This window comes from Aethalodelphis obliquidens, unplaced genomic scaffold (assembly GCF_003676395.1).
Source record: "Aethalodelphis obliquidens isolate GAN/ISIS:26980383/991018 unplaced genomic scaffold, ASM367639v1 scaffold48, whole genome shotgun sequence".
Lineage (NCBI taxonomy): Eukaryota > Metazoa > Chordata > Mammalia > Artiodactyla > Delphinidae > Aethalodelphis > Aethalodelphis obliquidens.
The window spans coordinates 2,011,769-2,154,414 of NW_020837992.1; the positions used below are offsets into that span (position 1 = coordinate 2,011,769).

General features: G+C 47.0%; 4 protein-coding genes across 14 annotated transcripts in view; 2 read left to right on the forward strand and 2 right to left on the reverse strand.

The window, feature by feature from the left end:
- Positions 1-18,306, forward strand: part of NFASC (neurofascin) — a 191,578-nt gene extending 173,272 nt beyond the window's left edge. For all 6 annotated transcript variants that reach the window (XM_027082734.1, XM_027082729.1, XM_027082731.1 and 3 more), the window contains 3 exons: positions 4,897-5,028; positions 7,297-7,366; positions 10,748-18,306. In XM_027082734.1, the coding sequence (XP_026938535.1) occupies positions 4,897-5,028; positions 7,297-7,366; positions 10,748-10,979 (434 nt within the window). In that variant the 3' untranslated portion in view covers positions 10,980-18,306. The remainder of the gene's footprint in view (positions 1-4,896; positions 5,029-7,296; positions 7,367-10,747) is intronic.
- Positions 18,307-34,039: 15,733 nt separating this feature from the next.
- CNTN2 (contactin 2) lies at positions 34,040-66,039 on the forward strand. Of its 3 annotated transcripts, XR_003427947.1 has the most exons (24): positions 34,040-34,159; positions 42,919-43,074; positions 47,349-47,493; positions 47,576-47,751; positions 47,913-48,008; positions 48,389-48,598; positions 48,871-48,970; positions 50,116-50,291; positions 50,692-50,828; positions 51,270-51,399; positions 52,774-52,924; positions 53,046-53,173; positions 53,727-53,902; positions 54,426-54,546; positions 55,050-55,208; positions 55,690-55,839; positions 57,970-58,040; positions 58,357-58,591; positions 58,935-59,047; positions 60,152-60,338; positions 60,680-60,792; positions 61,275-61,443; positions 61,850-62,117; positions 64,392-66,039. XR_003427947.1 is itself a non-coding variant. In XM_027082735.1 (23 exons), the coding sequence occupies exons 2-23, from the start codon at positions 42,996-42,998 to the stop codon at positions 61,957-61,959; spliced, it is 3,132 nt and encodes a 1,043-aa protein (XP_026938536.1). In that variant the 5' UTR covers positions 34,040-34,159; positions 42,919-42,995; the 3' UTR covers positions 61,960-66,039. The 3 variants fall into 3 exon arrangements, 2 of the variants coding, with proteins under 2 accessions (XP_026938536.1, XP_026938537.1); XM_027082735.1 differs by having other exon boundaries at positions 61,850-66,039; XM_027082736.1 differs by lacking the exon at positions 61,850-62,117.
- A 767-nt stretch (positions 66,040-66,806) lies between these two features.
- On the reverse strand, positions 66,807-71,116 carry TMEM81 (transmembrane protein 81). The gene has a single exon (XM_027082742.1). The coding sequence runs from the start codon at positions 69,719-69,721 to the stop codon at positions 68,936-68,938; it is 786 nt and encodes a 261-aa protein (XP_026938543.1). The 5' UTR covers positions 69,722-71,116; the 3' UTR covers positions 66,807-68,935.
- A 574-nt stretch (positions 71,117-71,690) lies between these two features.
- Positions 71,691-107,316, reverse strand: RBBP5 (RB binding protein 5, histone lysine methyltransferase complex subunit). Of its 4 annotated transcripts, none has more exons than XM_027082739.1 (14): positions 107,165-107,314; positions 95,543-95,568; positions 94,531-94,703; positions 86,723-86,863; positions 85,758-85,920; positions 84,451-84,560; positions 83,266-83,385; positions 83,024-83,177; positions 82,855-82,926; positions 82,100-82,217; positions 80,706-80,775; positions 79,732-79,961; positions 78,932-79,009; positions 71,691-73,317 (listed from the first exon to the last, which is right to left on the reverse strand). In XM_027082739.1, the coding sequence occupies exons 1-14, from the start codon at positions 107,181-107,183 to the stop codon at positions 73,289-73,291; spliced, it is 1,503 nt and encodes a 500-aa protein (XP_026938540.1). In that variant the 5' UTR covers positions 107,184-107,314; the 3' UTR covers positions 71,691-73,288. The 4 variants fall into 4 exon arrangements, with proteins under 4 accessions (XP_026938540.1, XP_026938542.1, XP_026938539.1 ...); XM_027082738.1 differs by having other exon boundaries at positions 72,116-73,317; positions 78,818-79,009; XM_027082741.1 differs by lacking the exon at positions 94,531-94,703 and having other exon boundaries at positions 78,818-79,009; positions 107,165-107,287.
- Positions 107,317-142,646: the final 35,330 nt, after the last annotated feature.

Consider the following 142,646-nt stretch of genomic DNA (forward strand, 5'->3'; position numbering starts at 1 on the left):
CTCTCCAATGGCCAAACCAATTTCCTCCTGATTAGAGTTCGGAGTTATGGGAACTGTCTGCCTTGCAGGTGAATTGCCCATTTCTGAGCAGGATTGTAGGGTGCGGTGTGGAAGGCACACAAAATATGGCCTCTAGGCCAGAGTAAGAGTTATTAGGACCTGTGTGTCCCCAGTGGACGGCTGCTGATCTGGCTTCCGTTAGCTACAGCAAAGGTGGTGAGTGTAAATATACCCTGGTCTTGGGATGTTGCTATTACTGTGTCCGTTAGGAATCTGGAAACATGTTGAACGGATCGATTAAGAGTGGTGTTAGCAGACAAATGTAACTGCCTTGCAAAAACGCCTTATTCCTCTCAGAGTCTGTGTGTGGGGTCACATTGTGAGTGAGATCACGTCCTAAATTTCTTTTGGTTCTTGAGAAACTGAGTCATTTTGATGGGGTTTGGTTGAGCCCACCTTACCCCAGATCCCACTGGGTTTTTGGTCTCTTTGTTTGTTTTTGTGTATCATTGACACTGATTAGTTTTAGGCGTACAACATAATGATTTGATCTATGTATATACTGCAAAATGATTATCACTATAGGTTTAGTTGACATCTATCACCAAGCATAGTTACAAAATCTACTTGGTTTTGAACAGCCTTCTGTGTCCAAACTTCACAGAAATTTCTTTGATCTTTTCAGTGAGGACTGAAGGTAACATTTGAACTTTACGTGGTGCTGTCAGGAATGGAAAGCTACATTTAATTTCTAAATTGCCCATATGGCCACTTTCCCTGGTATTGTGACTTTCTCTCCCAAGAGAAAGGAGTCTCGTGGGAGACGGCTATCAGCAAGATGGTGGAGCAAACAGGTCACTGCAGACATTCAGACCAACTTCTCTGCAAAAGGTGGTGACCACCATCCAAACACAAGTTGAAGTGGCTCCTTCATCCCAGTGCCCAGGTGGCACGTGGTCAAGCCAATATCCATGTGACCCTCCAGCTGTTATCAGGAAAAAATGCAAGAGACACCCCAGGTTAACCATAGCATATTAGGATTAAATTGGTCATTAATCAATAAGTAGTCAATGACTGCTTGTTAGGTGACCAACATCATGCTAAGTACGAGGGGGCCCAAGGAATCCCCTTTTCTCAAGCCTTAATAGTATCATTGGACATCAGAACGCAGGAAACAGAGCAATTAAATGTTACATTGTGCAGAGTAAATAGGGGTGAAGTGGGGGTTCAGAGATTGGTGTGAGCTGGAGGAATGGGAGATTCAGGAAGGAGGGGGTACAATGTGGAAAGGTGGAGGGCAAGAAGGGTGGCAGTCCAGGCTCTCTGGGGCAGGATGGAAAGGATGCAGGGAGGGGAAGACCAGAGCACCTGGCATGATGGAAGTGTTCTGGGAACATGATAACATGATGTGTCATTGTATCCTTGGGATCTGATGGACACTGGGGTGAGGGGACTCCTTTAGAATGGTGCAGTGACGTGAATATAAGAGACATTTTGGAAGGAGTAAAATGATAGCCCTTAGAGATGAGTCGTGAAGCCACTGGCAGAAGCATGGGGGCAGGAAGGGGGCAGAGGGACCGTCCAAGGAGATGTCAGGAGCAAGCCCTGGGCTTACGGTGTAGGACAGGCTGGAAGGACAATGAGAGATGAAAAAAGGATCACCAGTTGGAAGGGCAGGACTGGAGGGCAGGTGAGAGTAAGAGTCAAGGGTGTCGAGGTAAGTCTGGGAAAGATGCCCTCAGTGATGGTGGATGAGCGCTGAGTACAGAGGGGCTCGAGGTTAGCGTCTTGGGGGCAGAGAAAGGAGTTGGCAGGAACTGGAGATGATGGAAGATCAAAGAGTTTACCTAGGGCTTCCCTGGTGGCACAGTGGTTGAGAGTCCGCCTGCCGATGCAGGGGACGCAGGTTCGTGCCCCGGTCCGGGAAGATCCCACATGCCACGGAGCGGCTGGGCCCGTGAGCCATGGCCGCTGAGCCTGCGCGTCTGGAGCCTGTGCTCCGAAACGGGAGAGGCCAAAACAGTGAGAGGCCCGCGTACCGCAAAAAAAAAAAAAAAAAGAGTTTACCTATAAGAGGACAGTGCATGCACTAGAGCCAAAAAGTCTGCCAGGTTCCTCAAGGGTTTTTTGTTTTAAGATACAAGGAGCTTCAACGTGCTTAACAGCAGAAGGGAGGAGATAGCACAGAGGAAGAAATTGAAAATGCTAGAGTTTTCAGAGATCCTTACAGGATTGAGCCACCAAGGAGGTGAGGCATTGGACACAGAAGGAAGGGACAGTCGTGGAGGCTGTGAGGTTTCAGTGGTCTCCAGAGTGGGGCAGGTGAGCTCGACACCGAGACACTGACTCAGAGAGAGGGTCACATGGGGGCAGTGAGAGGGGGAGGGGGAGCAGTTGGGAGGGGCAGTGAGAAAGGAGTGGAAGGGTGGCCAGGCTGCAGAGAAGGTCCAGTTGAAGTATGACTTAGTGAATCTGTGAGGGGCCTGGGTCTTCATCTTCCTCCAGCAAAGCTCAAAGCAAGCACAAAAAGATGCCATAACTGCCAAGGGGAGCCACAGCGGGCGACTGAGTCGCGTGCTGGAATGGGTGATGCGGAAGGGAGGGCAGCGTGGAGTTTGAGGGAAGAAGAGACCCCATCAGGCCAAGAGGATGAGTGGACTGAGCGAAGGGAAGGAAGTTAGGAAGCAGATCAAGTGCCTCTATGTTCCAGGCTGTGTCCTAGCACTGGGGGGATGACAGTAACCCTGACAGTCCCTCCTTCAAGGAGCTTACTTCTGGGTGGAGAGATGAGAGCGGAGTAGTGAAGAGCACAGACTCGAGCTGTGACGGCCAGGGGTCACAGCTCAGCTCTACCACTTACCAGCTCTGGGCCCCTAAGCAAATCACTAACCTCAGTGCCTCAGTTTCCCCACCTGTGAAATAGGGGTAATAGTAAAAATCCACCTTATGGGGTTGTTGTGAGGATTAAATTAGATAATCATGGGAAAGCACTTGGAGTCGTGCCAGCCCATAGGAAGTGCTTATGGGTGTAAACTGTTAGTAAGATAGCAAATGGTTATAAGTGCTATGAAGAGGACAAATTCGAGCCCTCGGACAGAGAGTGGCTGGGTGGGGGAGAGGGCTTTTGCCTTAGCTGGGAAGTTCCAGGAAGGCCTTTCCGAAGAGATGACATTTGCTGAGGCAGCCATCTGAAAAAAAGAGCAGCAGATGCAAAGGCCCTGGGGCAGGAGTGGGAGTGGCCAGTGTGGCTGGAGTGTCCAGGGTGGTGGGAGATGGGACTGATGGAGCCCAGCAGATCAGGATAAGGAATGGACGGTTTTTCCTAACAGTAATGAGAAGCATTGGAGGTTGAAGCGAGGAAGTGATCTGATCCTGCATGGGGTTTAGGAAGACCTCTCTGACCCTGTGCAGGAAATGGCCTTCGGGAGCGGGAGCGGAAGCAGGGATGGGATTTGCCCCACAGCGTACCTGGATCAGGGTAGTCACAGCCATGTTCCCATGGGACTCAGCTGCTTTCCATCCCGGGCTGCCTGGGCAGCCAGAGCACAGAGAGCGTGGAAGGTCTTGTTCATCAGTCTTCATTGTTTATTGAGACCCATCTTGGTGCAGTACCCTTGGCTAGATGCTGAGAACGCTGTAAAGACAGTTTCTCTGCCCAAGAAGAGCAAAGGGTAGACTGCACCCAGATACGTGCCCCACAAAATGGTGTGTGATGCAGACCCTAGAGTACGGCACGGGCCCAGGTCCATCCTCTGTGCCTGTGCTTCTCCCCCGAGGAGGCCCTGAGCTTCGGTTCTGGCTGCGTGGCTCTCAGCACTCCCGATGTTGTCTGGCTCTCCCAGAGGCCACTCCGCTCGCTCTGCTGGCCCCAGGGTTACCCAGGGTCTGTTCTGCCCCTGTGATCTTCCTGTCCTCCACGTCGTGGTTTCCGTGGAAGGCTGCTTCTTTTGTTCTCCAGTCCATAGAAAGGAAGAGGGCAAGTGACTCCTACCCACCCCACCCCTTCTGATCTCTAACCTTAGCCATTGGTCCTCCAGGACACCGTCAGATCTGCTTCTGGTCTCCAGGCCCGCCCATCCGCCCCTCGCGTCATGAAGGTGTCTGCCCACTTTGAGACAGGTCTCCACATGTCCAGGCAGGGACAGCGAGGGACCCGCTGTCACAGGGGTCTCCACGTACGGAAGTGGTCTGGGAGAGGCAGCATGGGGTGTGCTGAATGCACAGCCCTGGCCCTAACCTCGCCACCGGCCCGTCTGGGCTACCCACACAGGGGCTGTCTTTGCTGTCAGGGAGCCCACAGTGCAGCTGGGGAGACACAAGGAAGCACGGGGCATCCTGGAACTGTACCCCACCTGCGACCCACTGCCGGGAAGCCCGACTGGCTTCAGGGCCGTACTGGTGGGACAGGCCGCCGCTCTGTGCCTGTGCAGGCCTGCGAAGGCGTTCGTTCTTCCAGGGGTTTTGCCATGTGACCTTGTTCCCTGACGGGTAGCGTGCCGGCTCACCCCTGTGGCTCATTCGTGGGAAATCATAGTCAACCCCTGGCCTTCCCTCATTCCCCGCCAGGCTGTGCCCAGCCATTGGCTTTGCAAGAATGCCACGCCTCATGCTTAGGAAACTTCCCATCCTAAAGGGCCTTCAGCCTCCTGCTGCTTATTCTGCTTCCTGTACCCCTGTCCTGTGCCTCTTTTCTGACCTTTTGACCTTGACTTTTACATTATTTTCTCTTTGTCCCTGTAGCAGGGTAGGGTAGTTTGGGCCAGAGAGCTGCTGGGTGGTACCGTTAGGCTGCAGGAGCAACCTGGACATGAAATAACTGAAGTTCTTCCCTCCCCTTCTCACTTTCTCCCACGTCAATCATTCACCACGTGTTTGCTTCTGGCCCTCCCCCGCCAGCCTACACCAACAACCAGGCGGACATCGCCACCCAGGGCTGGTTCATTGGGCTCATGTGTGCCGTCGCCCTCCTGGTGCTGACCCTGCTCATCGTCTGTTTCATCAAGAGGAGTCGAGGCGGCAAGTACCCAGGTAAGATGTGTCAGAGGAGTGAGCTTGGGGGACAGGGCCAGCGGGCTTTCCTGTGAGTCACCAGGTCCCCTGCCAGCTCCAGGAGGCTCTGCCCTCTCAGGGAGCACAGTCCTTGCCAAGCTTGGACGTACAGTCCTCTTGCCTGTTCTGTGCATCTCAGAGTTGCCAGAAAGCACTTGAGTTAATTAAGTTCGCCTGAGGTGGGGGGATGGAACAGTCCAGGCAGCCAGAGAGGAGATGGAAAGAACCCTGGCTCCCATTAAGAATGACCTTCCCTCCCCTTGACTCACCACCCATCTGCTCAGTAATTGGCTTTTTTCAGCCTGAATCTCGTTAGGATCCTATGTCCCAGTGAAGTGGGAAGGAGAGATGCATTTTCTGGAACTGTGAGAGAGAGGCCGGAGTGAAGAGAGGTCTGGATGGAAGAAGCACATGCATAAGAGAGGCCACAGAGCTGGGCTCTCAGCATGGCTGGGTTGAAATCAGATATACCAATAGAGGGTCAGATGCTCCTACATGAGGAGCTGGCAGAGGCTGAGGGGTGGGTTGCACTGAGAGGGACCCCCCAGTCCTTAAAGGGCTTTGAGCTTTTCTTGAGTCCCAGAGCAGTATTTTCTCTTCTGTGGCCTGAAGATCCTCCAGCCCAGACAAACCAAGGTCAAGGACAAGGACCTCTGGCTTTTTTGTTTCTGGAAATATTGACTGTTTTTCAAACAGGGATGAGAAAGCCATCTGTCTGTGATGGAGTGGGTAGGGTGACAGGAGACAGGATAATGGATGACCCTGAGAGTGAAAATCCAGCTGGACTGCACAATGAAATTGCTCCCTGCCCCCAAAGCCATCGCCAGACACACCCCATGCTCCCCAAGTGCCGGCTTCTGCGCATCTCTGTGAACACATCCTCCTCCACGATCCCCTAAAACTCCACTCAGAGAGGAGATTCTGTTTTATTTTCTTCCCCTGGCCCGTGTGCCCTCAGACCCTAGGATTCTAAAGAGTTATGCCTCTCCTTCAAGTCAGGGAGGGCAGGAAATTATCCTTCTTTATTGGTGAATGATGATGTTTTCTTTCACTTTGTTGTGCTGTGTTGGGGCTGGTTTTCTTCTGTAAGACAGAAAGGCAGCGTTAGGAGAAGGGCAGCCTTTCTGAGCTTACCCTCTGTTCCAGGTGGAACTGATGCACCTGAGAACTGATCAGATAAACTCAGCCTTCCTCTGCCCGTTCCAGAAAGTTCTTCTTACAGCTAATCTCCTTTCCTCCAGCTCCAAGGGAAGCCCCCCATCCATTAGGAAGATGAGTGAACCAGGAGCCTTGAGGCCAGGGCTCCAGTCTCCACCTTAAACTTTAGTTGCTAATTAGTTACGTGACATCTTCAAGGCCTCAGCTTCCCTCCCCTAAAATAGGGGTGATTATCCTGCCTCGTACCTCAGGAAGAAACGAATTCACTCACCTCAGTGTCTGCTGTGTGCCAGGCTCTGTGCTGGGTGCTAAGGATACTAGAAGGAGAGGTGACCCCTCCCTCAAGGACAGTGCCGCTGGCATAGTAGGAGGATCACAGCACAAGACAGGGCCTGGGAGGGACGCTGACACATCACAGAGGAGGTGTGGGAAGAGGGAGTCGCACAAACAAGTGAGGTCACAGTTAAGAGAGCACCTTCCATTCCAGAGGTGTGTGTGGCGTGTCCTGTCTGCCCAGGGCACTCTCTTAGGAGCTTTGAAGAAACACACAGTCCCCACCCTCGAGAAAAGAACTGGCATTCTGTTACAGGCAAAATAAATGTGCACACATAATTATAACAGGGAACCAGATTAAGAAAGGTACCAAGGAATTCCCTGGTGGTCCAGTGGTTAGGACTCGGCGCTTCCACTGCATGGGGCATGGGTTCGATCCCTGGTCAGGGAAATAAGATCTAGTATGCCGAGTGCCGCAGCCAAAAGAAAAAAGAAAAACAGAAAGGTGCCAAGGATCGCATCCATTTGGTGTTTGGAGAAGACCTCATGGAGCGGTGGTGGGGAGCCGGGTCGGGGGAGATTTCAGTTGTCAGTGGAGATGTAAGAAAAGCCCCAGTGACGGGGAGGAGGAAGCAGAATTCACTTGGCACCCGAGCAACCGTGGGAGGCAAGAACAAGGGGGGCATGGATGGGGCCTTGTTAAGAGGGAGAGTCACGGAACCCAGAGGCGGCTTCTTTGGCTGTACTTTGGGGCCCCGCAGAGCTCGAGCATGCTCAGTCGTGACGTCTGTGTCTTTGCTTCCCTTACTGACCAAGTGCGAGAAAAGAAGGATGTTCCCCTTGGCCCTGAGGACCCCAAAGAAGAGGATGGCTCCTTTGATTACAGGTGCGCGATCTCCTTGACTCCTGTTCACACAGAGCACCCCTTGTCAGGTGGGTCCTCCTCACCCGCCCTGAGGCAGCCCCCTTCCCTCAGAGCTGCTCAGCTGGGCTGAGATGCTACTGCACGGATGTCCTCTCCCATCAGGCTGTCACGTCCGCCTCTGTGACAGCAGGGATGGCGTGCACTGCCCAACACACTTACATTCGATGAACAGCATTTCATTCATTCAGCTGCACGACTCAGGTTTATTGCATCTTTGTATGTGTGTTTCCACCTTCTTGCTCTGAAAGCGCACCCAGGCCCCCCTTGCTGTGAAATGAGCTCTGCTCTCAGCTTGCTCTCTGCCTACACCCCACCTTAACTCCAAAGATGATGACCTGGGGAAGTTGTAATGTCTTTCAAACTCAACTAGGTGAGGGATGAAGGGGGCGTGGGGAGGTGTTCTAGGCCTTTTCCTCAGGAACTAGAATGACTTCTCTGGGCTGCAGCTTGGAATAGGCCTTGGAGAGGCATTTGGTCCAGTGCCTGTGTCCCAGATGAGAAGACCAAGGCCCAGGCTGGGAAGTGACCTGGAAGATTCCTGTGCTCTCCACTCAGTGAGCTAGTGCAGAACTGGAGAGCCCAGGGGCCCAACGTCCAGCTACCGGCGTCCAGCTACTGCCACTGTCCTATACCCATGCTCCCTCTCAGATCTGGGCGGGCCTTTGTATCTGGCTTAACAAAAGTTGTGATCTGTCCATTTTATTGGCAAGTATGCTTTGAGTAAAGGAATGGTGCAGGGTGACTCATGGAGGTCTCGTTCCCAGGCCAAGTGCAAAGGGAGGAAATGTTCTGACTGGAGCCCTCCTTCCCCACCCCCACCAAGTCACTCTCTGGGGCCAGGTCACCCCATCCTCCTCTGACCTCTCCTTATCCTATCTTGGGCCTCCGCCACTCTGCCCATCCGCAGCCTCTCAAACAGGATCAGATCAATGGGCAGCAGAGCCTCTGCCCACACAGGAGCCCGTCTGGCGGCTTATAGACCCTGTCTATCCATCCAATTCATGCATCCCCAGGAGCCTCTCAAAGAACAAGCACGAGAGACCCCTCCCCAGGCTGTCCTCAGCACCCTAGGTGGGGCCCAGCTTCCCCATGGGCCAGGAGCTGTCCTCTGGCCATCAGTTCCAAAGGCCCTGGGCCTTCTCTCCCCAGGCCCTCAATGCAGCGTGAGGAAGGGTGAGGACCTCCTCAAATACAGGGCCAGGTAACCTGCGCTATGAGAAGCCACTTCCTCAGGTACCTCTCCTCCATCAGACACCAAAGCTGTTGGGCGAAAACACCTGCCTCACCACCCCAACCCCCTGACCCACCGACACTGAGGCTGGAGACACATATACTGGTGCACGCACACACGGGCTTCCATGTGCACACACATGTACACACACGCGCACGCACATACGCACCCCTTGGCTTCGGCTCTGGGGAGGCCTGCGGCATCCATCCTAGAGCCCCCACTTGGATGAGTCCAAGAGTCCGAAACTGGGATAGGGGAGAAATTAATACATTAGAGGAAAAACCAAGTTTCTGGGCGGGACAGGCTGGGGGTCTGGCTCACCCTGCTCGTCTGGGACCTCGCTGCCCGAGCACCTCTCTGGTGTGTCTCTCTCTGCTTCTCTCTCCCTTGTCTGTCCACCTGGTCCTCGAAGGTCTCCTGGAAGGTAGGCTAACAGGTGGCTGGACCAGGGGGCCACAGTCATTGGGTTTCTTTCAGGCTTCCCTTAGGAGAGGTCTGTTCTTTCCAGACCTAGATCCTCTTTCCCCACAAGAACCTGACACACTAAGGACCCCTGCCACCCCCACTGGGCCACCCTGTTCGGTGATTGCATTTAGCTTGGGGGCCTGGAATTCCCGAGAACCACATAGACACAATTGTCACTCCCTTGCAGGGGGAATGGAGGGCGCTGGGGAGAGGGTGCCTGTGAAAAACACTGGCAAGTAGGGTAAGGAGCCTGGTCATTAGAATCTGCTGGTTCTCAAAACGTGAATTCCACCCCCTGAACAAAGACAGCATAACCCCAGACACCCACTTCCCTCACTCAGCTGCCTCTCCCACAGCACTGCCGTCAGAGAACACAGTTAAGCAGGGTAACGGGCCGCATTCACTCAGCTCATGGGGGCAGTGGGCTAATAGCCTTCCATCTCCTGACACCTAGGTCCTCTGGCTCCCGGCCCTCCCCCCACAGCTGTCTTTGACCAGCACTGCCAGGCCCAGGAAGGGCTAAGTGTGGCCTGGGGCAGGGGAGTGGGGGTGGGGGGTGTCTGCTCAGACTGCCTGGCACCGCTGTGGTCCTGCCTGCCGGGACCCAGATGCCCACTGCTGGTCCGGCTGCCCCCTGCCGGGACCTCGTCTCCTCTGAAGTGCAGCCAGCAGCACCTGGTCCCCGCCTCTGAGCCTAGAAGAGCCAGGGGAAGGGATGTGGTGCCTGAGCAGATGCCGGCCCACTCGGGGTATCTCACTTCCTGGGGGCACAGCAGGCACCCCAGTGGGTAGACGCCACTTTAACTACCAGCTCTCCTTGCATGAGAGGAGCTTAAGGGCAGGACCTGGGGCCTCAGAGGGGGGCTAAGCTGGATCCTCTGAGCCTTGCTGGTTTTGTCTCAAGTTGCTGGCCCCTCCTATCTCATTTGCATGTCCCTCCCTCCTCCCTCCATCACTTGCTAGCCCTGAAACAACAGCATCTGTTTGTGGATAAACCAGAACTGAGAGGAACACCACCAAGACAAAGAAGGGGAAAGGCAGGGAGAGGTTTGTCCCTTTAAGGCCCAGACCCTTGCTTTTTGTCACGAGCAGAGTCTTTCCAGAGCCAGTCACAGATCACAGAGAGTCAAAGCTAGTTGAACCCTCTTGATGGAGGAACTAAGGTCCAGTAAGAAGGAAGGGCTTTCCCAAGGCTGCAGAACCACACAGTGACACACATGGGACCAGAACTCCCAAGTCCTTGACTCCCCTTCTTTGACCCTTCCTGTCCCCCTGGTCTACAAGCGGCTGGCTCTGCCTCACCATGGGGTGGCGTCCTCTGCCTGCTTCCATCCCGGAGAGCGACCCAGCTTCCCGGAGAGGACCCCAGACCCAGCGTCCAGGAGTGTGGGTCCATCCCAGCTCCGCACCAGCTTGCCCCTCGCCTGGGAGACGATGCTGTCCTCTCTAGGCCTCAGCTTCCCTTCTGCAGAACTGGCCGGACGGGGAGGGGAGTGAGGGCTGGTCTGGGTCATCCTGAGGTCCCGTCCTCTCTGAGCTGTGTGGTACGCGTGCCTGGCAAGAGGCTGGAGGCCTTCCTCCGCCCGGCCTGGGTTTGGGCTGCGCTGGGTGGGCCAGCCCTGACTCTCTGTCCTCTCTCCATCCAGTGACGAGGACAACAAGCCCTTGCAGGGCAGCCAGACGTCCCTGGATGGTACCATCAAGCAGCAGGAGAGTGATGACAGCCTGGTGGACTACGGCGAGGGCGGCGAGGGACAGTTCAATGAGGACGGCTCCTTCATCGGCCAGTACACAGTCAAAAAGGACAAGGAAGAGACAGAGGGCAACGAAAGCTCAGAGGCCACATCTCCTGTCAACGCCATCTATTCTCTGGCCTAACAGAGCCCCCCAGGCACAGCCACTACCTTGCAAGTAGAAGGAGGGGAGAGGGGGAGACGAGCCACTGCAGACCTACCACGAAGCCACCACCACCTTCAGGGACAAGGGTACCACATGGGAGTCTGCCAAGCTGTGAGGACCAGTGACCACCCAGCCAACCGCAAGCCCCCTCCCGATGACCCCCCCCCGGGGTGCCACCGGTGGGCGAGCTGGAGCCATGGCTAAGCTCAGCTGGAGGGAGCCCAGGTCCCTTGCTCAGCCTCACAGCCACCCCCAGCCTCTACCCACACTGCCTGCCCTTGACCTCAACACACACACTCACCAGTTTCTGTTGGTTATGGTACTTACTCATTGTCTTTATTTTTGCTTTGTGGGTCTTCTCCTCCAGACCCAACATCTCCATTTTCTTTTCCTTTTGAAGAAATGTCCCTGGAAAAAAAGAAAGAATAGGTGGATTCTCCCCCAGGAAACTTCAGAGATAGGCAAAAAAAGGATTGATCCGTAAACAAACATACAGAAAAGCTATAGTATTCAAACCGCAGCTGGGCCAACGTATTTCCGAAGGATGCCTTTCTCGCCAGATGCCTCCCCTGGCCCCCAACCCATCCACCTCAGCCTTGTCAGTTGCTGAGCTGGGCTTGGCTCCTTTCTGGAAAATGACAGTATTTTTGGCAGGGAGAGGGTAAGCAGGCCTTCTTGCCTTGCTCTGGTGCAGTTGGGAGGTGGGCTTACCTCTTGCTCCTGGCTCTTACCCTGCCCCTGCCTCTGGAGTGTCTTAGACGAAAGCTGCAATGACTGAAGGAGTTTAAGGAACAGGAGCGGGAAGGACTTCAGCTCCAGTGACTGTGTACCTCAAGCAGAGGAAAACCAGGCGTCCGTCCCTAGGGAGCTGTGCCCACCTCGAGAGAGAAGGAAAGGGCTAGGTTTGGACTTCCTGCCTCCCCATCAGTGAAACTCAGGATGTGGGAGAGAGGACCACACCCACTGCATCCAGAGTAGAGGGTGTCTCCCACCTGGTCAGGGTCTGTGCTGCTGCCCTCCAGGAGATGGACCCCTGCGATGTGAAGACTGTGCTGGTGTGCTTGGGGGTGGAAAGCACTGCTCCCCCTTTCGTCTCTAGCAGATAGCAGCTCCTGTATGATGTTGAAACTGGTGTTTTATGGTGTGTGGATGGGGCCCTGCTGCCCCCAAGACTGAGCCGGTGTGTCCTTTCCTTAGGGTATTTACCTATCAGGAGACCCCCCCCCCCCACCAACAGTGCTGTAAAGCCTGGCCTGGGAGTGCTCTTCGTATGCCTTATGCAGCTCTGACCTGTCCCTGCGGTTCCCAGGTTCCCAGCCCCTCCCTGCAAGCCTTGAAGCCTCCAGTGACGTCAGTCTCAAGGAGAATGGGGCGGCCTATGCAAGCATCACAGCAGAACCAGAGCAGCCACTCAAAGTGTGCCCCGCAGCCCGTTGCCCCAGATGGAGACACTCGCAGACCTGCAGTTCTCTGAGACCCAAGGCACTGCCTTCACGCTCCCTACCTATTCCATTTTGAAACCAAAGGTACCTAGCCTCAGAGAGAGAAAGAGAGAGATCTAGAGCCTAAGAGTAACCCTTCAGCTGTTGCTGCAGCTAAAGTCGGTTTCAGGAGGGTGAAGCTGACCCCCAGGAGTGGACCACCTGCCACAGACACAGCCTCTGATTGGCGCCTCCAGCTTCTTGCCAGGCGACCTGGGCAGGAGCAAGGCTGTGTCCTTCAGAGACATTATTAAAGCATCGTTTGCCACATGTTTAAGCCGCAAAGGTATTAGCAATGCTTGCATCACTTAATAATCAGTCAGTTGAAGGTCAAGCCCATAGGCACACCTACTCTGTCTGCAGGTGAGAAAATGTAGCCCAGAGCTGAGCCAGTTATGTTGTCTGAACCTGAGCGAGTGACTGTCCTTTGGTCCAAGCCGTAGCCAGGTGTGCTGCCCGGAAGCCTGGGGGGAAGCTCTCTCGTGATGATGGGGGACAGGGCGAATAGTAGGGGACTAGGGAGCCAGCTCAGGGGTTCCCTCCCCTGCCTTTCCTCCTCCACCTGCCTGGGTACTGCTGGGCATTCCTGTAGCCTAGGGAATGTCAGGGAAGTGTGCCTGTGAGCTGAATTAAAGGACCGGCCTTTCCAGAAAACATTCTGGATCTGAGCAGAGCAGTCAGTCTGTCAGGCCCTCATTCCATATTGCACAGGACGCACTAGGAAACTCATTGCACCGGAAGTAAGCTCTTTGGGCAGGATGGACTGTAAGATGTCACACCCGTCCCTCTGCCTCAGGAAAGTCCTCCACACAACTGATGATGGGGGAAGGGCTGACAGTCGTGGAACTGAGTCTTGGGACAGAGTGGCATTGGTTGGCGTTGGTTGGCACTGAGTGCTTAAGCCGCCAGTGGCTCCAGGCTCAAAGGGAAGAGCTTTGGAGCGGGAACTTGGTCCTGAAGACTGGTCAAGACAGGGGCAGTCCTGCTGCCTGAGCCTCTCTTCTCCGCCCCTTGGGCCAAGTTGCTGAACTTGTCTGTATTTTGGTGCCTCTGTCTCCCCTAGTCAGTCCCTCCTTTGAAAACCTGTCCCCACGTGGGGGCATGGGCCCAGCTAAAGGAGCGGGGAGGCCAGTGTCTAGGGAGAGCACCACTGCAGGGCCGGGGGACAGCTGCCTCTCACCTTGCCTGGGTCGTTGTGAATGGGACCCTTCTTTCCTTACCTTGCTTTTGGGGAGATGGTTGAGTTTCAGCTGAAAAGTAGCCACTTCCCTCGTCCGTTGCCTTCGCCCTGAGGGGTCAGAGGCATTTGGTCTACCCCCTTCCTGGCAGGTCCCAAGGTCTCAGTCCCAAGGTCCGAGAGGCTGCTGGTGCCAGTACTAATCACCCCACAAGGGGACCGCTGCCTGGGCCCAGACAGTGCTTTCATGGTTTCCGTGCACGCAGTTAGCCCTGGAAAAGGGGTGGGAACAGACCCACAGACATCTGTGGCTTTTCCAGCTGCTGGACTGCCTCCCTGCACACAGCCGGCAGCCACACCGGCACCCTCACAGCAGACCTAGTGGCAGGCGCCTTTGCAGGGCGGCACTTTCGGGGGAGCAATCCAGATTACGACCTTGTCTAGAAGAGGATGAGTCCATAGCCAGGCCCGCTGGAGATGAAATGTGAAGGGCTGTGTGGGGTGCCGTGCACAACTCAGGGCAGGGGAAGGAGGCTGCCCACGCTGGGCCCCACTTGGGCAATTCTTGGAGGCAAAACCAAGAGAGACAGAGTCTGATCCGAAGGAGAGTGAATTTTCCCCAGGAACAGCACAGGCAGCAGCTTTTTAAGGCTCCTGGGGCTCTCTGCAGTATCAGAGCCGAGTCACAGAGCATCCCAAACAGCCCGTGTGACGAGAGCCGTGGGGATTTCACACACTCTTGCCTCAGTCTTTGCAAGGCTGCTCCACTAACACGCTGAAAAGGCGAGGCTTCCTGGGCTCTCAGCTGGTGGGGCAGGTGTCAGGAATCACTTCTCAGCGGGAGGGCACAGAGCACACTCCCCGCCCGTGATACCTCGGTCACCACTGCACCAGCCCCTGCCACACACACACAAGCCCGTGTTGTAGTTCGTTCCACCCAGCTAGGTCCACTGGAAAGAAATCACGCTGTGGATCCTAGTTGATCTTTACATGGTGGCTTAAGAGTAGCATATAGGGAGATCCCTGATTAAAATAGAAAACCAGAGGAGTCAAAACGAACGAAACAAAGAGCTTGAAATGTCAGGAGGACACTCAGTGCCCCGGGCAGAGCCCAAATCCTGGGCAGCCCCTCCTTGAAACCAGGCAGGGGCCACCCCATGGGAGTTCAAGCCAACCTTGTGGCTGTCCCCAGCCTGCCCAGCCCAAGCCAGGGCAGTGCCCTTTCCTTCCCTCCCCTACTAAGAATGGGTTCTGAGAAGGAACAGAGGGAAAGGAGGACAGCTGTCCAGGGAAGGCACCAGACCCCACCACCCAGTATCTCAAGCCACACCCAAAACCAGTGCCCCTCTAGCAGTACATTAGTATTAAATGGATGTTTTGTAATGATAAGGATGGAAGTGAAATAGGTACAAAGCTGTCTAGCTTAAGACAGGATCAGATCTCGGCATGCAAAAGGATCACAGAGCTGATCTGATTGAAAGTACTCATCGTAAGCTAAAATCCAGGGAGGTAAAGGGACTTGCCCAAGGTCACACAGCTAGTCAATCAAGGTGAGGTAGGGCTTGAGCTCAGGCCTTCTGACTCCTTGTTCAGTGTTTCATCTCACTGCAGCTGCCGCCTTGGGAGCAGTGGTGTTACTTAAGATCTGGCCTGCTGGTTCACTGTCTCCCATGTCTCTTTCCACGTCTCCCACATCCCCATACACCTCCACAGATGAAATCAGCGGATTTTTCTGAGTCCCAGATCAGCCAGTCTGTGCCAGCCTGTGGTGAACCAGCCGTGCTGTTAAGGGGAGACCCAAGCCAGGAGAAGAGAGTGACGAGCTGATTGGTGTTTGTCACCATGAAGCCTAGAGTATCCCCTAGGGTGGTGTCTCTCGCTTCGTAATGCATCGCGCCCCCAGCATACTGTGTCCCTCGGAAGAGCGACGGCCACAGGGTGCCGAGGGGCAGCAGGGCCCATGGAAGCTCCCTCCCCCCCGGGATTCGCTGGGCTGGAGGTCAGCACGTGTAAAGACTTCAGTGAAGCAATAAATACAAAAATCTGGGAGAAGAAATCCAGAATTTTGTGCACTTCTCTGTTTCTTTTTCAAAAAGGATGCAGATCAGGTGACCCTGCCCTGCTCTCCTTTCTGATTCCCAAATTCGACGCCCTCAGTCAGTGTTGTCCCTCTGCCCAGCTCCCAGCTCTTTGCCAACCTCACATCCTCCTGCACTGAGCATCAGTTGTCTGTGGCGTGGCCACCTTCTGTCCTGGTCCCACCCTCACCCATGCTGGGCCCTGGAAGACCTCTTGCCCTTCACCTCCCTTCAACACACACATTTTCCAGTTTGTTCCTTTCAGTGGGGAAATCTTTTCCGAATGTCTCCATCCCTTCCCACCTACCCACACACCCACCTACCCACACACCCACAAATTGGTCTGATCTTTTCTTCCATTGGCTAAATATTTAACTCACCATGGCACACCTTGTTTTAACCCCTCTCACATCGTGTTCTTTCCTTTTTGCGAGTTGTTTTGCATTAACCAACGTTGTCAGTGACAGATGCATATCTGAGGGTGTCACGCTCGACCTTCAGCAGGGAAGGCTTCTGGGTCGTGAGGACCATCTAATATGTGGACTTATAAACGACTGCATGAGCAATGAAAAGGCCAAATTATTCAGAATTTTTTTTGAATCACTGTAAAAAAAAAAAACTGATTTCTTTTGTATAGAGAACACTAAACGTATAATAAAAGTTGTTCAAAATGGACTCTGGCCATGTAATTTGTTCATTTTCCTCAGTGAGTAGAAGAGGGATGTCTGGGGATTAATGACAGAAATGAATCATGGGGTTTTTCATGGGCACCAGACAGCATACCCAGAAATTCCGCGATACCAGCCCCCATCTTGAAGTTGGTCTTATCTTGGAAAACTCATTGTCACAGTTAGTGTTTTCAAGGTAGAACGAGTGGTATAGGAATGTGCTCAGCCATGGAGACACCCCTGATTCAATGCAAGTGACATGTGCTTGTGCACAACCACCTGTTAAAAGTGCCATGTTGGGATGTTGGGAGAAGGAAAGGAATGTGCAGTGAAGCTCTGCCTCCTAGCCGCTCCTCCTTTGCAGCCCTGCCCGCCCTGAGATGTGAGAACACTGGCATATGCCCCGCCTTGTGCCTGACACAGAACAGACATTTCATATCGTTGAAAGGATGAATAAAACTGCTTACAACAAACCAAACCCCCCTCTTAATAGACTCAAAGGAATCTCAATCAACAAACGAGCAGAGAAGGGAAGGAAACAGAGAGGGCTATGTTGGTGAGGGACACCGCTCAAGTTTCACCACGCCGCCTTTCTTGATACTTTGGCCTGTAGTTGTGCACATTCCCCCTGAGGAGTGGCTGAAGACCGTCACCCAGGCAGCGTGAGGATGCACCCAGACACTGCAAGCCCCCTCCCTTTCCTCAGGTTAGTGTGGGGAGTAGAGTGGTTCTGCTTGTGTAGAAAGATAACTAGTGGTTTGTAGGCAGTAATGGGAAATGAGGGCAAAAAGATCCCCCTGCAAATGTAGACCCAAATCTCTCGGACAAAGAACCGCAAAGTAACTATCCCAGCCACCTGTGTTTATTCTTCCTTCAGAAAAGATCGTTGACTTGAGGGGTTATTGTTTCATTAGATTAAAATAAGACCTTATTTCCAGGTCTGGCTCCTTCTGAATAACTCGTTGGGTTTATCACACACCACCTCTGAACCTCCCTATTCACTTATTGGAATATGAGAAAGACCTTATCATTCTCAAGTTCACAGATTGTCTCAGAAATTTGCTCCTTGTGTCCACTTGCACCGTCCCTCCATTAGTCCAAGGCCTCATCCTGAATTGACAGTGTCTTGCCTCCTGTGTTGCCTACTCCCCCTTGAAACTGTAGCCAAAAGGGTCTTCTAAAATACAAATCTGATCATGTCACTCCTTTACTGGAAAACTTCAAGTTTGCTACAATAACCATGTTTGCTATAATAGGATAAAATCTAAACTCCGTGGTTTGACATGTTAGACCTTACCTGCAGCCTCATTTTTTTTTTTTTTTTTTTTTACTACTCCTCACATATACCCTAAATTCTAGCCATTTCAAGCTATCTCCAGCTCCCCTGACATGCAATGATTTCTCAGACTCCTCAACTTCGGAAATTCAACTGAGTTCAAAAAGCACCTATTAATAACCTACTCTGAGCCAATTAATGACATAAAGTAAGTAGGATAGAGTTCCAGTCCTCAGGAAATTCAGACTGTCATGGGCGACAGTCAGGTAACAAAAGCAATGTGATAGTGTCCAGGACAGCGGGCTCAACACTGTGGGTTCAACAAATGAATTATGGCCCAAAGGTGAGTCCGCTTGGAATATTCTCCTCTCAACCTTCCAGACCCCCCTCCCTCTGGATAATTCATAATCCCTGGAGTTGATGCTCACCACCAAGCCTTGTAAGTCCTGATTCCAGGCTCTCATACCTCTCGAATCACCTTTCTCTTTACAGATCATCTCTCTGGGCTCCTGGAAGGCAGGCTGTGGCCTCCGTGCTGGGTCACACATCTTTAACAGGAAGTGCAGGTGACACTGTCTCAGGAAGTTCTCCCTGATCCTGATATGACTGCACAAGTACACACGTACACACACACCAGCATGGTCTGGTTGAGATCCCCTCGCTATGCCCCCAGAACACCTATTTCATATCTCTCACTGAGGCTTGTCATATGACATTTATTGTCTGTTTCTTTCACTAAATTGTGACCATCCTAAGTGTAAGAGACCATTTTTTCACCTCCGTATCCACAGGCCAGTCTGGTACAGAGCAAGGACAAAATGAAAGAATATGAGTGAATAAGTGGATGAATGAATGACAGAGACAGCTTGTGGCTTTGAAGGAAAGAAGTGGCCAGGTGAATCCGAGACTTTTGTGTCAGCCTCTTTGGATATTTGGATTTTGGACTTGGATATGACATTTGGGGGTCCACTGGCCCATTTTTAGAGCAGGAGCCCCCTCTCAAGGGGACAGAAGTGGAGAGATGAAGCGACCACCTTATTCGAAGAACATCGACCTCAATTTAACTGAGGCCAAACAAAGAGAGGCCCGCCTCCCTTCAGAGCCCCGGGAAACCCCAGAATATCTGTCATCCCTCATCCCTGTCTTCTGAAGGCTGCGCCTCCCAGCCCATTAGAAATGCTAATCTCCAGCGTGCAGTTGGATTAACTGACCCAGTGGGAGGGGACAAGTCATCTTCCAGTCTTTATTAAGAGTGAAGGCTATACCCGCTCTTGCCCAGCTGCCCCCAAAGGGATGGAAGCTGAGGATTCGTCATGGCTCCTCTCATCAAGTCAGCCTCTACCGCTCAACACCGTATTAGCTGGATGCGGGTGGGGGAGGGCCCATTTCAGCCACCCTCTCCCCACTTAATGCATCAGAGCCCATTTGTTTGATGCTGGTTCCTGCTGGAGCACGGACCAGGCCGTGGGCCTCAGAGCAATTTGGAGCCACAGCTGCGGCTCCGCGGCCCAGCTCCCCACCCCCACTCCCACCCCCCTCCCCAGAACTTGCTGCTGATTAGCCCCAGACCCCACGATAGAGAAGCACAGCTTTGTGTAGACAGGGAACAGTCTGGCAGGGTCCACAAACAGACTCTCAGTCCTGGCTCAGGCTCCGCAGGAACTCATTTTACCTACCCCAAACAGGAACTCTGACCCCTCAGGCTCAAATAAGAGACCACAGCAGAGGGCGAGCTGTGTCTGGAGGGCAGGGGAGTAGTTCACTCTGAAACAGACAAACAAAATTACTTAGTATATATTTAAAATCACAGTTGCCCTCTAACAGGGCTGAATCCTATTAAATGGAGGGTCCAGGATGAGTCTGGGTAGGGAGTTTGCAGATAGCAGCAAGAGAATCCTGCATGACAGAGGGGAGAGATTTGAGAACTCTGCAGCAATCCAGGGCAAAAGGCAGCGGAGGCGCAGAGACAGGCAGAAGGAAGGTTAGAGTGGTGGTTTCCAAGTATGGTCCCTAGACCAGCAGCATCAGAATCACCAGAGAATTTATTAAACTGCAGATTCTCGGGCCCCGCCCTGATCTACCGTCTCAGAAACTCTGAAATCTGTGTTTTGACAAACCCTCTAGGTGATGCTGAGGCAGACTGAAGTTTGAGGACCCCTAGACTAGAGGGCCACAAGGAGAAGGCGGGGCACTCTGGGATGTGGCCCTACCTGGCGCCCCCACATTGTCAGTCAAATCTACCCAATTGATGAATTAGCTTCATGTGAGTAGACGTTTTATAAAAACTAGCAAAGTTGGCGAATTCTACATCCAAATTGACGCAGGATGAAGCAGAGACCACAGGAGAATGTAGAGGTCAGAGCACAAGACCTCAGGAATTAGCAAAAATTACGGGAGAGGCTTTGACTTCCACAGACCATGGAATTGGCAGGCAACTAAGCCATTTATATGTAGATGTCAAAGAGGCAAGAGGGCAGCAGCTGGTATTTGGGTCACCGTGCATTTACATTAAGTGACTTAGGAGAAGAGTAACTAATAATGTTGACGCCGGCCAGCTGTGCAAAGCAGAGGGCTGCGCACTTTATGCAAATGTTCTCTTAACCTCACACCAGCCGTCTGAGGCAGGTAGCTTTCTATCCTGTCACTCATGAGGAAACTGTGGCTCCACAGGGCTGAATAACTTGCCCCAGGTAGGTGACAAAGCCAGAACCAGCTGTCAGGTCCGTCTGACTCTGAAACCTCAGCTTTCACTGCCACACTTGGGCATGAATGGGCATCATTGTGGAGAATTAGCCCTGGCGACGTGCTTCAAAGGTTTCATGCCAGAGCAGCCCCTGCCAGCTCTTCACAGGACCCGGCAACAGTTTATCCCTTCCTGCTCTGCGCTGCTGTAGCAGGACATGTGGGCTCCTGACTCCACCCCAAGAGAACCCAGGAGAGCTCAGGAGAGGGTTGGGGTGCCATGCAGCCGCTGGTCATGTGATGAGGGGCAGGGAAGCCATAGGCGCTCATCCTTCTGCAAGTCGGCCTTGAGTACCGAGAAGGAGCCAGGGCTCGGCAGACAGGGCAGTAAGGTCCTAGTTGTGTGACCTTGGGCAAGTCACCTAACCTTGCTTTCCTCAGTTTCTTCATCTATAAAACAGGGGTTATAATTGTAGCTACCTTTTAGGTTGTTGTAAGGGTCAAATTAGTTAAAATATGAAAAATGCCTGAAGCATAGTAAGCACTATATAATAATTTGTTAAATTTAGATAAATGAATGAATCCCCTTCTTCTGCCTTCTAGAATGTTCACCCTGACCTTGACTCCTTCCTTCAAAAGTCCTTCCCATCCTTCCAGCCAGGCTCAAACCCCTCCTTTCATAAGTACCTTGGCCCACAGATCTGTCTCTCTCCAAGGAGCTTCTCTTGAACTTCCTGCCTCCCCTTCCCCTTGGCCTTCAGCATAAGTGCCCAACTTGTCCCCCCTATGCCTGGCCAGTCTACAGGCCTCTGGAGGGCACGACAGCAACTCATGACCTTTGTGGTACCTCATGCACAGTGGGTGATCCACTGATCTTTAGGACCTAATGGTCCCCGCAGGGTAAGCAGGCCCTCCTTGTATTCAAGCTGTCTGCATTACTGTATTCACTGCCCAGCTAGTGGTTTAGATTGTGGGGCATCACCTGGGCTGGGGGTGAGGGGGTGGGGAGGGTGGGGTGAAAGGGGATGGGAGCAGGCAGTTTTTGTCTTCCTAAAAGCAAGTTCACCACGTTCCAAGTGGTTGCATGTAAGGGCCAGTGATGAGTATTGAGAGCTAGAGGTTCATTCTACAGCCCCATTAATTAATTTTCCCAGAGTCCCCTAAGTGCTCTTGTCTCCCTTGAATGCCTAGGAACCCACTCTCATTTATCGGAAAGGACTGTCCATCTTTCACCTCCCTCCCTCCTGCCCCTTCTAGCTCCAGCCTGGATGTTAGGACACAGCACAACCCTCTACCCACCAGATAACCCACGTGGCAGAAGAGGATGAGGCTAGATGTCTGGAAGGCCTGGGTTTGTCCCAAGGGAGAATGACCACAGGACAGAACTCAGCCAATGTCCCCTCCATGAGCTCTCACAGCCCTGGTCCAGATGCAGTTGGATATAGTTACCTCCCTGGGGTCATTTCCCCTGAGATTTAGGAGCCCAATGCCCAAGCTCAGCACAGGAGAAACCACCTCTTCTAGGCCACAGGTATAAGACTCAGGGTTCCTTCCTGCTCAACACTGACACACCTCTCCCCAAGGAAGGGGAGTTTGGCAAAGACCATAATTGATGCAATCAGCTCTTAGGTCCAGAGGAGCTAAAATCTGCCATCCTTCTCCCTCCCAAGGCCCAGCAACAACCTCCATGGGAAACAAAAAACAAAAGGTCCTTCTTCCTGAACCACATGGGCGTCCTTCCCAAGTTTTCCTCAGGGCTGTGCCCTGGTGTGGCTGAGGTAGTCAAGGCCACGGGCTAACTGCTGGGGAGAGAATATGGACCGGACTGGGTGTGCACAGGGGCCATTGGGGCAGTCTTTAGTTGGCAGGGTCCTTGGAGTCACCCCAGCCCCCCTCAGTTATGTGCATGCGGCTTGGACCCACAGGATGTGAGGGCTGGTGTGAGTCCTGGTCCATCCCCTCATCCCACGGATTCCCCACATCAAACGCTAAATGCAAACTGGCTCTGCCATCCCCCCCCCCCCCGCCCCCCCGTGAATGCCCCGCCCTTGCCACACACCCCGTGAATGCCCCGCCCTTGCCTTCCACATTAGCTGAGGCCTCCTTGGGGAAAGCAGGCTCACATTTCAAATTATGGCCAACCAGACTGCATTTGAAAAGGCTGAAGGTTTTTCGAGGGGAAAAAAAGAAAAAATATATATATACATATACATATATATATATATACACACACAAACATAGACTCATTCTAAAGACAGGTAGAAATAGTTTGGGATTTTTAGCTGCCCTAGACTTCCCCTGGCCCTCTATCTCCCACCAAAGCAGACAGCTGGAAGCTGTTTTGAGTTTGGGAAAGTTGGGGGCAGAAGAGACAATATGATAATTCTCAGGAAACTCGTCTTATCCTAAACTGAAGAATATGTAGGTATAACTTTCATTCCCAGGAGCAGGTAGGCCCCAGACCAGGGCAGAGCCTCTTCAGCCCTTTGCTCCCACCCCCAGTCCCCCCACAACATCCACCCCTTTCCATTTCTGATTGTCCAGCCCCTCTTCAGAGCTGTCAGGCACACTCTCGCGGGTCCATCAGTGGCTTTTAAGGGAGCCTCTGGCTTTCATCCTATTAGTGAGGCCGGGAGTAATTACGACTTCATTAGCCAAATAGGTTCTTGGTTCAGAGACTCCACCACCACAGAACAAAATACACACCCGCTTCCCTGCATCTGAAGTCCGTCCCCTGGGGTGCCAGCTAACAATGTAGCAGGCTCCAGGGAAACAGGGAAGAGGGAAGAAGCCAGGGACGGCTGGCCAACGGGGAGGAGGCCGGCAGCCCCCCCTCTTCCGGGGCGCATCTGTCAGCTGGCTGGCCCCCCGGAGAGATTTTTGACAAGGAAAGGGATGGCACTCCAGCAAATGAGGAGCATGACCCCTTGCATCTGTCTGCTGCCCCTTGCCCTCTGGCCCTGCTCTCCTCCCAGTCATGACTGGCCATCGGTTGATGGCCAGTTCACTTCTCCGATGGACAGACGGGCAACTGCCTCCTCTCGGGGGCTCCCTGGCCGATGCCCAGGGCCTCCAGAGACTCGGAGTCCCCAGACCCCCCACTCCCAGTCTCCCGTCTATACTTCAGCCGCTGCAGCTCCAGGAACAAGGAAGCAGAGGGTCTCCCAGGCAAGGACAAAGCTGTGCCCCAGGACCATCTGTCCGGGGACCTTTATCCAGGTCTGGCCACCAGAGCAGGCAGGCAGGTCCCTGACACCTGAGATGGATTCCACCGCTCCCCTGTCACTTGTCTGACATCACAGTGTTAGAAAGTTTTTTGGGGATGGATGGACCTAGAGAATATCATACTAAGTGAAGTCACAAAGTCAGAGAAAGACAAATATGACGTGATATCACTTATATGTGGAAGCTAAAAAATAATACAAATGAAGCTATTTACAAAACAGAAACAGACTCATAGACATAGAAAACAAACTTACGGTTACCAAAGGGGAAGGGTGGGGAGGGATAAAATCAGGAGTATGGGATTAACAGATACACCCTGCTATATATAAAATAGATAAAAACAAGGATTTACTGTATAGCACAGGGAACTATATTCAATATCTTATAATAACCTATAATGGAAAATACTCTGGAATATATATATATATATATATATATATATATATATATATATATATATATACCTGAAACTAACACAATATTGTACACCTGAAACTGACACAATATTGTAAATCAGCTATACTTCAATGTTTTAAAAAAGAACAAAAAAAAAAAAAAAAGGAGTTTTCTCTGGGTCTAAATTAGCTCCACATTGCAATTCAAACCATCCCCACTTAGGAAATTGCTTATCGTCCTTCTCTTTTCCTGTTCTTTTAATAGGTTTAGAAGCATAGAGTCTAATCCTCCTGCCTCTAAGCTGGACCCAGTGAACCTGCTCTAGTCTGACCCTTCCTCAGTTACTCCCAGCCACATGGTTTTAGTCACAGTCCCCTCCCTGTCCCAGGTAAGCATCCAGGATGAGGCCACACCAGCTCCGGCCACTCCTGCTGCCCCCACTCTCTACCAGGAGAAAGTGCAGGCTCCCTGCAGACCCTCAGGCACATGCCTCTTTGTCCGTGAAGCTTCCAGAGAGCGCTGACTGCTGCTTCTGGGGGCTTTGCAAGTAACAGCTGGTGAATTCTCATTCCTGCTGAGGGCCCCTCTGTTTGGATCCTCAGCCGGCAAGACACCGTCTGCTGAGGCTGGACCCAGAGACAGGAGGATAGATGGGATGACCTCCAAACAGCCCTGCCACTTACCAGACTCCAAGCTCTATGTACCCTGGCCCTGAATCTGACCTGACCCTGTTCTGCCCCCAGGCCTGACGCTCGGGCTCAGCCCTCCCTCTCCCTAATCCCAATCCACAATCAGCCCAGAAGCCAGGCAGGAGGACCCCTGCTCTGTGCCCTTCCAAGGAAAGGGAGTCCCCAGAGGCCAGCCCAGCTGTACACACTGCGCTGCTGCTTGTGTTCCCTGAAAGCAACTGTCCTTTTGTTAATTTTGCAATTTCCCAAAGTGCCAGGAGCATCTCATCTGACAGTCACAGCATCTGTTCTTCTCACTCTCCAGAAGGTTGGGTGGGAGCAGTGCCAGCCCCTTCCCTGGGGCTCCCCCTGCCTCACGTTCCTTCTGCCAGTTTGGACACCCTGATCACCTGGTCCCCTGGGAGCACCTCCAGTTCCTCTACATCCCTGGCCCTGGCACCCCTCCCTATGACCTCAGCTGGCAGCCTCGATAACCATCTCCCCTTCTGAAACCAAGTTCACTTGCCCAAGCAGGTAGGCACCTGTCCTGTTCCTTAGGGGGCTATAGGGGAAGAGGCGATTCTTTCATTGGAGGCCCACCCAGGCCCCTAACAGGTACAGGAGACTCAGGGGGCCAAGAAGAAAGCTGGCCTGCCCACTGCCCCCTTCCCTATACACACAGTCCTTGGACTGCTCAGTTCCAGGGCAGTGGAAGTTCTGGCTGGGCCCTCAATCCAGAAGACCTACCAGGACTCTGGCCTGCCCTGTCCTGAGCTTCTGCACAGGGTTCCCAACCCCGGCACTGCTGACGTTTGGGGCTAAGTAGTTCTTAGTTGTGTGGCTGCCCAGTGCTTAATAGGCCACTGAGCAGCATCCCTGACCTCTACCCCCTAGATGCCTAAAACACACACCCCGCACACACACACACCCGTCGTGATCATGAAAACTATCTACAGACATCGCCAAATGTCCCCTGGTTGAGAACCACTGAGCTAAGGCAAGAAAGAAAACTGACACCTGAACATCAGTGACTGACACCCCCCCACGTTTCTGATTCCCAGGCTCCAGCTGACAAAGGGATGGCTCAAACTAGGCACTGGCAAACATTTTCTGTTAAGGGCCAGATAGTAAATAATTTCAGCTTTGCAGACCATATAGCCTCTGTGGCAACTATTCCACTGCCAGTGCAGCATGAAAGTGGCCAGAAATACACAGATGAACAAGTGTGACTGTGTTCCAATAAATCTTTATTTATGAACGTTGAAATTTGAATTTCATATCCTTTTGTCAAATGTCACAAAACTTTTTTCTTTTTTTTTCCAACTATTTGAAACTTTGAAACACACACTTAGCACTTGGACCCAAGCATCTCAGAGGGATCACAACACCAGGACATCCAGGTTGGGGAGGGAGGTAGCCAAATGTGGCCCAGCATGGTCTCCTCTGCCCCATCCTGAACCCCAGAGTAGAATGGATGACCCACTAATCAAGCCATTTAACAAATATATATTGAGCACCAGATACTATGATGAGGATGCAAAGGTATAAGACACAGGGTGAGACACCCCATCCCCATACAGATTAGTGAGAGGGTTGCCTATGAGATGACAAGGACACTGAAGAGGGCCACCTAGTGCCCGAGAGAGTGGGGGCAGATTAGGCTTCCTGGAGGTGGGACCTCAGGGCCAATCCTTGAGAGCAAGGAGGACTTAGACAGGTATACCGAAGGGAGAAAGATAACCATTTCAAACAAGGAACAACACTAAAAGAGTGAAATGAGAGAGTCCAGCCACTTCCAAAAAGGGCAGGCAGGTCAATATGCCTTGAGTGAGCTGGGGATATGCAAGACAAGGGCTGAGCTAAAGAGGGGCCAGATGACAATAGCCCGTGTGTCACAGGAAGGAGCCTGCCATCAACCTGGAGACAAGAGAAGCTGAAGAATTTTTAGTAGGAAAGTGGCATGATCTGATTTGCATTTTAGGAAGCTCTCTCTGACTGCAGTCTGGAGGGTGAATGGGAGGGGGCAAGACTGGAAACAGAAACCCTGGGAGGACAGATGGTAAGAATTCAGGTGAAAACGGGTGAGGGTCAGAGCTAAGACTGTGGGAGGGAGGCTGGGGCGGGTGGCGGGACATGTATAGGAGCGGCCCTTGGGAGGCAAAGTGGGAGGACTGAGTGGTTGGCAAGACACAGGAGTGAGGGTGAGGGAGGGAGAAGTCACAGAGGATGTGAAGGTCTGGGGGGTGTCATTCATGGGACAGGGAACCCAGGAGGAGAAGCAGGTGGACAGGGCAAAGAGGGATGTATCAACCAGGGTTCTCCCAAGAAACAAAACAAGTAAGATGTGTGTGCACAGGTGCATGTGTATGTACATATATACACACATACACGCACACACACACACACACACACACACGTATGATTTATTTCAAGGGACTGACTTACATAATTGCGGGGGCTGGCAAGTCTGTTTTCTGTAGGCAAGCTGGCAGGCTGGAAACTCTGGTAAGAGCTGATGCTGCAGTTTGAGGGCAGAATCTCTTCTTCCTCAGGAAAACCTCAGTTGTGCTTTTCAGGCCCTTCAACTGACTGGATGAAGCCCTCGCACATTATGGAGGGTAACCTCTTTACTTAAAGTCAACTGATGGTGGATGTTAACCACATCTACAAAATACCTTCTCAGCAACACCTAGATCAGTGTTTGATTAGATAACTGGGTACTGTAGCCTAGCCAAGTTGACACACAAAACTGAACATCACGGGGGTGGGGACAGGGGGTTCATCCCATCTAGAGATGTGAGAGGCCCATGGGCACCCAAGTGAAGACTTCTGGCTGGCCGATGCAGGTCTGAGCCCAAGGATCCTTCCAGGTCCCTGTCACTTCTCCTCTGACAGTGCCTGACTAGCCCAGATCCCCACCTCCAGGTCTGTGTCTGCTCTAGGCCTTCCACCCTCCCTGCCACCCCAAAGTGAACTTCCCAAAGCATACGTCTCAGCCTGTCTCTTGCCGGCTCAGACCCCTCTGACCGCCCCCACTGTTCTCAGATAAAGCCCCTACAGGGCTCATAAGGCTCTTCGAGGACTGACCGCAGCTACTCCTCCGGCCTCACTTGTTCCTTGTTCCTTTAACTCCAGACATGCTGACCAACTCCCGCCCCAAACTCACTCACTGCTCTGCGGTGCTACCGCCGGGAACCACGCCCTCCTTGCCCCTCCCAGCGCATGCCTCATACAGCTGACCTATCTGGTGAGCTCAGAGCCTTCCTTCGGGACTCAATTAAAATGTTTTCTCTGTTCCTAGCCTCACTAGGCCAAGGCAGGTGAGGCTTGTGCAAGCCTGGATTACAGCACTCACCGGAATGTATTTTGATTATTTTTCCTGTCATCTCACCATTACACTGTGAGCTCAAGGGTTCATACTATGTCTTATTCTCCTCAGTGTCCCCAGCACTCAGTATGGTGCTTGGTACAAGAGGTACTCGATATTTGCTTGTTAAACGGATGGATGGATGAAAGGACGGATGTGGCTGGGTGCGTGGATACAACAGTTTTCTAACAACTTCTGGCTATCACTGACTGGGCACTTCTCTTGTTCCAGGCACTGTGCTAGGAACTTTAAGTCCAGAATCAGTCCAGGTTCTTGGTTGCAGGAAGCAGAATCAGACTTTGGCCGTCATAAGCAAAAAGGAAATTCACCAGAAGGTTATCAGAGGGATCACAGAATCAGAGGAGGCTACAGAAGCCAACGCAGAAACGGGCAGAAACTGAGGGAGGCTAGCCAGCAGAGACACATGCAGGTCACATCTCAGAAACAGCCTGATCAGGATGCCACCGCTGGCGTCGCCCACACTGGACACTCCCTCCAAGGGTGCCGGAAGCTTGAGATTCCCACTGCCCCCTCCACTGCTGTCCAACATGTGTACCTCGCCTCGTGTGATCCACACAGCCCTTTGAGGCAGGTAATCTCACCTCCATTTTACAGACGAGGAAACTGAGACTTAGAGAAGCCTAAGGTCGCCAGCCAATCAACAGAGCGGATGGGGTTGGAATCAATAGCTGTCAGATGCCAAAGCCCATTGCCGTCCACTCCGCTCTGCACTGTCTCCTTCAAGGAGCACCACGCACTGTTCTTATATAAATGCAGTTCCCTGGACAGTGCTACACAGCAGCCCTGAAATTCCAATGTGCTAGCTTTTTTGTAACTATATATGTGGGGTATGTTTTTGGCCCTGATAACGTCAGCGCAAGAAGGCTGAGTAGGACTTCCCTGGTGGCGCAGTGGTTAAGAATCCGCCTGCCAATGCAGGGGACACAGGTTTGAGCCCTGGTCTGGGAAGATCTCACATGCCGCGGAGCAGCTAAGCCCGTGCGCCACAACTACTGAAGTCCGCGCGCCTAGAGCCTGTGCTCTGCAACAAGAGAAGCCACAACGTTGAGAAGCCCGCGCACAGCAACGAAGACCCAACGCAGCCAAAAATAAATAAATAAAAATAAATAAATTAAAAAAAAAAAAAAAGAAGGCTGAGTAGAGAGAGGGTCTGTGCCCTGACGTGGGCTGATTGAAGCTGTTTCCAGGAGGTTATACATCAGCCATCCAGGGATACTAGAAAACAGGGGCCTGGCCTGAGGCTCAGGGAGGCCTGCAGAATCTGGCCAAGGACTCCTAGTGTCCTCACCTGTCCCTTCTGGCTCCCGTGTTCCCAGGCTGCACATTAGCCACCCAGGGCAGGCTTATGACAAGAACACTCAGAGGCCCCTGCTCGGCAGCCCCGCCACATCCAGGGTCACAATTTGGCTTTGCCAGAAGATTCCCCCACCAAGCATGTCCTCCTCAGACCCAGATGTCCTGGAGAGGCAGGGAACCCAAGCACCCAATCCTAGTCCCAGCTGCACCTCCACCACTCTGTGACCTGGGCCCAACCTTTCTGGGCTTCAGTTTCCCTATGACTCAATCCTTCCTCTGCTGCCCCTGCCCTCCCACCCTCCCACCTCCCACACTGGCCAAATTGTTCATAAAAAAAGATCTCAGGTTCTCTGAGCTCTTCGCAGAGACCACATAAATGCAGGGCATTATTAGCACTATTACTATTAAATATTAATAATGACATTAGCATTGTCTATTATAAGCCTGAAAAGAAGCTCCGAGAAGCCCTGGGTTGAAACGGCTAAGAGAATAATTAGGCCCCTCCGGGCCGCAGACCCCTTCAGGCCCTCAAGCAAAATTAGGAAGGCAAATGTGGATGGAGTAGTGAGATTTCCAGCCCCCAGGGGGCTCAGTTCAACTTGGCTCCTCCTGGACCTGCGCAAATCATGCTCTTTCCAGCCCCCAACACCCTCATGCCAGGAATGCATTCCCCACCTCCGCTCTGTCCATCCAGGCCCAATTCAAGATGCACCCCACCCCACCCCCACTGATGGAAACCTTCACCCACCTCCTAGCTCCCTCTCTCCCCGCACCTGAACTGTCACAGCGGTTATTCTCCACCATTCATTCACCAGTCAACAAATAGTTATGTGAGTCTCTACTAGGCACCAGTCACTATGTTAAGCCAGGGGCGGGGGCGGGGGGAAGAGACATTAATGAGATAAGCTCTGCCTTCAGAGACTGCAGTGGAGGGAATTGTAACCAGTATTTTGCATGGCACTTGTTCATACAAAAACTGCTTTTAAAATCATGTTTTATCCACATGTCCTTACAACTATTCTAAGTAGGAATAGGATTATTCCCATTTTACTGATGAGGAACTGGATTCTCAGAGCGATTAAGTGTCCTTCAGTGACCTGCCATCGTCATCCAGCTGGGAGTGACACAGCAGAGTCCAGCTCTCTTGAATGTGAATCCAGAGCCACCCAACCCTCGAAGTGGAGAAGAGCTCAGCCTCGTAGGTGCCCACCCTCGTTACAGATGGGGAAGCTGAATCCTAAAAGCGTCCAAAGGGAAGTAGTGACGTTTATTGAGCACCTACTATGTGCTTGATTCAAAGCTCACACCAACTCAGCGAGGTTTGTGTCTTAATCCCCATTTTCCAAATGAGGAACCTGGGGCTCTGAGGAGGTAAGTGGCTTGCCCAGGGCCACGCAGCCCAGAAGTAGCAGGATTATATGTCAAGCTGGTCCTGTTTCAGAGCTTTGCCCAACCTGCCTGTCACTCTTCCCCAAAGCTGTGGATGGACCGTCCTGTTACCACCATCAGACTGCTTCCAGAAAGGTTACAGGCACACTGAAGGCAGACCACATCCTGTGGCTCTTGAATCCCCCACTGTTCTAGGCAGAGACACGGCTCCATAAACACATAAACATTCCTGGGAGCTCTAGAAAAGGTCTGAAGCCTGAAACCAGAGGTAAAGAGGCTGGCAGGTGGGGGGGGGAGGGGAGGGGGCAGGAAAGGCTATGTGGGGCTTGGCACTGAGGAGGGAGGAGATCAACACCTTCAGGGCCCTGGGGCCTGGCAAGGTCTCAGCTCCTCTCCACTGGTCCCCTGGGGCTGGCCCGAGGCCCCTCCTTGACCACTGGAGATCCACTGGTAGGGCCTCCGGAGGAAGGAGCAGATGGTCTGGGCAGGGTTGGGTGGCCCTCAGGATGCCTTCTGGGACGCCCCGCTCTGGGATCACCACATGCTTACAGGCAGATCAGTGACGCATTAGATTAGCTGCCTGATCATCTTCGGGTGGCCCTTCTCTGCCCCATCTGGACATCTGTGGAAACTCAGCTTGGAGATGAGGTGTCCCGCTCTAGACAACAGGGAGACACACTGATTAGCTACAGAAAGGAGAGGGGCCCTTACAGTCAACCATGCTGAGGATTCTGGGATCTGACAGGCACCAAAAAAGAGTGAACTGTCCTGTCCCCTGCTTTGCCCACCTGAGAAGTGCAGGTGATGCGGGGCTGGAGCCAGACCAGCAGTCTCTGCTTCTCCACTTGTTTACTTTGAGCAGGTTCCTTAATCTCTCTGAGCCTCATCTGTAAAGTGAGCATAATAATAACAACACACACCCCCTTGGGTGGATAATTCAGGTAAAGCACTTAGTACAGTTCCTGGCACGTTGGAGACACTCAAGTTATTATTAATAATTTACACAATAATTAATAATACCATTATAAAATATTTTTGTCATTATCGAACTAATGGACCCACAAGCAAAACTCAGCCTGGACCCCCAAATGCTCAGCCCACTCTCTTGTCAGAAACAGAAGCACCGTAGGGGCCAGCAATGAGGAGCCTCCCAAACCACCCAGATCCATCCGAGATGAAACTTTGGGAAATGTTTCCCAAATCCAGTCCTAGGCTTAGTTCCACTTAGTTTTACTCCACTTAGTTTCACTCTTGTTTTCACTTACTGTGGCTGCTGGAGCCTACCTGGGCAGGGCAGGGCAGGGCAGGCAGGTTGCAGAGGGATCTGAGGGCATCTTAAAGACCCCAGCCACCTGTGTCATTGGGACGGGAACTGTGGCCTCCCCAAGGACCCAGCTCCCACCACAAGGGCAGCAGCTGTCCTAAAACAGAGTCACAAAGACAGCAGTGTCAATCTAAAGCAATCCTCCTTGCGTGCATTTCCAGACCCTTGGCCCCTGAGCCAGCCAATGGCTGGTCCGTCAGTCCCAGGGCAGCAGCTGAGCCATCCCCTCTTGGCAGTCATCTCTGGTTGGAGAGAACTCTGAAGTCCTCTCCTCAGAGCCTGGGCTGACCTGGGCGGGGTCAGAGGGCAGGGCTCACCTCAGGAGCTCGGGGTCCACGTGCCAGTCCCAGGAAGACAGACAGACAGACAAGGACAATGTGGGCAGAGGCAGAAAAAGGAAGGACATCCTGGAAGGAACTTGCACAGCAGCAGTCCAAGTTATCCAAGAGACGTGGCTCACACAGTCTCCATCAGGAACAATGAAGACTATCTCCCGAGTTGGGAAAGCTCTATGGAGGGGCGGCAGGAGGACCGGAGGGGAGAGCATATGGGACCTGGGCAGGCATTCAGGCCTTGGAGGCTGCGCAGCAAATACCCTCTTCCACACCACACCTCCTTCTCCCTTTCCAGGCCCTTCTCTGTGGTTCCAGGTCTGTCCCAAGCCCCTGTGACCCCTTCCACTCAGAAAGACATGGACCAATGTCCCAGCCTTGACAGGTATGCTTATTGAAAACTCTGATGCTGGCCTGGCCCTGCCAGCTGTTTCTAGCATCTGGACCACTCACCAGTCTTGTCTGTGCAAGCTGGACAGCAGGTGGACCAGCGGGGGGTGAGAGAACAGTGACAGCCTGACGGGGCCCACTGCCACCACAGATGGCTTGTCCCTCCTCCTCCAGGCCCCAGCCTTCCTGGGCACACCTGCCACATGACAGGAGCAGAGCAGGAGAGATGTGTCACTCACCTGGCTGAGCACCTAGAATCTCAGAGCTGGCAGGGGCCTTGGCCATCTTTAACCCCTTCGGGTTACCAGTGAGGCTCAGAGAGGGCGGAGCACTTACCCTAGAACACACAGCCAGTGACTAGCAGAGCCCAGACTACCTTTCAGACATTCAGACCCCCAATCTAGTGAGCTTTTCATGACAATACACAGCTGGCTGATTGAAAATGGGCTTGGATCCATAAGCACTGATGTGAAAAGGTGCCCAAGATCTATTATATAATTTTAAAATATTTTGCAAATCATGATGTATTGTGTGATCCATTTGCATAAAATAATACTTATAACCCATGAAATTATATACATGAAAATAGTAAACCTGGAGGCATGTGATTTAAATTTGTTAAGGTACTTCCACTATCTATTTTTAAATTTCCTCTAATGTTCGGATATTTTGACCAAGAGCCCGTGTTACTTTTATAAGCAAGGGAAACAATAAAAATAAACACGTAAGGTGGGCAACGGAGGCAGCCCTCCACCCCACTTGCTTTGCGCCACTAACTGGGGATTTCTGATTCGCAGCCCTTCCTCTAATAGGGGATTTCTGGAGGAAACAAGGAGTTTGCCTCCATAGGTCTCTAGGGTTTGAGGATAGGACCACTTTCTTTTGCCTCCTCACCGCACCCCTCTCCAGCCCTTCCGTTCTGGGCTGGGCAGGGAAGGTGGGGGCAGGCAGGCCAGACAGCGCCAGGAGCTGAGCTGCCCATGCATTATGGAAGACGCGGGCGCCTGGCTCGCTCCCTAGCCCTTAAATGACAGCAAATGAGGTAAAGCCAGGAGGGTGGGGACGGGAAGGGGGTGGGAGGGGGGCAAAAGGAAGCGGTCTCCAGGGCCCCGAGCGAGCGTCGGGAGCCAGCCAGTGAGCGGAGCCTGGGAGAGGGAGGAGCACATCTTGATGCAGAGATGCTGCAGTGGCTCCAGCGCGCGCGCGCGCACACACACACACACATACACGCGCGCGCGCGCCCTCACCCGCCACCGCCACTGCCGCCGCTGCCGCGCCAGGACAGCAGGGATCAGCTGAGGCTGAGGCGAGCCGGGAGGAGAGGAGGGCGGCCCAGGGGGCTATGAGCAGCGTCCACCTACCCCAGCCAACACCCTTCTTTCAGCCCAGGTAGGTGCCAACCGCTTTTGTCTCCTCCAGTCCTGGGGCTTCCCAGGGCGCTGCTGTGGGCAGGGGCTCCGCGTTCAGTTTCCTGGCAACTTGGGAGGGGGCAGGGACAGGGCAGGAACCCCAGCTGGCTGGCAGGGGCCAGTCTGACTTCTCACCCCAGCCCCACAGGGGCCACCAGGACTGGAGATGCCCTCCGCCCTACATGGGTGGCATCCTTCAGGGCCCTAGCAGGCCAAGCCTGGCCCGGAACCTGGACCCCAGCAGTGTGTCCAGGAATTCAAGCCACAGGCTGGTAGCAACAACTGCCTCCGGAGAGGGCAGAGGCTATGGGCCTGCCCCACACCCCTGGTCCAGGGCTTGACTCTCCATGAGGACAAGTCCCAGACCCTGACCTGCGCCCAGATATCCCTAGAAGGAATTGAGCCTGACTGCCCAGACTTGAGGTCCCCCTGGGTCTGCCTGTGCAGGGTGACCTCTTTGCAAAGTCTTGCTTCTGTTCGGCAGAGGGGAAGGCTGTGGGAGACAAGGAGAGACTGGAGCACAAGTTTGGGCAAAGCCCTGTCCTGGAGCGGGGACATAGGGAGGAGAAACTGAGGCAAGTCACATCCCTTCCCCCCTCCCCAACCTTATCTTCTCCTCGGATCCCTCCCCCTCAGCCTCACCGGTGGGAAGAAAGGATTTGCAGAAGTTTGGCTTTCCAGTGGGGAAAGGGGCTAGGCTAGAAGGGGGAGGGGTACCATTTAGGGGGTCTAGAAAGAGAGGGCAATCCTTCTGTCCAGCACTGTAGGGCTTACATAGTAGCCAGTGGTGGGGGAAGCAGCCCCAGCCAGTGCCCAGAGATGAATCCCATCACCTTCTCCAGGAGGGATTCCCAGGTCTGGGAGGCAAGGAGTGGGGTGAGCTAAGACAGTGCCTGTGGAAGGAGGGTCCTGACCCTACACAGGGAAAAAGCCAGGGACCCTTCAGCCACAGAGCACTGGGGGCTGAGCCTGTATCCCAGGAGGAAAAGTTGTCAGTCAAGGTTGTTTGGAGGTTTGGGAATCTAGACAGACCAGGATGGAGTGAACTGTGAGTACCCACAGCCCCTGCCCTGGAGAAGGGCAGGTTTTTTAGCCCCCAGGTTTCCTGCCCTTAACTTCCCCCACTTCATGTCCAGCCTGCAACTGGTCAGACTCTTATCACCCTTTCCTTTCAGCCTGACTCCCCAAGGCCCCAAACTCCCTTCCCATTCCAGCTGGCATCCTTTCTCTTCTGCTCAAAGGGAAGCAGTAGGAGGAAGAGCCCAAATAACCCAGGAGGTCGGTGATCTGACATCACTCTGGGCAGCAGTCTCAGGCTCCTCTCCCAACCTCCTGCCTGGAGAGCCCCTACCTCCACTTAGCCTCTGAGTCCCCGCCTCCCAGTTGCACTCAGAGGGAACCAGACGGAGCCACCGGAACCTGTGGGAGAGGCTGGAGGTGGAGCAGGGAGATGGTGCCCTGACTCCTGTCCTCGGGGGGAGGGAGTTCTTCCCTTAGACACAACAGCATCCATGCCCTTCCCCAGGGTGCCCCAAGTTAACCCCTTCTAGCCAGGCTGCAGGACCACTCAAGGAAGGCTTTGACCACAAGGTCAAAGTTCTTCCTAATTTCCCATGAGATCTATCAGGAGTTGCCAGCCGGCAAGAGGGAGGTGGGAGGTGAGACAGACAGGGAGGGGCCGCAGAGCCCACGGCATCAAAGTCACCCAAGATCCACCTGTCCTTCTGGGGCTCACCATGAGCAGTGAGGGGAGCAGGGGTGCACTGCTCTAGGAAAGGTGTCCCCTGCTCTCTCTCTCTCTTATTCCCCACGCGTCTTCTATGCCCCACCCGGCCAAGCTCTCTCCTCGCATTCCCTTCCTGGTTGAATGCACTCCTCCACCTACCCCGCACCGTTCCCCCTGCCAGATTTCACTCCTTATGCAACTCCATTCCAGCACCTTCTCTGCCAGCAGTTGTTCAAATAGAGACACGTGTGGGATGGGCCTCTGAAGAAGTGTGCTCAACGGGATGGTTGCACACATTGTCTCTGACCAACTGACCACACTTGCTCCTCAGGAGTAAGTACAAAGAAGGAGGTACCCCCAAGGTATCCTCTCTGACTTTAAGGCCATCAGGGAAGCAATACCTTTGGGGTGGTTTGGAGAATGCACTGTGCCCCACCTCCCAGAAACATCTTCAGCCAAATGTTTGTGAGAAAGCTTATCTACACACACATTTATGCCTGAGGTTGGAACCACAGGGCTGAGGACTGATACACAGGGAAAGAAGAACTAGAGCAAAAGATATGCCAGTGAAGCAGGAGGGGTTGAAGCTAGACTGCAGGAGACACTTCCTCACCAGGAAGACATGCCATGAGGAAGTAGGGCAACCTCCTTTCCAATGACTCTGTGAGGGTGTGGAGAACTGGGGTCCGTCCAAGCTTAGAGACAGTTCTGCCTAGAAGTAGAGTTTGGGCTAGGTGACCTGTTAATTTCTCCCAGCCTCAGGTTATCCTCTTGCAAATGGTACAGGGGGAGGTGACTCAGGAATCCATAAGAAGACAGACATCCTTTTCTCTCCCTCCTGCATGCTGACCACCTCTCAACCTTCCGGACCTCCCTAATCTAGACCAAACCCCCCAGGACTTTGCTAACTTGGAACATTCATGGGAGTTCCCATGGGTTCTGTGCCCCAATGGTAACTGTCCTGGAGTAAAGAAGTACTTCCATGGGTTTAATGAGTTCTCCTGATGCAAAATGAGCCCATGTTTCCTTGTTTACCCAGAGAGGATGCAAACAAAAGCAAAAGTGTGTGACATTCTCACCCAAAACTGAACACACTCTATCCCAGAGCATGTGCAAACCCAAGTGCACCTCAGCATCTTTATCTGATGAGCCCCACCCCACACTTGGGGCACACATCCAGATGAAACCTGCTGGGTCTTCTCCAGCCTAGCCCACATCCTCTCAATGTCCACCGACCTCATAGACCAAAAGGCTCCCGACACTGGCTCTGGCTGAAGGGTGGCGTTCCTGCGGTGCAACCCAACAGGTACAGTTAATCTGGGCCCTAGAGTGGAAACTAGCCTGAGGGGAGGAGCAAGTTCAAACCCACCTCGACCAGGCTTGGTTCTGAACCAGCCGTCCAGGAATTAGAGGGAGTCACCTCTCAGCAGAGATGAGGGGACATGCAAAATTGCTCCAGTAATTTCTTCCCGATTTGGATCTTCTGAACCAAGTTGAAACAATCGCTCCTATGCCTGATGTCTCAAAAGGGCCCCCCTCCCAAAGCCCTCACTCGTTCTGCCCCCAGACCCCACACGGAGTAGGCAGGCAGGTAGGAAAACCTCGAGTCTGGGTGCTACTTGCCTGCCCCCAGGTCCTCCCAGGAGAATGCAAGGCTCTCCCCTTCTGCCCACTCCCCACTTTGAGGGGTCTCTTCAGTGGAGAGGGTGGGGACAGAAGGGCCAAAGACTCCCGGCTGCAGATCAAGGGCCGGACTTCCCCGGCCCCCTGCCGAAAGCTCAGGCAAACCCACGAGCCTGGGAGTCACAGCTCTCCCCCGAGGGCACGGCAGTGCCAGGGCTGGGGCCTCAGGGAACCAGCTGCGAATACAAAGAGGCTGCAGAGAACACCGAGGGGTGGGAGGAGAGGGAGCACACAGAGCAGGCTGGGGAGGGACCCAGCTGCAAGGCCGCCCTGTCACCAAGCAGTCCCTGTCCCCCAGTGGGGACTGAGAAGGTCCCTATCCCACCCAAATATGCCCGGAGGACCTCCTCCAGCTCAGGGGCCTCCCGCACCGAGGCCTCTCAACTGCAGTCCTCTTCCTGCCAGCTCCTGCCACCAGGCACGCGGGCCCACCAGGCCACTGAAGACACCCCATCCTCCCAGGGGGTGTGGGCATGGCTCAGACCTTCCCGGAAGACAGTGGTCCCGTCCCAGGTGGCAATTCCTTTCGTAGGCAGAGTCCCCCTCCCATCGTACACCCCACAGGCAGGAGGTGCAGTGGCTGAGGTTGCGCACCTGTTTGGGGGGGCCCGCGTGGGTGTCCGAGCCAGGTGCTCTCCTGCACACGCGGTGTCTGGACGTGTCTCTGTGTGTCCTTGTGCCTTGTCTGGAACGGCATGCCCGCCAGTGCTGGCCCAGGCCCGCCACGCCTGTGGGGTACAGCCCAGGGAGTCTGTGGGAGACTCTCAGCGTTCTCGACACATGTGAGCCTGGCCCGAATGTCGCGACTGTGTGGAAGTGAGCCCGACCCACAGCCGGGCCCAGTGTCTGTCAACACACTTGTGTGTCCCTCGGTGTGCTGGGGTCCGTGCTCGAGGCCCATGACGGTTCTCAGTGATGAGCTCTGATCTATCTCAAGCGCTTACTATGGGCTAGGAATTGTGCTGACCTCACAGGGTCCCGGGAGGTGGGTACTACCCCTCTCATCCCCATTTTGCAGGTGGAGACTGAGGCTCAGAGAGGTTAAGTAATGAACGTAATAACTGGGGTTACGCTGGTTAGTTATACTAAGGTTACACTGGCTAGTAAGTGTCAGGTCTGTCAACGCAAGAGCCCACCCCACTAAGCCAGCGTGCTGTGCTGCTAGGTGGAGCACGGTGGGGACACGAGGGGCTCCTGTAATACCTGTCAGCTTACAACAAGTCACTTAGTCTCTGCCCTCAAATGGGCTCCAAACTCCTTCTTTTCCTACCACCACCCATCCCAAAGCTGCTCAAATCTCCATTGTCCAGGGGGAAGGAGAGACAGGCTTGGGGCCAGGAGCTCAGTACCCCAAGGGAAAGCACTTGGGTGGAGTGTGTCTTTCATTTTCCGACTGCCTCTGTGCAAGGGCCCTCAGCCAGCAAACCCTGGAGTCCAGCTCATAGCCTTTCATCCCCAGCTGTCCTCCGGGCCCTTTGTCTCCTGGGCCCGGCAATTCGGCCAGCTCTCCCTGGTCTCCCGGAACCCCAAGCAGCCTATGAGCCCCCCACGTTCTCCCAGGACCGGCCCCGGATGGTGACAGCCTGTGTCCGCCTGTACCAGCCTGTGCCTGCACCCCTGCACCAGGGCAGCTGGCCGGGGCCAGGCCTGGCTGGCTCAGGGTCCACAGGGCCAGCTCTAGGCCTGGCATAGCTCCACGCCGGCCTTGCACTTGACAAAAAGGCCTCCTCCATCCTGGGTATTCTAGAATGTGTCACAGGGCAGATGGTATGGGGAGACGACTGGCCCATGCAGCTCGTGAGCACATCCCCTGCTGCACTCAGCTGGGCAGGGAACTCAGCAAAGGCGGTGTTTTTATTCCTGCCTCCCCAGCACTTAGCACAATGCCTGGCACATGGTGTTAAATACGCAGTGGGAATGGACGCAGAACAAGGCTGCATGCCAACTGCCTCGTGTCAGGGAGGAAATAAGCTCCAACCTTTGACCCAAGCTCTGGGGGGTGGGGATGTGCGTTCACACAAGGCCTTAGCACGGAGCGGGCTTGGCTCAATGTACATCTGATGGGGTTGATCAGCCTCTAATGCTCCCCGAGGGCAACCCTAGGTGCTTCCTGGTACCAGCCCCGCCCCGACCCATGTCTCCTCTGAGGCTGCAGGTCTCAGGCCCCAGGGGGTGCCCAGGGCCCTTGAGCCCAGAAGTGACTGATAAAAGTCCAGGATTAAATCGAAGTTTAGGATGAACAGAGGGATTGTATTATCCATGATGTATGGTAATTACTTATGGTAAGAGAGATACCAGATAATTCTGACCACTGTGGGGTGGAGGTGAATGATCCAGGGTGCAGGGCTCCTGGTAGATCACCGGGAAACAAGGCAGGGCTGGGACACAAGACACAGACACACAGATACACACACACACAGAGGCATATATTCAATACACAAAGACCAGATATACTCATACACAGACACATGCATATACACAGAGACACAAGACCAGACCACACATGTACACAGGGACATAGAGACAGAACACACAGATACGCACAAACATCACACACATGCGTACACACGCACACACGCACACCCACCCCACTCTCTCCAGCACTGCTGGTGGGCAACAGCAGACGGGCAGCAGCAGACTCGTCCCTGGAGTCTCCAGCCCCGGCCGCAGGTCCCTGCCCGTCTGTTTCCGTTTTGCTCGGACACACTCAGGATAAGTGCCTGTCTCCCCGAGCCCACACCCTACCCCCTCGCTGAGCTCTCAAGACTGGCAGGCAGACAAAGGGCAGGAAGCAAACGATGACTGAGCACCTTCTCTGTGCCAGGCTCCGGACGGGGCACACCTGTGCCAAAGGGGTGTTTTCAAACTCTTCGGAGCTGCGGAAACCTTTGAGTAAAGGGAACCTCAGAGGGAAGTCCAGCAGATAAAGCAAGTATAAGTGGAGTTGCTCTGGCTGAAGTGGGGAGGGGGCCTGGTGCCCCATCTTCTCTCCACGCCCCTATCCCCACCGCTACCCGAAGGCAAGTCCAAACAGCCCCAAGACTGCCTCTGCAGGGCACTCTGTACCTCACTCCACACTCAGAACAGCTCTGCAAAGGAAGTGTTACGATCTCCACTGCGCAGATGAGAAAACTGAGGTCCACCAGGGGAGAGAACTTGTCCAAGCTCCCAACACTGTTAGGAGATGAAGCCAAGGTCACCAACTCCTGTCCATCGATTCCAACGCCTGTTGTGGTTCCCAGTGCCCCAGTGGCTCCCTATCATGAGGACAGCTTCCTGCATTTGTGTACCATCCAGGGTCCTGCTTCTAGATTCTTCCATGGCTAAGCACCCTGCTGACCCCAGTAACCTGAGAGCATGTGTGAGAGTGTATGTGTGTATGAGAGAGAGGGAGGGAGTGTGTGAGTGAGAGACAATTTGTGTGAGAGGGCGTATGAGGGGTGTGTGTGTGTGTGCGTGCCCTGGGGTTGCCCTTGGACAGCACTGAAGACTGGTCAGCCCACTGTGTGAGTGTGAGTGTGAGCATGTGACGTGCAGGCACACAATCACAGCTGTTCTCAAGCAGTTAAGTACAACACACAAGTGATACCTATTCTGCGCTGAGGGTGCTGGGGGCGTGTTGGACGGGCTGGAAGTGCTGAATCTCTGGGTTCAAGCCTGGAACTGAAAGTGGCAAGGATAGGGAGGGACAGGTGGAGAGGTGGCACCTGGCCCCCTTTCTGACACAGGGAGGTGGGTATGAGGCTGGAGTTGGGGCGGGGGAGGGAGTGCCATCTGTTTAAACACCACTCCCGCCACTCGAACCGGAACACCAAGCTTCTCAGCCTATATCCTCCCTGATGGGCCCTGGGCCCACTTCTCCCCTCTCTTCCCCCCACCCCCTGCCTGCTCCTTCGGTGCCAGCTGTGGCTGTTGGGAAGGCAGGAACGGGTGGTGGTGATCAATATTGAGGTTTAAGGGCATTTGGGAGCCCTCTATTTCCTGGGGAATAGAGCCCGCAGTGAGGCCGGGAGATCCTGAGCTTGCACCGGTCTTCGGACTCTGCACTGGCCCTAGAGGCAGACTCAGGTCATCAGCAGCCTGCCATCTCCACCTCCCCACTCCCACCCAGGGGCAGCGTTCCCAGGCCCTCGGCCACCCTGCACTCTCTGGGAGAATCACAGTCTCAGAGCTGGAAGAGACGCTAGAGAGCACCCATTTTACAGATGAGGACTCTGAGGCCCAGAGATGGCATGGGTCTTGAAGCCAGTTAGTGGAAGAGCCCCCAGCCGGGCTCGCTCCCTCAACCTTAGATCACCTCCTTCTGCTCTTAGTTTTCTGCAAAGCAGGTAGCAGGGCAGAGAAGCGGAATATGCAGCAGGGCGATCTGGCCCCCAGTAGCCTGGGAGCCCAGTGACCCAGACTCAGTCTGATAACCGAGAAGCAGGCCCCTGAGATCCCACACTCCCCCCACCCCAAACTGGGCAGGACAGCCTGGAGATGGGGAGTTGGTGGAAGGCTGGACCTGCTCTCCCCCCAGGATGAGGCCCCCCTCTCTCAGACTGATGGAGGGGGGCTCTGATTTGCTCTCGGTGCCCCCCAGGGAGCAGGTTCTTCAGGGCTCCAGGATCTAACCAAATCTCCGCTCATCTCGGCAAGAGGGAGGCTCCTCTAGGAGCTGCGTTAACTCTTTCGGCCCAGAAGGCCTGTCCAGGCCCACTAGCCCATCTGGTTGGGAAACCTTACTAAGGGGGCCAAGGTTATGGCTCCATCATGTACAGTACCTAAGTGCCTTACCTGGGGTCCAGGTGAGAGGGTGTGGGCGAATCAATGAAACCCCTCCTCACTGGTAGAAAAACAGGCTGGTTCCCAGAGACTTGCTGCAGCTCCCAGAGGGGCTTATTACCCCCAACCCAGGCAGCTGTGTGCGGGGCAGGGGAAAGCGGGCCCGATTCCTAGAAGATGTTACTAGTTCCCCAAACCCAGGCACGGGCCCTGCTCTCTTCTGGCCCTGCACTGAGAGCTATTACCGGGTGAGCAGGCGCTGGCTTCTTGCCTCCCAATTAGTCACTGCTTTCACTCCCTGAGCAACACCCTGCTGGCTGCACGGGAGGTGGGGTGAGGGTACAGGGCAGAGCCAGACTCCCAGGGGGCCAGCAGGAGGCACTCGGCCCTGGGAAGAGCTCCTTGGTAATGGCCAAGCCCCTTCCCCTGGGGCCCTGGGGAGGGTGAGAGCAATTCCAGCCTCTCCCCAGGCTGAGGCAAAAGCATCGCCGCTGACCCAGATGTACCTGGAGCTGGGAGGGGCGCTCCTCAGCTCAGAGTCCTCCCCCGCCTTTCTGCCTCCCTAGGTCCTTCTCAGCCTCCAGCCAGACTCTCCCTGTGCAGGGCTGAGGCTCCTCTCCTCCGCTCCCCACTTCTGCCTGGAATGCTCACCATGGGGACACCTGCCAGGAGGAAATCACACTTGCTAATGCTGGCCGCTGTGGCCCTTGTCTCCACTCCAGGTAAGAGGGCTTGTCTGGACTCCGAAGCCTAGCGGGCATGATCACAGCGTTATATCACTGCTATTATGTTAGTGATGTGACTACAGAAATAATTGACTGCACTGCGTGGCACTCCAGTTTGAGGCCATTTCCTGATAAAAGTTTCCTGTTTGTGTTTACTTTCCCTTTGAGATTAGGAGGAGAGGGAATGAGTCTTTGTCGTATTGTAGATGATCCAGAGAGGGTGAGGGACTTGCCCTGGGTCACACAGCGAGACTATGGCACAACCAGATCTCCATGACATCAGCCCAGAGTTGCAGCCTCTTAAGGCTGCAAGATTAAATTTAAAATTAGTTGCTTAGTTGTACTAGCCACATTTCAAGGCCTCATAGCCGTATTGGATAGCACCGTTTATAGAATATTTCCATCATCACGGAAAGTTCTATTGGATAGTACTGCTCTAGGGTGCCCTGACCACACAACTCTGGGAGGGTTCCTCAGGACAACAGTGAAGCCTGGCAAATGGACCAAATGTGGAATGGGATCTGGGAAGAGATGAGGCAGAGCAGGGCGTGGCCCAGGAAAAAGGCAAGAGGGACCCAAGCAAAAGTTCTCATGCCAGGGGTGCTTCAAGTGGGGAGAGGGGAGGAAGGCGTTTGGCAGAAGGAAAAGGAGGGTACGGAAAACCGAGCAGTGCAGCACAAGGGGCCCGGGCTGGCTGGATTCTGGAGAGTGGGCTAGGGAGGCGGTATGGGATCCCCAGGCTGTCTGAGCTGGGGGAACCTTCCAACAGCCTGCTGCTGCTCGGAGGGGCCTACTGGAACCGCTGCTTGGCCTCTCTGCCCTGACCCTCAGCCCGGATCAATAGACGTTTCTTTTTTCCTTAAAGATCTCCGTGGGAGAAAGGGTACCCATCCTCTGGTGTCCTTCTGGAGTTCTAGCTATACCTCAGGCTCCACACCCCCACCCCCCAACCCACAGCCCCTGCAAGGCTGCAACCAGCACATTTTAAATTCTTCGTCTCACCAGGGAAGGACTCCACTGGCATAGTTTCAGATGTTCTCATTATGTCCTAACTGCCTCCCAACCCAGCATCCAAGTCAGTGAGGCTGCTGGGAAATAGGGGAGCCTCCCAGGCCCCCAGCTCCAGGCCTAGCTCCCAGTGCCAGGGCCCCCCAGATCTGGAGGAGCTGCTGGGCTGGGGAGCCCAGGCTGCAAGGGGCAGGAGACACCCACCCCAGAGAGAGTGGCGGACGTACCCGGGCTCCTCCGCGTTCCCCACCCTCAGGGTCAGTCAGTGCTGGGACCCCATCATCTGAGGTAAGCAGTATGTGCAGCCTCCGCGGTCCATAGACCCAGAGAGGCAGGAAGGCCAAGGGAGACGGGACCTGGTCTGCCACCTCCAGCAACCGCAGAGGCAGGAGCGGAACATCCCATGGCTGTTCCCACCCCCTAGGAAGGGGCCTCAGCTCTTGGCTGTCTTTGCGCACCTACCCTGGGGAGGCAGCTTCGGATTCCTGCACCCCAGTGCAAAGACGGGCAGCACGGCTTCCCCTCCACAGTCTCAGCTCCCTAATCTCCTTCCTCCATGAGATCCTGAAACCTGTGTTTGGGGGAGCAGAGTTGTCAGGATAGGGATTCAGGAGAGAATCAGAGAGGATGCCGAACAAGGACAGCACAGAGTGGGTGGCTTTCCCTGGGAGTGTGTGTGTGTGTGTGTGTGTGAGAGAGAGAGAGAGAGAGAGAGAAAGTGCATGTGTGGGTGGATGTGTGTGTAGCTTCAGAGGGAGGTGTCGGGTGAGTGAGGGTGTGTCTGGATGTTTGAGAGGGTGGAGATGTGAGTGCGTTATTATTGCATGGAGGGCATGCTGCATTTGGGGGATGATGAATGTGTATAGAAGGGCTTACACACAGCGCATGGCTCTCAACTCTATCCACTCCTCAGAATGCCCATGAGGCCCTTTTAAAATCTAGATTCCTGGGCCTCACTCCTAGAGATTCTGATTCGGGACCTCCAGGATAGAGCAGCATCTCTGATGGTCCTGATGGGAAACTGAAGTCAAGAATTCTGAGCCCTGTGGTTAAGGACGCTGGCTATGGGGGGAGGCTGGCCAGGGTCCACACCCCTAGATCTGCTCCTTCTCTGTGTGACTTGGGGCAAGTGATTTAACCTTCGAAGTCTCAGTTTTCACATTAGCCAAACGAGAAAATGGCACTGGCTACTTTGTAAAGAGGTTATGAGAAAGGAATGTGGAGCATGGTATTTGGTAAAGAGTTAGCCCTCGATAAATAGCATCTATTTTGTTATTATGAATGCCTAGATGTAGATATAAATAAGTATATGTGGACATTTGTAGCCATACGTGCATGGGAACGGGTGTGTGTATAAATGTGTATATCTGACTACTGGAGTAGCTTAGAGAGTCATGTATGTATATATGTGTGATGTCTGTGTGCATATAAGGAAGTGTGTATACGTGAGAGGTGGAAAGCATGTGTCTGTGGATATTGGGTGAGGGTGTATATATGGCTGAATGCCGGAGAGAAAGCTTTTTCTGGAAGCTTAAAGTATCAGTGTGCCCCAGGCCCACTCAGCCACCATCCGCCCCCCTCCCCCCCGCCCACCATCCAGACAGAGTTACTGGAAGCTGCTATTATGCAAGGTTGTTCCCAGCAGCCTGGCTGCCTCCGCTACCCCTCCTTTCCCTCCCCTCCTGGCAGTCCCAGCTGGGGCAGGGGTCCCTACCCTCCACCACCATCATTAACTTAGGATTAAGCTGGGCTCTCCAGCCGAGAGGATGCGCTGCCATCTCCGAGGCCTGGGGCGGCGATGAGGGATACTGATGGGTGGTGGGGAGGGCGGATGGGGGATGCCATTTCAGGGAGCCCTGCCTCCTTCCTCATTCTGAGAGCTGCTTGACAGCTGCCATCACTCCCAGGGGTCCAAGGCTGGGCCTCAGCTGTGGCACGGGGCCCACCCCCACCCCTGGACCAGGGCTGACAGCTGGATGCACCGGGAGAGCAGGCACTAATTGGTTAATGGGGATCCCCCACGACCCACCAAGGAGGGCCTGAACTCAGCTTCATGGAGGGTTAGGAGCCAATTAGGGGTGGCCTGGCTCCTGCCTGACACCACAAAGGCAAAGAATGACCGGCCACACCAGTCCGCAGACAGAGGCAGATGTGAAACACTGCCCTCTGCCTCTCAGAGCCTGCCCCGGTGAGCCTGGACAAGGGGACATGGAGAGCAAGACATCTGCCCCGGGAGGGGGCCAGGCAGGAAAATGCCATTTGCATGCGGGATACCCATCTGCCCAGCAAATTCAGGAACCCGAGGTCTAGAGCTGCGCGTGCCACAGGCTTGCCCTGTGACTGTGGGCAAGTCGCTCCCTTTTCTGGGCCTCTCTTTCTTGAAATGTCACAATGGAATTTTATAAAATGCCCCAAAGCAACGTGTACGTCATCCACCCACCACTGAGCCTTCCTCTTCCCCTGACCCCCACCCGGCCCCCTCACTTGGGTCCAGGAGACAGTGGCTGAGTACACAGCCTGTGTCAAGCTGAACCCTGCTACAGACCCTGGGAGGGGGGTTCATCTTCTTTCCATTTCACAGGTGAAGACTCTGAGGCTTAGAAGGGTCCTGTAACAGCTAATAGAGGCCCAGGGCCAGAGCACGTTCTCTCAGGACGCCCTCCCCAGAAGGAACACTAGGCTCCAGGGCCACACCTCCTCTCTCCCCCTTTTTAGCCAGTGGCTTCCATGCATCTCTCAAGGCCCATCTCACACCCTGCAGGTCAGCTCTTCCATGAGTCCACTGACTGCTTCCACTCCGAGGGTCCCTGCTCTTGAACCTAAACCACTATTATGGCTCTCACCTACTGTCAGTTTTCTGTCTTCCTCCCTGGGTCGCAAGCTCCTTGAGGAAGAGGGACTGTGTCTTACTCATTTTGCTACACAGGGCCTCGCCCAGTGCTAAGTATACAGCAGGTACTCAATATCTGAGTATAGGAGGGGTGACTGACTGAACTAAGTGACTAGATGGGGTCTGCCCAACCTATTGAAATTCAAATTTTAATTAATTATAATCAAATAAAATTTAAAATCTGGTTCCTCAGCTGCACTAGCCATATTTCAGGGGCACAGTGGCTAATGGCAAATAGCTACTGTACTGGACAGGGCAGAAAATGGAACCTTTCCATCACTGCCAAAAGTTCTATTGGACAGCGCTGCCCTGGAGGCCAGGCTCCAGCTGACCCCTAGGCCCTGAGACCTCTGGTGGTGTCCCCCATCTGCAGCTTGGAGCTCAGCCTGGGGATCCCCGGCCACCTTTGGGCCTGTCTTTGAAGACCAGCCCCTCGGTCTGCTATTCCCAGAGGAGTCCACCGAGGAAAAGGTGACACTGGCATGCCGTGCCCGGGCCAGCCCTCCGGCCACCTACAGGTGAGACCCTCGCAGTGGTGCTGGGAGGCCCTGGCAGTGGGCAATTTTTCGTCACATCAGCCCCTCTCCGCCCCCACTGCAGGTGGAAGATGAATGGCACCGAGATGAAGCTGGAGCCAGGCTCCCGCCACCAGCTGGTCGGGGGCAACCTGGTCATCATGAACCCCACCAAAGCCCAGGACGCCGGCGTCTACCAGTGCCTGGCCTCCAACCCAGTGGGCACCGTCGTCAGCAGGGAGGCTGTCCTCCGCTTTGGCTGTGAGCCCCACAGGGTGCCGGGACGCTTTGGGGTAGAGAAGACAGGGCTGGAAAAAGTGTCCAGAAGGGCGGGTGACTACTTCCCCATGGAGCCTGAGCTGGGGAGGGAGGGTCCCGCAGGCTTGGAGGACAGCGCCTGAGCACAGGGTCTCCACCTCCAGTCCTGCAGGAATTCTCCAAGGAGGAGCGAGACCCAGTGAAAACCCACGAAGGCTGGGGTGTGATGTTGCCCTGTAACCCACCCGCCCACTACCCAGGTGAGTCAGGCCCCTGGGCCATGTTAGACAGAGGGCACAGGAGGGGCTTCTGGCCGCTCAACAGAAGAGGGATGGAATAAGAGGTGGTGAGTGACCCTTGGAAGCACTGATCCCGGGGTGCCCAACTCTAAATGATTCTGTGCCCCACCCCCCATCAGACTGGGAGGTCCCCAAGGGCAGGGGCTGTTTCCCCAGCAGACAGCACTCGCTGAGGGCAGAGATAAAGTCGCATCTTCCCTCTAGGTCTCCCCTCAGCCCCAGTTCAGAGCACAGGGGCTCTCAGGACAGGGTCTACGGATCCCCAGCAGCGCGTTGAGGTCCTACCCAGAGTTGCTCCATTAGCCCAGCACCCCCGGTTTCCTCAAACTCCCCATTCCTAGGTTTGTCCTACCGCTGGCTCCTCAACGAGTTCCCCAACTTCATCCCTACGGATGGGCGTCACTTCGTGTCCCAGACCACAGGGAACCTGTACATTGCCCGGACCAATGCCTCAGACTTGGGCAACTACTCCTGCCTGGCCACAAGCCACATGGATTTCTCCACCAAGAGCGTCTTCAGCAAGTTTGCTCAGCTCAACCTGGCTGCGGAAGGTCAGGGTCAGCGGGCAAGGCGAGGAGGAGGGAGCTGAAGGGGTCAAGGGGCGTTGGGAAAGGGGGTCTTCCCTTTGAAGTTGTGAAGAGCAGCTCAAAGGGCACAGGGTCTGGGGCTGGACCCCAGGGTCTTCCTGCTACATGGCCTCAGACCCTTGCTGCATGCCCCCAAGGGGAAAGGGAGGCAAGAAAGTGTGGGCTCTGAGTTGTGCTGAGATCCTAAGCACAGGAGCACCTGATCTGGATCTGATGTGTGAACCCTCTCTCCCCAGACACCAGGCTCTTTGCCCCCAGCATCAAGGCCCGGTTCCCAGCAGAGACCTATGCGCTGGTGGGGCAGCAGGTCACCCTGGAGTGCTTCGCCTTCGGGAAGTGAGTGGTGGGGGAGGGAGGAGACAGGCCAGGGCACAGCCTCTCAGAGCCCCTCAGGGAGAAGGCAAGCAGGGCCGGCTCTCAGTCATCTCGGTGCCTTCGCAGGGTCTAGCAGAGTGCCGGACCCACAGTGGGTAGCAACCGCCACTCGCTGAGCACTAACTCTCTGGGGGAGACATCTTCCCAGCAACGTGCATGATAGGCTCAGGCAGCTTATACAACACCCCAGGCTGGGGGCAGGTAGCACGGTGCGTGGACCCCAACCCAGCCTGCCTCGTTCAACTACTAGCTCTGTCACTTGCTGGCTGGGAGACCTTGGGTAAACCACTTAACCTCTCTGTGCCTCAGTTTCCCTATTTGTACATGGTGATAATAATAGTACCTACCTCATGGGGTTGTTATGAGGATTGAATGAACTAATATATATACAGTGCTTAGAATAGCATCTGGTATTTAGTAAGTATTCCATGGATGCTAACAGTTATCTCTTAAAATAGAAAATGTATAATAGAACTCTTACTCTCTCAGAAAAAGGACTCACTGGAACAGGGCTAAGCAAATAGCAGGTACTCAATAAATGTTTGTAGAATGAATGAAAGAATGTGATTTGTGCATGGGTCCCCTCCTCCCTCACATATCTCCTGTGGTTACCCAAGATGCCCCCTGCTTTGTGGAAAGCTATTGGGCTTCCAGAAAATCCATATTTAAAACACATGAAGGGTAATGCGTTACCTTGTAAGACTCACCGATACCTCAGTCCATTTTAGTACACAGATTACTAACAACTTAATCCCCTTTGAAAAGTAGAGGCAAGGCCCTGTTTGGGAGAGGAGGAAGGGGACCCATAAAGAACCAGGTTGCAGGCCGCTGCTGAGGAGGGCAGGCCCAGAAGAGGCCAGGGCAGGGTGGGGTCAGGCAGGGAGGGCAAGTCAGCTTCAGGGAACAGACCACCTGTGCTCTGAGCCTCCCTGGGAGAGGCCCCTCCTCCTCTCCTGGCTGCTCTCCCTCTGTCTCTTCCCGGCCCTCCTCCCCGTCGTCCCCACCTGCCCAGCATCTCAGGGGGACCTGGATTGGGGGAGGAGTTGCAGGCACAAGGAAGTCTGCCTAGCTCAGCCCACCCCCTCTGGCTTTGTCTCCCCTGCCAGCCCCGTCCCCAGGATCAAGTGGCGCAAAGTGGATGGCTCCTTGTCCCCACAGTGGGCCACAGCCGAGCCCACCCTGCAGATCCCCAGCGTAGGCTTTGAGGACGAAGGCACCTACGAGTGTGAGGCGGAGAACTCCAAGGGCCGCGACACCGTCCAGGGCCGCATCATCGTGCAGGGTACAGAGCCGGACACCCTCGCCGCCTGCCTTCCCCTGTCCTTGAGGAAGCCGACCCAGGAGTCAGGGAGGAGATTAGGCAGCCCCTTGCTGAAACTTTCCTGCCCACGGGGTGCACTGGGTATGGGACCAGACGAGGCTGGTGCTGTGGTCAGCTCAGAGCTTCAGTCAAGGTTGCAGAAAGCACATGGAAAGCATTAGAATGACTTAAGTCGCTAAAAGAGTTACTGGCAGTGCCAGTTGTCTTGAACCTGCTTCTCCCCACCCCGGAATGCGGCTGGCGCCCTCTGCTGTCTGGCGCAGGAGCTGCAGCCCTGCAAATCCAGTCCAGTTAATTCGCGGAGCTCCTCCCAGCTCCTCCCCAGCCCCTCCCCAGCCTTGCTCTCCCTTGCTCCCCGCAGCTCAGCCCGAGTGGCTCAAGGTGATCTCAGACATGGAGGCTGACATCGGTTCAAACCTGCACTGGGAATGCGCAGCCGCCGGCAAGCCCCGGCCCACAGTGCGCTGGCTTCGGGATGGGGATCCTCTGACCTCCCAGGTAGGAGACCTGGGGCTTCCTTCCACACACCCAGCACACCTTCCTCTGCTCACCTGGTTCCCTCACCCTCCAGATCTCCTCCCCTTCCGCACACTGGCAACCTTTCTGGGCCAATTAGGGTTCCACAGCGTAGTTCTAGGTGCTTCTCTCCATCCCAGAGTCACATGGCCTCAGGCTGGTCAACTGGATAGAGTCTGGAGGGTCCAGGGACCTGAGTTCAGGCCCAACTCAGCCACAAAAGCACTATGTGGTCCTGAGTGTGTCACCTGCCCTTCTGGCTTCCGGGTGCAGACGTGTGGGGAGGCCAGGGGAATCTGTGCGTCCTGGGATTCCAGGTGGCCCTGGATAGGACTGGGCATACAGGCGCCCCCTCCAGGCAGCCCAGTCTCCACTGCATCCACCCCATAAGCCCCCACCCAGTGGTCCTGATCTTCTGCACAGGCCCGGGTAGAAGTGCTGGCCGGAGACTTGCGATTCTCCAAGCTGAGCCTGGAGGACTCAGGCATGTACCAGTGTGTGGCGGAGAACAAGCACGGCACCATCTACGCCAGTGCCGAGCTGGCCGTGCAAGGTAAGGGGCCCAGGGAGAGAGGACATCCCCGGGGACACCCAGGTGGGGGGCGTTAGGGGTTGTGAGTTGCAGCATTTCTAAATGCACATGCTCACCTGGCAGTTTTCCTTAGTTTTCCAACAGCTTCTGAGTAGAACTCAGGGATTTAAGACAGGAGATGAGACACTAGATGGAGCTCCCAGAGGACAGGGTCTCTGGCTTGACCCGCGTCTGACGTGGAAAAGGAAATGTCTGCCGCCATGAAAAAAAAGTGGCAAAAGTCACTGAAAGCCAAATCAGCTAGATTTGGGTTTAATGCAGCCCCTTTGCCTGTGTGACCTTCGGCAAGTTATTAATCTCTTTGTGTTTCAGTTTCTTGAATAATAAAATGTGGGCAATAATAGCCCAGCCCTCATCCAGCTGCTGTGGGGATGAAAGGAGATGATAGAGCTAAAGCATAAGGAACCTGCCCATCACATAACAGGTGCCCAGTAAATGTCAGCTAGTCCAGTATCCTTAGATGTGTGACTTAAGCTTGTAGTCTGTTTCCTCATCTGTAAAATGGACAGAACGGTACCTACCTCATCCAGTTGTAGTGAGGCTTAACTAAGACTCATTCATTCATTCAACCAATATTTCTTCAACACCTCCTAAGAAGTGAACACGAAAAATAAGGTCTCTGCCTTCAAGTATCTTACAATCCAGTGGAGAGAGGGGGGCAAATAAACACAAAATCAAACAATTAAATAAGATAATTTCAGACAGCCATAAAAAATACAGTAAAGAAAATCCCGCAGAGTGCTGTGGGTAAGGTGGGCCAGTTAGAGGGGATGGTCAGGGAAGACCTCTCTGAAGAAGTTGCATTTGGGATGTGAACCAACCATGTGAAGATCTGGGGGCTTTCCAAGCGAAATGTATAGTAAGTGCAAAGGTCCTGAGGCAGGAAAAATCATGTCATCTTCACGGAACCAAAAAAAGAAGAGGAAAAAAATGGCCCAGGTGATAGAGCACAATAAGTGAGGGAAGGAATGGAGCAAGATGTGATCTGAGAGGTAGGGACTCCTTTGTGAGCCCTTGGGAGGCATTGGACTTCATTCTGAGTGTCTGTTTTGTGTTTTTAAAATGATATTCCTGGCAGCTGGGTGGAGAAGAGATTGTAGAAAGAAAATGCAAAATCAGGAAGGCCAACCAGCAGAGATCTGGTGGCAGTGGGGGTGATGAGAAGGGGCTGGATCCTGGCTATTTTGGAAGTGGTGCTGCTAGGGGGTCACTCGTGGATTGGCCACAGAGGGAACATAAAATGTTTAACATGTAGCCAGGTGACATCTGACGCCAGGGCAACGAGTGCTGGTTCGATTCCCTGCGTGACTGTGGGGCGCTCCCCCTTCCTTCCAGCACTTGCCCCTGACTTTAGGCTGAATCCTGTAAGGCGTCTGATCCCCGCAGCCCGAGGGGGAGAGATCGTTATCCCCTGTCAGCCCAGGGCAGCTCCGAAGGCCGTGGTGCTCTGGAGCAAAGGCACTGAGATTTTGGTCAACAGCAGCAGGTACCAGCCCCACCCCACCTGAGCAATTCCTGCTCACCCTCTCTCTCCCTGGAGGTGAGTCCCCTTCCCGTGACTACAGTGTGTCACTGGGTTGGCCAGATCTGCTCTGTCCTTGCCGCAGAGTGACTGTAACTCCGGATGGCACCTTGATCATAAGAAACATCAGTCGGTCAGATGAAGGCAAATATACCTGCTTTGCTGAGAATTTCATGGGCAAAGCCAACAGCACGGGCATCCTGTCTGTGCGAGGTAAGGACCATGGTTTGGCTGAGGTTGGTGACTCAGCCACCATGGGGTGCCGTCCCTCCTCGCCATTGGGCTCTTGTGTTCCCATGTTCCTCCTAGTTTGTTTGTTTGTTTGTTTTGTGGTACACGGGCCTCTCACTGTTGTGGCCTCTCCCGTTGCGGAGCACAGGCTCCGGACGAGCAGGCTCAGCAGCCGTGGCTCACGGGCCTAGCCACTCCGTGGCATGTGGGATCTTCCCGGACCGGGGCACGAACCCGTGTCCCCTGCATCGGCAGGCGGACTCTCAACCACTGTGCCACCAGGGAAGCCCCTAGTATGGTTTTGAGGCTACCCCAGGATTCGGTTTCTCTTGGGACTGCCCCCAAACACCGCCATCCGGGATATGCTCCTGCCTCCCTCCCACGCACTCGCGGGGCTGCTGGGAGGTCAGGATGCTGTTGGCCATGCTGCCTGTTCTCTTTCCTGGGGCTCAAGACAGAGCCTCTCTCCCTGCCCTGCCGCCCCTGCCTGGGCCTACTTCCTCCCCTTCCACTCAGGGGCCCTTTGTCTTGGTAGATGCAACCAAGATCACTCTAGCCCCCTCCAGTGCCGACATCAACTTGGGAGATAACCTGACCCTGCAGTGCCACGCCTCCCATGACCCCACCATGGACCTCACCTTCATCTGGACCCTGGATGACTTCCCCATCGATTTCGACAAGCCTGGGGGTCACTACCGAAGGGCCAGTGTGGTAAGGCCTGAGGCCAGAGAACCCAGGGCTCTTCTCTCCTTCTGGGCAGACAGGGGACCCACGAGAGCCATCAACACCCCCAAAGCTTTTCCCCTTTCCCCCAGGAATGCCATGATGGCAAGCTCATCCCTGGGTTCGTAAGCACCCTCCCTTAGACGGGCAGTTCCCTGGATTCCACCCGACGTCTATGCATTTAGAAGAGGGTTAGGGTCAAACCTGGAATTTCACACACCGAGCAAGACTCACTCCCCTACTCTTGTTATCCTGCCCCCCAGCGCAGATGATATCATTAACTTGAACCATCACTGACTGTCTTCTGTAAAAAAAATGTCGTTTAATCTCCAGTGGTACCAAGTAGAGACTAGCTGATCCCTCCCACGGAACAGAGAGGAAGAGCGAGGTGCAAGGGGTCTGGGGAAGTAACAGAGCAGGGGACTCTGAGCCCCGCCTCCTGTCCCCTGACTCATGCACTAGCCAGGGCTGCTTCCTCTGACCCGCCCCGCTTCCTGTCCCCCGTGTGCAGAAGGAGACGGTTGGGGATCTGACCATCCTGAACGCCCAGCTGCGCCACGGTGGGAAGTACACATGCATGGCCCAGACGGTGGTGGACAGTGCATCTAAGGAGGCCACAGTCCTGGTCCGAGGTGATGGGTTTCCCACCCCACCCCCACCGTGACACCCTCAGAGGCCAGCTGGGCTATTCTGACCTTCGCTCCCTAACTAACTCCCACCTCTCCCTGAAAGCCGTGGGAAGGGCTCCTAACAAGTCTGTTGAGCTGAACTCATCCCGTGGTTCTTCACAGGTCCTAAATGAATAAAATATTCTTTCTCCAAAGCTAAAATTGTAAAAAAATCCACTCCACCACATCCCAAGACTGGAGAACTTGCTGAGGCCAGAAGTTTCAAAGCCTCATGCTGGGAAATCTATACACATCTCTGTGAGAGAGCCTCTGTGACCCCTCCAGCCTTGGACACATCCTTCCTCCTCAAAACACCCCATCTGCCACTCACTACTGCCCCCATTCCTTGCCCTCTCAACCCGGTGTATGTTTCCTGCGCCCTCTGCTGCTCCCTCTTGGTACTGCACCAGCCCAAGCGAGCCTGAAGGAGGTTGGCTCAAATTTGTTGCTCTGACCTCTTGGTGCAGGTCCGCCAGGTCCCCCAGGAGGCGTGGTTGTGAGAGACATCGGTGACACCACTGTCCAGCTCAGTTGGAGCCGTGGCTTTGACAACCACAGCCCCATTGCCAAGTACACCCTGCAAGCTCGTACTCTACCTGCAGGGAAGTGGAAGCAGGTTCGGACCAGTAAGTGTGAGGCCCCACCCAGGTCAGTACTGATTAGGCCTGGCTGTAGGGGGGCGAGGGGGGGTGCTGGGGGTCAGAGGCCAAGGCTGAGCCTGGAGCTTCGAAGAGGGACAAGTGTAGACCCCCTGCCTGCAGGGAGCTCCCAGGCCATTAGGGAAGATGGTCACACAGGCGGCAGAAGAATGGGGAGAGGGTTGGAGAGGGAGGCACTCAGTCTGCACCCTTGAAGCACTGGCAGGACTATTAATGGGGCAATGAAAACATTCGTGGGGGTGTGGGATGCACACAACATCTTACAAAGGCTCCAAGGCAGGGAGGTCTACGAGTTTCCCAATCATTCCTGAAAAAGGTATTGAACTGTTAATATAGCGGGTACCACCGTGAGAGCTGGGTATAAAAAAGTGATTCATACCCAGTCCCTGCCCTTTCCATCTAGATCAGTAAATGAAGTGCAGAACACTGACTCCCTGGTGCCTTGCAGATCCCGCCAACATCGAGGGCAACGCCGAGACCGCCCAGGTGCTGGGCCTCACGCCCTGGATGGATTATGAGTTCCGGGTCTTAGCCAGCAACATCCTGGGCACTGGGGAGCCCAGTGGGCCCTCCAGCAACATCCGGACCAAGGAAGCAGGTCAGAGCCCTGGGTGAGAAGTAATGTCAGGGCACAGACCCTAGCCCTCCTTAAAGGGAGCCCCAAGCAAGCAGCAATTACATGGAGTTCCAACCCTGCTCACCAGGCTTCGGACTCTAACAAAACAGATGAGAAAGAAACACAAGTCAGAGCAAGGCCGCAACACTGCACAACGTACTGTGCCTTGGGCCACAGCCTGTCAGGGCTGGAAGCCATCCAGTCCAAACCACTCATTTAAAAAACAGGCCAACCTTACAACTGCATGTGAATCTACAATTGTCTCAAAGTAAAGAGTTTAATTTTTAAAAAAATGGAAAAACCATTCCATGTGAAGGAAGGGTCACACTGGCAGAGCCTGGACTTGAACCCAGGACCATGGGGTGATGGGCAGATATCCTCCCTGGAAGTGCACGAGCTGCAGGAATCAGTTAATGAGGAAGGTGTGTGTGTGTGTGTGTGTGTGTGTGTGTGTGTGTGTGTGTGTGTGTGTGTGTGTGTGTGTGTGTGTGTGTTGTGCAGGGCACTAAGTAAGCAGCTGGTGCTCTAAGTCCTTCTTTAGATGGTTTCTTTGGGAGCAGGAAGAATGGACAATCTGCCCACAACCCTCCCTGAAAGGCAGGTAGGTGTCAGAACCTGAGTGGGGAAGGAAGGGAAGAGGTGAAGGGGAAGGCCCAGAATGAGAGCCCTGGGATCCTGAGACCAGCAGCATGGAATCAGGACCTGCCTCCCCTCCATACCCACCCAGGCCTGCCCCACTGAATGTGTAATGAGGGTCTGCCTTTTTGTGTCCATAAACATGGTTTCCTGTGTGCCCCATGCTGACTCTCCAGGCTCTTTCTGGAATCATTCAATATTTTTTACTTGTACCTCTCCTGAGTAAAGAATTCCAGAAGGAGCACTTTCTTTGATTGAACTTCTTGGACAGTCAAAGGGTGAGGAGTGGTCTCCTTCACTGTAGTATCCAGGAGTTGAGCACAAAGACAGCTATGATGCAGAAGAAAGATGACGAGATTTCAAATCAGAAGAGCTGAGTTCAAATTCAAACTGTGACATTTATTAGCTGTGTGACTTCAGGCAAGTCACTTAACTGCTCTGGGCCTCAATCTTTCCACTCTGAAAAGGGTAATATTAATGCCTACCTCACAGGATCAAATGGGTAATGTGTTTAAGTGCCCTTTGCAAATGAGAAGGCCCTAAAGTATCATCAGAACGAAGTGATAAGTGTCCAGTTGCTGGATCATCTACAGAAATATTTTAACCCTCAGCCAAGTTACCCCCTGCCAAGCTTCACGATCTAATTAAATACATTCTTGTTTTAATATCAGCCTTTTGAATACTAGAGACAAGTAGGAAATTAAGTCTGCCATGAAAATAAAAAAATAAAATAATAAAACAACCTGTAACCCAAAAGAAATGTTTTTTGGATTAACTGCAGTTCTGAATTATTTATTCCCCTTAATTTAAAGCAAATTAGAGTTGGTCTCTGCTACTTAGTTTAAACCAACAAGAGGGATCAAGATAATGATCATTTATGGAGTGTATACTATATGTATATGCTAGCCACTGTCTTGTTTAATTTTATTCTTCTTACAGCCTTTGAGAGAAACATTATTATCCTTATCTTACAGACAGGGGAATCAGAGGCTCAGAGAGGTTAAGTAACTCGTCCAGAGAAACTCAGCTAGTAAGTGGCAGAGGTGGAATCTGATCTCAGGTCTGCTTGACTCCAAAGCCCACGTCCAGAGGGACTCTTGAAAGACAAAACCAGGTCCCATTGGAATAGTTTCAGAAGGATAGGTGTTAACTCTTCTCTAAATGTTTGGTAGAACTTACCTGTGAAGCCATCTGGTCCTGGACTTTTGTTTGTTGGGAGTTTTTAAATTACTGATTCAATTTCAGTACTGGTAATTGATCTGTTCATAGTTTCTATTTCTCCCTGGTTCCGGTTCAGTCTTGGGAGATTGTACTTTTCTAAGAATTTGTCCATTTCTTCTAGGTTGTCCATTTTATTGGCGTGTAGCCAGGGTCCACTGGAAGGGTGTCCTTGTCCTAGGATGCTTTTTGGTCTCAGACTCAGAGCTTTTGTTCCCTCACTGCCCATTAACTGTCTGTGTCCCTTGGCCCTGACAGCCCCCTCGGTGGCACCCTCAGGTCTCAGAGGAGGCGGTGGAGCCCCTGGAGAGCTCATTGTCAACTGGACGGTAAGCTGCAAGGACAGAGGCAGGGCTATGCCTCCAGTTCTCTGGGGGGACAAGTTCTACCCCACCCTCACCCCCACCCGCACCTGGTGGGACTCGTCTCAGGAGTTGAGCAGCATGCAGAGAGGACCCAGACAGAGCCACTGCACGGTCCTGACTCCAGAGCAGACAAGGTCCCTCCCCTCCCCTGGTACCCACTGCAGGATGGAACCACCGCAGCCCTGGGGCCACCCCTCTTGGTGAAGGCTGGGTGGGGCTGGAGGACGGGCAGGAAAACGCAGCCGCGGCCCCTCGCCCATGCCACGCTCTTGCCCCTCAGCCCATGTCCCGGGAGTACCAGAACGGAGACGGCTTCGGCTACCTGCTGTCCTTCCGCAGGCAGGGCAGCACTAGCTGGCAGACCGCGCGGGTGCCCGGCGCCGATGCCCAGTACTTCGTCTACAGCAACGAGAGCGTCCGGCCTTACACCCCCTTTGAGGTCAAGATCCGCAGCTACAACCACCGCGGGGTTGGGCCTGAGAGCCTCACTGCGATTGTGTACTCGGCTGAGGAAGGTGGGCCACCCCGGGGCCCATGCGGCATCCCCACCCCAGCAGCGTGTCCACGGGGTGTAGGGTGCGGGAGCGCTCCTCACACCCCTGCTAGGTTCCGCAGGTGGGGTGGAGAGGACACCTGGCTTCTAAGCCACTGGCTTCCTTCCTAGCCCTTGCTACCTCGTCTCCCCTCAGGCCTAGAGGAGGGAGGCTCTCTGGAAAGAGAAGTGGGCCCCGGGGGATGCTCTGCACCCTGCACCCTGGGCTCCATAAAATCCTAAGAGGGGGCAGTCCCAGCTGGCAGCTGCTCTGTAGGGTACAGGGAGTGCCCGGGAACCCAAACCCATTCTGTGTCGGTCTTCAGAACCCAGGGTGGCCCCTACCAAGGTCTGGGCCAAAGGGGTCTCATCCTCAGAGATGAACGTGACCTGGGAACCGGTGCGGCAGGACATGAATGGTATCCTCCTGGGGTATGAGGTGAGCACTGACCTGGGCTGGGAGAGGAAGGGGTCGGGGGGTCAAGGCGCGGGGGCACCTCATGGCTTGCTAGTCCTCCTCCTGGAATCACTCATTCACTAACCAGGCACACAGCACGCAGTCTATGCAGCACCATGGACGCAACCTCAGCTAAGCCCCTCTAGCTGATGCCTGTGGACAGCCTTGAAGTTACTGCTTGGCTCGAGCCGGCACTGGACGCTGTGGGAGCCCAGGGGAGGTGGAGTACGTCCTGGAAGGGGCGTAGCCTGCCCGTTTCATGCCAGAGCCCAGTTAGCCTGGCATCCTCAGGGCTGCAGAGAACAGCATGGCCTCCTCTATGTACCAGCCGCTCATCCTGTCCCTGAGGAACTCTGGGCCCAGCAGTTTCTGACCCAAGACTTGGGCCCACTGGTGACTCCACACTGGGGTACATGCGGGGGTGGATGGAGAGTGAGAAAGCGAGAGGAAGGGAAAGAAGGGCAAGCAGGAAATGTCATTGTCTAAGGGAGAATCATCATACTAGTGATGTTGTCAGTTCCATTCAGGAGAGTCAGCTCTGGGCTTTAGCACAATGGGTTAGGCGAGCCCCACTGAGGAGATAGCTGCAAACTCTGCCATTGATTTGGAAGAATATCTAGAAGGCCTTGGTGTTACGAGGTCTATGACAATGGGTTTGCATTTACTCCGCAGCCCTCATAAGCTTGCTGGAGTGAGGGCTGGGGGACTACTTTGCAAGTACAATGTGCGTTTCATAGCCTTTAACAGAGTCCCCACGGGATTCCTTGAATTAATTAAATGGGGTTGGTTTCAGCAGGCCATCGCTAGGTTGAGTCAGTGCCCACACCCCCGCTCCCTCGTTCAGCCCACGTATTAAGCTCTCTCGTTGGACTGGGCACTCTGCTGGGCACCAAGAAGGGAGCAGCCACTTACACCAACTTGTCCCTGCTTCCTTGGAGCTCATGATCTAGTGTCTAGGTTCTGAGACCCGAGACTGAGTTACAAGCACCAGCAAGGAGCAGGATGCAGGTGTCCAGAGCCAGGGTCAGGGTAGCCCCGAGGTCCTGGGTTTGACTGCTGACCCTAGGGTACCCCTGCCCCCTTCAGATCCGCTACTGGAAAGCCGGGGACAAAGAAGCAGCTGCTGACCGAGTGAGGACAGCAGGGCTAGACACCAGTGCCCTAGTCACCGGCCTACACTACAACACCAAGTACCACGTGACTGTGCGGGCCTACAACCGGGCCGGCACTGGGCCTGCCAGCCCTTCCGCCAATGCCACGACCGTGAAGCCCCGTGAGTCCGTCAGCCTGGGTGGGGGTTGGGCGGTATATTTTGGAGGCGGTGCCTCTAGGATCACTCTTTCCCCGAAAGACAAATGCTCCAGCCCACAAGCCCTGGGCAGGACAGAAACGAGGCAGCACGTCTAATAATAACGAGGGAATGGAATTCATGGCCTCTGAATTGCCTCCCTTTTCTCCAAACTTTGTTGGAGTGTGTTTCTCAGGCAGCGGTGACAGAATGTTCTGGGTCCAACTGCTTTAGGAAGACATCTAGAAAAAGGCTGGCTAAAAGCAAGGGGGTGAGTGGTGGGGAAACATTGGGAAGTCTCCCCAACTCTCTCCCTCCTCTGGCAGCTCCACGGCGACCCCCTGGCAACATCTCCTGGACTTTCTCGAGCTCCAGTCTTAGTATTAAGTGGGACCCTGTGGTCCCGCTCCGAAATGAGTCTGCAGTCACAGGCTATAAGGTAAGGAAGGGATCACCCAGGCATTGAACGCTGAGGAAGAGCTCACTTGTATTTCTGGCAAACACAAGGGAGCTGCAGTTTCTAGCCAGAAGGATCTGAGTTAGATGTAAGCAGAGAGTTTGGGATTGTGAGAGGCGTGAAATCCATGAGCAGTTCTTCAGGGAGCAGGTAGTAGCGACTAGAAGAAAATGGTATGACTGCGGAAAGACAGGGTTCAAGGGGGCAGCAATGGACTGGGTGAAGTCTGGGTCCTTCTGGTCTAAGGAGTCTGCAGAACCAGTTCAGCTGCTTGCAAGCTTTTCTCGTCCCAGTGGGGAGCTTGTTCAAGAGCCTGGACCTGGTCAACAGGAAACGGGAGGGGTGAGGAGGCAGGACCTCGAGGGCCCAGAACCATATGGGCTCCTCCCATTCCTGGGGCTAGGGAAGAGGAGAATCAGTCCTGGTGTAAGGAAACTCTTGCCTGGCTAACCCCCTTCCCACAGATGCTGTACCAGAACGACTTACACCCGACTCCCACGCTCCACCTCACCAGCAAGAATTGGATAGAAATTGCGGTTCCTGAAGACATTGGCCATGCCCTGGTGCAGATTCGGACCACAGGGCCAGGGGGGGACGGGGTCCCGGCAGAAGTCCACATCGTGAGGAATGGAGGTGCTGTCTCTCCCCTTATCCCCCAGGAGTATCAGGGTCCATCCAGATGCCTGATGCAGGAATCATTCCCACCCAAGCCAGACCCCAACCCAGCCAGTCCCCAAGGGGGAAAAAAGCAGGCAGGCAGGAACCAAGTGCAAAGTAGCCCTGGAACTGCCCTTGCTGCCCCCTCCTTCCCACTCCCAAACATCCCTGAGGGCTGAGGTAAGTGCACTCCTTTCACGGGAACAAGAGCAAAGGTCCTACAAAACACTGCAGAAGGAGGGCTTGAGAACACCTCCCCGTCCTGAAGCCAGCCCTCCGTGAATCTCCTTAGGAAAGGTCTGGATTCTGTCCTGAGGGTGGGACAGGGATGTGCAGGTCCCAGGCCCAGCTCACTCAGCCCATTTCCGCCTGCTGGTTTCAGGCACAAGCATGATGGTGGAGAACTCAGCAGTCTGTCCAGTCCCACATCCTGGCACCGTCCTTTGTCACTCCGTGGCGACACTGATCCTCATAGGCTACCTGGAGCTCTGATCTCGGCACCCCTCCCTCTCTGCCACAGCTGGACACCCACCTCCGATGGACAGAGCCAGCTGGCCCCAGCCCCTTCCCAATGCCAAGGTGGCCCAACACTGTGCCTGAGAATGACTGGTTTTAAATACCTACTTTAAGCAGTGCCCTTTTCGTAGGAGGTAGGATATTTCATATTCTGCCACAGGATAGAACCCATGCGAGGAATTTTTTTCTTTAAAGCAAGAGGCACTAGACAGTAACTTCCATGATAATACTGAACCCTATGCCTGGGCCCTCTAGGGTGCCTGGATGGAAGGCAGGCCTACAGGAAGAAGGGGGTTTAAACAGGCATCTGCGCATCAGCGGAGATAGCACTCTGGGACTGCATATGGACTCTGCTCCAGAGAGCGGAGTCCTAAGCCCGGGAACACCGGACAGGAACGGGACAAAGCTTAAACAGCAGCATCTCTCAGTCTAAGGAGAGGGCCAAACCTGGGGACCAGGGACTCTCCTCCTTTCTCCTCTTAAAGGACAGCACGGCTGGACCCTGACATTGTCCTGGATAACTCCCTGGAGGCCCCTGCCACCTACCTTGATGGCTGAGAACCAGTGCTCTGGTGTCTGAGGCCGGGAGCCTGAGCCCCTGCAGCTCCGGGGGGCGACGCTCCCGACTGCTGGGTGGGAGCTAAGAGGGGTTGAGAAGCTGAGACTCCTGGTGGAAAGGGGCACCAGACTTGGCCTGCGGCACAGTCACAATCAAGGTGACGTTGCCCTCTTAGCCAATACTGCCAACCCAACCCTGTCACCCCAGAGTGACAGAAGCCACTACAGGTGGCTGGGTGACTAAAGGGCTTGTCTTGGGCAGGTCCCCCACCGCACCAAGCCCCAGCCTGCACGGTCCCTCGCGGGTTTGAGTAGGAGGCAGGAGTGCCTCCACCGTCCTCCTCCAGCAAAATGCAGCTGTAATTCTGTGTGTCTGGAGTCAGGAGTCTTCTGAGAAGGGCAAAGGATAAATGCGGCCCTACCTGCTCGCAGGAACGCCCTGGGCCACATGGCGACCCGCCCCCCAGGCTGCCTCGGATGCTCTTTTGCATTCCCCCAGAAGACGAAGGGGTAAATAAATGGGACATCTTAGCTTGCGCTCTGGGTGTATTACCAGTCACAGCACGTCAGAGCTGGAAGAGGCTATAGACCTCACTGGGCCCAAGCCACCACTCTACAGATGAGGTAACAGAGTTGGAAGGGGCAGGGCCTTCCTCAGGTCACACAGCCTGTCAATGATGGGGCTGGGATAGCACTCTTCTCCAACCTTCCTGTCCCAGGCTCTTTGTCTACCCAGAGGAAGGAGGCAGTGCTGAATGGCTATGACCTGGTTAAGAAGGTGGTTAAGAAGGGCACTGGGCTATGAAAATTCTTCTTCAAGAGGTGCAGGTGGGTGATGGTGGGGTGCTCGGCATGGCTGGGTCCCAACCCAAGGCGCATGCAGACTACAGGAGACCCCAGTCTTTCTTTGCCTTCTGAGCCTAGCTTCTGCTGGGACCTCAATATGCAGTGCTGGCTTGAAGCCCCCTGCTCCCCTTGCCCTTGCTCCAAGAAAAGAGGCCAAAGCAAGGGCAGGGATTCCCCAAATCCAGGCAGCAGTGGTGGCACAACCAGGAAACTCCAAAGCCTATGTTGTGACAGGTGGCCCTTCACATATAGGAGCAGCGGGACATCTTGTAGGGCACAGGCCCCCTGAGCCTGGTTTCTGTAGTTTACAGTTAGAGCTCTATTTTGTTATGGTTTTTAAATTTTTCAAGTCCTGCTCTATTTTCCTGGGCAGGTTTATGTTGGTGTTTACCCACTACAATTTTTTAAAAATGTAAGCTCACATGCCTTCTCCCTGCCACCACTGAACCTACCAGCCTGCCCCTGGCCCAGGACTGCCTCCTTGGAGCCCTCCAATCAAAACCTCCTCACCTGCTCCCACCCTTCACCCCCATGCGAGGTGCTGGGGGCTCAGCTGAGTGACCATTCTTCCACTGCAGGGACCCAAACTTGTCCTAGCATCCACCCTGGTCCCCCATGGCTGTGATCTGGCCTGTACCCAGCTCTATCAGAAAGGGGATGCTGAAAGTAGAAAACCTCCTTCCAGGGTTTAGCCGATTCTTTCCTCACTGCCTCGGCTGCGGGAGGAGCAGCAAAGGGACAGGTGTCTAGATGCTGGGCCGAGAGGGCTGACCTGGACTGCCACAGGGACTCACCTGTGCAGCTGGCGGCTGCAGCCCCTAAGCTTGCTTGAGGCAAGAGAGAACGACTGAGAGTCTTAGTTCTGTGGAGGCACACAGACCCTCTGGGAAACCCAGGAAGGGTTTTTCTAACTAGGAGAACTCAGCCTCAGGAAAACGTAAGCCCCGTGCAGGAAGAACTTGTTTGGGGGACACAGAGCTGGACTAAAACGGATGTTCCTGCAGGCCAAGACTCAGGCAGAGTGCTGGTTAAGACTGAATAAGACAGCAGGTGGCTTGAGGACACGCAGGCACGTGAAGGGGAACAGCCTGTTGGTGACGTGGCTGCCCAGGAGCTGGTGTGGAGGCAGAAGAAGAGATCAGACGGCTTCTCAGAGTCCCTTCCTGCCCAAGAGGCCTGACTGTCGCCTTCGCTGCCCGCACGCGCTGAGGCTCGCTCCTGCTGTGGTAACGACTCGATCCTGGATCTCTCCCCTCTCACACGCCAAGCCCCAGACAGGCAACCAAGGGGAAACAGCCACAAACCAGTACTTCACCCTACAGCTCAGTGGCCAGCAAGTGCCTGAGGACTAGGGACAGGCAGCGCTTCAGGGCTCGGGAGAGTCTCCGTTCTGCGTACATTGGGGCTCAGCCTATAGCACCCTTTGCCCCAGCCCTGGCTGCTCAGCCCTGGTTGCTCCAACAGCCCAGATGTATACCTCACCCTTGGGGGGAGGGCAGCTCTCTTCAGGTGGAGTCTCAGGGCCCAGCGCGATTGGGTTACCTACTTTCATCCAGGGAATCAAATGATACAGGTGGTCCTAGGGAACAGGAGGGCCACGGGGTGGGGGGGCTCTTTTTGATAAAATGACAGGAGAGCCATCAGAAAAAACATCTTCAAGGAGACCCTGGACTGAGTAATTGAGGGGCTTCTTCCTTTTGTAGGGACCTCTGAGAAATTTTGACAGCTGTTTGTCTTGGGGTCTAGGGTAGGTGAAGACTGGAGGGGACGCTGCAAGTGTCCGTCAGGGCTGGGATTCTTGGAATCAGAAGGTGCTCAGCACAGGAAGAGTCTTGGAGCTCCTGCCCGCTGGGGCCCCTGCAGCATGCAGGGGGGAGTGACTGCAGTCACAGTCATTTACGGGGCAAGGCTCACCCCAGGCATTCTTTTCCCAGCATATACTGCTGCCTCTTGGCAGTCGCAGGAGCCAGGCTAGTCTACTCTGGGCAAGAGCCCGAGCTGGCTCTAGAATGTTTCACTCCCTTCATCTCTTCTCCAGCTAGAGGTCTGTGTGCTTCCTGATCTCAGAATATAACAGCCTACTGGGCTCCTCTGTATCGGAGGGATAAACAGTATCCTCAAACCTGGGTTTGAGGCACAGGTGCAGCTATTTCCCTGGCTCAGACCTAACCTGGGCTTCATCCTGGAGATGAGCAAGGTTGCCACAGAGGCTCCTGGAGTGGCATGAGGGATTAGATGGGCACTTTTAAGGAACTTCAAAGAGCTCCATGGAAAGAGGTGCTTGGTAGCTGTATTTATGGTCATAGGCTTTGGGAAGGCAGGACAATAAAGGGAAACTGGAGAGGAAAAAAAAAATGGGTCTGATAGCTTTCCCCAGAGCCCTAGGAAGCCTCATGCCCTCAGATGGGGTGCACCCTGCTTTGGCCCCCAGACTCCAACTGACCCACCCCCTCCAGGGCCTGCATAGCTTAGAAAAGCTCACAGTTGGGCAAGGGTTGGGGCTTCACTGGACCACTGACTTAGCTCAGTTTTTGTTAAAATGGACCCGCTCCCACTGACCTACTGTCTGTCTCTCTTACACTTCTTATAATGGTAGTTATTTATTGACTCTGGTAGCAGGCAGTTCTTAAATAAAGACGGTTTCTCAACCTGCTGAGGCAGCTGGCACCAGCTGTGCGTGTTTTTATCCTCAGACTAAAGAGTATCTCCTTGTCCTGTTCTCTAACCCTAGGCTTTTACCCAACACCTTCAGCCTTCACACAGTCACCGCTAAGGAAGTCACAACATATTGCTTCATTCAGTCCTGGGAGGGGAGAAAAATTAGGCCAAGCAACTTTAAGGCAGGCCTCAGCAGAGCAGGCATTCTCCTAGGCTGGCTGGCTTTACCTAACAGGATGGGCAGTAAACAGTGCTCATCTGATGGTACTGCTCAAGCTTCCCTGATTTTTAAGACATTTGAGGTACAGGTTTCTCCCGCTCCTCAAAAGTAGAGTGTTCCTATGAAATCTTTCTTAAGCTGAAATGGTGTAAAGCAAAGAAGCAATTACCTTTTTTTTGAAACAGTGAAAATCCTTCAGATTTCTTTTCAGTTAGCGAAAACAGGTACTAACGTAGGTTTCTCCTAAAACCAAAGTGGTGGAAAGTGAACTTTCAAAAAGCGGGGGATACCTGTACTGACTCAGCAGTACCAAAGGGAAGTCTTCTCCCCGCGGAGACATAGTGACCCCCACCTGGTGAGAAGGTGCCTCTAGCCTCTCTTCACAACAACCAAAAGAATTTGAATTTCTAGTCACATTTTCCAGCTGCAACACTACCATGCAAGGACATGCTCAAAGTCAAGTGGGACCACACCAAAAGGACAAAGGAGTTGGCTTGAAGGGACTTCTGGCCAAAACTGGGAACAATCTGAACATCAAAAATATGACAACAGTAATGGATTATATATAATTCACTGAATATAAAAGAGAATTCATTGAAACGTCAGAAGAATAAAAAGAATAGCATTTCTTTACAGAAAAATGCAGGGTAATAAATACAAAAATGAATTTAAAGAATCCATCATTTTGCAATCCCCAGCACGTAATAATAAGGCAAAGACCATGAATGGATTCTAAAACGCTTGTGAACGTTTTTTAGAAACCAGATAATCACAAAGCATCACCCCACAGATTACAAAAGGAAAACATATACAGGTCCACCACTGGAGAGATCTGGCAGTCACCACCTTAACCGAACGATCAAGCTTAGCATCAACCATGGGTCACCCTGACGTTGTGCCTCCCGAGGTCATGCAATAAGTACATATTATTTTCGCTGGGCTCTTGTCAAAAATGTTTAAGATTCATTCCTCAGGAATCTACTCATGAGGAAATAATTGTGGGACACTATGCAAGACAAATGGCCTCTTCAATATGAATGTCATGAAAAAAAGAAAAGTAGGGGATCTGTTGTAAAATAAGACTTAAGAGAAATAATAATCAAATGTAATACGTGAACCTTCATTTGATCCTAGATCAAACATCAAGTTAAAAGTTCTAAGATTTTAGAAATTGGGAGAAACGAAGTATCAACTATTTGTAAGATTAGGAAACTGTTAGTGTGATGAAGTCATTGTAGTTATACAGGTGAACATCCTTATTAGGAGATGCATACATGATTTAGGGGTAAAAGGTCACAATGTCTGTGACTAGCTTTCAAGTGCTTCACATAAAATCAATATGTATTTAGAGAGGAAGAGAACTGGAGCAAAACATTTGCAATCGGTGAATCCAGTTAAAGGGTCTGTGGATGTCATCAAACCTTTCTTTCAACTTTTCTATGGGTTGGACTTTATTTTTATATATAAAATAGAAGAAATAACAGAGATCCACTGGTCATAATTTAAATTGAATTAGCATCCTCAGGTTAGGGCTCAGGAATCTTATTTTTCAAAAGCTCATTCGGGTGATTCAGACACACGGCCAGAGAAGATAACCACTGGTCCAAGTCTTGTTTCTGCTACTTCCTCTGTGCTGAGAAAAAAGTGAGGGGAAGAAATGCTAATTATCTCATATAGAATTAGCTCAGCTGGCGGCCCAAGAGCAATTTCCCTGATAGTTCCACAAGCCAAGGCAATTATCTCAGACACAGTCTGAATGGCCTCTGAAGGTCTTAAGATTGGTTTTCCTGTTGAGGAAGGAAGGTACTAGTCCTCCGTTACGGGGCCTTGGCTGCTGTAAGAAACCTCCAGCAGCACAAGCTTCAGGGCACTGAAAGAGCTAGAAGGACAGGAACAGGGAGCAAGCCTAGGAACTGTTCAGGGGCAATCTACCAGCTGAAGAATCCAGTGTTTCACCAGGAATTCAACTTAGCACTGAGCACAAAGGTTTCACCTGGGAGTGTATAAGGGGTGCAAATAATTTATTAACATTTAGTGACTGTCTCTTACATACCTGAGTCAGAAGTCATTACTAACACCCTCGGCTCTGCCACACATGGGCACATGCCCCCAACAAAGCGATATGTTCAATGTCTATTCTAAAAACGCTGGTGTAAGTTTAACCCCAAACCAGACTGATTATGGGACAATTTAAACAACTGCAAGAAATTTTAAACTAAAGGGCAGAAAAGGTTAGGTTTCCATACAGCTACTGGGAATTGTTTTTATTGAAGAGGAAAAAAACACTTTCACTAGAAAAGCTATATGTCCTTCTACACGATTATACTGCTCGGAAGGGAGATCAAGGTAGGGAGGCATACAAGTTGTAAAGGGTAGAAAATGAATGCAAACTTGGAAGACAGAACTCTTCCCAGGAGCAGGGAGATGCCTGCAGTCAGGTTTCCTGGGTACCTAGTGGGCAGGGAAGATCTGGAAGAGATCCATCTGGGACACAGAGTTAGGGAATATTGCCCACAGCTACCATGATGTTGCCCCGCCTCACAACCCCCACTCACTCCTGTGGTAGTGGAAGCCCCCCCCCTTAGTTAATCCACAATCCGGCAGGCAGAACACTCCCCTGAAAAGCTAGTTTGGCTTCCTGAGCAGCCAGCCCTTCGGCAGCAAGGTTTGTCAGGTCTCAAGGATGGCACTGCTGTGGATCACCCTCAGTGCACCGCACAGGGCGATGCTCACCAACACGCCACCAGTCACACCACTGGCAATTCCTATCCCCACAGCTATGGTCACCTTCTTTTTCCACGGTGGGCGCTGAGGCCTGGAATAGTTGTCCAGATTCACTTCCAGGCCCTCATCTACTAACTTCTGATCCTCAGTAAGGGACTGATGGAAATTCAGGTTCACCAAGTCAGGAGGAAGGACCCTCAGCCCGAAATAGAGCCTCTTGACAAGTCTCAAGTTCTTTAACAGCTGCACGTCACACCGGTAGGTCCCAGAGTCATACTCCTGAGCGGACTGAAACTTTATAAAGTGGGAACTGGCTCGGAAGGGTTTGAAGACTTCATCATCAGTTGAGATGATACCCCGAGCAAGTCTCCAGGTGAATCGGAAAGCTTCCTGTCCAACCTCCAGGATGTCTGAACTCAGACAGCTCAGCTTAAATTCCTGCCCTATGAGAACGGTGAAATGGAGCATTCCACAGATCCAGTTGGTCAGACATTCCAAGCGCTGAGACTTACACTTCCTTCTCACTCCATCAGGGCCCACCTCACAGACGGTCTCCTCCTTATAGCCAAGGCCACAGGTGACAGTACAGGTTGTGGCATTGACAATAACTTTCCCCACAGCTTCTTGCAGTTTCTCAGGAATGGCCAGTGTTTTAGGTAAAGTCACCACCAAAGGGAGATAGAAGGCCAACACCAGGTTCCCAAGGATGAAACTAGTGGCCAAAGTCTTCATGTCGTAGTAGGCATTTCACCACCCTCAGCCAACACCCAACGTGTTCCAGCTAAATCCTCCGCAACGTAATTTAATTCCTTCGACATGAGATAGCCTTCAAAGTCGAAAGATATGATGCATGCATTGTCAATAAAACAATACAACTTAATAAAAGTCCAGTCCTTATTAACAGGTGAGGCCACACGGCAGAAAAAATGTCACAAGGTTGTTGCTTTACTATCACTACTTGTTAACAACCACCTTACCAGTCTTCATTCTTTTCCCATCCTTTTAATGCATTTAAGTCCACCTCTTGGGAAACAAAGATGAAAAGACTTCAGAAGCTGAAGTGAATTTCCAAATTACCTCAATGTATAGTAAGGCTATACCATTCCTCACCCTTTCCCCTCCCCTCCAAATTGTAGGCTCTGAATTCAAAGGTTTCAAAATACCAGCTAAATCTGCCCAAATAAGAAATCAAATACCAAGTCTAAAAAAAAAAAAGAGAGGATTAACTTGAATTAAGTTATTATTAACTTTAAATGCTCCTAAACCTTCTATAAAAAGGATTAAGAACTCTGGACTGAGAGGCAAGTGATTTACCCTTCCTGAATTTGTTTCCTCCTTTGTAAATTAAGACCTCCTTGCCTATTTCAGGAAGGTCACTTTGAGCATCAAAAGTGATAAACTGTACATGAAAACACTTTGTAAAGTGTGTAAGGAATTTTAAAAAGAAATGAAAATTCACGAAGGCAAGGGCCAAATGGGCTTTTAGAATCAATGCTTAGCAGCAAGACAGGCGATGTTAAATGCAGCTCCTCTCCCACTTCTAGGCACTCTTCCTTCCTAAGGGTACCGAAGATATATTCTGGGGGAGAGGATATATAATTCTTCCTGACTCTCAGTCCAGTCCCCCCAACCCCATAGAACGAGAAAGGAGCTCATCATTCACTTGGGTCAAAGTTGCTATGCAACAGCTATGATGTCAAAAAAGATTCTCAGTCACATAACAGGATTAATAAGTAGACACTCAGATTTGGAGATGATTAAAATCAAAGACTTAAATAGACTTTATGAAACATCTTATTCTTTAGGAGACAATAAGTATTCGATGGATTTCAAGGCTATTTAATCTAGGGAGAAAAAGTGCTAATGAAGAGGAATTTATCTGTACTTACACTTTAAGAAAGGTCCTTGGAAGGCAGGAACTTCCTGGCAAGAGTTTTTGTAAGCTCCACAATGTCTCCTAGCACTGAGGCCTCTACAGAGTAGTTATACACTTACTGAGCTAAGGAATTGGAAGAGAGGGCATTCCTACATGATCCTTTTTTCACTAACTTTTTGCTTGAATTGTTTCTTTATATTCTTGTCCAAAGGCAGGTATCTGGACTACCTGGCCACTCCTTAGCCCTTCCAGCTGTTATTTCTACACGGAGAAGATCTAATATCAACAAAGTAAGCTGCATTTTCTGTTGTACAGAGTGAAGTGGCCGGTGACTTTCAGAAGTGATCAGTGTCTACAAACACACACCTACACCTGTTCTTTAATAAACATCAGGTTTTATTTACAAAGCATTAAAGCTTCAGCAAGAAGTACCCAAGGCTAAGTCTCATCTCGTACAAAACTACAGAACATTAGAAAACAAAACACTGGGGGGTGGGCAGGTGACAAAAGGGAAAAAGAATATGCATATTACAAATCGAGAAAATCAAACTGAAATAGACAGAAGGTTTTAGGAGCTGAAACAAATTCCAAAAGCATAAATAATTATTAGGAGCTGCTGCCAGAGACACTCTGACAGGGCTGAAGTTGACTTTCTCAGTAGCCGGTTTAGGAGGTGGACAGAGCTTGAACATCCCAATGCTCAGGCAGAGGACCCCCAGCTACTCTGCATGTGGAAATAAGGCAGAAACCTCTTGTATCACACAGTTTGCATACTACTGCACTGTACAGTACAAAGAGAAACAAAATGGAAATAATGTCTGCAAAACAAAAACATGTCTAGTGACCCACCTACCAATCTCAACCACTGGTCTAATATGAAATAGGAAATGAAATTCACAAAATGAGCATCTGAGGAAAAAGCAGTGGCATCTAAAAATATAGACATTTTGCCACTGACTCAGGGAGAGCTCTTGCTTCAACTACTGAACGTTTTGGTTCTAAAGATGGAATGGAAGAGGCTCTTGTTGATGTGTTCTACTTTGATTTCTATGCTAAAATCCAAAAGGTAATCACCTCGTTTGGCTACCTATCGGAGCAACCACCAACTGACAGAGATTTCCCAACAAGCACAGTGTTTAACTCTCCTTTGAAAATACTGTGAAAATGATGATCCAGATTAAGCACTTCCAGGCAGCTCAAAGCTCTGCTCAAGAGAGGCTGGAGAGGCCCCTCCCTCCACACCTGGTTTCTTCACTCTGGATTTTCAGAGAATTTCAAACACCTAGTGTACACATCCATCCAATCTGCTACTTTTTATACAAAGAACAGCAAAAGCAAAAATTAAAATTTTTTTTTAAAAAGCTAAGCAACCTTTCACAGAAAGGAAGTGACTGGAAACATGTAGGAAGGAAAAGGGGTGTGGATACAAGGAGGGGAAATGCAATGACTGATGGGAAGGACAGATGTCCACGAGCAATGATAAAAAAAAAAGGTGCTTAGATTTTTTGATTTGAACTGTGTTGTCATTGCTTTGATTTTGGACGGTTTTATTTTAGTCCTTGCATAGATTCCCCCACCCCCAGCAAAAAAGAAGTCTGCTGAGAGACACCTCGGTTTGTTTCTGGCTCTGGAAGCCAGTACAGGTAAAGCAATATAAACTACTGATGATTCTTTGCTGGAGACAAATGAACTAGCTATCTTCAAAAACCATGATTAATGAGAATGAACCAATACTGGAGGAAACCATGCAATGAAAAGGATACAAAGAAAAACCTGACTCTCTTATAGCTCAACTTCTGGAGCAAAATGTTACAGTATGTGAACAAAGAGGGGGCCTTTCTTATCTTTCTTTCCTTTTGGAAAATCTGAAATCTTTCCAGCACTTTCTTTTCTGCCCATCTTTGTAATACAATATGGAAATATAGGAGGTATCTGGTGAGTGGGTAAGTTTAAAAATGGAAGAAAGAATGTGCAACAGACGTTTTTCTAGGATACAGGCAGCAAAATTACAGATAAGAACAAGTCACTCAAGGACGTGCACTGTGGAGGGAAGGAAAGTAGGAGATAGGAAATGACAGGCCGAAATGGTGCTGGGTACAGTAAAGACAGACAAGCAAAACAGGAATCTCTTCTCCAGCAACATAACAAGCATTAAAGTTTAAATGAGTCAAAACTCCTGTTTGATGTCTTCACAAATCCTCATTCCTGAGAGCCTATTTGGACTTATGCTTGAAAGGGAAGGGGACATATATTCTTCTTCCTTAATTCAATTCTTCATTCAAACATAAAATTCACTCCTTCCACCTCCTGGGTGGAAGACAGAGGCCTTTGTTTTAAATTAAAGTCAATCTCAAATGACTGACCACAGTGTCCAGAGGCCACACGATGGCAAAGTAGGGAAGAACAAAGAACTTCAAGGGCCTTCATAACAGTTCTGAGATCGCTCCCCCTGCTAAAGAGATGAGACATAAAAAGATTTCTTTTAGCATCAACTTAGACCAGTTACTCTCAAGAACACAAATACAGATGCTGGATGATGCATTACAAGCACACATGGGCTAAGAACTTCCCCCCTTTAAGTTAAAACCAACTCCAACTCCCAATTACTCTTTACTGAAGCAACAAATAATCCAAACCCCACCCCCTCCCTCAGTACTTTTCTCAGCACTGCCCCAAAGGGAGAAAAAAAGGCAAAATGATCAGACTTCTACACATTTTCCAAGCTTCTAACCATTCTCCAAGGTGTTAACATACAATGCTTCACATTCCAAAAAGTGCAGTTAAGTAGAGGAAAGGAAATTCTAGGGTACTACTGCCTCTTTCAATCTTTCATATACTAAACTAATTCGCCACTAAATGATTAAAGGTGAGCAACAAACCCTTTTCCAAACACCCTTGTTCCTTAAATGATACTCTCAGCTCCTCAGAATCCCAAATATGGTGAAATGTTAATGAAAACTACTGTTGGCATTTCTATGCGCCAACAACTGATCAATAAATAAAATCCTAAATAGTAAAATCAAATGAACACTTCCCTGATTACTCCATAGAAGCTGTTCAATCTCTGAGGGACATCCTTAAATGGGTTGCTGTGAAATATTAACTAGGAAGTGTAAAAAGAGATCAAGGTGAAGAAAGTCCTCCCAGTGTCATCTGGAATGGGGAAGAACATTCCACTTGAAGGTAAAATAGTTAAAAATAATTGCCCAAGTTGTAAAAAAAAAAAAAAAAAAAAAGTACCCATTTATAAACCTTGCTTTTAACCTGATTTTAAATAAGTTCAAGCACAGATGAAAACTGGCAATAAAAATAAATTCCAATTTGCCTGAGAAGAGACTGAAATTATGAGATACAAACTCTCCTGGATGCTACATGTTAAAAATCAAATTTAAACTTTATATAGTTCAGTAAGATAAAAAGTATATTTAAGCATCTGTTTTTCAGATCTTTCAACATAAAATATAATAATTAACTTCTTGAATTGATTTTTTTAAAAATCATGAGATAAAAGAATCTACTCCACAGGGCTCAGTAACAGGCCTTTAACACTTTAAGGCTAGCTTCTCTGACTGTTTCCACAGGTACCCTGACCAATCTAGTTTAACAGTTTAAAAAAAGACAACATTGACATTTTAAGCCTAACTCATGAGAGGAAAAAGTGGCTTGCATTAATAATGGGCACTCAAGATGACTAATGAGCTACATCATTATACTGATTATCTGAGGTCAGTTAATGTTTTTTCTTTAATCGCTCTCTTTCCTGTGAACAGACCAAAAACAAAGCTTGTTGAGGCATCAGGCAACAAACCAATACCAGAGCAAGCAAGTCTGTGAGCAAGATAAGATACACAGCAACAGCAACAAAGCAGAAGATCTCCAGGCTACTTAAAAATCTGCCCCAAGTATTATTTACCCGCAACATGACAGAAATCTCCAGTAATATAATATAATTAAGAAAATATAACTTAAGAAAAATTCAGCTAATGGTAAACAGCTGTTATTGGTACCTCCCCAAAGCAGCCAAGCCAGGGTGGCTTAAGAAAACACTTAATTTTCAAACATTACCTTAGTCAGCTAATAAGACCACACAGAATGAGAATACCCAACTAGCCATCTAAAAATATGATTTTAGCAGGAATTCATAAATTAGTCTTTGAGAGACTGATCATTTTTCAAAAAGGGGGGGGGAAGCCCCTACCAATCATTTAAAACAATCAGATTCAGCAAGTGAACAGAACATAGTTCAGAGGCCCAGGGTGGGGGGCCAGCACCAGGAGGGCAGTGGTGCAGCCAAAGGCAGGGAAATCAGCGCGGGGCCTGTCGGCCCCCAGAAGTGGCACCTCTGCTCAGTTTGGCCTCAACAGACCATTCCCTTCATGCCCACCAACCCACAAGGCCTTTAGACCACATATGTGACAGACCACAACTTTGTCACACTTGCTACCGAGGGTGTTTACTGCCAAGAAGCCCTACTTCTAGGGCAATCTTTGAGCGGTCACAGGGCAACCGGGACACTGGTGGCTCTGCTCACATCTCAAGTTTCGATCCTGAGGACTGTCCTCTGCAGAGTATCTAATAAGGTAACCAGGGGGAATCTGATAGATGGTGCTATGTCGATCTGGACTTTCTGAAAAGTCCCCGGCTCAGGGTTACCCTTAAGCTTCACTGATGGGTCCTCCCTCATCACAGAAAGTGTGTCTTCGTGGATGTGAGTCCACTGGTACTGTTCAATACTGATGAGCTGTTTGATAGGGAAGAATTTTCTACAGCCTCAGATTCCAGATGGCTAGATTACTTCTATTGGCGGTCTATGTGTCTTCCAACTGTCGCCTGAAATGCATAATCTCCTGTTGCAACATGCAACAGACTATAGCAGCTTTGTCAGGCCTATCAGGGCTTACTGAACAGTTTCTTCAGTAACTGATGAATTGCAGATATTAACAAACAGCTGGCATTTATCTAACTTGAGCAGTAGCCTACACCTACAATCTGCCTTCAAATGATTTGGCTCTAATGCAAAAGCAGGGCATTTGCGGGGAGGTCCACAAAGCACTGAATCTATAAATACACCCATCAGACTGAACTAATCTTTCAAGATGGTTCAGCCTCAGCCACTGAGGATCAGGATTCATTTCTTAATATCTGGTGGAAAATCCACAGTGACAGCATGCTGCTTTTTACTGAAACTCTCCAAGGTGTGGAAGAACGTGAGACATAAAGTTTTTATTACCTCAGAGGCCTGGGGGAGCTATGTGAAAATGAACAGCATGTGTCAGCCAGCCTCTGCCTGCTCTGGGCCCTCCAAGCTGAAAATGGTATTGGATGAAGCACCACCCTCGCCCGAAGAAACCCACACAAAAGGTATGACAGGTTGTCCTGAAACTGAGACTTCTAATGGCGCGCTATATGATACTCAGTTTCAGCACTCTCCCCCAGACTCACAGCCTTCATAAAGACCCAAACCACACTGCAGCTAGTGGCTAAAAGCCCTTCTGAGGAAGTGTCAGGACTAAACCACAATGCCTTTTTTGAGGTTTCTTAATGATCCTGCTCCTCAGCACACTCGGGAGTTTGATCTGGCCATTTCAGTTTTGGAGATTTCCATTCAGGAAAAGGCCAAGGAACCAAGGCAAGAGAAGAAGAAGATGGGAAGAAGGAAGTAGAGGTTACACGGGGAAGTATGCGATGCAGATAATCATGAGAAGTTGGTGAAATGTTTGCAGTAATCTAGACAGTTGTTTTGTCTGTGTGGTGTCAGAAAGCGTATCATCACCCTGGCCTTGTTATGTAAGTCTCCTCTAGTCCTTTCAAAGGGTGAAGCCGTTAAAATAACTGCCTCCATTTAAGGCTGACCAACTCAAGTCCCTGATAACAATAATGAAGAAAATAAAAATCCAGTCTGAAGCACCCTGCTGTTTCAAGACACAGGTTCTAGCCTTTAACGAGGTCGGTACCTTTTTTAACCTTGTCAGCTGAGTGAGTGGGAATAAACTTCTAATAGGCCATTGATAACGATATCCAGTCTTGCTAGAAGGAGTTTTGAAATGCTGACATGTACAAACACTATGTATTTCACACACAGATCAAAATTTCAATGCAGTATTTTGAAAACTTCAGGGAATAAAAAGGCCCATTCCTTTACGGCTAAGTAAACTTTCTAAGTAAACTTTCTAACATCTCATTTACATGTTTTTGAAGCATAGCTAAAAAATACCACTACTGTTATACTCTAAGCTGTAAAATGTAACAGTACTTCATGGTACCTTTGACAAAAACCCAATTTGAGAAATGTCAAAAATATTTAGTAACTGTTAGTGATCATATCAGCTATAATTAAAAGTTGAAATCACTGTATTATAGAGAGAAAATTTTAGTTTTTAAAAACTTCAAATGGTTTATTTGCCATACACTTAGTATTAAAAAGCGAATGATTACTTACAGATAGATTCTGAAGATGCTGGGAAAGTATGTCTTAGAGTATTTCAATTAATTCAATATGTTTGCCTACATTTGAAATCACCCTGAAGCATTTCAGCTCTTGGGGCCAGGGAAATCTATTTGAACTTCAAATTGTTTCTTCTATAGTGGCATCTGCTTATGCAAGAAGTGGGTTATGGAAGGATGGTTTTTATTTACATTAGTCAATTACTGACATGCAATCTTTGCTGGCAATGTCCATATAACTCTTCCAGGCTATTTTTAAAAATATACAGACATGGCCCTAAGTGGACTGAATGTGGAGATGGTAACTGATTATCGGTGGAGTACCATAAATATTGTTGCTGGGAAAAAAAAATGCTAGTGCTCCAATGGTATGGTGTTGGACTATGAAAGTCTAAATCTAGTGAACTTGAGGGGGAATACTCAAAATGATGACTAATTGAGTCTGTTTCAGCTTCTCTGCAGAAGAGAATTCATGTTCACAATGATTAACTGGCTTAAGGAACTCTGTTTTGCATATCATCACATTTGGATTAACACAATTAAAATTTTAAAGTGGGGAAAAAAAACCCCTAAACACAAACGCTGATATTTTGTTAGTCCTGCCTCTGAATCTACTGACCTAGCCACAGAAAACTGAGAGTAATGTATTAACTAAAGCAGTGCCTAAATATAAAACAAAACAAAAAGTTTCCAAAGCCCAACAATATTTGAGCAGAAATGAACTTGAGTTTGCTTACTATTTTCCAAACAAAAGACCATTTAGCCTAGATTCACAAGTATTTGACTGGAAATTGAAACTGTTCTCCATCCTCCAATAAAAATCCCTCAATTATATAGAAGTGAGAAAACAGTAAGTTTCAAGAGGCTTAGGTGTTAAGAAGCTACAAAGTTTGTCTTTTTGGTAATCTCCTGTTTGAAAAAACAAAACACCTCATCTTCTTCCTTAACATGATGGTACTACAAACAACTCCATCACTGCTTCTAGACTACCGAAAGAGAGAAAAACACCACCTCTGGGATTTGAACAATTTGAAGAGAGAGAAAAAAGATGCTACAGTTAAATGGTCAAGGGCTGTACAAAGAAGTTCGTATTTCTGGTTATCTGTTTGGATCTTTCATTTGAGACAAAACAAAAAACCTAGGAGCAAACACAGATTAAAAAAATGAATTAAACCAGGGGTTCTTACCCTTTTTCAGGTCACAGATTCCTACAGGAATCCAGTGAAATGTACAGGCATCTTCCCCCCAAAATTATTCATAAAATATTTTGCATAAGACCAAGGGAATGGAGATCCCCTGAAACCTGGTTACAGACCCAAGGTTAAGAGCCACTGAATTAAGCCAAATCTGGTTTAGCCTGCCCTCAGCAGTAGTTTAAAACTCAGAGAATATCTGCCACTGGGGAAAAGGAGGGAAGGAAGGAAAAAATGCTGCAGTTAAACGGAGTCAGGGGCTGTACAAAGCAAGGCCACGAAGCAAGCCAGACAGTGCTCCCAATGTGTCCTTACCTGTCAAGGGCTGGCTGAGCTCCGCCTGCACTTTACCCTTCGCTGATCCTTCCAGAGGTAAACCTCTGTCCCCTTTGTAGAGTTTCGGTTTAAATGGAGAATCTTTCTCTTTACCTTTTGATCCTTTAGGCCGGCCTGCTTGCTTCTTCTTGGATTTGCCATCCCCCTTCACACCCAGTAGTGGATGGACTTCTGTAAAAGGACAGATAGGCAAAGAAAGAAATCCACACATCACCCCAACTGAGTATGTGCCATGCCACCTATCCATGAGCAAAGAATTCTGCTCTTGCATCTCAGGTCCACTAATACAAGAAGAAAAGTTTGTTTTGTTTATTAATTATGAACTACAGAAGTGTGGCTATTAAATGAGAAATAGTTCCTTGGCCACATGGCCTATGTGATTCATATGAAGCCACAGCAGCTCTAAATGGAAAAGGTAGCTCAAAGACACACTGACACTTTATCACACAAGCCACAACAGGAATGCACATGTGCACACTGGCATGGGAGAGCAGAAAGGGAATGGGCTTTGGTACGCGACAGGCCAGACTCAACCATGTAATTAAAAAGGCTTCTAGAGTCAGACTGTAAAAGTAGGTAGGAAGAATTAAGGTTGTCCAAGTCTGACTAGTACTTTACTACCTAATGAGAATCTTGGGGGAGAGGTAGGGTATTTAAACAAACTGAGCCAGATGTCAGACTTAAAGTATGTCATCTGAGGCAAAGTACTGAGGGCAGAATCTCCCCATTTTAAAAGAGACGTGAAGCAGATGAAATTATTACAAAGTTGTAAAGCACTATAAAAAAGACTCATGGGAAAATTCCTTTAAGGGAAAATCACCCAAACAGGAAATTACCAGATTGTGCTAGAGAGTGGCCTCTGTCAGGCGAGGGAGAGAAAATGTGGCTCTTACCATCATTTGGTACTCCTTGCAGTTCAATATTGGTTGTTTTGGGTTTCTTCTTAGGTGGCTGGGACCCATCTGTTGAAGACTGCCTCTTCTTCTCTGAACTAGCCCCTTCGTCCATCAAGGAGGTTTGGACTGCATCCGGTGGGGGGCCATAAGGATTTTCTTCTGGGTCTTCTACCTCAGGGGCAATGGGTAAATATAATAGAGCCTTTGAATCTTCCAGCTCTTCATCACTATTTGGAACAGGATCAGAAAAGGGATAGGAAAAAAGAGGAGAAAGTTGCTTAAACCGTGAACCCTTCCTCTAGGGCAGAATCATCTAACCATAAGCAACATGTATGGATCTAAAATTTCAAGAAAGCCAAGACAAATAAAAAGAAATCAGACAGGGGCTTCCCTGGTGGTACAGTGGTTAAGAATCCGCCTACCAATGCAGGGGACACAGGTTCGAGCACTGGTCCGGGAAGATCCCACATGCCGCAGAGCAACTAAGCCCGTGCGCCACAACTACTGAGCCTGTGCTCTAAAGCTCGCGAGCCACAACTACTGAAGCCCACGTGCCACAACTACTGAAGCCCATGCACCTAGAGCCCGTGCTCCACAACAAGAGAAGCCACCGCAGTGAGAAGCCCGCGCACCACAACAAAGAGTAGCCCCCGCTCGCTGCCACTAGAGAAAGCCCGCGCGCAGCAACGAAGACCCAACGCAGCCAAAAATAAATAAATAAACTTTTAAAAAAGGAAATCAGACAACACGATTAATAAAATCAGTAGTAAAAATAAACGGCATAAACAAATTATTTCACTTCCTTAAGATTTTTCTATCAAGGGAGAAGGGAAGGGATTTCTTGCGCACCAAAGGAGTTATCTCTGAGGTCAAAGGCAGATGGGCCTGAAGGAAGAGCCGGGGAACTGAGCAGCACAACCAGAGACTGAGGAGGAGGAGCACCCCAGGCCCAGCCTTCAGCGGCAGCTCACCTGCTACAGAAGGCGGCAATAGGGTCCACACTGGTGACATCCACTTCCTCATCCTCTGCAGCATCAGCCCCTGCAGGACAAAAACACAGCAGAGGTGTGAGAAGAAGTAGAAAACTGCTTTTTACATATAGCTTATGGTTTTCATAAACTGAAATCCAGGAGAAACAAAGGAGGAAAACCAAACAGTTTGTTTTACTTAGTCGTTCTGCAAATATTTACTGAATTTCCACCACACGCTAGGCACTGGGAATAGAGCAATGCCCCAGGAAGTTGGGAACGGTTCTTCAGTAAAAATTTTAGAAGTCTAACTGGGGAGACACATACACACAGATAATTTCAGTTCCAGAATCTGTTCCTGTTACTGTAGCACAGTAAGTGCTGCAGTAAAGGTTTGTGCAATGTGCCAAGGAGATGGGAAGGAGAAAGAACTTCTGCGGAAGTTTGGGAAGGCTTCGTACAACACAGTCCAATAACACGAATACAATCCAGAATATACTGCAGCCCTGACGGTCTTTCTAAGGCACAGGAGGCATGTAAGTTATCTAATATCACAAAAGTGAGGACCAGCACTTTCAAGCTGGAGAGAACTAATTTCAATCCCAATTCCCCGATTCCTGACATCATCAAGTGGCCCAGCAGTCAATGACCCGTGGCATTAATTACTCAAGCTGACAGTGCCAACTGGGCACATTAAGCATTCATACACACAAACCCCTGCCAGATGCAAAGCCCTGTGTTTAGACAACGATGGGGCTATAAAATGAAATCTTTATTCTCAAGTAACTTCCTATCTAGAAGTTCAGAAGCCAAGAGATAAAAATAACAATGATCACGATCATAATCATAATAGAAGAGAACATCTGAATGCTCATTATGGCCTAGACACTATAGTGAGCCCTTTACATGAATTATCTCATTTATTCCCCACAACCCTAAAAGGCAGGTACTATTGTTATCCTTATTTTACAGAAAAGGAAGTTCAGGTTTAAAGAATAAGTATTCTGCCCAAGGCGGTCTGACTCCAGAGCCCATGCTCTTTACCTTCATCTTACTGACAAAGGAGTGACAATACGCAAACAGCAGCTGAGCACCCAGCGTGTGTGGGTGGCTTTGTTAGGTGCCCCATGCAAATCCTCATTTAATCATCTGCAATTAGTCAGGAAATACAAAGTGAAACGTTAAGAGAGCTGCTTGAGCCCTAGGAACGCCCATGTAAACCCTGAGTCAATGCCTTACAAATAAATATTCTAAAAACACTGTCAAAACTGTGTAAGCTTAGGAAAAAAAATTAGACTAAGTGCTGAAATGAATTTTCAACACAAATTAAGAATGAGTACTGAGTAAAACAATCATTTTTCCTTTGGGAAATACTACCTGCAATTGAGAAATATTACCTGTCTGTTCAGGCTCACTCTTATCTTCATCTTCAATATCAAACTCTGATTCCCTTTCTTCATATTCTACATTTTCATCCAATTCTTTGAAGTCTGGCGCAAATGCACTCCAATTTTCCTATGCCACAAACAAAACATACTACTTAACTGTGTGAGAAAGCAGCGGTCTGTAACCTAGACATTAATGATATAAATAAAAGGACTGACCATGAACAAGACTCAAAATTCTGAGATCAAATTTGGCAGATAATAAAAATTAGGTGTCTACAGTTTTATTACCTTAAGGCATTTCCTATCTTAAACATTCCATGGTATTAACTGTAGTTCTTTCATAAATAACGGCCTTCTTTAATCTTTTTAAGATGTAATTCTGAGGTAAAATGTTAAGTTTTCTTCTGAGTACACTGATTACAAATATAATTAAAGGTGTTCAAAATAAAACCAAGATGTAAAACAGAAGCTAACTGAGCTGAAAATAAGAAAAGCACAAGAAAACTCTATCTCAGATGAGCAACAGAAAAACGTACCAGGAAGTACACTAGATTTTCTCCCTGAAAACAGAGCTGGTAAATTGACTTTGGACCAAGACCTTACCATTAAAATAAAGCAAAACTAGATGCACTGAACTATTTAATTAGAAGAATCATATGGAAAAGAAAGTATATAAGGTAATTTTGGGCTTACTATTTGTAAAGTTCTTTGATAAAAGGAAAGGGTATCTAGCTTCAAAGCAGTTAAACCAGAAAAATACTTACTACTTGATTTTGTGCCCAGATAGATACCACTCCACTAGAAATGGATGCTATGATGGGTCGAACAGGATGCCACTAAATTTTAATGAAGCAAAGAAAAATCAATTCTAAGGATGAATCCAAGATTTTCTGTATTACATAAGTAACAACAGCAACCTCTCATCCTACTCACAGCTACATCCAAGAGGAGTTCTCCTCTTGTCCCATGGAGAATCTTCACCAGGTTACCAATACTCTTCTCCCAGATGTACAGGGCATGCTGCCGGGCTGACCCTGCGACTATGTATTCCCCATCCCCAGAGAAACAACATTTCTTCCATGGGGTCCTAAAGGACAAAGAAAGTACCCAAATAGAACCAGAACCTGACCCCAGGCCATGAATTAGCACATATTCTTCTAGGTTGTGATACATACCTATTCACCAAGTCCTGCAGTTTCTGCATGGGTTCAGGCTCTCCATCTCTTCCACAGGTTAAGATTTCTCTGCCATCATAAACTCTAATTATTCGATCTGCTGTGTTAATTAAAAAGCAACTACAGAAAAGATAAAAAAATATCAACACCAGAGGTCAGAATCTGTTCCTGTTAACATTTTCCATGGCTACCAGTTACTTAGAACAGTACCATAAGACAACTAACAAATCAGGGAGAGACTGAGCGAAAATCTAAGTAATAGACTAGACCACTGATATATCTACTTGTCACCTTCCAAGCCAAAATATAGCGTGAAGTGAGAAAACGCTTTACTTCCCTTCCTGTGTAATCCCTGAACCCTAGATGCACAAACTAATCAGCAGTATTTGACTAAAATCCAAAACCTCTAAATTGAAACCAGTTTCCCGAATTCACAAGCTTACAGTTAAATATATATAAATACTTCATTCCTCTGGCCTGCTTTATATATAGTATATTCTTAATGAGTTAATAAACTAAATATATCATTCTGGATTGCCCAATTTTTTACTGTGATAACACTGAGTGTTGGAAACCTGTCTAAAACACAAGTTATTTTACCACCTTCTTACAGACTTCACTGTCTCTTGCTTCAAGAGAATTCGAACATGAATGTCCTCTAAGTATGTATGGTGGTTCCCATACAAAATAGGATGACTGTTACTTCTCTTACTGACAACCTATTTTCTTCTTGTTTCTGTTGATACATAAATCTACTTCTAGCTGGGTAATCAAACTTATCAGAAAAACATCTGAAATTAAAAGGGTAAATAAATAGGTTTTATGTAAGTAAAGTGCATATTCAGTTACTATGTGAATTTGTGATATCAATTCTGATTATAATATAACAGCTCACTTTTACCCAGTGTTTACCATATGCCAGACATTTTGGTTCTATGCACAGACCACTCAGACATCTTTTCTGTAAAGGAACTGCCTGTTAACCTCCCAATAAGATGTGACTGCTGGCTCAAAGCAGTAAATCTTATAAACTTAAGAACCAGATAGTGACAGTTTCTATAACTATTTTCTAAGTAAACTTAAAAAAAAAAATAAGTATAATATACACAAAAACTGTGAATCTCAATGTATTTTTGCATTCTACTCACTTTTAAAACTGTCTCTAAAAAGACAGGTCTCACTTACCTGCCCTTCCGAGCAAACTCTATTGACTTAATGGCTGTGGTATTGCTTGTTCCAGTTGTTACTCTGAAGGAAGCAACAAGATCCTGAGAATCTGTTTTTAGGACCAAGATCTAAAGTTTAAAAGAGAAAAATAATAAGTATTCTGATAACTTACAGTAATTAGATTTGACTTCTGTTTCTGAAGCTGGGCAAAGACTGGGTGAAAATATTAATATAAATATCTCTATTCCCATGTATTCAACTTGATCAACTGCTATTGCCTTTTACCTCTTCAATTAAAGGACACTGTCTTAACCTATTGTTAGAAGATAATATTTAACATTATCCAGAGTCAAAAAGTAGAAGCAACCCAAGTATCCATCAACAGATAAAATGTGACACATACATACAATGGAATATTATTCAAACTTGAAAAGAAAGGAAATTCTGACACATGCTACAACATGAATGAATCTTAAGGACATTATGCTAAGGGAAGTAAGCCCATCACAAAAAAACCAAATACTGGATGAGTCCACTTATACAGGTACTAGAATAGCCAAATTCATAAAGATAGAAAGTAGAATGATGGTTTCTAAGGGGTGAAAGGGAGTAGGAAATAGCAAGTTATTATTTAGTAAGTACAAAGTGAGTGCAAGATGAAAAGAGCTCTGGAGATAAACGATGGTGATGACTGCACGACAATGTGAATGTACTTTACACCACTGAACTGTACACTTAAGAATGGTTAAGACGGTAAATTTCGTTAAGTGCATTTTACCACAATAAAAAAAAAAAACCTGCCACTCTCTAAAGCAGCCATGAAACTGTACTAACCCCCCCGGTCCCAGCCAAAAAAAAAAAAAAAAAAAAAAATCAAAGTGCACTGGAACTCAAACTCTAATAAGCTTGAAAAGGACCCTAAAGCTCATCAAATCCAACTTCTTAGTACACAAAACAATACATTAAGCTAGCCTAAATTATACAATATTTGCAGACCAAGATATCAGACATTTTATCAGCAGTACTCCATTGATGATATGATTTTTAAATTTTATAATTTAGTAATGGCCTTTCATTACTAGCATCCAGTAAAGGCCCCCCATCCTTCTCTAGGTCAAATTACCTCTGACTGCTCTAAATCCAAAGAACAGAAATTATTAAGGCATGAGAGAAAAATAGGCTATATTTACCACAGGCAGGAGGCATGCTTAGTCAAGGGGTAAAAGAAATTTCAGAGAAAGAACAAGCAAACATGAAATGAGCCATGAGCCAATGTACAGGATGACTGATGCATATTTCACCAGCTTCTAAGCTTCTACGCTTACCTTGCCTTTTGCATTTCCTGTATAGATATATTCTCCTCGCCTATCAAAAGATGCAACCACGTTCAAATCGGAGTCATCGTCTACGGGCAGAACAACATGTTTGGAATCTGAAAGGGTCAACATGACAGGAGCAGATTTCATGGGACACACGAGAACCTTGTTCCTGTTTAAAAATATGAATAGTACATTGGCTGTTGCTATGATATCAGAAGGCTGACTCTCTGCTCTTTTCTGTAATTCCTATCTACTACCTCATCAACTCTCCCAGCCCAAGCATATTTAAAATAGTGAAAACGCCTAAACTCTAAATTCCTAATAATAGGGAAATGACTGAGTAAAGTTATGAGATCTTACCTTGACAAGATAAAATGTAATTATTAAAAATAAATATGAAGATGTAGCAAACTGGTAAAATATGTATGAAATAAAGTGAAAGGCAAAATACCAATTAAAACTATGTAAAAATACATATTTGCGTACATCTAATAGACAAATGCTTTGTGAGCTAGTAAGTGCTTTGTGAGTTATGAAGCACTATACAATAAGCTTTATACTTAAAGAGAACTTGCCTAAAAGAAAACCTAGAGAAATGAAAATAGTTATATCTCAGTAATAGAATGATGGATAACTCTTTTTCTTAAATATAGTTTTCATAATGAACCGTTTCCCCTACTAAAGAAATTCAAATTGGAGGAAAACCCCAGGTAAAGAACAGTTATTATACTTATTTCTACCTTTGCCCATTTCTGAAGTCTTAATTAATATAGGCCAGTTTTTAACTATATACTATAACAGTCTCTTTAAAATCTATTCACTAGATCCAGATAATCTGGAAAGATTATTTTATATAGAAGAGGTTGAAGAGATGTGGGCTTTTGCATCCTAAAACCTTAAACTGAAATTGTCATGGGCCTGGAGATAGAATTAGACCCACCCCAGGAGAGAATAGCACAGATTAAACATACTGATCTCGCGGATGATACTGGACTTTTAAGATGGGTGAAGGGAATCGAAACCTCTGGTCGCAGTCGCCTGAAAGGACATCCCACTGTGACACTATGTTATCAGTGGAAGCACTCACGAGCTTATGACCATCTCGACTCCAGCTGAGAAGGAAAAAGGGTAACTTAGCACACATTCTAAGTATATCATATCATCCTTATAGATAAAAAAGCATGAGTCACACTTATTGCCCTAACTGCATGGGTCACCAACGTTTCTTCTTCTTTATTTTTTAAACATATACTCAAATCCACAACAAGCTTTCCTAACTAAGCAATAAAAAAGAATGTTTTCATGACATCTTCATATCTAGTAATAGAAGCTCTTAACAGTTCAAGATAACAGTACAAGTGGCTCAGTGAAAAAAGGGAGACTCAAACATTTTAGAAAAGTATAAAATCAGCTGGCCCTTAAGTGTTGATTTAACAAAAAGCAGGTTTTCTTCCCCTTGGGGGGAGGGGGAGGAGTAGTTGAGCTTTCTGAAGATGTCCCAGAAGTAGCACTATCATAGTATAAGTGAACCAGTACAGATAGGTATCTGTTATTTAAAATAATTAAGAAAAGAATTAAGGAAGGAATTAATTCATCCTGCTAAGTACAGTTAAACATCCTAACATTATATAGAAAACAAACATAAAAAGGTAAAGAGAAGACAGACTGTCTAGGGACTACAGGATATGAGGAACGACACAGCAGTGAGGTCTTTAGATTTTCTTTTTGCCTCATATATCCTGGACTGGGTGACGGAGATGCCAACAACCCATTAGCATCAATAGGCACACACACAAAAAAGTCTCCAGAAGAGCCAAAGGACTAGGAAAGGACAACCAACAGATGCTAACACACAGATGACACAGGTGTTAGTATTACCCGACAAGAATTGCAATGCAGCCATCATTAAAATGCTTCAACAAGCAATTACAAACATGCTTGAAACAAATGGAAAAAAAAAAGTCTCAGCAAAGAAACAGAAATATAGAGAAAAGAACCAAATGGGAATTTTAGAACTGAAAAATATAAAAACTGAAATAAAAAACTCAAAAGATGGGTTCAGCAGCCAATGGAAAAGAGGAAGACAGAATTAAAAATTCCCAATCTGAATAGGAGAAAAAATGGAATGAAAAAAATTAACAGAGCCTCAGGGACCTGTGGGACTATAATAAAAGATCTAATATCTAATATCCATGGCATCAGAGTCTTGGAAGGAGAGAAGAAAGAGAGTAAGGCTTAAAGGTATTTGAAGAGGGCTTCCCTGGTGGCGCAGTGGTTGAGAGTCCGCCTGCCAATGCAGGGTACACGGGTTCGTGCCCCAGTCCGGGAAGATCCCACATGCCGCGGAGCAGCTGGGCCCGTGAGCCATGGCCGCTGAGCCTGCGCGTCTGAAGCCTGTGCTCCGCAACAGGATAGGCCACAACAGTGAGAGGCCCGCATACCGCAAAAAAAAAAAAAAAAAATGTATTTGAAGAAATAATGGTTGAGAGAGGATATGGGAATATATGTATACATATAGCTGATTCACTTTGTTGTACAGCAGAAACTAACACAACACTGTAAAGCAATTATACGCCAATAAACATGAGAAAAAAATAATGGTTGAAAATTTCCCAAATTTGGCAAAAGATATAAAACACACAGCCTCAAGAAGCTAGGCAAACTTCAAACAGGATGAGCTCAAAGAAATCCACTCCAAGACACAACCTTCTGAAAACTAAAGACAAAGAAAAAAATCTTGAAAGCAGAAAGAGGAATGACACGTTACCTACGGGGAACAATAATTCACACGACAGCAGATTTCACACCAGAAACCATGAAGGTCCAAAGAAAGTGACAGTTTTTCAAGTGCTGGAAGAAAAGAACTGTCATCCCCAATTCTACACCCAGAGAGACTAACTTTCAAGAACAAAGGGGTAATCAAGGCATTTGTCACCAGCAGATCTACCCTAAAAGAACGGCTCAAGGAAGTTCTCTAAGCAGAAAGTAAACAATAAAAGAAGGAATCTTAGAACATCAGGAAGAAAGAATAATGAAAAAGGTTTTAAAAAATTAAATACTTTTTTCTAGAGTTTTGATGTTTGAAGCCAAAATTATAAGTTATATAGGTATCAATATACATAAAGGAAATGTTTAAGACAATTATACTATAAACAAGGGAGGGTAAAGGGATGTAAAGGGAAGGTTTCTGTACTTCACTTAAACTAGTAAAATGTCAACACCAGTAGACTATGATAGGTTATGTATATACCATGTAATACCTAGCAACCATTAAAAAGCTATACAAAGAAATACACTAAAAAATACTACAGGGGCTTCCCTGGTGGAGCAGTGGTTGAGATCCTGCCTGCCAATGCAGGGGACGTGGGTTCGAGCCCTGGTCTGGGAAGATCCCACATGCCACGGAGCAGCTGGGCCTGTGCGCCACAACTACTGAGCCTGTGCTCTGGAGCCCTCGAGCCACAACTACTGAGCCTGCGTGCTACAACTACTGAAGCCCGTGCACCTAGAGCTCGTGCTCTACAACGAAGAGTAGCCCTCACTTGCCGCAACTCGAGAAAGCCTGTGAGCAGCAACAAAGACCCAGTGCAGCCAAAAATAAATAAATAAATAAATAAAAGAATAAAAAATACCACAGATAATCAAAATGGAATTCTAAAAATAGTTCAAGTAACCCACAGAAAGGCAAAAAAGAAAACAGAAATGAAAAACAGAAGAGACAAACAGAAAAAGAAACCCAAAATCAGTCTTCATTCAAATTTTGCAATGAAGAGGAGTTGCTGCTGAGGAACATAGAGGACGCAACACAGTTCATGGTTAAGAACAGAGGCTCAAGTCAGATTTATGCTCAAGCCTAGACATTACAACCTTCTAGCTGCGTGATCTTGGGCAAGTTATACAGCCTTTCTGAGCTTCAATTTTCTCACTTATAACATGGAAATAATAGTATCTACCTGCAGACTCTCGAGAGACTTAACATTAATACATAAAAAACTCTCAGTGCAATACAGTAAGTGCTCAAAAACCATTAATTATATTAGAGACAAGATAAATGTATTCCCAGACTTGTAACTCACAGCAGAGGAAGGCAGGAGTAAACTGAGGAAGTGAATGTGGAGGGACTAAGCTCAAGTCTGCATACAAAGGACTCAGGTACCTGTGTCTCCCACAACCTCTAGAACACTCCCAGTCAATTAGAAGATCCTTCTGGAGAATCTAAAAAAGAAGATGCCTACAGATACTGTAACTAGAGGGTTGATAACAAAAAAGCCAATGGTCCACCCAATTTCAGTAGATGATGGGAGGGTAAAAGGGTGAGATAAAGCTCACATATACTGTAATAAAAAGTCACAGATAAGTTCTTGAAATTAACAAACTAAGAAGAAGTAATATGCATAAATACTTTAGAAATATGAAGACAAATATTAAGAGAAACAAACCAAAAGAATGGAAGTACACTGGGAATGGGACATTATTGGATTATTGGGAATGGGAAGAAACAAGGGACAGCTGCTGCTGCTGTTCCCCTAAGCATTTTAGCACAATCTGACTATGAAACAGAATGTTAGCTATATTTCCATTTTTCCTTTAAACCCTCTGCATTTTAATAACTTTTTCTTTCATAGCAGGCTTGTATTTCTGTTATAATAGAGGGAAATCTATTTTTAGAAATTAAATTATAATCAGAGGTGAAACTAAGAGGGGTTTTCCCATTAAAACTAACAATATATTCTTCAATTCCAAATTCCATAAATTCAAGAATTAGGGATTCTCATACATCCTCACATCTGACAATACTGTTTCTTTCCAAAATACAGACAGGTCTTTACTAAGTCTAATATCTTAGAGTCTTAAACATCATTTCATTCTACCTATGGCCCCCATCCAGTGACTGAATATCTTCTGTAGCATCCCTATGAAGAGACAGCAAGCCGAAGCAGGGCCAGTCCCACTGGTAAGTTCTTTCCTGGGCAGTCCATCCCATCCATAGGCACCTTTGCTTGGGAGCTCATCTCTATTCTAAGGTAACATTTGTTTCCCTATAAATCCCGTTCACTACCTACCAGTCCTGCTTCTTCTCCTTAGGTCAATTTTTGTCTTGCACATGTCAGTTCTTTAATAGCTGAAGACAGCTATCATGCCTATCCAAAACTTCTCTTTGGTGAAATTTTCTTAGTCCCTAACATGTTCAAATACTACACAACAATTAAAATAATACATAAAGTTATATACTAAATGAGGATGAATCAAAGAAAAATGCAAAATGCATATAACTACAGATCATAACTCTCATGTATACTTATATATACCAAAAATTAGGGAACAGTTAAATAATTATGATGCATACATACTAAGCAATACTATATATATCGTATGTACACACACACACACATATATCAACACAGAAAAACATCCACTATATATTAAGTGGAAGAGCAAGCTAAAAAACAAAATGTATAGTATGTCTCCGCTTTTTAAAAAACATACACATGTATATGTGTATGTGTATTTTTATACATGCTGAGGGAGATACAGATATATCTTACAGATGAAAGATATATTCCATATACTTTAATACTACTTACCTTAAAGAGCAGACAAAGAGCTTTCGTTTTTTACTCTATATACTCATATATTGTTTCAATGTTTTAAAGTTCTTAATAATCAAGTTTTGTGATAAAAAGTTTTAAAATGTTGGGGGGAGAGGGGGAAAATCTCTCATTGTTCAAACCCTTTGACCTAGCAGTAACATACTTTTGGAAGTCTACACTAATGAACAAACATAGATCAAACGCCTACTGGGCATCTTCACTAAGATATCCCCACCCATCCAACAAGTACCTGAATGCCTACTACATACCAGGTATAATGCTACAGTAAAATGGCAGACAAGGTTCATGTATCACAGCACCTACCATGTTCCAGGGAAGATACTCATAAAACAACTATTTGCAATAAAATACAACAGGAGACACACAACCGTGATCTCAAATTCACCATTATCACCCTCAAATCTTACACTTAACATCTTCATCCAAGCAGGAAACCTGAGGATCTTAACTTCTCTACTTCACTTACACTCCTTATCTAATTAATGCCTAAGATCTCTTATTTCTACTATTTCTCACATCTGTACCATTCAGCTCCATTCCTACTGCACCTATCCTCATCAGCTCTAGCCTAGGCCACTGCAATCCTAACTTCATTCACTGTCCCCTTCAATCTCTTTCCCACATGCTGTTCTAGAGATCTTTCTAAAATAAAAAGCTCATCACGTCACTTTCCTTCCTAAAGTCCTTTAATGGCTTCACAGTACCTACACGATAAAGCTCAAATTCATAGTGTGGCACACAATGTGCTCCATGAGGACCTGTTTACCTTGGCTGTTGCCATGTCACATCTCTGATACCACAATCCAGCTAATCTGAACTACCTGCAGTTCCCCATTTTACCATGCTTGTTTCAAGCTGATGTGCTTTTGCCTGTACAGCACCTTCTGCTTGGAATACAACTGGCAAACACCTAGTCATCTAACAAGTTTGAGGTTAGAAATTACCTCATCTTTGAAGCCTTTTCTGACCACACTTCTTCTCCAATACAATTGATCATTTCCTCCTTTGCACTTTTGCCTCCACTAAATCGCAAATATAGTTCTTAGGTAGGACCTACAAAGCTTTAGTACATGTAGCTGTATGCACATGTACCTCCCCCTACCAATCAAGAATCTCTCCTTACTTGTTTTTGTGTCCCCCAAACCCTAACCCTAACCCTAATCGTAAATGCCTAAAGCAGTATCTGGTATATAATACATGTTCAATGTTTGCTGAAGAAATGATTGTATGAGAGAAAAACTTTATGTGCAAAGACGTTGACTGAACATTATGTAGCAGAGAAACAAAAATGGTTAAGTAAATTATGGTTTATCTATCAGAAGATATTTAGCCATTAAAAAAAAAGTTTTTAAAGGCTACACAAGCAGGAAAATGTCTGGTCAGTGTTAGACAGGAAAAGAGCAAAATATAAAATAAAACATAGCATGCTTACAAACTATGCTTTTTATTTAATTTTTAAAATTTATTTATTTATTTATATATTTTATTTTTGGCCATGTTGGGTGTTCGTTGCTGCGCGCAGGCTTTCTCTGGTTTCGCAAGTGGGGGCTACTCTTCATTGCAGTGCACGGGCTTCTCATTGTGGTGGCTTCTCTTGTTGAGGAGTACGGGCTCTAAGTGCACAGGCTTCAGTAGTTGTGGCACATGGGCTCAGGAGTTCTGGCTTGTGGGCTCTAGAGTGCAGGCTCAGTAATTGTGGCACAAGGGCTTAGCTGCTCTGTGGCATGTGGGATCTTCCCGGACCAGGGCTCGAGTCCGTGTCCCCTGCATTGGCAGGTGGATTCTTAACCACCATGCCACCAGGGAAGTCCTACGCTTTTTAAAAATTATACATAGTAACAAATCAAAATATTTACAGTAGTAATATCAGAGTGGTAAGACTATGGGAGATAGTCGTCTATCTTCTACTTTGCTGTATTTTCCATAATTTTCTAAATTATTATTATTTTATAATAAAAAATACATGTTTTTTTTTTTTTTTCCATTACGCAGGCCTCTCACTGCCGCGGCCTCTCCCATTGTGGAACACAGGCGCCGGATGCCCAGGCCCAGCGGCCATGGCCCACGGGCCCAGCCGCTCCGCGGCATGTGGGATTTTCCCGGACCAGGGCACGAACCCGTGTCCCCTGCATCGGCAGGCGGACTCTCAACCACTGCGCCACCAGGGAAGCCCAATACATGTATATTTTTAGTGATAGTTCTAAAATTAGATTGTGATGATCGTTGCACAACTCTGAATATATAAAAACAATGAAATGTACATTTTAATTGGGTGGATTTTATAGCATGTGAATTATATGTATCTTAATAAAGCTGATAAAAATGTATGTACCTACTTAAATCTTTATTGCAAGAGCACAACAATAAAAAAAATAAATAAAATGCAAAGGAACTGGAAAGAACCTAAGAAATCATACAGGCCAGTTCTCTCATTTTGCATATTAGAGAAACGTTTTGGCCAAAGCCGCCAGTTCATTAGTGGCCAAAGCTAGACTGGGATTCAGGCCTCCTCCCAATCCAGTGCTTTATAATACCACTGCTGCTTATATTTCGACAAAAGGAAATATGTTAGTTTAATAAATCTAGATCTGATTAGGTGTTTTTGGTCCCAAGTTCATTTAAAAGAAGTGCTGCCCCAAAATAAAATTTTCTGAAAACAGATAGTCCCTGAGAATAAGAATGAAATCAATGGGATTTATATAATACCCGATTTCAGCTCAATATATTTGATGGGAAGCCTTAATAACTACAATTCAATGAAGGAACAGGCATGTTTGTGTTCACTAAAACTACTGTAATTCAAGAACATAGACAAGGCTGGACACTTTGACTTCCAAGCTGCCCTCCTAACCAGGATTTTTTTATTCTAAATGAAAGGTCAATACCACAAGAATACTACAGCTGCAATCTGTAAATGTCTCATTTCAGTACTGAAATATTCTCAGACAGAGCCTGATACAGATCCATATTACAATGAATTTCTCCCCCAAAGGTGTTGAAAGCAGCATGGATTCAAGGTCTCCATAGGCTATGAGAAATTATGTTACTAATGGCTGTATATTTAAAACTCTAAATATTAAAATTTATCTAATGAGACTGGCAACTACACAGTCACCGTTCATCCCCCCGATTTAAATATTTAATACATTAACTTTAAAATTCCTTACCACAAGGAACAGACTGGATGAATGTGCGCACTAATTATTTTAGCAATGCCTCTTGTCAAGAAATCCCAGATGACAATTCGGCCGTCATTACAGCCAACTGCAAGCAGTGTGCCCCACCTGTTAAAGGTGCAAGTCAGGGCCATGCTGATACAATCCAAAGTTCCATCAGCTTCCTAAAGATTAAAATGAACATAAGAATATAGACAATAATACCCAGGTATCCAAATAATTTCTTAAAGTTTCTCTAACATCTATGATAATTCTCTTGAATTTAAATTATGATGTATACCAAAATAATCTCTATGTGTGTTCTCATATCTATTAAACTAGCCCAAATAGAGAAATATTTATAAAAGCTAACAGAGAATTTTTAGAAACAGATGTGACCAATCCCTTGCATTACAACTATAACTTCGTACAAATTCTCCGGAAGGCAATTAGGCAAAATAAAACAGGATTCACTAAAAGAGTCATCTTACTGATCAAGTAATCATAGTTCTTGAAATTTATTCCAAGAAAAATAAAACAAAACCCCTGTGTAACATTAGGAAAATCAAATAAATTTATATTAATATCAAGCCATTTAAAATAATCACGACTACATTAAACACACTCTAAGTGTTACAAAATATTTTTACATGTAAAGCACACTTATACCATACGTGTTATTACTATGCAAAAACACTGATCAAAACTATAAAAGCACACAGAAAAAAAATTTACATGAAGGTGATAGTACTGTTTCTGAAAAATGCTTCAATCAAAAGTATTTTTTTAATTTAAAGGGAAATGAACTGTAAGATTTACATTATGTTGAAATTTCCAGCCAACATTGCCTATCTACCTCCCCTGCTGCTCAAAATTAAACATTTAGTTCCCTTTTATAGCAAAAGATCATCATATTTAATGCTTCTATTGTCAAGAAAAAAAAAAAAGATGAAAACGTAGTTTCCACTCAAACATAAAAGCTAGGGAGTTACCGTTTTCTAAAATCACAATACAATACTCTTACCTCTGGATAATTCTGCCCAAAGGACTCTGCAACAAAGCAAAGGAAGAAAGTTGATGGAACATGTGCAACATACCAGGAATCCTACAGCTCACAACTACCGCTCACAAACAGTGTACAGCAGTGGCTTGCAAAGTGTGGATGGAGAACTGGCGCCCTTTCAGGGACTCCATGAGGTCACACCTATTTTCAATATCACACCAAGATGGTATGTGCCTTTTTACTCTCATTATTTCACAAGTTTACAGATGAGTTCTGAGGCTATACGAGCTGTGATACTGAAACAGTATGAATGCAGAATCCAGCCAACTTCTATTGATATTTAGGCAAACATTAAAGAGATTTGTAAAAATGCAAAACAATGCCACTCTTCTCACTAAATAAGTTTTGTTTTAGAAAAGTTATTTTTCATAAAAACGTTATTAATGTAAACATGTAATGGGGTGTTTTTACGGTTATTTTTATGTAACAAACTTTAAAAAACCAAATCAGTCAACTTATCTTAAATCCCAACTACTCTCTTAAAACCTTTATTAAGAGCAGCCAACCAACAGGGTTCCCTTCCTAATAATAGTACTAAGGCTATAACACAATCTGGTAGTTGGTTAAACACACAATTCTCTGTATTAATTTCTTAAGCAAATAACATTTTGGTACAGACATCCCTGAATACTTTTCCTATATTAAATTTGGCGTTTATACATTAGTGATAAACATTTTGAGCTATAGTACGATACTGCCTGCTTGTCAGAAGTTTAAGGTTTAGAAGTTTAATGCAGTAGCAACATCTTTATCAGTATTTACTTATGTTATTACCTAAACATTTTATTAGCATGATATTTAAACTATACTCTGAGAACTACAGATCCAAGGAAGCTGTTTTACATTTAGGACATTCAAATAAGATTTCATCTAAAAAATAAGTTTACTATTTTTAGTTTTTTACCATATGATCCAGCAATTCCACTCCTAAGTATATATTCGAAGAAAATGAAAATACTAACTCAAACAGATACATGCACCTTAACGTTCACAGCAGCATTATTTACAAGAGCCAAGATATGGAAGCAACCTAAGTGTCCATCAACAGATGAATGGGTAAAGAAGATATAGAGTATGTGTATATATATGAATATTTATATATCTATGAATATTTATATAGATAATAAAATAGTTCTCAGCCATAAAAAAGAATAAAATTTTGCCATTTGTAACAACATGGATCAATCTGGAGGGTATTATACTTAGCGAAATAAGTCAGAGAAAGACAAATATTATATGTCACCACTTACATGTGGAATCTAAAAAATAAAACAAATGAAAGAATGTAACAAAACTGAAATAGGTTCACAGATATAGAGAATAAACTCATGGTTACCAGTGGAGAAAGGGGAGGGGGAGGGGCAATATAGGGATAGAGGATGAAGAGGTACAAACTACTATGTATAAAGTAAATAAGCTATAAGGATATACTGTACAGCATGGGGAATATAGCCAATACTTTATACTAACTTTAAATGGAGTATAATCTACAAAAATACTGAATCACTATGTCATACACCTGAAACTAACATAATACTGTAAATCAACTGTACTTCCATTTTTTTTAAAAAAAGTCTGAAAACCAGTTTTATTACATTTTGTCCTTTATAAAAATTAATAGAAATCAAAACAGTGAAAACATTAAAACTAATCAGAATACAGGCCCTAAAGTTAAGAAAACTAAAAGAAAGATGAAAATAAAGATGAATAATTGCCCCCCAACAAAAGGCAATTATTTTGATTTCTCTAATGTGCACCAGACTTCAGTGTCTGATTGCATTCAAATACTAAAGACAGGAATGAAATGAAAAGCTGAAACCAGATTAAGATAGGTTATTCTGAAAGAACCTTTTTAAAATTACTAAAGTCATACATGTAGGTAATACAGATATGTGTAATTAAAAAATGATATAGTTTCCTCCCTGCAACCCACTTACTAAGGTAAAAGCTTCCATATATTTCTATATGCTTAAACAAACATTAACATATTTAAGGTTTGTTCTTTAAACAAAATACTACACATATTATATGTATTATATGTAATATATGTATTATAATATGTATTATTAACAAAATATCTTATATATATTTCCAAAGCAATAATATAAATCTATATTCACATGATTGAGAGAAAAAAGGAGTATTCATTGAAAAATTAAAAACAAAACAAAAAAACACAACCTAAAAATATGAAGTACTCAGGAAGGAGTAGAGTATGACTTCTGTGTTCAGAGATGGGAAAGCCATATTTAAAATTCTGAGAGAAACTCCCTGGCAGTCCAGTGGTTAGGACTCCGAGCTTCCACTGAAGAGGGCACAGTTTCTTCCACTGAAGAGGGCAGTGTGGCCAAAAAAGCAACAACAACAAAAAGATTCTGAGAGAATCCAGAATCCTGGGACCATTTTAATGTATGATTACCCTTCAACACAGATTACCCCTGATTTTGTATTTTTGTTTTATGTTTTAGGTGTTGTGGGGTTTTTTCCCCTTTTTTGGAGGGTCATCCTAGTTAACAGGATTATAACAAGGAGTTTAAAGGAACACAAAGAAAAAGTGTGTATAAAAAAGACTAAGCTCGTCTGGGCCACTTTGGTTGAAGAGCCTGAGCAAGAATGCTGTCAAGTAGGGTTATGGTAGCACAAGGCCACTGCCCCTAGATGCTCAAGGCCACTTTTATATTCTCTATCCTCCCACCATCTAACCACCCATCATCTAACATTTAACATTTTGTTACAATTAGATTCTTAGGCTTGGTTCTAAAGACCAGGAAAGGGGGTAAAAAAGATGCCCAAACGTAGCTGCCAAAGAGAAATAAACGCTGGTCGGATTTAACTTCACAGTACACTTGATAATTCAAAAAACATGAATGACACATTTCCAAAACTGATTACAGAAGAAAAGTCCTTGACTGGGTCAATGAGGAAAAAACACATTGAGAGGTTGTTAAAGACCTACCATTAAATTTTTTTTAAATGTTTAATTATAAAAAAACGGACAGCAGGCCCATATGGTTTTATGAGCAATTTCTCCTAAATCTCAAGGTGCAGGTAATTACTATGTTATTCAAGCTATTTCTGAGCAGAAAAAAATATGTATTCGTGTTTTATAAAGCCAACATAGCTGATACCAAAACCTGATAAGATGATACAAAAAGAAAACAAGAGTCTCTTTCACTTAAGAACATAAATAGTGGGACTTCCCTAGTGGCACAGTGGTTAAGAATCTGCCTGCCAATGCAGGGGACATGGGTTAGATCCCTGGTCCAGGAAGATCCCACATGCTGTGGAGCAACTACGCCTGTGTGCCACAACTACGAGCCTGTGCTCAAGAGCTCACGAGCCACAACTACTGAGCCTGCGTGCCACAACTACTGAAGCCTGCACGCCTGGAGCCCGTGCTCTGCAACAAGAGAAGCCACAGCAATGAGAAGCCCATGCACCGCAACAAAGAGTAGCCCCCTGCTCTCCGCAACTAGAGAAAGCCCGCGTGCAGCAACCAAGACCCAATGCAACAAAAAATAAATAAAATTAAATTGATTCTTTAAAAAACCCCCAAAAACAGGGCTTCCCTGGTGGCGAAGTGATTGAGAGTCCGCCTGCCAATGCAGGGGACACGGGTTCGTGCCCCGGTCCGGGAAGATCCCACACGCTGCGGACTGGCTGGGCCCGTGAGCCATGGCCGCTAAGCCTGCGCGTCCGGAGCCTGTGTTCCACAACAGGAGACGCCACAATGGTGAGAGGCCCCCATAACGGAAAAAAAAAAAAAAAAAAGAACACAAACAGTACAGGGTATTTCACCTCTAGATTCTGCAGAAATGAAAAGTAATTTCTAGCAGTGTATATAAGTATAACCGAATTCTAAACACAAAAAATCTGGAGTTTATTATTCTACCATGTAAGAAGGCATAATGGAATAGCAAGGGGAAAAAAAAAATAGGCCTACTCCAAACTCACTCCAAAGGAACAAACAATAGCACAATGCACTCTAATGTATTCAATATATCCTTGGACGAGAATGTTTAAGAGCCATACAATCCTATGAGTAGATGCTGAAAAAAAATTTTGCTAAAACTCAATAGCTCATTCTAATAACAGCCACATCTAACAGAAGACTACAATAAATGATAAAAACTATTAACCAAAAACACAACAATTATCATTCTAAAAGGTGAAATATTAAAACCATTCCAATTAGTATCAGCAACTAGAAAGGGATATATCACCATTATTAGTTAATATTCCTCTTAGAGGTTCCAGCCAATGGAATAAGAAAATGAAATAACTGGTTTAAACATTGACTATAAGAGATAAAACTATTTCTTTTGCTGATAACACTGAATACCTAGAAAACACAGAAATTCTAATTTTAAAAACCACCCAAATTAATAAGAAAATAAGGCAAGGTGGTTTGATACAAGAAAAACATTCAAACATTAACAGCTTTTCTTTAGGTTAGCAATCAATATCCAGAAATGAAAATGAAGGGGAAAATTCCACTCACAATGGCTAAATATTTAAGGAAAAAATGTAATAAGAAAGACATGACATGTATGAAGAAGAAAACTATAAAATCTTAGTTAAGGCCGTAAAATATGAATAAGTGAAAAGACAAACTACATTCTGGGGTGGGAAAGCTTAATGGCTTTCTCCAAAAACTAGTAAATTTTATGCAGTTCCAGATGGATTAAAGACAAATGTTAAAAAAAAATCTACATGTACTGTAAGGTTGCTGATATATGATAAAGATAACATTTAAATTTAGTGGGAATTTATTTAATATATAGGGATGGACAACTGACTATCCATCTGAAAGAAAAAACAGCTCCAGTTCCTCTCTCATACCACATATAAAAATAAATTTCAGGTAAATTAATGATTTTTTAAAATCAAAAATCTTAGAAGAAAACCTAGGAGATCCCATGTATAATCTAGGGTGGGGAAGACCTTAACCAAGTTAGGAAAACCGAAAGAAAAGAGAAATACATTAGATTATATAAAAACTGGAACATTTTGCATGGCACAAGTTCCCATAAACAGTCAAAAGATTTAGAAAAAATAGGCAATACAGATGACGGACAGGAGTTGACATCTACACTATAAAGCAAGTCTATACACCAATAAGGAAAAATGATCAAAAAGAAAAGATAAAGAATGTGAATAAACAAGTCAAGAAGAACAAAATGAGATGGCCTCTAAACAAAGGAAAACATCAAATTCAGAGAAATGTAAACCAAATGAAAAATGAGATGCCATTTTCATCCATCAGACAGGAAAATTTAGAGAGAGAACACCTGCTGGGGGGGAAGGGATATTGCCTATAAAAATGGGAACTGTTATAGCCGTTTGGAAAAGGAATCTGACAGCATCTATTAAAAGCAAAAATATACATAGTCCTCATCTCAGTAATCCTACAATTGGAAACCTAATCTCCATAGATGTAAACACAACAATGGGACGTAAGAACAAGGGTACTTAAACTATTGTTCTTGGTGGCAAAAAAAAAAAAAAAAAAAAAAAAACCCCCCCCCCCCAAAAAAAAAAAAAAAAAAAAAAAAAACCCCCCCCCCCCCCACCGCGTTGGAAACAAGGTAAATACCCATTATTAGTGTAATGGATGAAAAAATTGTGGTATTCAAATAAATTACACTAATTCTCTTCAAAATTTTTATTGGTGTTACTTAAGTGAAAAAAAGCAAGACACGAAGTGTATATCTCATTTTTTTTGTTAACATTATGTATATACACACACACACACACAGGCATAGAGAAAAATATGGAAGGAGATACATGGGATTATCAACAAAGAATGGAGGAGGCAAGGGAAAAAAAGAACACTTTTTAAAAAAAAGCATTTATAGGGAATTCCCTGGCAGTCCAGCGGTTAAGACTCCATGCTTCCACGCAGAGGGCACAGGTTCAATCCCTGATCAGAGAACTAAGATCCCACAAGCTGCACGGCACAGCCAAAAAATATAAAAAATAAAAAAGCATTTACAGTTAAGTTAAAATTTGATATCGTGAGTGTGTATCTACACGAACGCATTAAAAATCCTTAGTTCTATTATCTCCTAATGTGTAGGAATAGTATCTCGTAAAATTAAGTGAAGAAAGCAAGTTGCAAAAAATGTGTATAAAAAGTTCTATTTCTGTAAAAAAGCAAAAACAAAGCCCTTACAAATTGTATTTAATTATACTCATATGAGCAAGGAAAAGGTATAAAAGGATAAATTCCAGACAGTTACCATTTGGAAAGGAGGAAAAAGGCAATTTTTTCTGTATGCATATTTGTATTGTGTCCACTGTTATGATAAATACCTACTGTATATGTTAATTTGAAAAGCATGAATTTAAAGAACTTTAATGAGTTTTCTAGACTTAAACTCATGCTGGCTTATCATTTCTTTGAAGTGCTCAAGCCTGCATTTATCATTAGCAGCTACGGCTTACTGAATGCTTATGTGTCAGACTCCGTACTAAGGTCTTCTACATACTGTCTCATTTGATCCTCTCAATTCACTATTGAGTACTATCATACTCCATTTCACAGATAAAGAAAGTTAGGATTAAAGGTTATCCCCAAACTGACAGTTAAAAAGTGGCAAAACTGGAACCTGACCAAGAAACCCTACTCTTAACTATAACTGCACTAAAAAGCCTCTATAATCTTGCCCAAATTTGACCTCAAGGTTACTAGTCTATGATTTGCAAAACACATCTGCCCTTTATTGAAAATAGTCAAAATTCTGCCCATCTTCTTTCTTTCAGCATGTCTTCTTTCCTCTCCCCAACTCTCAAAGATCACCGACATTATTTCACATGCCAAGTTCCTTCACGGCCAAGGAATATAATTCGACCAAGAGAAGTGAACTAAGTGACCCATCTAAAATCTCTACCTATTGAGGACTCTTCTTGGCCATAACCAATGATCACTTTATTTGTTCAAAAACAAACAAAAATCCTTTTCCCCAGAGAAGGCAAAAGAAAAATAAGAAGTTAAGCATTCCTCATGGAAGCAACCTAAATGCCCATCAACAGACAAATGGATAAAGAAGATGTGGTACATATATACAATGGAATATTACTCAGCCATAAAAAGAAATGAAATTGAGTCATTTGTAGAGACGTGAATGGACCTAGAGACTGTCATACAGAGTGAAGTAAGTCAGAAAGAGAAGAACAAATATTAACACATATATGTGGAACCTAGAAAAATGGTACAGATGAACCGGTTTGCAGGGCAGAAATAGAGACACAGATGTAGAGAACAAACGTATGGACACCACGTGGGGAAAGCGGCGGGGGTGGGGGGTGGGGGCGGGGTGGTGGTGTGATGAATTGGGAGATTGGGATTGACATGTATACACTAATATGTATAAAATGGACAACTAATAAGAACCCGCTGTATAAAAAAAATTATAAAATAAAATTCAAAAAAAAAGAAGTATTCCACTTCCCTTTTGCCTATAAACTATAAAAGCCCAGAGTAGGCGCATGAAAGATATTTGTTGAGTGTTGAATGAATAATTTTGGTATTACACCATCCAGCCCAACCAAGCAGGAAACTTCTTTGCTCTTAGCACTCCACATAATGTTAAAAACCCTTTCTAGTTGCCTCATTTTTACAATCTTTGCCTTCAGTCACATTAGCTTTCCTGACACTATTCTTAACAGCTAGTGCCACCCTCATATATTCACCTTCAGCAACGTGCCCTTCTTTTGTACATGCCTCTTCGGAATCTGAGTTTAGACTGCTTTCAGTGCAAGCACACCAGTTCCCTCAGGTGCCTCCTCCTTTTTTCCCAGTTAGGACCCTTCCTCCAAACTACCTTTTAGCTTTCTAGGTCTTGGAATAATATCTATTCTCTAAATTGCTCAACATCCACCTCCTTAAAAACTCGGTTACCATGAACTCTAAAATTTCGTGGTCCTTTTCTCCCAGTGAAAGTATTTTCAACTTGCCAACCAATTCCTCCCTACCGTAAGTTAGGTCCAGAGTAGCAGTTTCCATTCCACTTCCTCAGTCTAACAGGTGACGACACAATCCGCAGCATTTCTTTTTAGAGAAATGCAACTTGCAGGTGGCTAAATAACTGATCTTACCACACCCCAATCTGATGCCATCGCTACCATAACTACTATATTTCCTTGGCTCCAGTCTGGCCTCCCTCATCAATCCTTAAGAAAGCTGCTACAGCCAACTTTCTAAGCCCCAAATCTCATCATGTCACTTACCTGCTCAAAAATCTCCCTTGTTAAACAATATGCTGAACTCCTAAGTATAATTTTAAAAAGCAATAATCTGGCCCCAACCAGTATTTTCCCTTTTATCTTTGACTAACTCCGCATTAGCACCTGGGACAGAACCTTGCATAATCCACCCTAAGCACCAGCTGGAAACTGCTAACCATTTCCAGAATATGTATCACATGTTCATGCCTCAGAATGTTCGCCCCTACTGTTCTCTGCACTGGTAATTACCTTCTCCATTTGTCCCTCTGGAAAAATCCTCCTCCATGTTTACTGTCTGCGTTAAATGGCACTTCCTCTATAAAGTCATCCCCAAATTCTACCGCCAACCCCAACGAGGCAGAATTAATTGCTCTTTCAGCTGGATTCCCATAATGGGGTTCCCACTATTTACTGTGGTTCCATTTCATAGTTATTTGTTTATGCCCCTATCCTCCTAGTTTTATGTATTTATCCAGGGCAAAAGCTGTATCTTATTTCAGTGTTTATCAAACATTAGGAGCCAATCCACCACAAATGGATAAATCATTCAGTGAGCCATACCATAAAAGTTTTTTAATAGATCAGAAGATATCAGAGGACACTGAGCATAACAATTAGTATCATTTTCAGAAACAGTTATATGTGTATGTATGTATAATGGACTGTGATAGAAAATACATTTCTTACGATGAGCTGTAGTAAAAGTAAGTTTGAAAAACTCTTATTTAACTTTTACCTCCAGTGCCTACTGCCTAATACACAGCAAGGGCTCAGAAGTGGTTGCAGAGGTAAAAGCATTTGAGAGTCCACGTTAAGAATACATTATCATTCCTTCCCTTTATCTGGCCAGCTACGGTTTGGTATGCTCCCACAATCACATTACTTCTGTTCCTTTCTCCTTTATATCTGTAATAATTAACTTTCTTGCTATAAAACTCAAGTCATTCCCATAGAGATTTATATCTTTTGAATCCAGTCAGCCTTCTTTTAAATTGTCTAACCTTCCAATGCTAAATATTCCTTCCTAAGTTTTACCCACATGAATCTTCTGTATCATACAAGAAAAATCTTTCCCATCTGCTCTTTCTTTCAAGGTATGAGCCTATCTATCACCTTTCCTCCATAGTTAAGTTTTTAAAAATAAACATCAACCCTTTGCCTCCAGTCCATGTCACTCATCTTCCTAAAATCATTGTAACTCAGCTTCTGTTCAAGTTGCTAAGGAGCCCAAAGTTGCCCAAGAACTAAGTAGAGTAGCCCTTTCTCAGCTCTTAGCCTCAACTGCTCTACAACTGCTTCTACGGAAGACACCACACCAACCTGCATTCTCTTCTACCTCTACATGAATAAATATATGAAAAGCACTTGAAAATAGGCCTAGCTCATAGTAAGTACTATGTAACTGTTAGTTGATATATTATCATTTATTCCTCCTCTTATTCCCTAAATATAGATGATTGTCCAAGATTCTGTCCTCAGCGGTTTTCTTTTCTTCCCCTCCCACTTTCTCCCTGGGTCTTATCATCTCCTCACAAGGTTTTGTCTAGCCCACCTGTAGGAAGGTTACAAATCTCTCTCATAAATCCAAACCCATCTTCTGAACCACAGGCCCACACTCAACATACCCAATGCTAACTGTCTTTTCCAAATGTCCTTAAATGTTTATGAATAGCACCATCACAGTTCCCATCATTTTTCACTTCACTCCCTTCCTCACCACCAGCACCGCCACCAGTGCCACTACCACCATGATATGTAGTCAATTTTCAAATTGTCAACTCTACCTTCTCAATGTCTTTTCTTTCCATTTTCTAGTTCAGACCTTCTTTATCCCTCATCTACTCTAGCCCTCCAAATTGGCAGACTCAACTACACACTGTTGTCAGATAAATCTTTTTTTAAAAAAAATCACAGCTCTGATTGAGTCACTTACCAGGTCAAAACCCTTCAATGGATCTGCCCTACTTTCCTTAAAAAGCACAGCTTTTCAGCTGGGTATTCAAAAGCCTCCAAGGAGTAGATGGTACTAATCCCATCTCTTGGCCTTCTCCTTATTCACAGTACCCACAACCTGGCCAAGCCGGAAAATACCTTTAGGACTCACCTCACTGATGTCTTAGCTCAAACGTATTCCTAATAAACACTCCTTCCAATAACTTCATACTTCAGTCTGTCAATATTTTACCAATCTTAAATATCCACTCAAAACTCCAAATCCTCCACAGGTTTGGTTTTTTGGTTGTTTGTGTTTGTTCTTTCTTGATTACCTTTCTTCCCCTGCCCCAAAGATATTCACTCCCTCTTCCAAATGTTCTTAGCCCTTAGTAAAGACTCTTTAAGGCTGGCCATATATACACTAATATGTATAAAACAGATAGCTAATAAGAACTTACTGTATAAAAAGTAAATTTTTTAAAAAAGGGTGACCTATATTCTGCAATAGTATAGCTATTTACATAAACACCCTATTCTCCACACTTAACAAAAAGCTCCTTAAAAGCAAAGACCATTCCTTAAATAGCTTTACAGTCTTTAAGACTGCCAGTATATCTCATGAATTTAACTTTTTTAAAGAGAAACACAACCACTGAAAATAGCAAGTCGCTTAGTTCTTGAAAACCTCAGACATCCTTAGGCTACGATGCTAAATATTACCTAATGAAAACCCAGAAGAACCTACTGTTTATAAACAACTTGGGTAAAGGGTAAGGAGGAAATGAATCAGAGAGGGTGACAAAAGTAACCTGCCTTGTAGTTCACCCCTCAGTGTTTTACACACCGTCCCTGATAAAGACCTTAAACAGAAAGTCAAGGTAACTGGATTCCAGTGCCACCTATATGCCAACTATACCATTTACTCTCTGAGTGCCTTCAAGTCAGTACCCTCTGAGCCTTTTTTAATTTATTCAATGAGGAACTTGTACTAGAAGATAAACACGTTCCCCTCCTTAGGCACCCCATGTTTCTTCAAAACCCCATGCTTCACCCAAAACCCTGACAAGTGTTCAAAGCTTTACCTCAAGCCTCACTTCCTCAGATTCCTTCCCCCAGTAACTCTGGTCCTGCCTGCTCTGGGCTACTTCAGCACCTGTGATCCTTGTAATCGAAACTAAGTCACAAACTATCTTTCCCTAACGCTTCACAATTGAACTGCAAAGTAGCCTCGGGAGAAGCAATGCATTCCGCTCAGGCAGAAGCTCGGCTTCCTCTCCCTGTTGCTGCTCCATATCAAGGCGCCCAAAAAGATGCATCTAGAACTGTGTCCCTAATGTTGCAGCCTGAGTCCCCTCCGCCTGGGTTCCCTCCTTTCCAGGACCAAAAGGTTCTCTAAGAAGCAGCCATAGTCCTCCTCACCCAGTAACTCGAGGTTCATCCCTGAGGATTCTGGCCGTCTGGTCTCAGCTCCAGCAACGACACCTTCTCTTCCAACCGCTTCCAAAACCTGCGTCTAACTGGGTGACGCCGCAAAGAGCCTGGCACAAGCTCCGGAGACTTTCTGGTTTAGAAGACCCCACGGCTTCCGCTTTCTTCCCTCGCCTTCCTTGTTCTTTCAAGTGGGCTGTCCATATATATGCCTAACCAAAAAGAAAAAAAAAACTCTCTCGGAATCACTTGATTATGATATTTTTTAATGGATAAAAATGCTATCGTCACTCAGGTTTTTTTTAAAAGTGCAAGAATTTGGGGGTGTTTTCCCTCGGATCATGTAAGTGAGCTAGAGAATTTAGGCACATAGTTAGACTACTAATCCTTCCCGTGTTGTGCGTTCAGCGGCGTTGTCCCGGCGGGCTGCCTCAGATGCCGCCGGAAGGGTTCCGGCCGAGTGCCTGAAGTAGCACAGCAGGAACGGTTGGTCCCAGAGCTCGAGTGTGGAGCGCAGCTGTACGCGACAAGGCGGTACTCGCCCTGTATGTAGCCTAGTTATCGTGTATCTGTCTCAGTCTCGTGAGAATTGTTTCACACTTGTAAAGGTATGACATCGATCCCATAGAAACGTCCGATAGAATTTATCTAAGGATTTACCGTGTACCCAGCGTTGACCCGGACCCTGGAAGTGAATTGGAATGGGAGGTGGCTGAGTTCCCTGGAACTCAATCAGACAGAACTGTGACGAGATACCCAAAGCTACTAGAGGCTAGTTGATGAAACTAGCGAATGGGCAAATTCTGTATAAACAGGTTTTGACTATGGACGCTGTGGGCTATGACAAAAAGGAAAGATGGGCGTAGGTTGGCTGCAAAAAACGTAGGACTGGAGCTAGATCCTCTTATGTAGATTATGTGGCCTCTTATGTAGCCAGTAATCCCAGCTCCTTTCTTAGTACTAACTTCACCCCTTGGGCAGTATTTTATCTTCTGTGTCTCAGTTTTCTTATACGTAAAACGGGGGTAGTTCTTACAGGGTTATTGTGAAGGTTAAATGAGTAAACACATATGAAATACTTAGAACAGCAAGTGCCCAGTAAATGTTAGCTATTACTACTTTCCCCTAAATTATCTCACTTCCAGACTTCCCTGGTGGTACAGTGGTTAACAGTCTGCCTGCCAATGCAAGGGACACGGGTTCAAGTCCTGGTCTGGGAAGATCCCACGTGCTGCAGAGCTACTAAGCCCGTGTGCCACAACTACTGAGCCTGCATGCCACAACTACTGAGGCTGCGTGCCACAACTACTGAAGCCCACGCACCTAGAGCCCGTGCTCCGCAACAAGAGAAGCCACCACAATGAGAAGCCAGCGCACCGCAAGGAAGAGTAGCCCCCGCTCGCTGCAACTAGAGAAAGCCCACGCACAGCAACAAAGACCCAATGCAGCCAAAGATAAATAAATAAATTTATAAAAAAAAGAAAAAAATTATCTCATTTCCTTGAGAACATTAGAGTAGCTGCTGGCCCCATTTGACCAAGTGCAGTAATTGAGGCTCAGAGAAATTAGATATGTTAAAGAGAAAACCACAGGCCCCAAACGGATCTAGATCTAACACCTGATCGAAATGCAGTTTCAAACCTTCACCAGAAATGTAATCTTTATTGGCTAGTCTGGTATTTTCAGCACCAATGAGGTAATGTCTCCTGGGCCCTCTCCACCTCTGCTTACCACCCAACACCCTCCAAAAGGAGCAATCTGCATGATAAAACCCTTGCCATTCCCTTCCTCCCAGAAAGAAGGTCTCTTGACCTAAAAATAATCCTTTCTTTTCTTTTGCTAATAACTCCCTTACCCTACCCTTCTTCCTATAAAAAGCTTCCATTTTATACATCCCTCAGAGTGCCCTTCTGTTTACTAGATGGGATGCTGCCCATCTAGTTTAATAATGCCAATTAGATCTTCAAACTTACTTGGTTGAATTTTGGTTTTTAACAGGCAGTTTGCATTCCTTCACATATCCAAAACGTGGCCAAAATGCATCTCAAATACTGTACTACCAACAATGGTATGTAGGAGTATTTCTGCACACCTTTGTAATCATTCATTATTATCAGTTCTCTCAAACGCTGCCAACTGGGTGGGTGAAAAAATGTCATTGTTACATTTATTTCCTAATAAGGATGATCAGCTTTTCACATGTATAAGTGTGTATTTTTCTCTTCTGTGAGGTGACCGGTTCATATCCTCTGTCTATTTTTTGGATGGAGTATTCATCTTGTTTGATTTTTTTTTTTTTTGCGGTACGCGGGCCTCTCACTGTTGTGGCCTCTCCCATTGCGGAGCACAGGCTCCGGATTCGCAGGCTCAGCGGCCATGGCTCACGGGCCCAGCCACTCTGCGGCATGTGGAATCTTCCCGGACCGGGGCACGAACACATGTCCCCTGCATCGGCAGGCGGACTCCCAACCACTGCGCCACCAGGGAAGCCCTTGTTCGATTTTTAAGCAAGGAATAATATGATCAGATTGATGCTTAAAGAAAGAAAACAAGGACAGTGTGGAGCGGGGCTTGATTAGAGGGGTGGAAAGCAGTTAGGAGATTACTACAGTAATCTTGTAGAGATGAGGAAGACCTAGGTAATGCATTCGAGAGAGGTACCAGGCAGAACTGACTGAATGGGAAAGACCTTTTGCATGTGGAAAGTAGAAGGTCAGGAGGCTGGTGTGACTCCCATGTTTCTAGTTTGGTGGTTCCATTTGCCCAAGTAGAGAATGCAGGAAAAGGAATAGCTTTGGCAATGTAGATGAAGAGTACCCCACTGGGACAAGTTGAGTTTAAGGAGCCTGTGAGAAATTGAAGTGATCCTACAAGCATGGAGTTCAAAGAAGTCTAGGCTAGAGATCTACTGTATTTCATCAATTCTAATATGTACACTTTTCCACATTTAAAAATCTCTGAAATAGGGATATATCTTACATTTGATTATATCTCATATTTACCAGTGGGTTTGTTAGTGCTAAGAATCACTAAGATAAGATAATCATGTGTCTTATAACTTGTGGCATCTTTGATTTGATGATAAACAGTGTTATTGGTCGACTTTTGCTTTACAAAGTCTTTTTTTTTTTTTTGGCTGCACCATGCGACATGCAGGATCCTAGTTCCCCATCCAGGGATCGAACCCATGCACCCTGCAGTGGAAGTGTGAAGTCCCAACCACTAGACCACCAGGGAATTCCCTACAAAGTCTTATTAATACCACCAACTACAAAGGAAGGTACCCATATTTGTGTGTTGAAGGGGAGAAAGGGAAATTTAATATTCTTCCTTCTCGCCCTGAAGCAACTTGTACCTGTCATTCAGATTCTATGTGAGAAAGAACTTTTTTTAGCTAGGCTGAACTTCTGTTTCATTAAAGACTTTTACAGATCCTCCTGAAATTAGGCCAGCAGGTATTTACCTCTTCTCCAGGTAAAAATGAGGAATTCTCTGAGTGGAGCACCTCCTAATCATCTAGGATACACTCCTGCAGCTGGCTCAAATCACAGGCAGTATGGTGAAGGCCAGGAGATTATTGTAACATTTCAAGGATATAACCAGTGGTTCTCAACTTTAGCCACACGTTGGAATTTCTGGGGGCACTTCAAAATAATATAGGTGCCTGGGTCCCAGAGATCCTGCATTAATTGCAGAATCTACCTAGAGCATTCCTAGGCATGGTATTTTAAAAGCTCCTAGGTGATTCTAATGTTCAGACAAGGTTGAAAACCACTACTGTAGTACAAGGCTGGGGGTGCCACCCAAATTATTGGCTGAGACAGGGAGTGAAGGCTTTCTCAGAAAGTGTACACTTGACCACAATCTGTGCTTATTGTCAGAGATTACAGACTTCAAACGTAGAGCTAAGAAAGAAAACATTATATGGGCAATAACATCAGCACAGCTCTTGGTTCCCTGGAGGAAAGAAGGATTGGAGGGGAAGAAAGATCTGTGCTATTCACTTGAATATACACCTCCAACAATGGAAAAATACATATGCACAGGTTATTCATTGCAGTACTGTTTGTAATTGCAAAATATTGGAAACAACCTAAGTGTTCATACATTTATGGTATATAATACAATGGCATACTCAGCAGCTATTTTAAAAAATGAGGAAGAACTCTGTGAAATGATATAAAGTGGTTGCCAAGACATACTGCTAAAAGAAAAATGCAAACCACAAAAGATTTATCTATACAATGCTGGGCTAAGAAAGAAAGGAATATAAGAAAACATTCTGCTTTTGCCCATATGTGCAAAAGAAATACAGAAAAGATAAATCAGAAACTAAGGAGACTGGTTACCTATAGGGAACAGGTGTGAAAAGAATGGAAAAAAGGGGGGGTAAACGAGAATGGGGTAACAGGGATGAGGAGGTAGTGATACTGTATATATTTTTTAACATCTTTATTGGAGTATAATTGCTTTACAATGTTGTGTTAGTTTCAGCTGTATAACAAAGTGAATCAGCTATATGCATACGTATATCCCCATATCCCCTTCCTCTTGCGTCCCCCTCCCACCCTCCTTATCCCACCCCTCTAGGTGCTCGCAAAGCACCAAGCTGATTTCCCTATGCTATACAGCTGCTTCCCACTAGCTATCTATTTTACATTTGGTAGTATATATATGTCCATGCCACTCTCTCACTTTGTCCCAGTTTACCCTTCCCCCACCATGTGTCCACAAGTCCATTCTATACGTCTGTGTCTTTATTCCTGTCCTGCCCCTAGTTTCATGAGAACCTTTTTTTTTTAGATTCAATAAATATGTTTAGCATACAGTATTTGTTTTTCTCTGTCTGACTTACTTCACTCTGTATGACAGACTCTAGGTCTGTCCACTTCACTACAAATAACTCAGTTTCCTTTCTTTTTATGGCGGAATAATATTCCATTTTATAAATGTGCAACATCTTCTTTATCCATTCATCTGTCGATGGACACTTAGGTTGCCTCCATGTCCTGGCTACTGTAAATAGTGCTGCGTTGAACATTGTGGTACATGACTCTTTTTGATTTATGGTTTTCTCAGGGTATATGCCCAGTAGTGGGATTGCTGGGTCATATGGTAGTTCTAGTTGTAGCTTTTTAAGGAACCTCCATACTGTTCTCCATAGTGGCTATATTAATTTACATTCCCACCAACAGTGCAAGAGGGTTCCCTTTTCTCCACACCCTCTCCAGCATTTATTGCTTGTAGATTTTTTGATGATGGCCATTCTGACTGGTGTGAGGTGATACCTCATTGTAGTTTTGATTTGTATTTCTCTAATGATTAGTGATGTTGAGCATCTTGTCATGTGTTTGTTGGCAATCTGTATATCTTCTTTGGAGAAATGTCTATTTAGGTCTTCTGCCCATTTTGGGATTGGGTTTTTTGTTTTTTTGATATTGAGCTGCATGAGCTGCTTGTATATTTTGGAGATTAATCCTTTGTCAGTTGCTTCATTTGCAAGTATTTTCTCCCATTCTGAGGGTTCTCTTTTTGTCTTTTTTATGGTTTGCTTTGCTGTGCAAAAGCTTTGAAGTTTCATTAGATCCCATTTGTTCATTTTGTTTTTCTTTCCATTTCTCTAGGAGGTGGGTCAAAAAAGGATCTTGCTGTGATTTATGTCATAGAGTGTTCTGCCTACGTTTTCCTCTAAGAGTTTTATAGTGTCTGGCCTTACATTTAGGTCTTTAATCCATGTTGAGTTTATTTTTGTGTATGGTGGTAGGAAGTGTTCTAATTTCATTCTTTTACATGTAGCTGTCCAGTTTTCCCAGCACCACTTATTGAAGAGGCTGTCTTTTCTCCACGGTGTATTCTTGCCTCCTTTATCAAAGATAAGGTGACCATATGTGCGTGGATTTATCTCTGGGCTTTCTATCCTGTTCCATTGATCTATCTTTCTGTTTTTGTGCCAGTACCATACTGTCTTGATTACTGTAGCTTTGTAGTATAGTCTGAAATCAGGGAGCCTGATTCCTCCAGCTCCATTTTTCTTTCTCAATATTGCTTTGGCTATTCGGGTTCTTTTGTGTTTCCATACAAATTGTGAAATTTTTTGTTCTAGTTCTGTGAAAAATGCCAGTGGTAGTTTGATAGGGTTTGCATTGAATCTGTAGATTGCTTTGGGTAGTATAGTCATTTTCACAATGTTGATTCTTCCAATCCAAGAATATGGTATATCTCTCCATCTGTTTGTATCATCTTTAATTTCTTTCATCAGTGTCTTATAGTTTTCTGCATACAGGTCTTTTGTCTCCTTAGGTAGGTTTATTTCTAGGTATTTTATTCTTTTTGTTGCAGTGGTAAATGGGAGTGTTTCCTTAATTTCTCTTTCAGATTTTTCATCATTAGTGTATAGGAATGTAAGAGATTTCTGTGCATTAATTTTGTATCCTGCTACTCTACCAAATTCACTGATTAGCTCTAGTAGTTTTCTGGTGGCATCTTTAGGATTCTCTATGTATAGTGTCATGTTATCTGCAAACTGTGGCAGTTATACTTCTTCTTTTCCGATTTAGATTCCTTTTATTTCTTTTTCTTCTCTGATTTTTGTGGCTAAAACTTCCAAAACTATGTTGAATAATATAGTGGTGAGAGTGGACAACCTTATCTTGGTCCTGATCTTAGAGTAAATGCTTTCAGTTTTTCATCTTTGAGAATGATGTTGGCTGTGGATTTGTCATGTATGGCCTTCATTATGTTGAGGTAGGTTCCCTCTATGCCTGATTTCTGGAGAGGTTTTTTCATAAATGGGAGTTGAATTTTGTCCAAAGCTTTTTCTAAAAAAAAAAAAAAAAAAAAAAAAACTTTTTTTGCATCTACTGAGATGATCATATGGTTTTTCTCCTTCAATTTGTTAATATGGTGTATCACATTGATTGATTTGCACATATTGAAAAATCCTTGCATTCCTGGGATAAACCCCACTTGATCATGGTGTATGATCCTTTTAAGGTGCTGTTGGTTTCTGTTTGCTCATATTTTGTTGAGGATTTTTGCATCTATGTTCATCAGAAATATTGGCCTGTAGTTTTCTTTTTCGGTGACATCTTTGTCTTGTTTTGGTATCAGGGTGATGGTGGCCTTGCAGAATGAGTTTGGGAGTGTTACTTCCTCTGCTATATTTTGGAAGGATAGGTATTAGCTCTTCTCTAAATGTTTGATAGAATTCGCCTGTGAGGACATCTGGTCCTGGACTTTTGCTTGCTGGAAGATTTTTAATCACAGTCTCAATTTCAGTGCTTGTGATTGGTCTGTTTATATTTTCTGTTTCTTCCTGGTTCACTCTCAGAAGGTTTTGCTTTTCTAAAAATTTGTCCATTTTTTCCAGGTTGTCCATTTTATTGGCATATAGTTGCTTGTAGTAATCTCTCATGATCCTTTGTATTTCTGCAGTGTCAGTTGTTACTTCTCCTTTTTTATTTCTAATTCTATTGATTTGAGTCTTCTCCCTTTTTTTCTTGATGTGTCTGGCTAATGGTTTATCAATTTTAATTATCTTCTCAAAGAACCAGCTTTTAGTTTTATTGATTTTTGCTATTGTTTCCTTCATTTCATTTTCATTTATTTCTGATCTAATCTTTATGCTTTCTTTCCTTCTGCTAACTTTGGGTTTTTTTGGTTCTTCTTTCTCTAATTGCTTTAGGTGTAAGGTTAGGTTGCTTATTTGAGATTTTTCTTGTTTCTTGAAGTAGGATTGTATTGCTGTAAACTTCCCTCTTAGACCTGCTTTTGCTGCATCCCATAGGTTTTGGGTCGTCGTGTTTTCATTCTCATTTGTTTCTAGGTATTTTTTCATTTCCTCTTTGATTTCTTCAGTGATCTATTGGTTATTTAGTAGCGTATTGTTTAGCCTCCATGTGTTTGTATTTTTTACATTTTTTTTACTGTAATTGATATCTAGTCTCATAGTGTTGTGGTCGGAAAAGATACTTGATATGATTTCAATTTTCTTAAATTTACCAAGCCTTGCTTTGTGACCCAGGTTATGGTCTATCCTGTAGAATGTTCCATGAGCACTTGAGAAGAAAGTGTATTCTGTTGTTTTTGGATGGAATGTCCTATAAATATCAATTAATTCCATCTTGTTTAATGTGTCATTTAAAGCTTGTGTTTTATTTATTTTCATTTTGGATGATCTGTCCATTGGTGAAAATGGAGTGTTAAAGTCTCCTACTATTATTGTGTTACTGTCGATTTCCCCTTTTATGGCTGTTAGCATTTGCCTTATGTATTGAGGTGTTCCTATGTTGGCTGCATAAAGATTTACAATTGTTATATCTTCTTCTTGGATTGATCCCTTGATCATTTTGTAGTGTCCTTCTTTGTCTCTTGTAATAGTCTTTATTTTAAAGTCTTTTTTGTCTGATATGAGAATTGCTACTCCAGCTTTCTTTTGATTTCCATTTGCATGAAATATCTTTTTCCATCCCCTCACTTTCAGTCTGTATGTGTCCCTAGGTCTGAAGTGGGTCTCTTGTAGACAGCATATGTATGGGCCTTGTTTTTGTATCCATTCAACCTGTCTATGTCTTTTGGTTGGAGCATTTAATCCATTTACATTTAATGTAATTATCGATATGTATGTTCCTATTACCATTTTCTTAATTGTTTTCGGTTTGTTTTTGTAGGTCTTTTCCTTCTCTCGTGTTTCCTGCCCAGAGAAGTTCCTTTAGCGTTTGTTGTAAAGGTGGTTTTGTGGTGCTGAATTCTCTTAACTTTTGCTTATCTGTAAAGGTTTTAATTTCTCCATCGAATCTGAATGAGATCCTTGCTGGGTAGAGTAATCTTGGTTGTAGGTTTTTCCCTTTTATCACTTTAAGTATGTCCTGCCACTCCCTTCTGGCTTGCAGAGTTTCTGCTGAAAAATCAGCTGTTAACCTTATGGGGATTCCCTTGTATGTTATTTGTTGCTTTACCCTTGCTGCCTTTAATATTTTTTTTGTATTTAATTTTTGATAGTTTGATTAATATGTGTCTTGGCGTATTTCTTCTTGGATTTATCCTGTATGGTACTCTCTATGCTTCCTGGACTTGATTGACTATTTCCTTTCCCATGTAGGGGAAGTTTTTGACTATAATGTCTTCAAATATTTTCTCAGACCCTTTCTTTTTCTCTTCTTCTTCTGAACCACTATAGTTCAAATGTTGGGGTGTTTAATGTTGTCCCAGAGGTCTCTGAGACTGTCCTCAATTCTTTTCATTCCTTTTTCTTTATTCTGCTCCCTGGCAGTTACTCCCACCATTTTATCTTCCAGGTCACTTATCCATTCTTCTGCCTCAGTTATTCTGCTATTGATTCTTTCTGGAGTATTTTTAATTTCAGTAATTGTGTTGTTCATCACTGGTTGTTTGCTCTTTAGTTCTTCTAGATCCTTGTTAAATGTTTCTTGTATTTTCTCCATTCTTTTTCCTAGATCTTGGATCATCTTTACTATGATTACTCTGAATTCTTTTTCAGGTAGGTTGCCTATTTTCTCTTCATTTATTTAGTCTTGTAGGTTTTTACCTTGCTTCTTCATCTGTAACATATTTTTTTGTCGTTTCTTTCTTCCTTTTTTTTTTTTTGTTGGGTGGTGCTGTATTCCTATCTTACTGGTTGTTTGGCTTGAGGCATCCAGCACTGGAGTTTGCAGGCAGTTGGATAGAGCTAGGTCTTGGTGCTGAGATGAGGACCTCTGGGAAGACTCAGAGCTCCCACCACAGGAGCTCGGGACTGACCTTCTGGCCTGGGAACCAAGATCCCGCAAGCTTTGTAGCGCAGTAAAAAAAAAAGAAAAAAAAAAAAGAAAGAAAAAAAGGAGCAGTACAATCTCAAAGAATAAAAAACAAAATTAAATTATAAAGATAAAGTATATATTAGGAAAAATAAAACTATAATTGAAACAACTGCAACAAGGTAAAATAAAACCACAACAGAAAAAGAAAAAAAGGGGGGGTGGTGGAACAAGCCAAAAGGAGAGAACAATAACAAAGTATAAAGAATAAAATAAAATTAGAAAAATAAATATTTATTAGGAAAAATAAAAATATAAAAGAATCAACATCAATGAATCAACAAAGTAAAACAGAACCCCAATCTAAAAGGAAAAAAAAAAAGAAAAATGATAAACCTTGGCTATGGGGGCGGAGTTTAGGCGGGGGTGGAATTTAGGCGGGGGTGGGGTTTATGGTGGGGCAGGACCTAGGCGTGTGGGGGGTGATGTTTGCGCATGGGGCGGGGCCTAGGCCGGGCGACATTCAAGCATGGGGCGGTGCTTCTGCTTAGTACCTGCGGCGGAAGGGGAGAGGCAGCCCGTCGAAAGCAGGGCGTCTGGAGTGAGGAGTTCTGGAGTTTGGAGGTAGGGCCTTGAGTGAGGATGTGTCGGTGGGGTTTAGGCCCAGTGAGTTGGGGGTTTCCAAGTGTAGAGGTAGGGCCCTGGGTGCGGGTGTAGGGGCGGGGCTTAGGTTCTGAGCGGCAAGAGGGAGACTCTGAGGGCAGGGGAATAGGCCTGGGAGCCCAACAGGCTCCCCAGTGCCTAAGTGGACAGGGAAAGCGCTGTCCGCGTTCCCTTCCATTCCTTCATGCCTCTCCCCCACCGTCTCCCCCAGGGTCTCCCCCGTCACCGCTGGACCCCTAACCATGGGGTGGGGGACCCACTTGGTGTCAGAACACCTCCCCATCCCCAACCACCGCTCAGGGGTGCTGGTCCTGGAGGTCCGGCCTTTACTTTTGCTCCCCCTTCTCCCCCTGCCACTCCCTCAGGAGCTGTGCATCTGGAGGGGGCCTTGGTGAGCAGAGGATCAGGCCTGGGATCTCAGCAGAGGTTCCTGGGGGCCCAAGTGGGTAGGGGAAACCTGGCCATGCTCCCTGTTGATCCTCTGCCCTCCCAGTTGTTCCCCAATTTTCCCCTTAGGGCGTGGGATCCCTTGCCCTCCCCCAGCTGCCCCTCAGGGGCGCCAGTCCCGTCCTGCCTCCACTTCTCCTCCCCCTTCACTCCCCCCATGCCCCACGTCCTACCTGATGGCTGGGGGTTCCTCCTGTCCCCTTAGGTGTCCGTGGTCCCCCACTGGTGCCTGGTAGGTGCCCTAGTTGTGAAGAGACGCGAATTCTGCATCCTCCTAGTACGCCATCTTGGATAGTGTATATTTTTGTATTGCTTTGACCCTTAGAACCATAGTGGTGTATCACATACCCCCAAAATAAACAAACAACTAAAACCAGCTAGGATGTGGAGAGAACCCAAATGGAATAAAAATGCTAACAAATGAACCTATTCTAAAGCAATAACATAACTACACTAAAAAGGATGGGAGGAAAAGAACTAAGATGAATTCTGGGAAACAGCATCTTGATGGGATACTATAAGCCTAAAGACAAAAAGAACTATAGAAAATATCACCATTAGGTAAACACTAGTAATTGTTGCAGACAAGTTCCTTTAATGAGTGCTAAAATTAGTGGGCAGAAGTTTGAGAAGAAACAGAGTTTGCATAGTCTCAAAATATCTCCCACAAGATATTTATTAACTATAAAGGAAAAGATAGTAATTTTACAGGGAGAAACCTAGTGTAAACCACCTTAAGTGATAAATGTCAATATCACCAGTAATAAGATACATAACATCATGAACCTGTGATAGAATTCACTGAGGACACACATCATACCTGTAATATTCAGTCTAGCTATTCTAAAACATCAGACAAACTCAAATTGAGGGACATTTGACAAAGTAACTGACCAGTACTCTTCAAAAAAGTCAGTCATGAAAGACAAGGAAAGACTAAGGAGCTTTTACAGACTGCACAAGGCTGAGGAGAAATAACTAAATGCAATGTGGGATCCTGGACAGGATCCTAGAAAAAGAAAAAGCCATTAGTAGAAAAACTGGTAAAATTCAAAAAAGGCCTTTAGTTGGTAGTATTGCACCAATGTTAATTTTTTGGGTTCTGATAATTGTACTGTAGTTATGTAAGATGGTAACATTAGGGGAAGACGGAGGAGAGGTATATGGAAACTCTTAAGCCTATCTTTGCAACTTTTCTGTAAGTCTAAAATTAGTTCAAGATAAAAAGTTAAAAAGAAAAAGGACAGGGACTTCCCTGGCCGTCCAGTGGTTAAGACTCACGCTTCCACTGCAGGGGACACGGGTTTGATCCCTGGTTGGGGAACTAAGATCCCGCATGCTGGGCAGCACAGCCGAAAAAAGAAGAAAAAAGAAAGAAAAAGGACATTATCTTCTCCTACACCTCTTCTCATGAAGGTGGTTAACCCGAATCAAATTTTGCACAACCTTCCAGAAGATCATTGCCTAACAATAAAAGGAAAGGACGAAAGACTTTTAAAAATACAACTAACTTACATTCAAGCAATTCCACATAAAGTTCTGAAGATCTGGATCTGAAGAGGCGATAAGGAACTAGAAAAATGGTGGAAAACATAAGTCAATCTAAAGTTACGATCTCCAAAAAACAGGAAACACTGGTTCTATTTCCAACATATGGAGTCTAAAAACTCCTTTTGGAGGCTCTTCCTCCAGGACCAGAGCGTGGAGCAGCTTCAGGGCATGAGACTTGTGCAGTCACATAGGACCCCACACTTAGAAGGGCCCCACACTTGGTTTAATGTCCTGCTGTTGCCATCTTGAAAGTCTTAATTTTTGAACAAGGGAGCCCTGCATTTTCATTTTGCACAGGGCCCCACAAATTACACAGCTAGTCCAGTTTGCCTCTACTCGTCAACCACAAGTTTGCAGAAAGAGAAACCCATGCACGTGGTGCACCCTGTCCCCCTGCCACAGTTGATTGCTCTATATGTCCTGATCCAAACTGAACCCAATTAGACTCCTTTCCTAAGAATTTGAAGTAGGAATTAATTGGCCTCCATAGTCTGATACATCTATTGACGAGAATAGACGTGTATTACAGGGCCATTGTCTCCTAAACCATGGTAGTTGGCTGCAGATTGAATAATAAAAAAGAGGTTCAGAAACAAGTCAAAGATAATGCTCTCTGCATCCAACTTGTTTCCAGAACATGTTGCATTAAATTCCTCTCATTCTGTTAAATAGCCTTGGACCTTTATAGAAGACAACCTTTTTTTTTTGGCCACGTGGCATGTGGGATCTTAGTTCCCCTACCAGGGATCAAACCCGCGTCCCCTGCATTGGAAGCACGGAGTCTTAACCACTGGGCCACCGGTAAAGTCCCAAAGACAGCCCTTTTGCTTGTGCTATCCCAAAACATTTTTGTTGATTACAAGGGTCCTAACTAATTCCACTCCTTAACAGCAGAGAATGTTCAAACCCCATTTGTGTTGGAAGGGGTTAGGGAAGGAAGTATCATTTCAAACTGAAAAGACTTACAAAACTATTTCTAAAACCAAACCCAGCCATTCAAAATCACTTTGATAAAGAAAATCCACAGTTGCTTCTCTTCAAAAACAGGAAAACATTGCATAAAGGAAAAAGCAACAAAGAAAAACCATATGAAAAGAACAGGTTGGTTTCTTCTCAATTCTCTGACTTTCCAATTCTAATTATTTTGATCATCTTTTGTGGGTTGGATGCTAATATTCTTGATGAAGTTCAAATTAAAGCCCTTTAAGAACATTAGACAAAAACCTGATGGGATTTTCAATGCAGTTTTTTCCCTGTTTACCGTCTCTACCCCCTAGTCCAACAGGACCTTTTTTTTTTTAAGGGAAGTTAGATAACTTGTTATAGAAGTCAGAGTTCAAGCTATGGGTGCTTCCAAAAAGAGAACAACTGTTCTGTTTGGCAATAAATCTTTATAGGAGGAAGAAGAAAAGTTTATTCCCCAATATCTCCACCCTCAGTGCTCTGTAAATGGAATCTGAAGTCCACCTCATGCCAGGCCAGAACCCAGTTTCTTTTTAAGTCAGAAGTGAATATCTTTATTAATTTTAATACACTCTTTAAAAAATGTATTAAAATTTTTTTAGGTTTTTTTAGGTTCACAGCAATATTGAACGAAAGGTACAGGAATTTCCCACATACCCCCCTGCCCCCCCACAGGCATAGCCTCCTCCATTATCAACATCCCCACCAGAGTGGTACTTTTGTTAAAATTGGTAAACATACAATGACACATCATTATCACTGAAAGTCCATAGTTTACCTTAGGGTTCACTCCTATGTTGTATATTCTATGGATTTTGACAAATATATAATGTCATGTATCCATCATTATAGTATCAGAATAGCTTCATTGCTTTAAAAATCCTCTGTGCTCCATTCATCCTGCCCTTCCCCCAACCCCTGGCAAACACTGATCTTTGCACTGTCTCCACTGTTTTGCCTTTTCCAGAATGTCATAAAGTTGGAATCATACAGTGAGTAGTCTCTTCATGTTGGCTTCTCTTACCTAGTAATAAGTGTTTAGTTTCCCTCCATGTCTTTTCATGGCTTGATAGCTCATTTCATTTTAGCGCTAAATAGTATTCCATTGTTTGGATGTATCAGACAATGTTTATTTATCAACTTACCTACTAAAGGACGTCTTGGTTGCTTCCAAGTTTTGGCAATTGTCAGTGAATCTTCTATAAACATCTGTGTGGAGGTTTTTGTGTGAACATAAGTTCTCAGTTCCTTTGGATAAATACCAAGGAGCATGATTACTGGTCTGTACCCTAAGAATATGTTTAGTTTTGTAAGAAACCACCAAACTGTCTTCCAAAGTGACTGGGACTGCACTGGGACTTCCCTGGTTGTGCAGTGGGTAAGACCTCACGCTCCCAATGTAGGGGGCCTGGGTTCAATCCCTGGTCGGGGAACTAGATTCCACATGCATGCTGCAACGAAGAAGTCCACATGCCGCAACGAAGATCTGGCACAGCCTAAATAAATAAATATTAAAAAAAAAATGACTGTACCATTTTGCATTCCCACCAGCAATAGATGAGAGTTCCTGTTGCTTCATATCCTTATCAGCATTTTGTGGTGTCAGTTTTCTGGTGTGTAGTGGTATCTCTTATTGTTTTAATTTGCATTTCCCTGATGACATATGATGTAGTGCATCTTTTCATATGCTTATCTGCCATCTGTATATCTTCTTTGGTGAGGTGTCTGTTCAGATCTTTTGCCCATTTTTTAAAATATTTATTTTTTATTTATTATTTTATTTTATTATTTATTTTGGCTGCACCGTGTCTTAGTTGCGGCACACAGGATCTTCTTTTAGTTGCGGCACCGGCACGTGGACTTCTTAGTTGTGGCATGCGGGATCTTTTTTTAGTTGCGGCATGCGGGCTTCTTAGTAGCGACGTGAGTGTGTGATCTAGTTCCCTGACGAGGGATCGAACGTGGGCCTCCACATTGGGAGCACAGAGTCTTACCCACTGGACCACCAGGGAAATCCCCTGCCCATTTTTTAATCAGGTTGAGTTTTAAGAGTTCTTTTCTTTTTTTCATGGATCATGGCTTTGGTGTTGTATCCAAAAGTCATCACCATATCCAAGGTCATCTAAATTTTCTCCTAGGAAAATGTTATATTCCAGGAATTTTATAATTTTATATTTAGTTCTGTGATCCATTTTGAGTTAACTTTTGTGAAGGTATAAGGTCTGAGTCTAAATTCATTTTTTTGCATGTGGATGTCCAGCTGTTCTAGTACCGTTTGTTGAAAAGACTACCTTTTCTCCATTGTATTGCCTTTGCTCCTTTTTGGAGATCAGTTGACAAAATTCATGTGGGTCTATTTATCTATTCTTTCAGTAATATCGCACTATCCTGATTAGTGTACATTTATAGTAAGTCTTGAGGTAGGTAGTGTCAATCCTCTGACTTGGTTCTTTTCCTTCAGTATTGTGTTGGCTGTTCTGGGTCTTTTGCCTCTCCATATAAACTTTAGAATCAATTTGTCCATATCCACAAAATAACTTGCAGTTGATTGAATACATAGATACAGAACCCGTGGATACAGAGGATCGATTATGGGACTTGTGCAACCGAGGGTTTTTGTGCCCGTGGCAAGTCCTAGGACCAGTACCCCATGGATACTGGGGGATGATTTCACATTAATTGATTTTCAAATGTTGAACCAGCCTTGAATATGTGGGATAAATCCCACTAAATCATGGTATAATTCTATAATTAATTAATTAATTCTTTTTTTTTTTTTTTTTTTGCGGTACGCGGGCCTCTCACTGTTGTGGCCTCTCCCGTTGTGGAGCACAGGCTCTGGACGCACAGGCTCAGCGGCCATGGCTCACAGGCCCAGCCGCTCCGCGGCATGTGGGATCTTCCTGGACTGGGGCACGAACCCGCGTCCCCTGTATCGGCAGGCAGACCCTCAACCACTGTGCCACCAGGTAAGCCCCAATTAATTAATTCTTTATAGACATTGTTGGTGCTAATATTTTGTTGACAATTTTTGCATCTATGTTCATGAGAAATATTGATCCGTTGTCTTCTTTTCTTGTAATGTCTTTGTCTGGTTTTGGTATTAGGGAAATGCCCTGGTAGAATAAGTTGGGAAGCAGTCCCTCTGCTTCTGTCTCCTGGAAAAGATTGTAGAAAAATGATATAATTTCTTCCTTAAATGTTTAGCAGAATTCACCAGTGAACCAGTATGAGCATGGTGCTTGCTATTTTGAAAGGTTATTAATTATTGATTCAATTTCTTTAATAGACACAGACCTATCAGATTATCTGTTTCTTCTTGTGTGAGTTTTGGCAAAGTGTGTATTTCAAGGAATGGTCCATTTCATCAAGGTTATCAGATTTGTGGGCATGGAGTTGTTCATAATATTCCTTTATGATCCTTTTAATGTCTATGTGATCTGTAGTCATGTCCCCTCTTTCATTTCTGATATTAGTAATTTGTGTCTACTCCCTTCTTTTCTTAGTTAGCCTAGCTAGAAGCTTATCACTTTTACTGATTTTTTCAAAGAACCAGCTTTTGGTTTTGTTGATTTCCCGTTTTCAATGTAATTTATTTATGATTCTATATTTTTATTATTTCTTTCCTTCTGCTTACTTTGGATTTAATTTGCTCTTCTTTTTCTAGCTTCTTAAGGTGGCTTAGATGACTGGTTTTAGATCCTTTTTCTTTTCTGATTATATACATTCAATGCTATGAATTTTCCTCTAAGCACTGCTGTACTAATCAGGGTTCTCCAGAAAAACAGAACATATATTTTTAGAGAGATTTATTATAGGAATGGGCTCACGTGATTATGGAGACCAAGAAGTCCCACAGTCTTCCATCTGCAAGCTAGAGAACCAGGAAAGCTGGTGGTATAATTCAGCCAGAGTCCAAAGGCCTGAGGACCAGGTAGGGGCCATGGCATAAGCCCTGGTCTGAGCCTGAAGGCCTAAGAACGAGGAGCTCCAATGTCTGAGGGCAGGAGAAGATGGATATCCCAGCTTAAACAGAGAATGAATTCACTCTTCTTCTGCCTTTTTTTTCTGTTCAGGCCCTCAGTAGATTGGATGATGCTCACCCACTTTGGGGAGGTCCATCTACTTTACTCAGTTCACCAATTCAAATGCTACTCTATTCCAGAAACACCCTCACAGACACAGCCAGAAATAGTGTTTCACCAGCTATCTGGGCATCCCTTAACCCAGTCAAGCTGACATATTATAAAATTAACCATGACAGTTGCTTTGCTGTATCCCACAAATTTTGATAAATGATATTTTTTCAGTTCAAAATATTTTAAAATTTCCCTTGAGGTTTCTTCTTTGACCCATGTGTTATTTAGAAGTGTGTTGTTTAATCTCTAAGTATTTGAGGATTTTCCTGCTACCTTTCTGTTATTGATTCCTGCTTTAAGCCTATCATGGTCTAAGAGCAAGCATATGATTTCTATTCTTTTCAATATGTTAAGGTGTGTTTTATGGCCCAGAAAGTGGTCTATCTTGGCGAATGTTCCCTGTGGGCTTGAGAAGAATATAATATGTATTCTGCTGTTGTTGAATGAAGTAGTCTACAGATGTCAATTATATCTAGTTGATTGATATGCTGTTGAGTTCAACTGTGTTCTTACTGATTTTCTGCCTGTTGGATCTGTCCATTTCTGATAGAGGGGTGTTGAAGTTTCCAACTATAATAGCAGATTCATCTATTTCTCCTTGAAGTTCTATCTGGTTTTGCCTTGTGTATTTTTACACTCTGTTGTTGGGCAGATACACATTAAAAATTATTATGTCTTCTTGGAGAATTGACCCTATTGTCATTATGGAATGCCCCTCTTTATATATTTTTTTTTTTTTTTTTTTTTTTTTTTTTTTGCGGTACACGGGCCTCTCACTGTTGCGGCCTCTCCCGTTGCGGAGCACAGGCTCCGGATGCGCAGGCTCAGCGGCCATGGCTCACGGGCCCAGCCGCTCCGCGTCACGCGGGATCCTCCCGGACCAGGTCACGAACCCGTGTCCTCTGCATCGGCAGGCAGACTCTAAACCACTGCGCCACCAGGGAAGCCCCCCTCTTTATATTTGATAACTTCCTTTGCTCTGAAATCTGCTCATCTGAAATTAAAATAGCTACTCTTGCTTTCTTTAATTAGTATTAGCATGGTATATCTTTGTCTATCCACGTACTTTAAACTATATGTGTCTTTGTACTTAAAGTGGGTTTCTTGTATACAACATATAGTTGGGTTCTTTTTTTGATCCATTTTGACAATATCTGTCTTTTAATTGGTATATTTAGATAATTGATATTTAAGTGATTATGGGTATAGTTGGATTAGTATCTACCTAATTTGTTACAGTTTTCTATTGGTTGCCCTGTTCTTTGTTCCTATTTTTGTCTTCCACTCTTTTTCTGCCTTTTGTGGTTTTAAATGAACATTTTATATTATTCCATTTTCTTTCCTACACATGATCTTAGCCAAAAGGCCGAGGAGCGATTCCATTTTCTTTCCTTTTTTATCATATCAGTTGTATTTCTTAAAAAACATGTTTTTAGTGTTTTTTCTAGAGTTTGCAATATATGTTTATAAATAATCTAAGTCCACCTTCAAATAACACTATACAGTTGACCTTTGAACAACATGGGTCTGGACTGCACTGGTCCATTTATATGTGGATTTTTTTCAATAAATACATACTACAGTATTACATGATCCACAGTAGTTGAATCCGTGGATGCAGATCTGCATACATATGGAGGGAGGACTGTAAAGTTATATGCAGATTTTCAACTGCATGGAGGATCGTCACCCCTAACCCTTGGGTCAACTGTACTGCTTCATGGGTAATACAAGTACCTTATAATAGCAAAATAATCCTTATTCCTTCCTCTCGTTCCTTATATCATTGCTGTCATTTATTTCAATTATACATAAACATATAAATTATATATACATATATTTATACATATGTAAGAATACATAGTTGAATAAATGATTGCTATTATTATTTTGAAGAAACTATTATTGTGAGATCAATTAAAAATAAGATAAATAAAACTCTTTATTTAACTTCACTATTCCTTCTCTGGTGCTCTTTTTTTTTTCATACTGTAAGTCTGAATGTCTGACCTATATCATTTTCCTTCTCTCTGAAGAACTTTTTTTTTTAACATTTCTTTAAAGGCAGGTCTACTGGCAACAGATTCCCTCAATTTTTGTCTGATGAAGACATGATATACTGGGTAAAGGGAACTATGGTAAATAGGCCTTTAGTAGTGTGATGATGTGGTGTGGGGAGAGGAACTGTTCTGTAGTCCTGTGATTAGGTGTCAGTCTTTTAATGAGCCTGTGCCTCTGGACTGTGAAATTCGCAAGTGCTTCTCAGTCCTCCCCTAGCCACCCCTTAGGTGGCACAGGATGGCCAGAGTGGGCTGGAGTTGGGTGTTTCCCTTCCCCCAGGTTAGTTGGTCTCTAAAAAACAAACCCCAATAGTTTAGACTCTGGTAAAATAACTTCTCTTTAGGGCAAGCCTTGTTAAGAAGAACAGAATGTTCTGGCATAGTTCAAAATGGTTCCTTTTCCCCCACCCCTACTGGAAGCAAGAGGGGATTTTTCTTCAATATTTACTGTGAGAAATGGCCAAGCTACTGGAGGTAAAACTCATAAAAGTGTGGGGGTCCCCTATGACTGGGTACCCCTGGAGTTTCTAGCCCTCAAACTTGTCCACACTGAGCCTCCAGCAGTTCATCAGTTACAGTTCAGGTTTTCATACCCTGGCAATGGCTCCTGCAGGTTTCTGCTCTGTATTGGCCTATCTCTCTCTCCAATTTTAGGGGCAGTAGTTTGCTCTGTGACCTCACTTCTCTGATGGATCTGTTTATTTTTCAGTCTGTTCAGTGTTTTACTTGTTGTTAGGATGGAGTGGCAACTTCCAAGCTTCTTACAAACCAGAAGTCTTACAAACCAGACTGGAAACCAGAAGTCTTGAGTTCTTTGTCAAACTTGTTCCTTTCCCATCTCCCTCATCTCAGTAAAGTCCCCTCATCAGGGACTCAGCTGCCCAAGCCAAAACCTAGGAATCATTCTCAATGCTCCCTTCCTCAGCACACCCATATCCAAATTACAAGCAAATTGTATTAATTCAATCTACAAAATCTAACCTGATTCCATCTATTCTGCTCCATCTCTGCTGTATCACTACAGTTCTTCAGTACATCTCTCTGCTTCTTCTATGGCTCCTTTATGACCCATTGTCTACCCAGCAGGCAGTGACCTTTTCATAACATAAGTTAAATATATTATTCCTCTGCTCCAGTGTTTTCTCACTGCACTAATAATAAAATCTAAAATCCTTACCCTGGCCTTCACAGCCCATAAACTGATCCTAACTTCTTTTCCTACCTCACCTTCGAACTCTCTCCCTTGCTTTCTGGGCTTCAGCTACCTTTACTTTCTTGTTTCATAAACATGCCAAGTTTGTTCCCATTTAGAGCTTTTGCTGCTCCTACTGCCTAGAACATCCAATCTCCCTTGCCCTCTCTGTAGCTCTCCAACTTTGTATAGTTGATTAAATTTTATTATTCATTTTTCTGCTCAAATGTCATAGAGTTATTCCTCATAGAGTTATTTCCTTACCACCTAATTTAAAATGACACCTTTCATTTTATTGTCTTCCATCTTGTTTTCCATGCACTTACCTCTTTCTGGTATTAATTTATTCTCTTGTGTTTTTATATGTTATTTTATATCAACTGCCATTGGAAAATAAGTTCTAAGAGGGGCTTTCTTTTTTTAAATATTTATTTATTTGGCTGTGCCAGGTCTTAGTTGCGGCACAGGATCTTCGTTACCGCTTGTGGGATCTTCATTGCGGCATGCGGGATCTTTAGCTGTGGCCTATGGGATCTTTAGTTGTGGCATGTGGGGTCTTTAGTTGTGGGCTGCGAACTCTTAGTTGCGGCATGTGGGATCTAGTTCCCTGACCAGGGATTGAACCCAGGCCCCCTGCACTGGGAGTGTGGAGTCTTAGCCACCAGATCAGGGGTCCCCAAACCCCGGGCCATGGACCAGGACTGGTCGGTGGCCTGTTAGGAACTGGGCCGCACAGCAGGAGGTCAGCGGCAGGCAAGCGAGCGAAGCTTCACTTGCTACTACTCCCCATCACTCCCCATCACTTGCATTACTGCCTGAACCATCCCCCAGCCCCATCCGTGGAAAAATTGTCTTCCACAAAACCCGTCCCTGGTGCCAAAAAGTTTGGGGACTGCTGCCCAAGAGGACTGGACTGGTGATATAATATGTGATATATACATTGTGATATAATATGTGATATATATATTGTGATATAACCTCACAATAACTCTGCAAAACATAGCCACTGACATCACTATTTTCACATGAGGTGCTGAGGTTTTAAGAAGAAAAATGACCTGCCCCGACACATAGCCTGGCTAAGGGGCAGAGTCTGAATTTTAATTCAGCTGTGTCTGGCCCCAAGACCATGCTCTTCCTATAAATTAGAGACTAATAAGGGCTGCAGTTTACTCCACTGTGCCCCAAGCACTGTGGCGAACATTAGACCTCTTTCAGCTGAATCAGCACTTCACCCCAAGGAGATGGGTGTATTCTCCCAATTCTAGAATGTGGGTGGGCAGCTGGGGGCTCCTCACCAGGAACTGCACGTTTCCTGGACAGTAAGATACTTAAGGACAAGCTGGGGCACGTGGGCCACTAGGCCTGAGTGCAGCCCTCTTGCTCGAGTCCCTTGTTGTGTGTGGCCAGGGAGGGATAAGACACAGGGATGAGCATCTCTCGGAAAGCCTCCACCTTACTGTCCCACTGAACCTGCTGAGAATGAGCGTCTTGAGCTCCCTGCTAGACACCACACCTTCCCTGCCCATCTGCCTACTCCTGCCCTGCAGTGTCAGCGCTCTGTCACCCATGCTCTTGTCCTCCCACTGTGTTGGCAGTCTGCCCTTTCTGCCTACCAGGTTCACAGTCTAGGGAAGGGAAAGAGGTAGTGACCACTCAGACTCACCACTTAATCACAGCAGTACACCAGTCACTCTCCCTCCCCCCATCTCGTCCTTGAGCATGAGGATCAGGGGCTCCTGTTTCCAAAGGACACAATGGTAGGTCCCACAGTCAGGCCCTGCAAGTCTGGACATAGTACAGGTTCAAGAGGGAGAGAAGGAAAGGCAGTCACAGGCTTGACCTATAGGTTCACATCTACCCCAGTCTCTTTTCCCCCAGGGTTCCAGCATCAGGGAAAGCATCCACCTAGCCTCTGCCACATTTTTCCTCTATCCAAATGCTGACATGAAAACCTTTGTCCCTCTCGTCCAGTGGCTTGGCCCACGGAACAGGCCTATGACTTACAGATTCTTCTGCATTACTCAGAAACATCTGTTAGGACCACACACACCAGAGACAGCACACAGAGCTCTCCTGAACACAAGCTCTCCTGAATACAATCTCAAGAAGTACAGGACCTGCAGCCAACAGCTGACAATTGAAAGCCACAAATGGCACAAATCTTCCACCTCCTTGGGCCAGCCTGACCTTCTGAGATTGTCTCCAATCTCACTCAGCTCTCCAGGCCCACCAAAGACAGATACCTTCTCTAGATGCCCAAAGCCCTCATTCTCTGCTCTGCCACACCCTTCTCTTCCTGCTGCAGTTGGCTCTTCTGGATCCAGCTTGCAGTGTTGTCCAGCGAAAGGTCCTCCTCCCCTGTGTCTGGGGAGGGAAAAGTTACCCCACAGGGAAACCCTGGCCCAGCTGGTGCCCCGTCCCCCAACCCTCAATTTGTGAGCACTTGGTAACATCCTCAGGCTGCCTCTCCCCTTACCTGCCCTGGCCGGCATCCCTCACCTTAGCTTCTGGTTCAGCAAGCTGTGCTTCTTAAGCTATTCTCACATCCTAGCATCCCAGGACCATGGGATTGATGACATGAGCTGCCACAGACTCCTTTCTAGTGCCTGACATTGGATGGGGGTTCCATACATGAGGCTATGCCAGACCCCATGGCTGGAAGAGATGAAGGAGCCCATCTGCCAGCCTCCTCTCAGCTCAGAGGGCCAAAGGGAATAATTAAGAAAGGAAAACTGGCCTGGGGATCAGGAACATGGGTGTTAGTCTTGTCCTGGCCTCTAACTAGCTGTGTGGCCACCTTTCCTCTCTGGATCACAGTGTCCTCTGCTGAAAGAGAGGGGCTTAAACGGGGTGCTTTAAAAAGTCTTTCCAACTCCAAGTCTGTCTCTAAAAGCCTGAGCTGCTGCCCAGGGATCACCTCTCTTAGGAAAGAAAAGAGGAAGCAGCAGAGATCTTTTTCCCAGCTTCTCATTCCACTTTCTAGGTCTTCATGATGCTAAATGATGAAGCATATCCAGAATTGGTTCTGGCACCAGAAGGTGAAGGAGAAAAAAGTAACTCTCTGCTGAAGAACGCAGGCTCCAAGGTCTTCCAGCTCCGGCTCCAGCCTTGGGGCCGAGGACATGGGCTGTGCCCTCTCCTGAGTACTGTGTGACATTTAAAGTGGCAGAGACCATGAACTTCTACCCTGTAGCCTCAAGGGAGGACATGGGCTGTGCCCTCTCCTGAGTACTGTGTGACATTTAAAGTGGCAGAGACCGTGGACTTCTACCCTGCAGCCTCAAGGTAGGACAGTTTTGTAGTATTCTTAAAGGTCCACAGCTCCCCATGGAATGGCTCGGGCCTCCTTTGCAGCTTCATTGCACTTCAGATTTCTCCTCTGCTTGTTCTCGCTTCCTTTGCGTCTCGAAGGTGTTGATCCTAAGTGGTCTAGAGATCTCCCCAATAACTTCCTGCATATAAATATCGATCTCAGAGTCTGTTTCTCAGGGAACTAGACCTATAGGAACATAACTCATGGCCTACAGGGTCCTTCATGATCTGGTCCCTGCCATCTCTCTAGTCTTATTTCTCTCTAGTGCCCCCTCGCACTCTACTCTTCAGCATCACTCAACCTGAGCATCACTCAAACACCAAGTTCTGTCTTGTTCTGTGAAAATTTGTGTGTGATGGTTTCACATAATTCATTCTACAAATATTCATTATGCTACTGTATCAATCATGATGCTATCAGAAAAGAGATGGCATACTCAAAAGGAGGAACTGAAGGAAGTTTAATGAAGGGACTATTTAAAAGATGTAAGCAGGGTTATGGGAAATCAGCAAAGCATCCTAAGACTAATAGCAGTGGGAAGCTCCTAGGCTTGATGGGGTAAGGGGAAGAGTGGTTAGTGGAAGCTACACTGCCAGAGCTGTAGCTACAGGCAAAAGCCATCTGACAGGAGCTGTGACCTTCAGGAAGCAGGCAGCCATTGCCAATCCAGCCCAGCTGGAAGTGAGCTCGGGTGAAAAATACCCCAATCTCTCTCTCCCGCCACCCTCCAAACTCCCACGGGTATAGCTGAACCCAACTGGAAACCCCAGAAAAAAAGATGTGGTCCACAGAGCTGGGTGGAGAGGTGGAAGAGTAGATTTGGAGGGGTGAGGAGAAATCATTCAGCATAATCCCTGTTGTGTGCCAGACACTGAACAGCACAGAATAGCAGTGCCCTTGTCTCATTTAGTCTCAAAGGGCAAAATGGACTCCCATCAATGAATCATTAAAAAGTAATGAAAATACTGATTATTTTCATGTTCACATAAAACTCTCATTAAAAATTCACCATGAGGCCCCGCCCCGCCTGCTGCTAAGTTCTGCGGAGTTGGCCAGGCCGTGCTCCTAGGTTCCCGTGCTGCGCGCTCCCTTCCGCGTTCCGCCGTCTGCCTCACCTGCGCCCCAGCCCGGCCGCTGGGGCCCCGCGCCATGGCCCGAGCGTCCGGGGCGCGGCGCTGACGGCAGCTTGCAGAGGGCGCCATGCCTAGCAGGACCGGCCGCAAGATGGACAGGAGCGGCGGCCGCGGACACCTGAAGGCGCACTACAGCGGGGACATCCTGATCACCAGCCTGGACTCCACCACCACCTTTGACAAGCTCTGTGAGGAGGTGCGGGAGATGTGCCACCTCCACCAGGGCCACCCGCTCACCCTCAAGTGGGTGGACAGTGAAGGTGACCCCTGCACTGTGTCCTCCCAGATGGAGGCCTTCCGCCTGTCCTGTCAGCGCAAAGACGAAGGGCTATCCTTCACGTTTTCCCCGGCATCCCCGAGGAGCCAGCATGCCCTGTCCTGGAGAAGACAGTGAGTACCGCCTCTCCCACGACGTGTGTCACGGTGATGGGTTGACATGTCTGCTCTGCGAGGCGGGGAACGATGGAGCTTGGTGGCCCAAGGCTTAGGTGCTCCTCGTGAAGAGTCTGAAAGCAGAGTGGGCAGCGGGTGTGGCCTCGTGTGGGGTTTTCACTGGTGTCCTCGCCCTTGGCTAGGGGTGTGTCCACCATCAGGGCACCGGCTTGGTCAGTGGTGCCGTGAGGTAAAGCCCAGGAGAAGCCCTGATGCCCCCCGGTGGGAAGGGCCCTGGCTGGGATGGCTGGACACTGCTCCCGTGTGTCTGTCCCAGCTGCGGCCACCCCCAGACCTGGTCATCGGCCCCTCCCAGTCCCTACCGGGCCCCCCAGGGAGGCATCCGTTCCTCCTCCACTGCAGGTCTGTTGGTTGAATATAGAGTCCCAGGGGCTGTGGGTCAGAGGAGAGCTTCTGACCATGCCCCCGAGGCCCCGACCCTGAACAGCGTGCCCTGCCTCGTCTTCCAGGGCAGGGCCCCCACTGGGCATAGAGAAACTTTACACCAATCACCAGACCCTCCTCGGGCCCTGGCCTGGTGCTGAGGGGCTCTGGACCACGGTGGCCGCTTGTTCAGTTAGGGGGACTTGGCTCAGCCTCCTGCCAGCAGGGGTCCCAGGGTGGGCTCCGGATCAGGTCCCTGGGCCCAGCCTCTGGGTGCCAGCAGCGTCCTGTGTGGGGTGGGCGCAGATTTGAGCAGAGGCCGGACTCAGTCTGTGGTCCGTCAGACCCAGTGAAGCTGTTCAGTGGGCACTTGGGTGCGTGAGTCTTGCATTTCGGGGAGCAATCGGGGCTGAAGAGAGATTTGGGAGCCCTTAGCATAGAGGAGGTTGTTGAGGCCACGGAGGGTGTGGCCAGTGATGAGGGCCAGGCCCTGGGGTCTCCCAAAGAGAACAGTGGACCCTGGAGGAGCAGTCAGCAAGGCCATGGAGACATCCCGATGGTGGAGCCCTGGTGGGAGTGGAGCAGGCAGTCTGAAAAGGCCAGAGCAGCCCAGGGGCCGGCGGGAGGTGCTGCCCCAGCAGGTGGTTGTGGGGGCGGACGTGCGGGCAGGTCTGGGAAGGCTGGGGGGAGAGTGAGGAGTCCCAGTGCGTCCTGGCTGGGAGGCAGATGTCCGCCGGTGGTAGATAAAGCTAGAGGTGGGGGGTGAACCTGGAGCTTCTGAGGCCTGGAAGTCGCCCTGAGAAGGTGGGCGGGGCGGGGGGGAGTCAGTCCCATGGGTAAGACTTTCTGGCCGCCCCCCGCCCCGTCCGGGACAGCAGGCTCCTGTGTGCGTATGTGGTTTCGCTGCGAGCGGCCCTTGGACCTGCCAGGACGTGGCTCAAGGCAGGACATTGAGGGGGTGGAGAGTGCGGCCAGCTGGGAGCAGACCCCATGAGCAGAAGCCCACCCGCAGGAGCCCCAGGTGGCCAGAGAGGAGCTCATCGGTGGGGGGCTTGGAGGCGGGTGGGCCTCCCAGGGGTCCTCATCCCCTGCGGGGTGCCCCTCCTCATGACCCCCCGCCCTGGGGTACCCACGTATCACAGAAGTGGCGCACTTTTGATAGTTCATGTTGTCTTTTCAGACACATAAAAGGATAAAATAAGGTAGACCTTCCTGCTGGAAGGAGGGTCCCCTCCATTGTGCTCTGTACGAGGGGTCCCCCAGCTCGTTTCTTTGCCCCCTTGATGGCTCTCAACCACAGTGACAGGCTGTCTGTCTGCCCAGAGCCGTCGCCAGCAGCCCGTGCTGGCCCGCGGCACGGGGGTCGCCCAAGCATCTCTGCATCTCGGTCTCCGGTTGCCCGACCATCAGCTCAGGCCAGGGCCCTGGCAGTGCCGCCCCGAGGGGCTCGGGCCTGTCCGTTCTGTCCCCGACTCGGTTCCCTCCTGGCTTCATCCCCGCGTGGACGCCTGTCTGGGGCCTCACGTAGGGGATGGTGATGGGGGTCGGCACAGCCGATGCGGTGCCCTCCTGGGGTCGTGGGGGTCACGGGGTCTCTGCTGGAGGGTGATGTGGGGTGACGCGTGGGCAGGGGCTGCATCACCACGGCGGAATGTGGAGAATGTGGGGCCATCCCCACTCGCAAGCAGGTCCTTGAGATGCTCACCAGGGGCGGCTCGGAGCTCCGGGCCACTCGCTTTTGTTGGAACATTCCAGTAGCCTCTCGGCGGCCGGTGGGGGGTGGGGTGGATGGAGGGTGGGGGTGGCGTCCTCTCCCGGGCTCTGCTCGTCCAGCTCTATCGTGACAATGACCTTGGGCAGTTAGGACGGCCCTGCGCTGGTCCCCCCATGGTCCGGGTGCAGGCGTGATCCTGGCACCTGCGTGGGCATTGGTGTTCACTGCCAAGGCTGGGCGAGTGAGAAGGGTCAGGCTGGTGGGACAAATGGCACCCTTGACCCGGGTCAGGACCGCATGCAGATGCTGGTGGGTCTGATGGGCGGTAGGTAGCCAGACAGGGACACACGGCAGAGATGCAGCCTCGAGGTCATGCCTGGGCATGTCCAGCCGGGCCTGTGTTCGTGGCAGCAAAGCCCCTTCCAGCACCTTCTGTGCAGGTTGTCAGCCTGAATTTAATCGGTTCTATAGGGTTTTTAAAAAATGGTGTAAAGTACACCTAACATAAAATGTGCTATTTTGACCACTTAAAAAAAATAAACTGAACAATTCAGTGGCGTTTTGTAGGTTCACCACCTCTGCCGTTTCTGAAACACGTTCAGGAAGAAAACCTCGTGCCCACGAGCAGTCGCAGCTCCTCCGCTAAGCACCCGACAGCCACCAAACTGCACCATCTCTACGGAGTTACCTGGTGTAGACATTTCATGTAAATGGAATATATGATGTGTGGTCTTTTGTAACTGGCTTCTTAGCGTGATGTTTTGAACTTCATCCATGTTGTAACGTGTATCAGAACTTCAATCCCTTTTTTTCCCCCAATTTTTTTTATCACGGTGAAATACACATAAAATAAATTTATCATCTTAACCATTAAAAAAATAAAATTCACCATGAGCTAGTCCATAAAGCAAGTTCCCACAAATTTTTAAGAACTGGCATCATACAGACCATGCTGTCTGCCCACAAAAACATAAAGGAATTTATCCTCACACTTAGAAATTTTAAAACATGCCTATGTAAAACTCAGGGCAAAGAAGAAATCACAATGGCAATGAGAAAACACTTAAAACTGAATAATAACAAAAAATGTTACATATTAAAAGTTATGGGATGCAGCAGTAGTTGTATTTAAAGGGAAATTCTGAACGTAAATGTTTACATTAGAAAGATTGAAAGAAAGATTAGAAAGATTGAAAGATTGAAAGATTATAAAATGTTTACATTAGAAAGATTGAAAATCCATAAGCTAAGCATCCAACTCAAGAAATGGGGGGGAGGGGCTTCCCTGGAGGCGCAGTGGTTAAGAATCCGCCTGCCAGTGCAGGGGACACAGGTTCGAGCCCTGGTCCGGGAAGATCCCACATGCCGTGGAGCAACTAAGCCCGCAAGCCACAACTACTGAGCCTGAGCCCACGTGCCACAACTACTGATGCCCGCACGCCTAGAGCCCATGCTCCGCAACAAGAGAAGCCACCACAATAAGAATCCTGCACACCACGACGAAGAGTAGCCCCCACTCGCGGCAACTAGAGAAAGCCTACACACAGCAACAAAGACCCAAGGGAGCCAAAAATAAATAAATTTATTAAAAAAAAAAAAAGAAGGTTCTGGGAAAATGGACAATGGAATAACCCTAAAAAGAAGAACAAAGATAACTAAGACAAGAGCAGAAATTAATGAAATAGAAAACAAGAGATACAATGGGAAAACAACCAAACCAAAAGTTGGTTCCCTGAGGAAAAGCAAATGGCTCGACTGCACTACATGTGCACATTGGAGTAATACACTGCAGTGAGGTGTATTATACTACAGTGACAACAGATTAGCTTGGATGAAAATCAGAGACATGGGAGTGAAAATAAAGTTACAGAAGGTTAAATACAGGTAACAGCATTTTTGTAAAGCTCAAGAACATACAAAACCAAATTATGTATTGTTTAGGGTACATGTGTATTTGGGGAAAAAAATTTTTTTTTAAGCAAGAGAATGATAAGCACAATAGTAACCTTGAGGTGGGGGAGAGAGGCAGGCGACTGGCATCTGGGAAGAGCACAGAGGGCCTTCAAGACCATGGTAATGTCCTGGTCCACAGATTTACAAGGATGTTACACATGCTTTTTTGCAGGTAGCAAATAGTAAGTAATAATTTTTTTTTTTTTTTTTTTTTTTTTTGCGGTACACGGGACTCTCGCTGTTGTGGCCTCTCCTGTTGCAGAGCACAGGCTCCGGGCGCGCAGGCTCAGTGGCCGTGGCTCACGGGCCCAGCCGCTCCGCGGCATGTGGGACCTTCCTGGACGGGGGTACGAACCCGTGTCCCCTGCATCGGCAGGCGGACTCAACCATTGCGCCACCAGGGAAGCCCATAAGTAATAATTTTTAAAAATTGTAAGCAAATCCTGTTCAGTAGAATGTCTCAGACTAATTCTGTGTTGTTTCTCTACGTTGCCAGCTTGGAACCAGGAGCAGCTCCCTTAATTTTCAGAGCCTGTGGCTTCACATTGAGCCTGGCAATCACCTCATCCTTTTACCTTCTCAGTTCCTGGAATCCATATATAGAAAGCCTCTGAGCAGATACAAACTACTATGTATAAAATAGATAAACAACAAGGTCCTAGTGTATAACACAGGGAACTATATTCAATATCTTGTAATAAACTATAATGGAAAAGAATATGAAAAAGAATATATATATGTGTGTGTGTATATATATATATATATATATATGTATAACTGAATCACTTTACTGTACACCAGAAGCTAACACAACATTGTAAATCAACTACACTTCGATTTAAAAAAAAAAAAAAAGGCTTCTGATTTAGCACATTGCTAGGTGCTTGAGTGTCTTTGTGATCAATCTTGTTGGGAAGCCATGCTAAGAAAACAAGGAAGGCGGAAAAAAGGAAACAGAAGCTAAGGGGGTCTTCTTACAATGAAAAAAAGGTCCAGAGATTTAAAAATGAACTTACCAGAGACCCAGCTGTTTCCCCTCCATGCACAGGTTCCAATCTATAAATCTCCTTCCACGACCTGGCCTCCCAGTAGTGCCAGAAGACTGGATATGGATGTCGAGCAGCCCAAGAGGTGAACTGTAGTGGACATCTGTCAACCTGGAGCCTGTCCTGAATCTAGGTCCTTTTTCTAACTGTTCTTTGATTACCTTTCAGGAATTACTTCTCCACTGAATGCGGTTTTAGTGAGCAGGCAAATCTAGGCGCTTGTCTCCCACCGTGGAATCTGGAGGGGAGAGAGCCTTCTAGTTCAGAACCAGTACAGGTAGGAGATAGGCCTGGGGCCCGTGCTGGGCCAGTTGAGAAAATCCTCCCTGGCTGTGGACGCATCAGGAGTGAAGATGGTTCTTCACAGCCACAATGAAGAAGAGTTGCTCTGGTTCCAACCCGCTGATTCTATCTATGAGCCTGAACTTATAGTTTCCTGTTGATTTTGTGAGCCCCTAATGTCTTTCCAATACATATTTCCTTTCTCCTAAATTAGCCATTTCATTCATTTTCTTAAATTACAAAAAAAAAAATAGATGTTCATAGCAGATGAACAATACAATAACAGAAAATCAATACACTAAAAGTTGGAAGTTCTCTCCCTAGGAAAACCACTGTTATCATTTTGATATATATTCTTACAGACTTTTTTCTATGCATGTATATAAAGAGATGGACTAGATCTCCAGATAATTTGGTGTTATGGAAGAATGGAAGGGATTTTTACCAAAAAAGGGGTCATACTAAATATATCCTTTTTTTTTTTTTTTTTGCGGTACGCGGGCCTCTCACAGTTGTGGCCTCTCCCGTTGCGGAGCACAGGCTCCGGATGCGCAGGCTCAGCGGCCATGGCTCACGGGCCCAGCCACTCCGCGGCATGTGGGATCTTCCTGGACCGGGGCATGAACCCGTGTCCCCTGCATAGGCAGGCGGACTCTCAACCACTGTGCCACCAGGGAAGCCCTGCCTCCAACTTTTTAGTATTACAAATAATGATGCAATAAACACCCTTGTACTTACATAGCTTTGCACACATGTGCAAATATTTCTGTAGGTAGGGACTCCCTGGAAGTCATTTCTGGCGCAAAGGATATATACATTAACATTTTTTGTAATATTTACTGCCAAATTGCCTTTTGCAGCTGTATCCACTCCCCAACAACATAGGTAGTGCTCATCCTCCACACTTATGAATAGGTTTTTCATATTTATTTTTAGTAATTTGATAGATGAAATATCATCTTGGTTTTCCCCGATTGTTAGTATAGATGAACATCTTTTTTCAAATATTTATTAATCAGTTTGCCTTTAGATTTTTTGATTGATTTCTTCATATTATTAGGAATATGAACTTTTTATCAGTTATATATTGCAATTGTTCTCTCTAAACTACTGATTAGTCTTAATTTTGGTTTTCGTGTCTTTGGCTCTTATATATGTTCTTTATATAATTTCTATCACTTTTTTTCCTTATGGCTTCTGGGTTCCTGATCATATTCAAGAAAGTTCTTCCTCAGAAATCTCTGGCATTCCTATACACTAATGATGAAAAATTGGAAAATGAAATCAAGAAAACACTCCCATTTACCATTGCAACAAAAAGAATAAAACATCTAGGAATAAACCTACCTAAGGAGACAAAAGACCTGTATGCAGAAAACTATAAGACACTGATGAAAGAAATCAAAGATGATACAAATAGATGGAGAGATATACCATGTTCTTGGATTGGAAGAATCAACATTGTGAAAATGACTATACTGCCCAAAGCAATCTACAGATTCAATGCAATCCCTATCAAACTACCACTGGCATTTTTCACAGAACTAGAACAAAAAATTTCACAATTTGTATGGAAACACAAAAGACCCCGAATAGCCAAAGCAATCTTGAGAACGAAAAACGGAGCTGGAGGAATCAGGCTCCCTGACTTCAGACTATACTACAAAGCTACAGTAATCAAGACAGTATGGTACTGGCACAAAAACAGAAAGATCAATGGAACAGGATAGAAAGCCCAGAGATAAACCCATACACATATGGTCACCTTAGCTTTGATAAAGGAGGCAGGAATGTACAGTGGAGAAAGGACAGCCTCTTCAATAAGTGGTGCTGGGAAAACTGGACAGGTACATGTAAAAGTACGAGATTAGATCACTCCCTAACACCATATACAAAAGTAAGTTCAAAATGGATTAAAAACCTAAATGTAAGGCCAGAAACTTTCAAACTCTTAGAGGAAAACATAGGCAGAACACTCTATGACATAAATCACAGCAAGCTCCTTTTTGACCCACCTCCTAGAGAAATGGAAATAAAAACAACAATAAACAAATGGGACCTAATGAAACTTCAAAGCTTTTGCACAGCAAAGGAAACCATAAACAGGACCAAAAGACAACCCTCAGAATGGGAGAAAATATTTGTAAATGAAGCAACTGACAAAGGATTAATTTCCAAAATTTACAAGCAGCTCAATAACAAAAAAACAAACAACCGAATCCAAAAATGGGCAGAAGACCTAAATAGATATTTCTCCAAAGAAGGTATACAGACTGCCAACAAACACATGAAAGAATGCTCAACATCATTAATCGTTAGAGAAATGCAAATCAAAACTACAATGAGATATCATCTCACACCAGTCAGAATGGCCATCATCAAAAAATCTAGAAACAATAAATGCTGGAGAGGGTGTGGAGAAAAGGGAGCACTCCTGCACTGCTGGTGGGAATGTGAATTGGTTCAGCCACTATGGAGAACAGTATGGAGGTTCCTTAAAAAACTACAAATAGAACTACCATATGACCCAGCAATCCCACTACTGGGCATATACCCTGAGAAAACCATAATTCAAAAAGAGTCATGTACCAAAATGTTCATTGCAACTCTATTTACAATAGCCCGGAGATGGAAACAACCTAAGTGCCCATCATCGGATGAATGGATAAAGAAGATGTGGCACATATATACAATGGAATATTACTCAGCCATAAAAAGAAACGAAATTGAGCTATTTGTAATGAGGTGGATGGACCTAGAGTCTGTCATACAGAGTGAAGTAAGTCAGAAAGAGAAAGACAAATACTGTATTCTAACACATATATATGGAATTTAAGAAAAAAAAAATGTCATGGGCTTCCGTGGTGGCGCAGTGGTTGAGAGTCCGCCTGCCGATGCAAGGGACGTGGGTTCGTGCCCCGGTCCGGGAAGATCCCACATGCTGCGGAGCGGCTGGGCCCGTGAGCCATGGCCGCTGAGCCTGCGCGTCCGGAGCCTGTGCTCCGCAACGGGAGAGGCCACAACAGTGAGAGGCCCGTGTACCAAAAAAAAAAAAAAAAAAATGTCATGAAGAACCTAGGGTTAAGACAGGAATAAAGACACAGACCTACTACAGAATCGACTTGAAGATATGGGGAGGGGGAAGGGTAAGCTGTGACAAAGTGAGAGAGTGGCATGGACATATATACACTACCAAACGTAAAATAGATAGCTAGTGGGAAGCAGCCGTATAGCACAAGGAGATCAGCTCGGTGCTTTGTGACCACCTAGAGGGGTGGGACAGGGAGGGTGGGAGGGAGGGAGACGCAAGAGGGAAGAGATATGGGAACATATGTATATGTATAACTGATTCACTTTGTTATAAAGCAGAAACTAACACACCATTGTAAAGCAATTATACTCCAATAAAGATGTAAAAAAAAAAAAGTTCTTCCTGCCCCCCAACTATAAGTATACATAGTTACATACATTTTCTCCTAGAGGCAGCACAGTGCAGTGGTCCTCTGTAGAAGCAGAGTTTCTGGTGCCGGACTCCTTAGTTTCACATCCCAGTTCTGGCACGTATCAGTTGCATGACCCTTAATCTCTCTATGTCTTAGTTTTCTCATCAGTAAAATGGGGTTGTGGTGAGGATTAAGTTAGTGAGTACAGGTAAAGCATTTAGAATAGTGCCGAGCATATGGTAAATAATGTGTGTGCTATTATCTAGTTCCTTTACAGCCTTTTTTCACATTTAGATCTTTGGTATACCTTTTTTTGCATGATGATTTGAGTCTATTTTTTCTCAGATGGATAGCCAGTTTTGTTAAATAGTCGATTTTCCCACTGATCTGAAATGCTACCTTTAGAATATGCTAAGGAACAGGCCATCCCTAGAAGTGCCCTAAGAGGTCTCAACCAGTACATAGCCACCTGTGATAACTACACTTGAAAGCAGGCTATTCAATTAGCACTTTGTGGACTCCTTGGGGACCTGTTAAAGACAGAAATTCTGAAGTTGAATTTAATAATGTTCAGAAACTAGGCCTCTCCCCTCTGAGCCCCACCCAAACAGGGGTTTGGAAGGCCAGGAAGGCCACCCCAGTTGCCCTGCTTAAAGAACAAGGCCGCTGAGGACTGTGTTCTTGGAAAAGCATACGCAATCTAAAAATGTATATACCACAAACTATTTTCTCCAAAATAATAATGATGAGGAAGAGAACTCAGTCATTCTGAACTTTATAGTAGGAGAATATACGGTATATGCATAAAGATGGGATATATTTAGCTGTGAAAGATGGCTGGAGTTAGTGGAGAGTTTCACAAGTGTAACAGGCTTATCTACATTAGATGACTATTGTGTAGGGGAGGCTGAGAACCAGAGATTCAACCTTAGCTTTTTCTTTAAGACTTAATCACAAACACATCAACTGTTCAAGGTGTGCTGCCATCTCCTGGCCAAAC

What these genes read in the sequence shown, in the direction of transcription:
- TMEM81 (XM_027082742.1), bottom strand. Translation starts at nt 69,721, where the DNA reads ATGAAGACTTTGGCCACTAGTTTCATCCTTGGGAACCTGGTGTTGGCC.
- CNTN2 (XM_027082735.1), top strand. Translation starts at nt 42,996, where the DNA reads ATGCTCACCATGGGGACACCTGCCAGGAGGAAATCACACTTGCTAATG. An exon ending in GTGGAAGCAGGTTCGGACCA is followed by an intron (nt 55,209 to 55,689) that starts GTAAGTGTGAGG and finishes GGTGCCTTGCAG; the next exon opens with ATCCCGCCAACATCGAGGGC. An exon ending in CTGCAGTCACAGGCTATAAG is followed by an intron (nt 60,793 to 61,274) that starts GTAAGGAAGGGA and finishes CCCTTCCCACAG; the next exon opens with ATGCTGTACCAGAACGACTT.
- RBBP5 (XM_027082738.1), bottom strand. An exon ending in CAGGAAATGCAAAAGGCAAG is followed by an intron (nt 84,561 to 85,757) that starts GTAAGCGTAGAA and finishes TTTAAACTTTAG; the next exon opens with ATCTTGGTCCTAAAAACAGA. An exon ending in TCTGGGCACAAAATCAAGTA is followed by an intron (nt 82,218 to 82,854) that starts GTAAGTATTTTT and finishes TTTGTGGCATAG; the next exon opens with GAAAATTGGAGTGCATTTGC.